General features: G+C 51.5%; 6 protein-coding genes across 17 annotated transcripts; 4 read left to right on the top strand and 2 right to left on the bottom strand.

Moving 5' to 3' along the window:
- Positions 1-43,924: 43,924 nt before the first annotated feature.
- Fbxo2 (F-box protein 2) lies at positions 43,925-49,982 on the bottom strand. Its single transcript, XM_052718689.1, has 6 exons — positions 49,792-49,982; positions 45,906-46,289; positions 45,407-45,536; positions 45,240-45,335; positions 44,600-44,729; positions 43,925-44,383 (listed from the first exon to the last, which is right to left on the bottom strand). Exons 1-6 carry the CDS (start codon positions 49,811-49,813, stop codon positions 44,249-44,251), a joined length of 897 nt encoding a protein of 298 aa, XP_052574649.1. The 5' UTR covers positions 49,814-49,982; the 3' UTR covers positions 43,925-44,248.
- Positions 49,983-50,948: 966 nt separating this feature from the next.
- On the top strand, positions 50,949-59,241 carry LOC128097864 (F-box only protein 44). Of its 5 annotated transcripts, none has more exons than XR_008214011.1 (7): positions 50,950-51,067; positions 51,643-51,929; positions 54,178-54,304; positions 54,395-54,490; positions 54,600-54,735; positions 57,603-57,703; positions 57,809-58,252. XR_008214011.1 is itself a non-coding variant. In XM_052718684.1 (7 exons), the coding sequence occupies exons 2-6, from the start codon at positions 51,665-51,667 to the stop codon at positions 58,444-58,446; spliced, it is 768 nt and encodes a 255-aa protein (XP_052574644.1). In that variant the 5' UTR covers positions 50,959-51,067; positions 51,643-51,664; the 3' UTR covers positions 58,447-58,481; positions 58,754-59,241. The 5 variants fall into 5 exon arrangements, 4 of the variants coding, with proteins under 4 accessions (XP_052574647.1, XP_052574648.1, XP_052574644.1 ...); XM_052718684.1 differs by lacking the exons at positions 57,603-57,703; positions 57,809-58,252 and adding exons at positions 58,303-58,481; positions 58,754-59,241 and having other exon boundaries at positions 50,959-51,067; XM_052718687.1 differs by lacking the exon at positions 57,603-57,703 and having other exon boundaries at positions 50,949-51,067; positions 57,809-58,251.
- Positions 59,242-60,153: 912 nt separating this feature from the next.
- On the top strand, positions 60,154-66,128 carry Fbxo6 (F-box protein 6). 6 transcript variants are annotated; one of them, XM_052718677.1, is made up of 7 exons: positions 61,035-61,151; positions 61,678-61,740; positions 62,132-62,453; positions 64,122-64,248; positions 64,651-64,746; positions 65,433-65,568; positions 65,710-66,128. In XM_052718677.1, exons 3-7 carry the CDS (start codon positions 62,195-62,197, stop codon positions 65,953-65,955), a joined length of 864 nt encoding a protein of 287 aa, XP_052574637.1. In that variant the 5' UTR covers positions 61,035-61,151; positions 61,678-61,740; positions 62,132-62,194; the 3' UTR covers positions 65,956-66,128. The 6 variants fall into 6 exon arrangements, with proteins under 6 accessions (XP_052574641.1, XP_052574642.1, XP_052574638.1 ...); XM_052718681.1 differs by lacking the exons at positions 61,035-61,151; positions 61,678-61,740 and adding an exon at positions 60,154-60,265 and having other exon boundaries at positions 62,049-62,453; XM_052718682.1 differs by lacking the exons at positions 61,035-61,151; positions 61,678-61,740 and adding an exon at positions 60,158-60,265 and having other exon boundaries at positions 62,167-62,453.
- A 116-nt stretch (positions 66,129-66,244) lies between these two features.
- Positions 66,245-80,759, bottom strand: Mad2l2 (mitotic arrest deficient 2 like 2). Of its 2 annotated transcripts, none has more exons than XM_052718691.1 (9): positions 80,654-80,759; positions 71,249-71,298; positions 71,049-71,167; positions 68,943-69,014; positions 68,353-68,453; positions 67,601-67,695; positions 67,234-67,307; positions 66,755-66,847; positions 66,245-66,574 (listed from the first exon to the last, which is right to left on the bottom strand). In XM_052718691.1, exons 2-9 carry the CDS (start codon positions 71,286-71,288, stop codon positions 66,533-66,535), a joined length of 636 nt encoding a protein of 211 aa, XP_052574651.1. In that variant the 5' UTR covers positions 71,289-71,298; positions 80,654-80,759; the 3' UTR covers positions 66,245-66,532. The 2 variants fall into 2 exon arrangements, with proteins under 2 accessions (XP_052574651.1, XP_052574650.1); XM_052718690.1 differs by lacking the exon at positions 80,654-80,759 and adding an exon at positions 71,448-71,559.
- Positions 80,760-80,824: 65 nt separating this feature from the next.
- On the top strand, positions 80,825-115,911 carry Draxin (dorsal inhibitory axon guidance protein). The gene is made up of 7 exons (XM_052718683.1): positions 80,825-81,058; positions 96,038-96,479; positions 99,398-99,591; positions 105,945-106,056; positions 106,402-106,491; positions 108,173-108,262; positions 112,065-115,911. The coding sequence occupies exons 2-7, from the start codon at positions 96,047-96,049 to the stop codon at positions 112,175-112,177; spliced, it is 1,032 nt and encodes a 343-aa protein (XP_052574643.1). The 5' UTR covers positions 80,825-81,058; positions 96,038-96,046; the 3' UTR covers positions 112,178-115,911.
- Positions 115,912-126,154: 10,243 nt separating this feature from the next.
- On the top strand, positions 126,155-135,924 carry Agtrap (angiotensin II receptor associated protein). 2 transcript variants are annotated; one of them, XM_052717951.1, is made up of 5 exons: positions 126,155-126,304; positions 130,709-130,743; positions 132,428-132,533; positions 133,169-133,364; positions 134,517-135,924. In XM_052717951.1, the coding sequence occupies exons 1-5, from the start codon at positions 126,278-126,280 to the stop codon at positions 134,633-134,635; spliced, it is 483 nt and encodes a 160-aa protein (XP_052573911.1). In that variant the 5' UTR covers positions 126,155-126,277; the 3' UTR covers positions 134,636-135,924. The 2 variants fall into 2 exon arrangements, with proteins under 2 accessions (XP_052573911.1, XP_052573912.1); XM_052717952.1 differs by lacking the exons at positions 126,155-126,304; positions 130,709-130,743 and adding an exon at positions 132,935-133,020 and having other exon boundaries at positions 132,433-132,533.
- Positions 135,925-139,050: the final 3,126 nt, after the last annotated feature.

The following is a 139,050-nucleotide window of genomic DNA, read 5'->3' as shown; positions in this document are numbered from 1 at the left end:
ATGCTGCCCCTGGGCATTGTATGGTGTGTGTCTCCTGCCTGCTTGCTCACAGCCCTGTTCACAGGAAGGCCCAGTGACCGAGCTCTTGAGGCAGAGCACAGGCCCAGCACTGCTGCTGTGGGTGGAGGTAACCACTTCCTTTGTTCTTTTCTCATTTTTCCTTTTCTTCCTTATTTTTTTCCAGTGCTGAAAATCAAGAGTCTCCTGCAGTCCAGGCAAGCAGCCTCCCACTGAGACACACCCACAGCAAGAAGCTGCTTCTCCGTTCAGGAGCCGGATAACCTGAGTTCAGTTCCCTTGGACCGAGATGCTGAAAGGAGAGAACTCACTCCTACAGTTGTCCTCTGACCTCCATGCGAGAGCATGCGTACCCACGAACACACACACACACACACACACACACACACACACACGCACACGCACACACACACACACACAATCAGTAAACAAATGTAATATTTTTTAAACTGTATTTGCTTTGTATTTATGTATATTTATGTGTGACTACTTGTCTGTAGGTGTACTGTATGCATGCAGGTGTCCCAGCAGGATAGAAGATGGCATAGATCCCTGGATCTGGAATTAGAGAAGGCTGTGAGCAGCCATGTGGGCACCGGGAATGGGACCTGGGTCCGCTGTGAGAGCAGCAAGTGCTTTTAACTGCTGAGCTATCTCTCCAGCTCCATTTAAAAAATTAAAAAAAAAAAAAAACAGATCAACATATCCGGATTTTTCTGACAATGAAACATGGTTGTATATCACCAATGTAAGAGACATCCCAGGCTCAATGAGAGACAGCCTCATAGGACACAAGAACAGGAGTCCACTCCCTTGTCCTTACTGAGTCCCAGATAGTCACAGCCACATGTGACCTCTAAGCATGTAGTCTAAATCCAGATGTGATATAATTTCAAACAAAACACACATCGACTCCCAAATCTTGGTGCAGACAAAAGCAAAGAGCACAATCACTCATTCACAGTTTTGCATGGATTAAGTGGCAACCATCTGGATGTTCTTGGTGACATCCCACACACTGTGGGAATTTCCCATTTTCTGTTTAAACAGGACTGCTGGGAACCTGGGTGGTGGTGGTGCACACCTTTAATCCCAGCACTTGTGAGGCAGAGGCAGGTGGATCTCTCTAGTTCAAGTCCAGTCTGGTCTACAGAGTGAGTTCCAGGACAGCCAGGGCCACACAGAAAAACCCTGTCTTGGAAAACAAACAAACAAATAAATAAACAAACATGGCTGCTAGAACATTTTAAACTGCACTCACAGTTCATATTGCTCTGCTGAGGGGGCTGCCCTGGAGTTCTGGGGGCCAGGAAGAAGGGTGGGGGGACTGTTTTCCAAAAACCATCAGTAAATAAGAAAGAACCTAAAAAACGCAGCTCGAGGAGGGCCCAGGGCTGGGAGGTGTGTTCTGGGTGGGGAACCTAAGGTAAGGTGTAAATTAGGATCTAATAGGGAAGAGAAGAACACAAGGCAGCAAAGAGGCCTGGGTAGGGAGTGGGAGTGGTGGCCACCGATGGGGCCACCGATGGGGCCACCGCAGCAGCATGATAGCAAACAAGCTGTGTCCTGGGTGAAAGGCAGGATAAGGACAAAGCAACTGTGACCTCGTTGCACAGGGGGTTTTTAGGTCCCTTTTTCAAGCCTCCGGCACAATGGGGGGGCGGTGTCCACCACCAATAAGAAAAGCAAAAACATTCTTCTGAGACTCCAGGAGACCTGGGATGCTCTGAGTAGGAAGAGGAAGTCAATGTTCTAGTTTGCTAGGCCCTCTCTCCCCCAGGGCTAATAGGGTCAGAATCCTAAGGTGGGGGTCCCTAGGAACTGTGAGGAGAATGGGCTAGGGGGCTGGCTAGAAGCTTTCAGCTCTGCAATGCTTTGAGGTCAAACTGAGGTGTCGCTGGTCTCTCAGATCGATAGCCCTCCGAGACTGCTTGCTCAGCAGCCAGATTGGGCAGCCACAGCCTGGGAGGGCTGCAGGGTTGAACTTGGACCTGGCAGCCTCCCAGCCAGGCCTGAAGCTGGGAGGATGGAGCAGGACCTCCCAGCGGGAACCTGCGGCACTAGAAATGTCCCGACCCCTTTGCTGAATTTGATCTCTCCAGACTTCTGACCTTTCCACTCCTGCCCCTTGGCAGGGATCCCAGCTGGGCTGCCACAGTCTGAGTAAGATGACATCACAGCTGCTAGGGAGCACTGCAGATGGGCAGGGCAAGATTCATCCTGGTCGGCCTCCAAAACCATCCTGTAACCGCAGATCTGTTACCATCCCATTTTACAGGTGAGTGCTTCCAGGTGTGGAGCTGGGAAACCACTGCCCGGGAGGTAAGACCTCAGCCAGTGACTGAGTGCCAACATTGGAGCTCAGCCTGTGCTGCCCTCCCTGCATAGCCTTCTCTGAGTCTCCTCACTTACCTAACGAGTCTTCTACACTAGGAAGATTTGGGGAGCACTGCTGTCTTAGTTAGGGTCGTCATTGCTGTGATGAAACACCATGACAAAAGGCCAAGTTGGGGAGGAAAGGGTTTATTTAGTTTACACTTCCACACTGTAGTCCATCATGGAGGGAAGTCAGGACAGGAACTCAAGCAGGGCAGGGACCTGGAGGCAGGAGCTGATGCAGAGGCCATGGAGGGGTGCTGCTTACAGCTTGCTTCCCATGGCTTGCTCAGCCTGCTTTCTTATAGAAGCTAGGACCACCAGCCCAGGGGTGGAACCACCCACCATGGGCTGCACCCTCCCCCATCAATCACTAACTAAGAACATACTCTACAGGCTTGCCTACAGCCTGATCTTACTGAGACATTTTCTCAATTGAAGGTCCCTCCTCTCCAGTGATTCTAGCCTGTGTCAAGTTAACATAAAACTCGCCAGCACAACTGCTATACCTCCTCATTCATGCTAGGCAAGCACTGTACCACTAAGATACATTCCCAGCCCACGTGCACGAGAGAGAGTGTGTGTGTGTGTGTGTGTGTGTGTGTGTGTGTGTGTGTGTGTGTGTGTGTGTGTGTGTTTAGGCCAGAAGATTATGTAGGGTGTCAGCCTCAGAAATACTGTCCGCTTCTTTTGAGACTGGAGTCCAACAATTACACTATACAGGGTGGTCTGTGAGCCCCAGAATCCTTCTGTCACTGCCTGCCTGGTGCTGGGATTACTATGTACTGCACCATGCCCAGTATTTTAACATGGGTTCCAGAGGTCATACTCGGGTCCTCATGTTTGCGAGTCATACACAACACCAACTGAACCATCTCCCCAGCCCCCTAAATCATGCACTTTACTGCCTGAACCATCTCCCCAGCCCCCAGGACTATTACTTTGAGACAGGGTCTCACTAAATTGCCTGGACTGGTCTTGAACTCACTTTGTAGTCCAGGATGGCTTTGAACTTTTAATCCTTCTGCCCCAGCCCCCCAAGTAGCTGCAACTACAGGCTTGTGTCACCAGGCCCAGGAAAATGGAACTGCTTTTTTCAAAGGTAGGAGTTGCTGCCAAGCAGTGGCTGAGGTTCAGATTTCAGTCTCCTGGAAGAAAGAGAGAGCAGAACTCTGTGGTTTTCTCTCTCTTTATTATCCATCAGGAAGGTGGGGAGTGTGTGGGGCTGGTCCTCCCTGACAAAGAGAGGCACAGGGGAGGTCTGTTAAGGAAAGAGCCCTTGAGAGGAAGGCCAGGAGGTGGCTCAATACAGCATCATTTTCAACTTGTCAGAACTCAACAAATGAATTACAAAATAAAACTCCAACGACAGGATCATGAGCAACCCATTTGAAATGTAAAATAAATAGGGGGGTCTCTGGTGAGAAGGCAGAATAAATGGCATTTTGGATGGCATTTGGTGATTAAATTAAACAGTAATGAACCTGTGAATAATGTGCCCAGAGACGGCTGGGGACGGTGACGTTTCTTTCCGAAGCTCAGAGACTGTAGCCCCAGCTGTTCTCAGTCCTGCCTAGCGGCCTCACAGAGCTTAAGCTTGGAACCACATGCCACCCCAGAGGCCCAGGCTTGGGGACCCAAGTCCAGGTCTGTACTGATGACCAGGTCTTCTCATTTTGCCCCTTGGGAAGTTGAGATCCACAAAGGTGACCCTCAGAGCCAGGACTGGGATGCAGGTCTTCCAGTTGCATCACCTGCCCACTGCGCAAGACTCCTCTCCTGCCTCCTGAGAGCCGCACACTCCTGTGGGCCCCTTCCCTGGCGGGGTGCTGTAGCTTGAGAGTTTTCCTGCCTGGCCCACAGTCAGGACAAATCTCTCTCACCTGCCAGTCCCACAGCCCCTCAGACCCAACCAAGTAAACACAGAGACTTATATTGGTTGCAAACTGTATGGCCGTGGCAGGCTTCTTGCTAACTGTTCTTACAGCTTAAATTAATCCATTTCTATAAATCTATACCTTGCCACGTGGCTCGTGGCTTACCGGCATCTTCACATGCTGTTTCTCATCATGGCGGCTGGCAGTATCTCTCTGACTCAGCCTTTCACTTCCCAGCTTTATTCTCCTCCTTGTCCCGCCTACACTTCCTGCCTAGCCACTGGCCAATCAGTGTTTTATTTATTGACTAATTAGCAACACATTTGCCATACAGAACATCCCACAGCACTTCCCCCCCTTTTTTTTTTCAAAAAGGAAGGTTTTAACCTTAACAAAGTAAAATTACATATAATTTGGGAATTTGGGCGTAGCTTCTCTTACTACTTCCTGCTGGAGGGGGGCGCTGTATCTTATGGGGAAACAAAGAAAATTTTAGGGTTATGGAATAGTCCATGAGGCTGTATCGTCTGAGCCAGATGCCTTCAAACCGTTCTGGATGTTGGATCATCTGGGCCATGGTGTCATCGGAGACCTTTCAGGGGGTCTTGGCTGGTCAAACCTGATGTATCTTAATCTTGAACAAATCCATGGCCTCTGGCTTTCTGTGGAAACAAAAGAGACTCTTTTCCAAAGCAACATATCCTTATATCCAAATTTTGAAGTCAAGATATCTTTAAAATATACATATTGGTTTAACTCAACATCTTTTATGATCAAATATTTTTCTGCAGTTAAAAATCCCAAAGACAACACAATCCAGATTCTCTGTGTAATATCCATTTTTACGTGGCTTATTTTTTGTACTACCTTTACTGTCCCTTTAAAGACTTTATTTTTTAAAACTATGTATTTGTTTCTATAACTCTATATATCACCTTTTTTGTCTCTTTCAAGCCTACGTATCTTTTACACACATTGTAAACTATTACATCTGAATCTGTCTTATTGTGAATCTATTGCCTTAAACTGCAGCAGCTGTGGCTGCTGGCTCCACCCACCTTACCTTCCCAACATGGCGTGGTACTTTACCACCAGCTCTGGGAGCTGTCGTGGGTCTATGCAAGCCTTACCCTTCCTCCTGCGGTGGTCCTACCTCTCCGAACCAGAGCTACCCCTGTGTTAAAGTCTTTATATAGAGTTCTTGTCCTGCCTTCTCATTGGTTGTAAACCCAACCACATGACCGCCTCCTCACGGCCTGTCTGTATAGGCCTCCAGGTTTTCCATGATTGGTATTAAGATTAAAGGCATGTGTATCCAATAATGGCTGTATCCCTGAACACACAGAGACTTACCCAGCTCTGCCTACCAAGTGCTGGAATTACAAGCATAAGCTACCACTGCCCTGCTTTCCTATGGCTTGCTAATAGCTCTGACCCCCGGGCAACTTTATTTATTAACATACAAATAACATTTTAATACAAATAAAATATCACCATATTGTGCCTCATCACTTGCTTTGTGCTGGTGGTGTGCATGCCTTCCAGGGCTAGGATGTGGAAGCCTTGTCATTTCTGTCTAGGGATCTTGAACACTGCTGCAGAGAAAGCCCATGTCTGTGTAAAAAGCCTAACTTCCTCCCTGCTGTGCAAATGTCTAGGTTAGCCGTTTGTGGAAGCTGTGCTGAGGCCGTTCTCCCGTCCCGGTGCTTTATCTGATGCAAGCACAAGACAGCTCTTTTAGACATCCCAGTGAGCTTCAGACGGTTCAGCCCCAGCCACCAACGGATAGGAGATATGAGGGATGGTAGAGGCACTTCCGTATTCTGTACTGTAATATTGTACGGAGGAATTGGGATGGGCACATTATTACCAGCTGTTCTACTTTCATTTCTGTGGCTGTGATAAAATACCCTGACAAAAGGAACTTAGAGGAGAAAGGGATAGATTCCAGCTTACAGCTCCAAGTTACAGTCCATCGCTGTGGGGACGTCGAGGCAGCTAGTCAGATCACACTGAAATCAAGAGCAGAGAGAAATGAGTGCCTACATGTTCACTTGCTTACTTGTGCCCAGCTAGATTTCTTCACTCTCATACAGTTCAGGACTCCCTACATAGGGAATGGTGCCACCCACAGTGGGCTGGGTCATCCCCACATGCACTAACTTTATTAAGTCCACAATCCAACCCAATGTAGCCAGCCCCTCATTGAGACTCCCTTCCCAGGTGATTTTAAGTTGTGTCAGGGTGACAGTTAAGCTAACCACCATACTATCTTAGCACTGGACACTCTTAATGGTTTGTTAGTTGTGAGTTAACTCCTCCCTGTCCAGATGCTTTTGATGGAGTATAAGGTTGACACCAGCAGAAACTCTTGACTCAGAATTTCAACAAGTGCCTGAGCCCAGACATCCAGAGACGAGGGAAGAGCCAGGGATGGTAAAGAAAAAGGCACAGACTCTCAAGACTCAAAATTAAGGCTGACCACGTGACCAGAGGGGAAAGACTGCACCGTGGAACCACAGACCTCCTTTGTCTGCACCTCCACCCACATTCCGTATCGCACTTGCTGGCTGCAGGTGACATATAAAGCCGTTTTTAAGATGTTGTGACGGCTGTTCTTATTTGTCAACTTGACTTCATCTAGAATTAACTAAAACCCAAAAAATGGAAGGGCACACCTGTGAGGGATTTTTACTTAACTCGATGTGGGAGGATCCACTCCTACTCTGGATCTTTGAGGGAGGAAAACACACCTCTAATCTGGGCCACACCTTCTGCTGGATGCCCGTATAAGGACTTGGAAGAAGGAAGCTTTTGCTCTTTGCCTGCTTGCTCTCGCCTGGATAGCATGTCCATCCTTCACTGGTGTGGGAGCCTACTTCTTCAGGATTCCAGTATGTACTGAATACCAGCTGAGATATGCAGCTTTGTGGACTGAGCAACTTCTGGATTTTTGGACCTTCAATTCATAAGCAGCCACTGGTGGATTAGTTGGGCCACAGCCTGTAAGACATTCTAACAAATCCCCTTTCTATCTATCTATATAGAGAGATTCATTCTGTAAGTTCTGTTACTCTAGAGAACCATGACTAATGAAGGTGTTAACCTGCTGGTTTTTCAGATCAGTGGCTCTCTGAATAAAGTACAGTTTGAAGGTGTAAGTCCCATCCCTGCTCACTGGCATCTGTGAAGCCAGGCAGCATGTGTCCCAGCACTCCATTTACATAACTGCGTAAGAGACCCCAGGAGAGGTGTGCCCTGCAGAGTCCAGTGAGTCCACAGGAATATGAGCATTCACAGCAGCATGCTGTTAGGACCTAGGGAGACTGGGTGCCGTGTTAATCATTAGAATATGACTGACTTTCAACAGAAGCAGGAGGCATCTGCAAGCCATAGCATCTAAAGCCAAGAGCTCTTGGGGCTCCTCTTCCTAGGATATTGTGGGTTAAATTGGAACCCTAGGTCTTTTATGAGAACCATCACTCCCCTGCTCAGGAAGCCTGTCTAACGTTCCAGAGAAACTGGCCCTTTGGTTTATTTGTTCATTTGTTCAACAAATACAAATCAGGTTCACCACTAAGAAGTGAAGACATGACCATGGGGAAAAAATAGATACCAGTCTCTCCTAGGACCAAGAGTTCATCTAGACAAATGGATAATAATCAAGCCAGGGAGACCACTCAGAGGTGAAGAGCGCTGGCTGTTCTTCCAGATGACAAGTCCCAGCACTCACATGGTGGTTCACAACAATCTGTAATTCCAGTTCCGGGAAACCTGATGCCCTCTTCTGGCCTCTGGTGCTCTATGCATACGGTGCAGACATGCATACAAGCAAAACACCCATATACATAAAATAATATAAACAGATACCAATCAAGTAGCCCAATGGGTCAGTTGCAGAGAACTGAAAGGTGGCCTGGGTCCCTCCCACATCCCCATACAGCCTGGATTACCTGAAAGGTGGTATCATGCCCAGTCCCTGGAGCACCCCCCCATATGCCTCATCAGTGGGCTCTTTGGAGTGAGAGCTACAGATACAGCTCAATGTCTAGAGTGCTTGACTAGCATGCAGGAAGCCCCACATTTGCTCCTGACACCCAAGACCAAAAAAAATGGGTGCAGTGGGACACACTGTGATCCCAGAACTCAGGAGGTAGGGGCAATTAGATTAGGAATCCACGGTCATCCTCAGCTACATGGAGAGTTGGAGGCTAGCCTGGGCTATGTGAGAGCCTTCTGGGTAAGAAGGTGGGTAGGAAACGGGGAGGAAGGAAAGAAGAATGGAAGGGAGGAAAGGAAACTGTAGAAGTTACTCGGTGCCTGTGATCATCAATGGCTGACAAATGGTGGCGGCTTCTTTCATGTTTATTTCTAGCCTCATCATTAATACAAGTAAAGATGTCCAACCTTCTTCTGTTTGTTTCCAAATTAATAGAGGATTTATTGGGTGTCTTCCTTCTACTCTGTGGCCTGCCTGTAGCTGGCTGCCAGCCAAGGCTCTGAAACTTAACATCTGTCTCCAATCTTCCCCTCTGTTTTCCCACGCTCCCCATCCGGCTTTCAAGTCCCATCAACAGCTCCAGTGTCTATGTGTAGGAGACCAATGAGATGGAAAAAAAGGTGTACAGAGTTCACAGGTGATGGATAGAGGCGGCTTCCCAGCCAGGAAAGCCAGTGGCACCCCCTATCCATAGCCACCCCCAGATCTCTGGAGCCCCCACCCCGAGTCCCCCAGGGTGTAGCCTGGGTCAGCTTCCTTACCCAGGAAATGAATTTCTCACTCTGAAGTCACGCCAGAGTTTACTTCTCACTTAGGGGAAGGCAGTGGTCTAGGAGGGTGACTGGACATGTCACTGTGTTCAGAGTCCAGGAAGCCCCAGGACTTGTGTGTTGGAGTACAGAGTGGGTGAGGGTGTGTTCCATAGAGCCACCCATGACCTGCAGGGCCCTCTGGGCCTTCCCCTCTCTCCTGACAAGTGTTCTCTCCCCATCTCATCCTTCTCCACATTTGATTCCACTTACCAACTCCTCCCCCACATCCAGGGCAGTACGACTACCCCACCATGGCTACAGCCTTGGCACAATTTCCATGAGACATCTTTGATGGATCAGTGAGGGTGAGGTTAAATTTGAACTCTAAATCTTTCATGGAAATCGCTGCTCCTCAAATTTAACAGCACCAAGATTTACTCAGCCTCAGGAACACGACTCTAAACTCAACAACTGGTGCAGAAGAGGTATCCTCGGGTGGGGTGAGTCACCAGGCACTGAATGGGAGTCAGAAGAGGCCCTACAGTCTATGCACCAAGGGGCCCAGGAAAATAAGGGTATGGTCTGTGTATGGCCTTTCCTTTTACCTTTTTTTTTAATGATTTGAGGGCTGAGGAGCTGGCTCGGTGGTTAAGAGCACTTGTTCTTTCAAAGGACCTGGGTTCAGTTCCCAGCACCTGCGTGGCAGCTCACAGCCATCCCTAATCCGAGTTCCAGGGGATCTGACACTTCCCCTGACCTGCTTCTGCACACTCACAGTGCACTTACATACACTTGAGCGCGCGCACACACACACACACACACACACACACACACACACACACACACACAAAAAAAAAAAAAAAAAGTGTGTGTGGCTTTAAATAATTTGAATCGATTTTTTGTTTACAGTTATTTACTTGGTGTGTGTGTGTGTGTGTGTGTGTGTGTGTGTGTGTGTGTGTGTGTGTGTGTTTGAGCACACACGGGCCATGACACATGTGATGAATAGAAGACAACTTGGTCCTCTCCACCACGTGGGTTCCGCGGGTCAAATTCAGGTCTACAGATTTAGCATCAGGTACCTTCATCCTCCTGGCCACCTCACATGCCCTGTCCTCCTCCTTCTCCTCCTCTTCCTCTTCTTCCTCCTTTTTAATTTGAGACAGGGTCTCATGTAGCCCAAGCTGTCCTCAAGCTAACCATGTACCTGAGGATGACGCTGAACTTCTGATCCTCCTGCCTCCGCAGCCCAAATTCTGGGATGACAGGCATTACAGCACTCGACGGGGAAGGAGTCCAGGGTTCATACACACTAGGCAAGCACTCTATCCACTGAATCACAAGGCAGCATGTTGAAAGAGTCTCGGTTAACACTAAGCGAGAAATCATTCCTCCTCTGGAAGTGGGGCAGCACTTGGCCCCTCTCCCTTCCCCAGGTGGCACACACACGTTCTTCTATTATGTCCCTTCCAACCTAATCCATTAATGCAGCCACATCCCACTGGGCTGGGGCAGAGCTGAGCAGAAGAATGAGTGAGCCAGTGTCTGCTTGGAGCCTCACACCACTGAGACACACAGCCAACCATGACCTCAGTTTCCCTAGCCTCCCTGTGCCCAGGTTGCTGGAGAAGAAGGAGGGGCCAGAGTGCAGGCGGGAACATCTCAGGAGGCTCACATAACAAAATCAGGACAAGGGCTTTCTGAGGCAGCAGCGATGGGGCAGGATGACTTTGTGTGATTGCAGCTAACAGCGCCATTAAGGCATTACACCGTTACACGCTATTACCAGTCCAGCACTTTGTGTCAGCGAGCCCGCTCACATGCCCTCCCCCACGATGGCAAGATGAGAGCCACAGCCAGCCCTAGGAAGGCTGGTACAGTGTGGGAGCCACAGATTTCACCTGTCTTTCCCTCGAGGAGTCAGCCTCTTGACCCATCTACTCAACCATTTCTTCTAAAACATGAAATTTATGGGAAATGGGGGGAGGGTAAATGCTCTTTGCTAGCAGATTTTCCAACCTCTGTGTGTATCTAGCCATTTAATCATGGGAAGGTAAACATGAGTGAGAGTCAGGAAGGCACACACCCATAGGTCTGCCCTGAGGTTTCACTAGCCTCAGACACAGGGTCTGCTAGGGTCTGTTCTGGCCCAGGGCCTTTGCTTGTCCAGTTCCTTTTGCCTGCATATACTTCCCTCCAAACAACCACATAGTAACCACATAGTAACCACTTAGTAACCACATAATAACCACATAGTAACCACATAACTTGTACCTCATCCACCTGGGTCTATATTCAGATGCCCTCTACTTACATCCAGATGCCCTCTACTTACAGAGGCTCCTGACCACCTCTGAAGAACACCCCAGGGGCCCCTCTAACTCCTGATCTTTTTTTTTTAAAACAAGGTCTCATTGTGTAGCCCTGGTTGGCTTAGAACTCACTGTGTGGACCAAGCTGGCCTTGAACTCACAGAGATCCCCCTGCCTCTGTCACCTCTACTGGCTCTATCCCCTGGTCTTATTTCACTGCTTTAGTTTTGCTCTTGAGACAGGATCCCGTACCCAGACTGGCCTCCCTAAGTGTTCGCTAGCGACTTTGAGCTTCTCTGATCCGCACATTTCCCTCCCCAGTGCAGGGATGGAAGGCGGTTTATTCAGTACCTGGGATCACACTCGGGGCTTCGCACATGCTAGGCAAGCATCCTACCAGCTGAGTCGTGCCCCCAGCTTCCTGCTGTTTCTCATTCCATTCTATGATTCATGGCTTCAGTTCGGTCCCTCCGTGCCCTCTGAAGTCCCAGCTGAAGGAAAGCTGTCTCACCCACAGCACAGCTAGGCAGGCAGTGAGCATCCTGCACAATGAACTGTGTTAGCTTCTGATTTACTCATGTGGTCAACCATACCTTGAAATAAGTAAGTCATTACGTAGGCTTGGATATCTGACTTATGCCCTGAAGCCGTAAGAACATAATAATAAGAGCCTGTAGCCCTGGAGACATAATAATAAGAGCCTGTTCGGTACCTCTGGGAGGTCACGGCCAGCAGGAAGCTGAGACATCGGGTTAAAATTCTTGCACCTCGGCCGGGCGGTGGTGGCGCACGCCTTTAATCCCAGCACTCGGGAGGCAGAGCCAGGCGGATCTCTGTGAGTTCGAGGCCAGCCTGGTCTCCAAAGCGAGTTCCAGGAAAGGCGCAAAGCTACACAGAGAAACCCTGTCTCGAAAAACCAAAAAAAAAAAAATTCTTGCACCTCCCCGGGCAGTGGTGGCACATGCCTTTAATCCCAGTACTTGGGAGGAAGAGGCAGGCAGATCTCTGTGAGTTCGAGGTCATCCTGGTCTCCAAAGCGAGTTCCAGGAAAAGCGCAAAGCTACACAGAGAAACCCTGTCTCGGGAAAAAAAAAAAAAGATTCTTGCACCTAATGAGGACACCTTCAACTCCACAACTCTCCTGAGGGACACTCTCTTCTTCACACCTGTGTGACAGCTCCATTGCTAAGGGAATTCCAAACAAGCCAAACAAGGGTCCCCTGAACCTCTACACCTCCCTTCAGCCCCCACCCCAGTGGGGCAGGCCACATATGCCCTCATCTGTATCCCTCTGTGTCCTGCTCTCCTACATCCAATTGACAAATCCTCTCAGCTTGATCTCCAAAAATCTATCCCAGTCTGTCTGAGCCCTCCCCCGTGCCTGCTCCTGCATTCCTCTACTCCCCGGCCACCACAGCCACTGGGGACCCATAATGCAAATCCTAGGAGCCACCCTCCTATCTTCCTCCATTGCATCTAGAAGAAAACCAAACTGCCCACTGACTTCTCCCTACAGCCCTTTATCCCCATATCCCTCCTTCCCCATCTTCCCCTGCTGCCGCAGCCCTATTGCTCCCACCTCAGGACCTCGCATCTCTCACTCCCCACTCCTTCCTCCAGCTCCCTGAGAAGCCGGCACTGTTCCAGCATTCCGTATTCAGTCTTCTCTCCCAGCATCTCAGGATTCCCCATGTCATTGTGAACATCATCTCTCCTCATGTCCTCCTGTGCTCACGAATGTGTGTCTACCATTCACTGCCACGATATGACTCGGCTCCTGGGTGGGAAGCCTGGGCAGATCAAATCGCACGGTGAGGAGGTGAGAGCGGTGAGGAGTCCCACTGGGCTGCAGGTCTGAGGACCCTAGCAGTGCCCCAGCCAGGACCTTGAAGGTTTGGATCCAAGGACAGTGGTCTGGGTTCAGTGTGGATGCTGCGTACACTCCCTGAGAAGTGAATGAAGAGAAAAAAGAGGAAAACTAATGCACGTGGTAGGTGGGAGCCACAGCAAGTTGTGAGCAAGAGGAAGGTTGACCTAGAGAGAAGGGGCTGCCCAGATGGGAAACGCCTGTGCTGGCCACCCTTGAAGAAGGGATGATGAGGGACACAGAGACAGGACCCCTGCCTCCTGTCCTCCTGCAGGACATGGCCACTTCTTTTCAGATGGGGTCTGAAGTGTCATCCAGGACACAGCTGGGTATGAGCCAAGACACTCTCCTCACCTGACTGCTTGGCAGGGACGAGACCCATTTAATCCGTTATCTGACTTCATTGGCTCTGATTAGGCCCAACCAATTGTTAACACTGGACGGAGCCCTAGGAGTCAGGGAGGGAGATGGTCACAGTGGCCTAGCTGTGGAAGTGGTGGAGACAGTCTCTGCTGCCCCATGTAGCCTGGCCCCTCCATACCTCCCTGGAATGGGAGCTGGGCCATGAGCCTCCTGTGGCAATGGGGGCCTCAGAGCCCTCAGTCCCCCTGCAGGGAACAGAGTCAAGGACAAGTGAGGAACAGCTCAACTAAGGTAGCTGCCCCAGAGGTAGGGTCTGAAGAATTAACAGCAGGACCAGCAGGGCCCTGACAGTCCTCCCTCAGTCCATGCAGCAATTGCTACTCAGGCTGCCCAGCAGTCAGGGCCTCCAGCTCTTGGACCTTGCTCCTTCCACCATACCAGTCCTGGGGCTCAACCTCAAATAGTCAGGCTTAGCAGCAAGTCCCTTTACCCACTGGGCCATCTTGCCAGCTCCCAACAAAGACTTTAACAGCTTCCCGCCCTGAACAGGAGCAAGAACACCAGCAGCTCTCATTAAATACAACTTTTTTTGCCAACAATTTTTAAAGGGATTTTTCTAATTTGGCTGTTGAACTTGTTTGGCTGGCGGGCACTGGTTCCATTGATAATTGGCTGTGCCTTCCATCCATTCTCTGGGTCTACTCTGCAATGTAGCTGACAAATTGCTTTCGCGGGTAATGACACATTTATGAATACCAAATGTGGTAATTAATGCATCTGACCTCGTGTTATTCTGTGTAGACATTTAACATTTATTAATTTCGATTTCCCAGTTTTCTTTTCCCATTTGGCGGTCAATAAATATTTTAAAGTCTCAGAGATTTCTGTGGGATCCTAAGAAGCTCAGACATCTGAAGTCCTGGTGTGACCTCCAACAAGGGATGGGGGGACGGCCTCTCTGAGCCTCAGTTTCCCCAACCTGTTCTTCAGCCCTAGGCAAATCCCAAAGATCTGATCCCCAACCTAGAGGGGCTTTTTTTTTTTTTTTTTTTTTTTTTTTTGGTTTTTCGAGACAGGGTTTCTCTGTGTAGCTTTGCGCCTTTTCTGGGACTCACTTGGTAGCCCAGGCTGGCCTCGAACTCACAGAGATCCGCCTGGCTCTGCCTCCCGAGTGCTGGGATTAAAGGCGTGCGCCACCACTGCCCGGCTAGAGGGGCTTTTAAGAGCCACTCTGGGTCAAGGCCAAGGCCAGCAGCAACTGCCAGCGATGCCCACACAGCACGATGGCCATGCGAAGCCCTCCTCTCACCCACGAAGAACAAAGCAATAAAAAATGTTATGTCGCCAGGCAGTTGACTCTCACTTGGCATGGCGTGGAGTGTATTTTCTAGTTAATGGGCCTGCAGCACGTGTCCCCTCCCCCTTTTAATTTCATAGGTAGGAAGTGGGAAAACCTGGAGGAAGGTGGCCGTTCCAACCCCCCACGACACTGCCTGTTGGTGGCTGCACAGCTGGGGACCCGGCAGCTCTATCAAGGACAAACTCCACCACGACAGCACCTGAGGGGCAGCGCCCCCATCAGAGTTAGGCTCCGGGATGATGGACCCAGGTTGACATGTGATCAAAGGGAAACATGCCCACAGCCCCTCCAGGAGTGTGTACTGATCCAGTGACTTGGTGACTCCATCTTGGTGACTGCCTGCTTCTACCAGGCTTGGAGGTTGTTGCTGGCCACGCCCTCTGCTTGATCGAGTAGATTTGAGGGGAAAGGCCAGAGAGATGGGGACATACCCTAGGGAAGAGGAGAGGAGGGGAGCCCCTAGCATATCTGTGCACCCAGTTGTCCTCAATTATGCATAACAGGATCTAATTTCAACACACACACACACACACACACACACACACACACACACACACACACACCTCCATTCCCCAACCTTGTCCTGCTCCCGGGCTACTGAAGAAATTAGAACCCAAGGTCACAGCATCCTGGCAGAAGGACCTTCACTGCCTGCCCCAGTGACACCGTCCCAGGAGGGGATATCCACATCCACATGGTCACAGTCAAAAACTGCAAGGACTTTGGCAGGCAAGCACCTGCCCACCATGGGGGAACACCTTCTCTTCCCGGAGCTCTGCCTCTATTTGCCCAGCTGCCCTCACTGGGACCTGGCTGCAGTGAGTGGGAATCAGGACATTTTTCTCCATTTCTGCATCGTCCACCATAGACAGGTGCTGGGCAAAGCCTGGGTGGACAGGAAGTAAGTGAAGGAGAGCAAGCAGCACGCAGTACTCACGCTCTGCAAGTCACCCTAGAACAATGCGGCAGTCACAGGCAGGGGACCGGGAAGCTGGTCACATACTCACTGGGGCATCTCCTTAGATAGGAGCCAGATGTTTAGGGGAGACTTTTTGGAGGAGGAGACAGGCTCTGAGGGAATGATAGAGGCTGCTGGGGACAAGTGATGGGACCTAAGCCCATGCTTGCCTCCAGCGGCAACCACGCATCATCGGGGATAAAGGGAGAGCTGATGGAGCGAGTTAAGTCTCCCATGTCAGCCTGCAGGGCCTCAAATCCTCCACATCTCAGAAGACTGCGAGGCTGGAACCTGCCAGGCTGGCTTTCCTGGGATTTGCATTTTAAGAAGAATGAAAACTGGGCCTGAAAGACTGTGTGCCTGGGTCAGCACCAGGAGCCTGCTGCCTTGGCCTCCCTCCCTGCTCTCCAGGCCCCTCACCTAGGCCCTCATCTTGTGACTACCGCAGTAGCCCCTACCCTGAGGTTCCTGCCCCTTAACAGGAAATAGCTCTGTGGACGAACGTGCTTACTGCACATGCGTGAGGACCTAAATTCCATCCCTGGGACCCACATGGTGGAAGGAGAGAACCGACTTCCGAAAGCTGTCCTCTGACCTCCACGTGCAGTGGGGAATCCCCGGGTTTTCTCTGTGTAGCTCTGGCTGTCCTGGAACTCATTCTGTAGACAGGCTGGTCTCGAACTCAGAGATCCACCTACCTCTGCCTCCCAAGTGCTAAGATTAAAGGTGTGCACCACCACTGCCTGGCATGGAGTTTATTTCCTAGGGGGAGAGACACCCTCATCTGTTAGAGATGATGCTGAGATATCTACAGATCAAATGACAAGACCAAGATGTCTCAGTTCCTCAGTTGGTGGTGAGAGGTTGGACTACAGGTAAAACAGGCTCTACCAGGCACCAGTTCTGCTGTGGTCTAGCCGGCAGGTAGAGAGCAAGCCCTGTTTGAATCTCTTTGAAAGTTTTCCATAACAAAGAATGGAAAACAGTGAGGTAAGAAATGTCCAGACATCAGCCCTGGGAACTCTCGAGGTTGGTGGACAACAAGAAAGTGGAGTCAGGCATAGGAAAGAACCCGATGGAAAGGGCAGACCAAGGATATATCATTGCTGAGGAGAGGAGGGGAGGGGAGGGGAGGACCTTGGGCCACCAAGACTGTAGAGCTGAGCCTTGGCCTCTGTGGCCTCCCAGCTCTTTCCCACTGTTCAGGGGTACCCTGTGTGTGTTGTTACCTAACTCTTTCCTGGCCCCCACTGCATAAGGAAATATGTGTGTGTGTGTGTGTGTGTGTGTGTGTGTGTGTGTGTGTGTGTGTGTGCGCGCGCGCGCGTGCGCACACGCATGCATGTGTACATGTTGCACATAGAGGCCCAAAGTAGATGATGAGTGTCTCCACTTTTTTTTAAAGCAGGATCTCTCCCTGAACCTCGAACTCAAATGAACTTCAAGGATCCACCTGCCCTTCCCTCAACCCCACACTGGGCATTCATATCATACCGGTTTTTCTGGATGAGTTCTGGGAACCTAAGCATGGCAGGCACTTTGCCCCCGAGCCATCTTCTCGCCAGCCCCATCCCACGCTTCTCTCTGAGTGATTGGTCAGATAAACCAATTCTTGTCATTCCTTTGGACTCAGTTACTGGCTCCCAAGTGGGCCAGTCCTACCACCTCCACTCAGGACTCTCGTCAAGATTCTGAGGCACAGACAACCCTCATCACTAAATGTTTTCCTTATAAGAGTTGCCGTGATCATGGTGTCTCTTCAACAGCAACAGAAACCCTAACTACGACACAGATATTAGCACCGTTTGGGAGGTGGTAGAGCTTAGCTGGAGGAAGTAGGTGGCTGGGATCAGGCCCCTGGGGGTGTGTTATTCCTGACCACTTCCTGTCTCCTCCTCTCTGTGTCCGGGGCTGCCAGGTCTTCCCCACCCTGAGGGACTTAGGCCTCCCCTTAGCTGCCTGTGTTGGGTAACTCGATCAGAGTGATAGAAATGTAACTAATACAAGGGCTGCATTAGTGAAGGTCTCCAGAGAAGCAAACCTAGTAGTTGGGGGGGGGGGGGGGGCGTTGCATGCACCATTAGAGATAAGGGGGATTGGGAATTGAGGAAGGGGGAAAGACTGATTAAAGAAACTGGCCCACATGGTCGTGGAGACTGTCCCATTCAAAATCTCTGGAGTTGGGGCCAGTCCAAGCCCGAAGGTCATCTTTGGCAAAATCTCCCCGGCTAGGAAGGTTATGTCTCTATGTCTCTTCATTTCTACTGATTAGACAAGACCCAACCACATGACAGAGGGCACCACTCTGCTGTCGGTAGAGTTAGGTGTTAATTTCATCCAAACATCTGGGGAATATTTCCCCGGCATCTTGGAGCACCGTGGTCCATAAACTTGACTGTCCCTGCATCTCCAGAGGCTCCTTTCTCAGCCTCCTTACCTGTAGACAAAGAAGTCCAGGCAGGCTACAGGGGTCATCCAAGGTCACCTGGTTGAGTAGCAGCAGAGCTTAGCGGTTTCTATCCAGGCTCCCAGGGCAGTACTCTCAGCACAGGCCTCTGGCTCTTGCTGTAAATCCTTGGCCTCACTAGGCTGGGAGCACTGGCCACAGTGCTGATCTGCCCATCCCCCAGAGCATCACAGGCTGGCTAGTGTGGAATTTACATGTCTGTAATTTGCATATCATTTGCATAGTACTCCCTGAAGTCCAAAATGCCAGGAAATTCCCCGGATCTGCCTTTTCCCCTGCAGTCCGTTGGCTTCTGATACACCAGTGCAGAGAGTCGGGTCCCTGGGCTACCACCTGTCCCCTGGCAGACCACACTGGCAAGCAAGCAAGCAGTGCTTCCTTTGCTCTGTCCCAGGATCTCCACGATGCAGTGGATGCAGCTTGTGCTGTGTGGGAGCTGCTTTTTTGGAGGACGCAGGGATGGACATTTTTTATTTTAATAGTCATGTATTCATTTTATGTTTCTTTGAATTTATGGCTGGGGTGCTGGTTTCCCTTTTACTGCTGTGATATAAAATCCCCCTTTAAACTAAATTTCAGTTTTTTAAAGAAAGTCAACGAAAATAAAAGCAGTAAGTAAATAATAGAGTAGGCGGTGTGTCGATACAGCAGAGATGGAGAGAAAATGGCGGAGGTGTTTAGAAGAGCTGGACGGGTCACAATGTCCGCCACTGCCCAGTCAGGTCACTCTGCTCGGCTGTCATCTGCCATTGGAGGTCAAAGTCAAGGGCCGTGCCCTGTGTCTGGCTTTCTTGTGTTTGTGTGTGTGCATGTGTATGTGTGTGTACATATGTGTGAAGGTGTGTACATGTAGAAACCAGAGGTTAACATGGGATGTCTTTGTCTATATCTCTTTACCTTTATTTGATATTTTGATCAATCTTTGAGAATTTCATACATGTATACGATGCATTCTGATCATATTTACCTTCCATACGCCTTGAGACTTCTAGCTTCATATTAGTGGGCCTCCGAGATTACCAGGATAACAAAGCCAATGTCATTTTAAAATACAACGCAGATGAAGCTAGAAGTCTCAAGGTTTATTTATTAAGATTTATTTAGGGCTGGAGAGATGGCTCAGCAGTTAAGAGCACTGGCTGCTCTTCCAGAGGTCCTGAGTTCAATTCCCAGCAACCACATGGAGGCTCACAACCATCTAGAATGAGATCTGTTGCCCCCTTCTGGCCTGGAGGCATACATGCAGACAGAACGCGGTATACATAATAAATAAATAAATAAATATTTTTTAAAAGATTTATTTATATGTCGTGTGTGTGTGTGTGTGTGTGTGTGTGTGTGTGTGTGTGTGTGACCTGCATGTATGTCTATGCACCACATGCATACATTACCCACAGAGGCCAGAAGAGGGTGTCAGATTCCCTGGAACAAGATTGACAAAAGGTTGTGGGCAACCGTGTGTGCTGGGACTCGAACCTGGCACTGGGGTAACATGAATGCTGGGGATCCATACTCAGGTCCTCGCGCTTGAGGAGCACTTTACCCGCTGAGGCTGCTCCCCAGCTCCTCTGACTTCCTCCTTGACACACAATAGCTAGACATATCCACAGGCTATACACACGAGATGGGAATTAATAAACATCCTCAGACAATTAGCACGTTCCTCACGAGGCACACTTGCCACTTTCTTGTAGCCCCGCCCTCAGGCCCATAGCTTCCCCCCTCACCTCACTCCGGAGTTCTCAGGCTCTGGGGAAACAGACCCAGTGTTAATTCCTGGGGCCCCACATCTATCTTCAGAGCATCTCATTGGGCCTAGCTTCTCTTCCTGCTGGAAGAGAATCATGTTTTCCTACCAAACCTCTACTAACCCAGGAGTCAGCGGTCTCTCCCCATGGAAGCCTGCAAGGTAATTAACATCCTTGCATTTAACTGGGGCCCCACACTCACCATTAATGAGATAGCTCAGGGCTCTGTTAAAATGAACAATTTGCAAATGACCCAAGAGCCTTGGGTTCCTACTTCTTTTTTTTTTTTAAATCAGAAAAAAAAAACACAGAGAATTTAAATAGAAAAGTGATTTTCATTTATGAGCCAGTATCATTATTCATAACTGGAGAATTGTATGGAGTAAAAGCCTTTTCCACTTAATTAGAATGGCCAACATCACAGGAAAGGGGGGACTGTGTGGAGCACAAGGGACCAGGAGGCAAAAAGTATAGATGAAAGAGAAAGAAACTTCCTCCCATGTCACTGTGAGTCTGCGTGGCTGTGCATCAAGAGAGGAGGCAAACAGAACCCACACAGATCACAGGCTGAACAGAGGAGGGAGGAGAGGAGGGAAGGGAGGAGGGTGCATTGATCCTGAGAGCCCTGCCCCATGGTGTGCTCCCTTCTGGTCACTTCATCCTTGAGTTGGACCCTTGGCATATAGAGTCTCGTTTTGAACCCACACTAATATAAATCTGCGAGCCATATTTTGTACAAGTGAGGAGGGTCAGCAGCTATTTTGTGGCAAGTGGATGAAACACGTGTCCTGCTGGCTTCAGCCTAGCAAAGGAGGCAAGTCCAGATGTCCCAAACAGAAATCCAGCCATTGTTCCCTTCAAGGGACAGAAAGTCGTGAAGGGAGAAGATGATCACTGGACTAGGAACAGATGTGACCTGTCCCTGTCTGTTGCTCAAACAGTACTGGTGAGGCTCTCTGAGAACACATGCAGGGCTGGGGGTATAGCTCAGTGGTTATAATGCTTGCCTGGCATGCATGAAACCCTGGGTTCCATCCCTAGTGTCTCATAAGCCAGCTGTGGTGATGTGTGCTTGTTATTCAAATACTTGGAAAATGGAAACAGGAGGCTCAAGAATTCAGTCAAACCAGGTGTAGAGGCAGAGGCAGGCAGAGCTCTGAGTTCCAGGCCAGCCACAGCGATCTGCATACCCCATGTCAGACATGGGTACCTCTTTCCTCAATCCGCAGCAGGATTCATGAGTGCAGGGGACAGCTGGAGTGCTTCCCTGTCTCCCACCTGCCTCTCCCTTTTCCGTCCTTGAACACAATCGCAAATCTCAAGTTTACAGTGAGCCCCTCCTCCTCCTGACATTGTCGCACCCCATACCACGTGACCACGTGACTCCCGGCTTCCATCTCCCGATCCAGCGAAGCCTGACAAATCTTCTCTGCCAGTGTGTGTATCTGGGAAGAGGTGATTCCAGGCAATTCAGCCACACTTCTGGCATTTGCTAACTGTGCAGATCAAAACATGTCCTGGGGGCTGTCACCATCCAGACTGTGACCGGACAGTCACAGAGCTCCAAAGACCCCCCCAAACACCAAAAGCCTGCACATCCCCCTCTCACCGTGCGGATTATGGGAGGGAAGACAGCTAGTCTCTTGTGTCACTAGAGAATGACAAACACAGCAACAATTGCTAATGAAAGTAATTGCGACTTACTGTATGCCAGATGCTGTGCCAAGCACCACACTTAGCCACTCAAACTTACTTCCCAAGTCAATGGGGCAGATATTCTTTCTATGCCCATTTTACAGATGTAGACATGGGAGGACTGAGTCCATCAGATAATGCAAGAACAGCAGTCTCTCATGCTGACCATGATTGGGGCAAAGAAGTGACTCCTCCCTTAGGTGCTCCAACTGGTCCTAGTCCCTGCCACCCCCACGGTTCTCCTTGTCTGCTTTGTTCTCTTAAGCACTTTCTCGCCCTCCCAGGGGTCTGGGTTTCCAGCCTGCATCCCACGCTTGTGCATCTCCCGCACAGATCTAGTTTGGAAGGAACCAGGATCCCAGCTGCAGATCGGCAAAAACCCACACACCTTGGGCTTCCTTCAAACCTCCTCTCCCTAGAATCTGTTCCTGCATAGCCCTGAGGTTCCAGCACTTGCCCCACAGGAGTCTCCAAAGCCTGCTGGTTCTAACCCATACCTCACAGCCTGGAGCCTCAGAATGCTGACCCCTGGACCTTCGCCTAGCGGTCACCACTCCCCGGCCACCCTGCCTGTAGGAAGCAGCCCTGGAGTGCTGTGTCCCTTTTGTACAAGTGTGGGAAGAGGGCTAGATGCTGGGTCTCTGCACTCAGGGCTGCTGTTCCTCTCCATGTGCTGTTGGCCCTTCTCAGGCTGTCTCTCAGGCTGTCCCTCAGTCTGCCTGACCACAGACAGGGGCTGTTTCCTCCTGTTTGTCCCTCCACACTAGGGCCAAGTCCGCCCCTTCCCTTCACTGGGCACAGGGTTGGAAACCTCATCTGGTACTGCCTCTTATCGGCCTGCTTGCGGCATCTCCTGGGCCTTGTTCTTCATCACACCCATCCTGGAAGCACCTTCCTTCAAAACTAGACGGCTCTCGGTTCTGCCCCTGAGACTTGAGAAAGGAGCATGCCACACAAGCTGTGACCTGGAGCCACACAGGGACTCTCTGCCAGCCTGGGATCAGCACCTGACCCCTGAGCCCTCCACTGCACCGCCTCACAATCCACTCTGCAATGCAGTCCATCAACACCAAAAAAAGGACTTTACATCATCACTGTGTGTTTGAGCCTGGCATGAGTTTGCTTCCTTTGCACCCTGGGAGACAACCCTGTTTCTAGGGTGGGCAATGGGGCACAGGCCACCCCAGGAGAGGTTTTTTTTTTTTTCATTTTCTTTGGAGACAGGACCTCATAAAATCCAGATTAGCCGAAACCTCGTTTCTGAGAATGGCCTTGAATTCTGGGTCTTCCTGCATCCATCTGGTTCTATGCAGCACTGGTTGGAGTCCAGGGCTTTGTGTCTGCTAGGAAAGCACCACCAGGTACATCTCATTGCCTTTCAGTCCTTCTCCCAGCAGGCCCCTGAGCTGCCCTCACTCCTGCTACCCCAGGATGCTCCACCTCTGTCCCGTAGCTGTGCAGGATGCACACAGCTGCCTGGCCCTGCACAGTCCCCATTGCTACCCGGCAGTCATCCCATACATCCTGTGGGCTGTAGCTGTAGCCGCACAAAGCGCTTTGATACCAACACCACAGGGCCAGCGACAGCCCCCCCATCCCCCGCACCGTGAACACCCCTCTGCAGGGCCACCAAACTCCCTCAGACAACCGGGGAGGGAGGGTGGAGGCTGGCAGGCAAGGTCCCCTGTGTGGGGGAACTCTTGCTTGGCCGTAATTAAACTCCGCTGCTGTGCGGGCTGCAGACAAAAGGGAACCCATAATGGGATTAGAATTGTCATAAATTAAAACCATACATTCAATAAGCGCCTATTGGCCTCCCTCTGGAAGTGGCTGGCCCACAGCAGCTGCTTTGATAGGTAGCACGCGGGGTCTGGAGAAGACAGGTCGGGGACAAACCGCCACCAGCAGGCACCAAGTTTAGCTGCTGCCCCAGGTCAACAGCAGCCAGGTGGGAGGACTCCTCATCAAGGGCGAACTGTGACACCTCTTAGACGTCTGTGCTCAGGAGCACCGTCCTCTTCCCATCCTGGGAGCACCACCCAGACCCCTCTGCTGATAGTCAGCGCTGACTGAATACCAGACTCTACAGGGGAGGTGAAGTCACAGCTGACATGGGGAAATTTTGTGGGTGCCATTATCATTACAGAGGGATCACAAAGGGAAAATTCTGGAGACCGAGTCAGGCAGGGGTGGAGGCTTAAGACCAGAGAAGACATTTATAAAGAACTCAACTTCAAGCTGAGTTCTAAAGGAGAAAAGGAGGCTGGGAAAGCCTGGTGTGCCCTGCTCTCAGAGGCAGAGGCAGGTGGATCTCTGTGAGTTCGGGGCCAGCCTGGTACACAGGAAGTTCTAGGCTAGGATTACATAGTGAGACACAATCGATCGCAAACAGAATTGTAAGGAACTTCTAGGCTAGGCAGCTGTTCTTCCAGAGAATCCAAGTTCAATTCCCCGCACCCATGTTGGGTGGCTCACAGCAGCCTATAACTCCTACTCCAGGGGATCTGTCATCTTTGGCCTCCACAGGCACTGCACACAAACACCTCTCTCTCTCTCTCTCTCTCTCTCTCTCTCTCTCTCTCTCTCTCTCTCTCCACCCCCTCTCCCTCACATACACAAATCAAAATAAAATCTTTTTTAAAGGAAAAAAAGAGGGTGGAGAGGGATAGAGAACTCTCAACATGGGGAAGAGTCTGTGCAAAGGCCTTGGGGTGGAACAGACAGGCTGTGAAGTTAGTCGGACTGGCTGTCAATCTGGGCGGGGGTGGGGGGACATATGAGGACTTTTATTTTTAAATAATTCAGGGATGACAGAGATGGCCAGAGCTCCTGTGATAGGCCAGGGCTGCAGCACATACCTGTAAGCCCAGCATTGAGAGGCGGAAGAGGAGGATCCTAGGCTGGCCCTCCAGTCTAGCCAATCAGTAAGCTCCAGATTCAGTGAGAGACCCTGTTGTAATATAGAGTGGAGGGGCCAGTGAGCTGGCTCAGCAGATAGGGACCCTGCCCAGACAGACGACCTGAGTTCAATCCCCAGGTCCCACTTGGTGGAAGGAGAGAACCTTCCACTCCTGTAAGTTGAACTCCACACGTGCCATGGCATAAGCGCTCTAGCACACAGGACAAAGAAAAGCAAGTCTCCCCCACCTCCTCAAAGCTACCAAGCCACCACACAGGGACGATCCTAATAACACTCTGCCAAGTGACAAGGGAGCCAATGTGCCTCTGCCCAGGAGGGGCTCTGCAAAACCGGGGCTGAACACCATGGGGGTGCTCTCCTCCTAGACTCTGCTGGGCCTCAGGGATCTTCCTAGACCCACAGGGTACTGAGCCCTCCACTAACCCCCATCCCCAACTCAGCCCTTGAGTGTCTCCTCTCTCCCACCCGAAGGCCCAAGCTGGGCCTGAGTCATTGGGAGCGCTTATTAAACCACTAATTAATTGAATTTTTCCCCCTCATTGCATGCTGTTAATTAGTTTCTTGTAGTAACAGACTATTATTCTTGGAAGTAATAACTTGCTCCAGGAGGCAGTTTTAATGTTACTTATAATTACCAGAGGGGGCGGGTCTTGGGCTCAGATGGGAGGGGCTAACTCTGGAACGAGAAGGAGCCGAGGCTGGGTGGGGGCTCTGCTCTAACACTGTCTGAGTTCTCCAAAATTTTATCCAACAAAAACTACGGTTTTTATTAGAACAAGTGTAACTTTTTTTCCACACAGAATAGGAACATTGTCCTTAAATGAATGAGACCCAGGAGTGCCAGGTTAGGGGTCAGGGGAAGTGGTGTCCACAGCTTCCGTCATATCTGTTCCAGGGCTCTCATTTCTGTTCCCTCCTGTGGTCCCACAGCTAATGAACATCTTAAGAGAGTACAAAAATCAGAGTTCTGGCCTGTTGGTGGTATCGGCACATGCCTTTAACCCCAGCACTTGGGAGGCAGAGACAGGCAGATCTCTGAGTTCAAGGCCAGCCTGGTCTACAGAGTGAGTCCTAGCTACACAGTGAAACCCTGTCTTGAAAAACCAAAAACAACTGGTTCTGAGGAACTAATGTTGATTCATCTTGGCCTCCTTCAAGCATTCTGGGTGTCTGAGCTGAGAGAAACACTAAAGGCTAAGAGCTTCCCTAGATCACGGATTGTCTGGATCATCTTATTCTCTTCTACTGCTATGAAAAAATGCTCAGTGCTGGGCGCTTTGCGATGAAAGGCGGCTTATCTGACTCAGAGTTCTGGGGATCCAAGAGCATGGTGTGGCACACGCTGCGCTCTGGTGAGGGCTAGTGGCAGATGGCAACATAGACCACGTGGGGAGTCAGAAAGAAACTGGGGCCAGGCCATAAAACAATCCTCCTGCCTCAGCTTCCCAAGTTCTAGGATTCCAAGTGTGAACCACTATACTTAGCAATATTTAACAAAACAAAACAAAACAAAACTACTTTCTTTTCATGAGAACTAATCCCGTCTTGAATAATGAATAAACTAAGGGGATGACAGTCCACGACCTCGCTGTCCCATTCAGTCCCACATGCTAAAAATCTCTACACCTCTGAACCAGCATGTTGGGGCTCAAGCTTCCAGCCATTGGAGCCTTTGCAGGACACAGTTACACCACACACCCAAAACGAGGTGGGGAGGGCACACCTATGATCCCAGAAGGACGGGGGCCGCGGCAGAAGGATCACAAGTTTGAAGCCAGTCTGGACTACAGAGAGAGAGATCTAGTCTCAAAGCAGGTAAGTAAATAGATACACGCAGCTGACAGAAGTCGGCATGAGGACGCACCGTTGGAGAGCTGAGGAGTAGATAGCTGCAGAGCGGGCAGCTTGCGAAGCCTTTGCCCTCTGCTTCCCGTCTTCTGGTGCAGGCAAGGAAGTAGGTCAGCAGGGCAAGGGAGAAGGCTTTGTCGGCGAAGGGCTTGCTGCAAATCGTGAAGGTCTGAGTTCCATCCCCAGCACCCACTTACAAATCTGGCTGGAGAGGTGGCTCAGCAATTAAGAGCACTGGCTGCTCTTCCAGAGGACCCGGGTTCAATTCCCAGCACCCACGTGGTAACTCAACAATCTGCAGCTTCGGCTCCAGGAGAACCAATGCTTTCTTCTGACCTCCATGGGCATCCGGTACACACGTGGAGAACAGACACACATGCAGACCAAACACCCTTACACATTAAATAAGCAAAGAAAAATCGTAATTTTAAAAATTCGAACCTTAGCCGGGCGGTGGTGGCGCACGCCTTTAATCCCAGCACTCGGGAGGCAGAGCCAGGCGGATCTCTGTGAGTTCGAGGCCAGCCTGGACTACCAAGTGAGTTCCAGGAAAGGCGCAAAGCTACACAGAGAAACCCTGTCTCGAAAAACCAAAAAAAAAAAAAAAAATTCGAACCTTGAGCTGGGTGGTGGTGGTGCTCACCTTTAATCCCAGCATTTGGGAGGCAGAGGCAGGTGGATCTCTGAGTTCGAGGCCAGCCTGGTCTACAGAGTGTGTTCCAGGACAGCCAGGGCTACACAGAAAAACCTTGTCTCAAAAAACCAAAATAAATAAATAAATATAAAAATCCAAACCTTGTAGCTTGTAATCCCATCTCTATCTATGGAGAGAAAGAGATAGATAGGGGGAGAGAGAGAGAGAGAGAGAGAGAGAGAGAGAGAGAGAGAGAGAGATGGGGGGAGCTCATTGGCCAGCCAGCCCAGCCTTCTTAGTGAGTTCCAGGCCAGTGAGAGACTCTGTTTCAAAAAAACAGGGCAATGACACCTGAGGTTGTCCTCTGGCTTCCACATGTATGCACATGCACATATACATACAATAAAAATAAAGAAGTAAATAAGTAGAAATAAACTAACGAGAATATTGTGGGAGTGGGCAAAGAAACCCACCACAGACGGATGCCCAGGCTGTTCTTAAGATGAGCAGGGAAGGAGGAGATGGCAGCTACAGAGAGAGTCTCTCTGGAAAGGAGCCTCTGGGCTCTGCAACGTCACATTCCTGCCTCCTTCTCACACCCAGAAGGAGCTATCACTCATACCAATAAAAGTACCAGTTAACCTTGAGCAAGACCTCAATTAGCTGCAAGGTCTTATCTCCATGTTAACCTGGGCGTGGGAGGGAAGGGTGGCAGGGAGCCACATTCCTGATCTTCAAACCACCTGTGATGTGGAAGATGGCCCAGCAGAGGCAGAAGCACCAGCTCCTCCCTGGGAGCACTGGGAACAGCCCCTCATAGGTGGGGCATCAAAGAATGCTCCAAGGAGACACCATCCTCGGCTGCCTCTCTAGGTGAGTCCTGGTCCAGGCACAGAAGCCTGTGGGCGAACCCTGACTGGCTCCCTAAAATGGAAATGCCCTCATTGCTGGCATCTGCCATTTGCCACGGCGTTAAATCTTCCCACGAAGGCCAATTTCAAGCCACTGGCATCAGTGAGGCAGATTTGAGAGGACACTCTAGTGATGGAGGGGTAACCCTGAACACAGCTCCTCATCTGGGAAGTGGGAGTGATTGAGATGGGAAGGGAGGCAAAGAGGTTTCTGTCAGTGCTCTGGAGTGCTCCTGTGTCTGCCCAGAGGGGGAGGGTCCCGGCAGAGGGGGTTCCTGGGAGAGAACTTGTAACTCTCAGTGCACTTAGGACTTAAATGTTTTGTTGTTCATTTACTCGTTCGTTTGCTTTGTGAATATGCGTGTATGGTGTATGTGCACAAGGGCGTGCAAATATGTGTGCCTGGACACGTGTAAAGCGAAAGAGGACACTGGACGTCCTGCATTATCACTCTCTGACTTACTCTCTTGAGGCAGGGTGCTGTGAGATGGTCTGTATGTCAAATGTGGTCAATGAATAAATCACTGATTGGTCAGTGGCCAGGCAGGAAGTATAGGCGGGACTAACAGAGAGGAGAATTGAGAGAACAGGAAGCTAGGAGAGAGAGAGACACTGCCAGCCGCCATGATGACAAGCCGCATGTGAAGATGCCGGTAAGCCACGAGCCATGTGGCAAGGTATAGATGAATGGAAATGGATTAATTTAAGCTGTAAGAACAGTTAGCAAGAAGCCTGCCACGGCCATACCGTTTGTAACCAATATAAGTCTCTGTGTTTATTTGGTCGGGTCTGAGTGGCTGTGGGACTGGCGGGTGAGAGAGATTTGCCCTGACTGTGGGCCAGGCAGGAAAACTCAAGCAACAGCAGGGTCTCCCATTGAACCTGAAACTAGGTTTGCAGCCAGCACGCCCCGGTGACCCTCCTGTCTCTGCCTCCCACAGTGCTGGGGGTACGTGTGACCATGCCTGGCTTTTTAAGTGTGTGCTGGGGATTCAAACTCGGGACCCCGTGTTTGTGAAGCTAGTACTCTTACCCACTGAACCATCTTCCCAGAACGCTTTTTCTTTTCCTGAGACAGGTCTCCTGTGACTCAAGCTGCTCTTGATCTCACTCTGTAGCTGTTAACTGAGGATAACCTAGAACTATTGGTTAGTCCCCGTCCCAGGGGACCACAGGCGGGCACCACCATTTCCAGTTTTATGCGACTCTGGGGGTTGAACCCAGGGTCTTCTGTACATTAGGCAAACACTTCCCAGACTGAGCTACATCCCTGTCCCCTGAATATCTTGTTGAACCATCTGGGCAGAGGCTGACCTAGCAGGGGAGGGGTAAGGGCAGGGCAGAGGTCCAAGACTCTATCTGCCCTCAGCCAGTGCTCCGGACAGTCTCACCTGCTGGCTTATAGGAGAAGGTAGCAAAGGGCACTGAGGCCTCCAAGGACAGGGACCAGGCTGTACCTTGTGCCCAGCCCCCAGCCCAGGGCAGAGCAGAGTCAACTGGAGTTCAGTGAGTGCTTCTCAGATAAATGAGGAACCACAGCACCCTGGGAACAGACGGTGGCTGCTCCCCAGCTCGCAGCAGCCCCAGGGCACAACATGCCCACGTGTCCCTGGTGGTCAGCCTGAATCATGACTCGACCCTGGAACATTTCACCCAACAAGCCACCCCTTGGAAACCTGGGAAGTGTCTGGGGCTCCTGTGATTCATGGTGGCAAAGGCCCCAGGAAATAAATGCCAGGCCTCCCTTGACTTTCCAATCTCAGCCCCCAACATCCTTCCCTGGGACAGAGGCCTCAGCACGAAGCTCTGAGGTGACAGAAAATTAATCAGGGCAAGAGATTGCTCCCTGAGGCAGCTAGTCAGGGCTTCTGGGGATGGCCACTGTGGGGTCACGTGGGTGGGAGTAGGGACAGGGAAGTGTGAGGAGATGCTTTCTGCCCATTAACACCTCCTACCCCCCAGCTTCCCATGTTGCCTCAGGCTCTGTATTCCATCTTCAGCCCTACATAAAACTCATGATGGTGCACACCTATAATCATAGTGTGGTCCCTGAATGGGACTGTCTCCATGCTGTCAATCACCCTCCTGGGACAGAATCAGCTTACAGGTGATGCATGCAGAGAGGCGCAAATCAAACCTGTCATCCCATAGTCCTCCAGGTACTGATCTTTCCAGAACCTGCCCTCTGCCCTTTCAGATCCCAAATCCCAGACTTATCTGCCCTTCCAGACTGGGGTGGGTAGGAGTCAAGCTCACCCGTGGTAATATTGATATCTCCCAACCTTATCACTTAGCCCTTTCCTATTGGCCTAGCACACAACAGCCCTTCAAAAATTATCTACTGGATGAATAAAGAATGAAAAAAGGTATGTGGGATGTAGCTGGTAGAGTTGCCCAATACACATAAAGTCCTGAGTTAGATACCCAACAACCCATAAACCGGAAATGGTGATAGGTGCCTGTTATCCCAGCATGGGGGAGGTGGAGGTGCGGGGGGATCAGGAGTTCTAGACAATCCTTGGATATATGGGGAGTTTGAAGCCGATTTGAGACCCTGTTTCAGAAGGAGGAGGGGAGGAAGAGGGGGAGGGGAGGGAAGAGGCAGAGCAGGGTGTGGCTTTCTCAACTCTTTCTGCCTCATTATGTTCCTAATCTCTCCAAGGAGACCCCACCACTTTTGATCTCAGCAGCCATTGTGACTCAGAACACACCAGTTCCCAGCATCTAGCATCAAGCATAGCTTCATTTTGTTTTTGTTTTTGTTTTTCTTTTCTACCACTGTCAAAATGATCCCACCCTCAAGACCCCTCCCCCACACCAGATGATGGGCATCGGGAACAAGGTGACTCTTGATTCCACTGACTTCCAGGACAGCATCACATACCCTAGGAGTTCCCACAGAATAGTTCTTGACCAGGTTTCCAGCTGGAGAGGCAGGTGAGGATATGGTCTGGGGGTCAGTGAGCTTTCTAGTTGCCTGGAAACCTCATGGAGGTATGGGGTTCTGGGGACTAGTGTGTCACACACTAGTGTGTGAAGACTAGAAATCTTCATAAACAACAGAGCCCCAATCTTGGAGAGACTGAAAGCCTCATCTCCAAATTCCCTGCAAAGTCAGCAGGAGGCAGCATGGCTAGCCTCCCTCCTAAGTCTGTTGATCCACAGCTTCCTCTAACAAGCAGAGACTGTGAAGGAAGGGACTGCCTGGGAGAGGGAATCCCCCAAGTGGGCGTGTTTCTCTCAGGAGGCAGAGCTGTCCTCCTAGGAAGGCAAAAGCGACCCTCTGAAGGAACAAGGAGAGCCCAGCAGCTTGGCAAGGCTGCCCTGATGCTGGGTGTAGGGGGAGCAGAGGTGTGTGGAGGTGAGGCAGGGGCTGCGCCTCTGAGCCCACACCTCAAGCTCCCAGCCCCCACCCAGAGCCTTCTATACGAGGCCGCCATGGAAGTCAGAGCTCAGCAGGACCAGAGAAGTTATTAATCGCTCCACGATGCTGCAGGCCATGGTCCATTTGCTGTTTCTCTTGGTCTGTTTTGAAACTGTGAAATGAGCCCCAGTCTTCAAGGCGGCCGCAATAACCATCCCCGATTCTGACATTTAAATTACAGATGGCATTTTCAATTAAACAGGCGCTCTCAGCAGGTTTAATTTAGCTATCAGTTCTGGTCTGTTCTTTAAGTGCTTAAAGGGGCGGGGAAAGGCCAGTAGTGAATTCTAGGTCTCTTTCTAGAAGCTGGAAATGAGGACACGACAATCCGATGTCCTTGCCCCCATGGGTACTCACGTGGTTTCCTGTGAACAGTCACACTGTGATTCCCTTCCCTCTACCTTGTGTGTACCCAGGAGTTCTGGGGGACCCCAGGCATGATCCAACCTCTCAGAAGAACCAGAGCAGGTTCAGGGCCTCTGCCCACAAGGTGTGGAATCCATGCCTCCTCCATCAGATTAGAGACTCTCAGATGGAAGTACAGTCTTGTACTAATTAGTTGTATGATGGTGTGTGTAAAACCCCGCCCACCCCATTGAATCTCAGTTCTCTCCTGTATATGAGAATAAGGAGGAGAGGGCAGTACCCTTGCCACACAACTCTAGCCAAGTTCAATTTCTAGAACCTTCAGTAGAAAGAGAGAGAGGGGGAGGGGGGAGGGGGGAGAATTGATTCCTGAAAGTTGCTCTCTGGCTCCCACATGCATACCCTGACATGTGCATGTATGTGCACACACACACAGGCACACACACACTATATCCATGATTATAACACATGTATTTCTTTAAAGAATGATACTCCCAGATCCTATGCAGAGCCCTACCCAGAGGCTGCCATGGAAGCTGGAACTCAATAGGACCAGAAAAGTTGTTAATTGGGAGCAGGTATTAATGCCCAGCATTGGTGCTGGCTGATGTCAATGCTGAGAATCCACATGCCCTGCTGGTTTCTCCTCAAAGTCCTGTGGGACCTCCAAAAGATCTCTGGGTGCCCCTAGTCCTGTCTTCTTGGGCCCAGATCCAGCACTCTCTTCCTCTGAGTCTCTGGGGTAAACACTCCTAAGATTGGGTAGGTGTTGGGCACCGGCCAGTCCAGGGGCTTCCCAGCGCTTCCCATCATGTCCACTCTCAGTTCTGACCACTTGACAAGGCAGGACCAACCTTTATGTCTATTTCATAGCTAAGGAGACGGACTCAGGGAGATACACAGTCTCCCCAAGACTCCCACAGCTAGGAGCATGTGGAGCTGGAGACCTCTGTCTGGGTCTCCAGAAACCCAAACTTTAATCTCTCTGACCTGGAAGGTGTTGCTGATGAACAGGCGCTGGACCTGAGAAACCCAGAGGCCATGTTCCACCTGGTTTTGCTCATTTACATTTTATCCTCTCTGGGTTCAGAGCCAGCTGATGTGCTCCCCTTCCCAGAAAGAGCTCCCCTCGAAGCCCCCCATATCCACCCAAAGGAACCTTGCAGGAGACAGGAAACCTCAGACACACACACATCTCACACCAGGCCTGGGAGACCCTATGATTATTCTCTCCCCCAACACAGCCTCAGTTTCCGCATCTATACCTGGGGAGTGAGTGTGAAATGGACAACTCTGGTTCCCCTCCCCCCTCCTTCCTTGACTCCTGGGGTGCAGTCAGGCAGAGGGTTGGTGTCTCCAACACTGTGAGGCTTGCAGGACTGTGCTGTGAGAGGCATCGGCGATGAGGTAGCTCGGAGGGCACAGCACTTGCTGTGTAAAGGTAATGACCCGAGTTCAAGCCCCAGAACCTACATGAAGGTGAGAACTGATTCTACCAAGATGTTCTCTAACCTCCACACTCATGTCATGGCACACGTGTGCACCCCACACACATACATTATACACACACAATAGTAACAACAACAACAACAATAATAAATTTAAAGGCAGCAGCAATATCCTGATGTGACATCATAGCCAATGCCTAGAGTTTCTGCAATATGCCAGGTCTAGTGACACCTAGCAAGATACTCTTGGCCACTGGGGGATTTCCTACCCACTGCGGCCATAGCAGGGTGTGGGGGACATGTGGAAGGAGGTACTTGGCTTAGACAGCGCATCTGAGTGAAGAGCCAGTGAGCCCTCTTAACTAGAGGTTTGCAGCCTCCCATGATGCACCCCTCATCAACCCCTACTCCTTCGTCCCTGACCAGATCTCCAGCCCCAGAGACCTGGAGTCTAAGACATACACATCCCAGTCCACAGGCCAGCCCTGCAGGCCAGCATATCCCCTGACCATCGTTCCTCAACCCACAGACACCTGCTGGAATGGGGGGGGGGGCGGGGGGCGCTGCAACAAGCATGGTCCCCTTCTCTTCACGTCTTTGAGCGATTCACAGGGTCTGTGGCTCCAGTGCTGTGAGGTGATGTCTGTCCCCTCCCTGGGGCCCAACCCCTCTTCCTCTGGCCTGGGAGGGGGATGGGGAAGCAGGCTAGAGAGGGAGACCAAGGGGGTCCAGGCATAGTCCCTCACTCCCGGCCCCAAGCACACTGTACTCCCCTCAACAGAGACCGGGAGTGACTGACGCCTGTAGAACTCTGCCAGCCGTGGAATGATACCATCCTGGGCAAGATAGGGAGAGGTGAAGCTCCACCTTGAGATTGTGACCCACCCCGCACCCAAGATCCTCCTCTTCAGCCCTCTTGGCCACAGAGTTTTCAGATTCCAAGTGAGTCTGCCTGAGATGAAGCCTCAAAGAACTGAGAGACAGAGAAAATCCGAGCCCTCAACACACTGGCACAGGCTCATGATGTGGCTCAGCAGATGAAGGGGCTTGCCACCAAACCTAACAACCTGGGTTCAATCCCCAGTACCCCATGGTAGGAGGAGAGACTCACTTGCTGCAAATTGTCCTCTGACCTCCATATGCATGTTGTAAGCACACACACACACACACACACACACACACACACACACACACACACACAAATAAACAATAAATAAATATGACAGTCATTCCTTCATTATGTGAACTCAAGTGTGATGGCTAACCTTGATTGTCAACCTGACTACATTTGGAATCAACTAGAACCCAAGCTTCAGGGCACTCCTGTGAGGGATTTTCTTTTCCTTTTTCTTTTTTTTCTTTTTTCCTTTTTTGGTTTTTCAAGACAGGGTTTCTCTGTGTAGCTTTGCGCCTTTCCTGGATCTCACTCTGTAGACCAGGCTGGCCTCGAACTCACAAAGATCCGCCTGCCTCTGCCTCCCGAGTGCTGGGATTAAAGGCATTTTCTTTTTTTTTTTTTTTGGTTTTTCGAGACAGGGTTTCTCTGTGTAGCTTTGCGCCTTTCCTGGAACTCACTTGGTAGCCCAGGCTGGCCTCGAACTCACAGAGATCTGCCTGCCTCTGCCTCCCAAGTGCTGGGATTAAAGGCGTGCGCCACCACCGCCCGGCTAAAGGCATTTTCTTAATCAGATTATTTGAAGCAGGAAGACCCACCCTAAATCTGGGCCATACCTTCCGGTAGCAGCCCACATTAAAGGACATGGAAAGGTTTCTTTGCTTTTAGCCTGCTTGCCTTCACTCTCGCTGGCAAGTTCATCTATCCTGCAACTGAGGCATTCTTTCACCGGTATTAGAGTCAACTTCTTCAGGGCTTCAAAGCAGACTAATGATCGATAGGTCTCCAGGAATCCTCCAGGACTCCAAGGCCAGAGTGGGCCAGCTGAGACACCCAGCCTCGTGGACTGAACAACGACTGGATTCTCAGCCTTCTCATCATGAGGCAGTCACTGTTGGACCACCCAGAGCACAGCATGTAAGCCGACCTAGTCCATCCCCTTTACTGTAGATGACAACCCTATCCATTCTGTGCCTTTAGAGGACTCTTGACTAATACGCCAAGTTTGCTTCACTTGGCCACTTGGAGTGACAAATGTTTCTGTCATTTGTAGCTGCCAGGGTGGCAATCTAGGATTTTATTTAGCCTCATTGGGAGCGGGGTCAGGCAGCTGAGGCCCAGAGAGATGGCGCTCCGTGCCCCAGGTCACACAGCTATAGATTCAGTGATTCAGAATGCGAAGGCCCAGCTCAGTGCCAACGCGTTCAATCTGGGCTTCCCAGGGAGGGAGAGGGATGAGGAGGCGTTTCCAGCAAGGCCCAGAGGACAGGGACGGAAAGGTACCAGGTTGCCATGGTTACCCGCTCACTGTGTGGCCTCAGACAGACAACCTGGCCTCTCTGAGCCTCGGGCTGGGAACAAAGCATTCCGCCCCAGTAGAGCACAGGGGACCTCTGGAGCAGGAAGGGGGGCTCTCCCTCGCTCCCTCCCAGACCCCCGCCGGCAGCAGAAGCACTCCCCTCCCAACGCTGTCAGAGCCCCTCTCCACCAAAACACACTCCACCTGGTTTTAAACATCTCTCCAAGCTTCGATTCAATTTGGGAGAACTCCGCAGCTCTGCAGTGCAGAATTCATCAGCTGAGGAGGCCGCTTTCGGGGAATAATTCATTTTTCTGGTGTCGGCGAGCAGAGTAATTGGTCCGGGGGCTGGCGCTCCCTCCCTCCGGCTCTCCCTCCCCGGGATGGTCTGATTTCAAGCGCAGCCCGATACGGTTAGGTCAAAGACGCAGCAATAAAGGGGAGGGGGCTTCCGCCTCGTAGATTGGATTATTCCACTCACTCGGTGGTGACGAGAAAGAGGATTTAATTCCCCTGGAAACGCCAGCCCAGAAAATCATTTTCCCCGCCTGATTCCCTCTTCCTTGTTTTTCCGTGTTTGTTTGGTTTTTTTTTTTTTTTCTTTTTCTTTTTCTTTTTTTCCCCTGAGATATCTGTCTTTAAGATTCTTTCCTTGGGGGTCTCCCAACAAGGCCCTTCTCCTTACACACTGCCCACTGCCCTGAGGCCACCTCCTCCCACACTCAATCACCACCTAAGGACAGAAAACCCACAAGGGTCCCTGTCCCCTGCCATAGAATACTGGTGAGTTAGGAAGACCCTGTGGCCAGGAAAGGACCAGGGAGCTGATGTTCCCTGACAAGGAAGTTCTTGGCCCCTGGCATTCGGAGGCTGAGGGTCCATGCACCTTCTCCTCCGGGTAGCCCTCCCTGACTGGAAGAGACTGTCCCCTCACTGTCCACTGTCACATACCTATTTTACAGACTTGTGTTCTACTCTTCCCTGTACCCCTCCAGCTAAGCGCCCTCCAAAGAAGAACTCCGGGCTTTATACAACCCCATTTGACAGAGGAGATGAGTCACAGAGTGGGTAGTAATTCACCTTAAAAAAAAAAAAATCCATCCATCTCCCACATCAATCTGAGCTTCCAGGGAGGTCTTTGGTTCATTGTTGTCTCCTGGGAGCATAACGAGGTGTCTGACACACAGAAGGGGCTTAATAAACGCTCGGGTGCTAAATGGGTTCACCAGGAGCAGGTGTATGGCCCAGGCCAGGCCTAAGTGTAGTCTGCGGGGCACCGGAAAGCCCCTCAGCCCACACAGGACTCTTGACTAAGCTCTTTCTCATCTGTGGGATTGGAATCCACGGGGTCCAGCGTCCCTAGTAGGGGCTGTGTGACACTTAGCCAGGCTGCCCTCTCTGAGCTTCTGTTGTTTGTGCCTCCAAATGGGATGATAATAGTTCAGAAGTTCACTGAGAGGATTAAGTATGTCCGGAGATGAATGGTGCTTTGCACACAGCCACACGGCTGTGGCATTTCCTGGACTGTTAAACTGCACTTAGGGGACACTTTTGTTGTGTTCAGAAAACATCAATGGCTCAGGGATCAAAGGCAATGAAGCTGTGCTCTCCCGATGGGGTAGCAGGCTTCCCACAGAGCTGGAGGAGAAGGTGAGCCACAGGGCTGTGAGGGGAACCACATATCCCACTGACACCATGGCTCTACATCTGAGAGCCAGAGAGAAGAGATGAGGCTGCCACAGCCTCCCACCTGCTGGAAATATCACTCCATCCATCCCACGGGACAAGTGGACCACAGCCCTGCGGGAAAGAGCACTGCTTTGGGGGGTCCCTTGGAACCCATGGCTCTGCAGGATACAGTAGGGGGGCTCTCTGAACCCAGCTTCTGCCTGTACACATCAGGATGACAAAGAGAAGTCTCTGGGAGGGCTGCGTAAGGAAGTTAGTTGACGGCAGCTCAGACCCATGAGTGTGGGCAGCCTCCCCTTCCGCCTCTGTGGGCCCTTCTTTCCCCACAGCCCACAGTGTCTGAGCTACTGAGACCTCAGGCCAGCCTGAGGAACATCAAGGCAGGACCTTGGAGATCCCAGATCACTTCTTTGTAGAGAAGAGGCAAAACCAGGGGAGATCCTGGTGTGTCTGTTTGCAAACCCCTAGTCTTTTTTCCTCTCCGTGCTGTGGATGGAACCCAGAGCCCCCCACATGCTGCATGAGTGCTCTACCACTGAGATCACTGAGATACATCCCTGGCCCTCTTGTCACTTTTGAATTTTGAAACTGAGTTTTCCTAGTTGCCCAGGCTGGCCTTGAACTCACTCTGTAGTCCAGGCTAACAATGAACCCACTATGTAGCCCAGGCTGGCCCTGAATTTGTTCTCCTGCCTCAGCCTTCCTAGTAGCTAGGATTACAGGCCTATGCTAAATGTGTGCTCTTGGCCCTAGATACATGGTTTCCTTGACTCCTGGGAGAGGCGGGGGGGGGGGGGGGGGGGGGGGGGGGAATGGGGAGGGGAAGAGGCTTGATCCCCACATTCACTGATTGAAGTGGCCTGAGATGATGTGTGTCTGGGCCTCAGAAAGTAACTATGGGATGTGCATTTGGGGATTGGGGAGGGGGTGCTCCACAGAGCTCCACTCTGGCTTACAGTATTACCACATGGCTAGTTCCACCCTCTTCACACCTCCTTCCTCATCCGGCAGTTCTTCCTTATATCTCCCCAGAATCTTTCCTGCTGCGTCAGCACAGACCTAAGCTGAAGAAGCATCCTGGTTGTCTGCGGAGCTGACAGCAGCTCTAACTCAGCGAGATAATCCTACCAGCAATTAATTGGCTTTTGTTGGAGGAGAATGAATACCATCTCGTCTTAATCTTCTGCATTATTCTCCCTGTTCAGCAGAGTCAACACAAGATTAGGTTTAATTTAGGGGAAGGGGGAACAGTGGAGTCATTACTCACAGGAGATTAGATCGGATCTGGCTGAGTATCCCGTGTTCACTTCAGGAGAGGGGGCTCAGAGAAGGCCCAGGGCTCTCCTGGGGTGCAGAAGCAGAGGGGCTCCTAAAGACCACCCCCAAGCCCTTCTGGATCTGTAGATCCTGTAAGACTTGGGCCTCTGATGACCCAGACTCAGAAATAGCTCAGCTGGTAGACTGCTTTCCCAGTGAAGCCCCGGCTTCAGTCCCACCTAAACCAGGCATGGTGGCACACCGGCAATCCCACGATCCAGAGGGTGGACCCAGGGGAAGCAGACATTAAAGTCAGCCTTGGGCCAGCCTGGGATACACAAGAGCCTATCTAAAAGAGAGGGGGAGGGTTTCATGGGGACATCCCCTGGGTTTAGTCTCTTCAAAGCACAGCCCTTTAGGATGGAGACTCAGCCCTCAACCAGAAGTCTGCCTGGGCTTTGGATTCAAATCCCATCTCTGAGGCTGCCAGGCTGAGACTGCCTTGATGATGCTGCCATCTGGTGGTCATAAGAGGAACTGCCTTTTACTTCCCTCAACAAAATCCATATTTACAAGGCAAATAAATTAGAAAAGGAAAGAGAATTGGTTTTGGCTCAGCGGTTACGAGCACGGGCTGCTCTTCCAGAGGACCTGGGTTCAGTTCTCAGCACCCACATAGAGGCTCGGAACCATCTGTAACTGCAATTCCAGGGGATGCAACACACTCTTTAGGCCTTCTTGACATCAGGACATAGATGCAGGCAAAACACCCATACACATAGGATAAATTAATAAAACAGAGATTTTTCCATTACAAAGTTGCTAAACAGAAACAATCACTAGGAATGTAAAAGGAAATCCATTTTACTTCCTGTGACTCCCATAATTAAAATGTCTCGGAACCCCTAACACTCGTTCAATCAACCTGGGGTATGTCCCATGCCAGAACCTTGAAGTCACCATCCCTGACACATCCATTTCAGCCCCAGCTCCTCCCTGGAGCTCCAGTAGGAATCCATGTCTGATCCTATACCGTGGTGACTTAGACCATCCCTGAGGAGCTGGAAAGAGCTTCCGTTATCCTCTGACCATGTGAGTAACCAGCACATCTGTGTACAGTCTCTCCTACCTATGGGAGGGTGCGATGGTTAACACTGTCAACTTGATAGCTCCTAGAAAACAAGTCTCTGGGCTTGTCTGTGAGGGAGTTTCTGGACTGGATTAAATGAGGTGGGAAGACCTGAATGTGGGCAGCCCCATCCCACACGTGAACAGACCCATCCCACAGCCTTGGAGTCCTGACAGGGTGAAAGGCGAAATCGAGCAGAGCACCTGCAATTGACTCTCTCTGCTTCCTGACTGTGGATGCCATCTACCAGTCACCTCACGCTCCCCGCCTCCTGCCTCCATGCTGGATTGCTCCAGGCCTTGGTGGACTGCACCCTCAAACTGTGACTCACAATAAACCATTCCTTTCCCTGAGTTGCTCTTTGTCAGGCATTTTGTTATAGCAACGGAGCAGTGACTGATACACATGATGCATGGTGTCTTCCAGAAGGGGCTAGTGAGTGGGTGGGCTGAGCCTGAGCTCTGAACAGGAGTCCTCAGCATGCACCTGTCATCACTGCAGATACTGCTGGTGACATCAGCACCATCACCACTGTTAACATCCTCTCATCCAGTATCCTCTGAAAATGTGATTTCATGGGCAAGACTATAAGCTGCTGATGTCTAATCCCCCATTCCCGGCAGCTTCCTCTCCCTACTGGAAGCTCACCTCACCCCTCTTCCTGGAGTATGCACACTGCATAGCACAGGGTACACGGTGAGTCCTCAGGAGATTCTCCGGTTCACCACCTACATCTCTACACTCGTGCCAAACTGTGTGCCCACAGCTCCAGGCACGCTGGCTGTTTTTCTAATATGTAGTTAAGTTCATTCCCAACCCCAGGGCCTTTGCGTTCGCCGCTTCTGTGATCTTCTTCTCCCAGACCTCCATATGGCTGGGTCCTCTTCATCATCTTCAAAGGTCACTTCACAGAGATCCCTCCTGATCATCTTGACCAAGTGACACTACCACCCTCAATCCAGTTTTGTTGACAGTGCTGTAGAGGTCAAATGCCCGATTAGCTGAGTAGAATTCTACTTCTATGAAGGACAAGAGGGCTGTGTGACCTCATGAAAGTTCCTGATTTGTCTGCTTCAGTTTTCTCACTTATAAAAAATAGAAATAATAGGGGCTGGAGAGATGGTCAGCACTTAAGAGCACATGCTGTTCTTCCAGAGGACCCAAGTTTATGTTCCAGAACCCATGTCAGGAGGCTCATAACTACTGGTAACTTCAGCTCCAGGAGATCTGGTGTTCTCCTCCAGGACACACATGCACGTGGCTTACACACCAAAGACATACACTCATACACATAAAGAAAATAAAAATTATCTTTAAATTTTATCTTTTTGTTAGTGTTTTGATTTGGGTTTTTGTGTAGAAGGGTGTTTTGTGTTTTGTTTGTTTGTTTTGAGACAGGGACTTACTGTGTAGCCCTGGCTGGTCTGGAACTCACTATGTACACCAGACTGGCCTCAAACCCACAGATATCCACCTACCTCTGCCTCCAGAGTGATGGGATTAAAGATATACGCCACTATGCCCAGATAAAAAGAAAACTGCCCACGCCATGAGGCTATTATAACTTAGTATGCGTCACATGCAAAAGTCTTAAAGGGTGCCTGGTGTGTAGAGAGAGTGCCGTTCCGTGTTGGTAGACGCCTCCATTTGGTTGTCTGTGGTCACGCTTCCCTCTCTACAGTGCGTATTCCAGCAGAGGCTGCCTGTTTGATCTCTGCCTGGGACCTAGTAGTAAATACCAAGTTGTTAGAAGGGAACTAAGGCGACTCAGAGGCTCCGCTGCCCAGAGAGAGCCCTTGGGTGCCACCTGCTGGCTGACACGTGGGATTTTCCTTGAGGAACACTGATCTCAGCTCCCGCCCCCACCACCTCAGGCTCCCTCCCCTCTGCCCTTGAGAGTGAGGGTTAAGAATGAACTTGGGCCGGGCGGTGGTGGCGCACGCCTTTAATCCCAGCACTTGGGAGGCAGAGGCAGGTGGATCTTTGTGAGTTCGAGGCCAGCCTGGTCTACAGAGCGAGATCCAGGAAAGGCGCAAAGCTACACAGAGCAACCGTGTCTCGAAAAACCAAAAAAAAAAAAGAACTTGGATCATAGTTCCCCAATGGGGACTGTATTTCTACGTTGATTCTGGGTGCCACCTGCCACCTTATTCTGTTTCATATTAGAGGGGGATGTCTCTTCTCATCTCTGAGTGGACATCAAGTGCCATGACCCAGGCATGCTACCTCCCCCAGCAGCACCCACCCCCTGACCTCCACATCTCAGTCAGGCAGCTGGTCTCTCTGAACTACTGAATTTAACTCTCACTCCATGCTGGGGTACCCTTCACCCTACTCCTCAGTTCCCTTCTGTGAGTTTCTGCCCCCTGAGAAGCCATTTTGGTCTAGAGGCAGAAAATCCAACCTCAATGCTTTGGGCTCCCTCCTCTGAGCCAGGTAAGCCACACACACACACACACACACACACACACACACACATCCCAGTCCTTTGCCCTAAAGCTCCACCTTACCTATTATCCATTTCAGCCCAGAAGCTCATGAGTTCATGCTTCCTTCCATTATGCTGGGCCCACGGCCACCAATTGCTTCCTTGTGATTAGTAACGAAGGTGGGTGTGGACCCTGCCTTCCCCTACAGACTTGGGGTCCCCTTAGAAAGGACTGGGGTGAGTGGGGGAACTGGAGAGATGGCTCAGAGGTTAAGAGCACAAGCTGGCTGTCTTTCCAGAGGACCCACGTTCAGATTCCAGCACCCACGTCAGGCAGATCAAAAACACCTGTAATTCCAACTCCAGTCAATCTAACGTCTTCTTCTGTGGGCACCGGAATACATGTGACAGACACACACATGTAGACCAGGAAGTCCCGGGGTCAAAGTGTGTCTCCCCGTCTGGCTGACAAAGCACCATGGCAGAGACTTTGCCGTAATTTGACAGGAGGTCCCAAGACATGCCAGGGTTCACTGCATGTGTCCAGTCTGCTGATTCTTCAAGGGGCAGAATGTGCTCACTTCAAGACCCATGGGGCTGTGGGTTACAGCCCTGGAGTTTCAGAGGAAGGACTAGGTGTCAGTCAAGACACCAAGGCAGGCATGCCCCAGCTCAGGGGGCTGTCCCACCTCACCAGCAGGTGGCACCAAACCTCAGAATGAAAGCAGAGCTGGGGTCACAATGACTGTATTGGGACAATGGTGACAACTTTCATCACCCCAGTCAGTCACAGAGCGTTCTCGGAAGGTCGGAAGGGGCTGGGATGCCAGAAAGCAAGTAGCCTAAACACACAGCCTAACACACCCTTCCCACAGCCTGCCTCCCAGGATGGTGCCAGGAGCCAGCTTCCAGACCAACCCTGTCCTGTCCAGGAAGGTTAGTGTGAAGCAGGATGAATGAAGAGAGCAGCCAAGCTTCTTCCTCCCACTGCCCTCTACTACACACACACACACACACACACACACACACACACACACACACACACACACACACATAGATACAGACACACAGGCACATACATACACACAGACACAAAGAGACACACATACATAAACAGATACACACACACATAGATACACACAGAGACACACACACATAGACACACACAGACACAAACACACACACACACATAGATACGCACACACACACATAGATACAGACACACACACAGAGATACAGACACACACACACACCACACACACACACAGTCACAGCCTTCATCTCTAGGCCCAAGAGAATGTCTATCCAGACCTCGTGGGGCCACCACAAAACTGCTACAGAGAGGGTGGGGACAACGCAGCAAGACACAGCCTAACTGCTGGGCCAAGAGGGGTCTGGAGGGCAGGCACCCCCACACTCCCTTACCAAGCCCTGTTGTGGATTCCGGGCAGCTTGGATGTCCTCCGGCGCCAGGCTCAGCCAGCCCCTCCTTAGCCTCACAATCCTAGCCTTTGTCCCGCAGGCCTGCCCAGACCCAGCTGGCCCCATACCAACCCAAGAGCCCCTGGAAACTCGAGCAGCTGGACTGTCACCAAGTACTTTTCCAGGCCATGCCAGGGGCCTTTGGGAGACAGAGCGATGGAGGGGGAGATGTCCACTCATCTGCACTTTCATTATTTCCTTCTTTGGACAAATGTTTATTGAGTGCCCACTTTGAGGCAGGCACAATGCTAGGTGCTCGGGATCCAGCAGCAGCCCCATAACCCCCTCGGATCGTACATTCTAGAAGCGACTGCCCGTGGAGATGCAAATGGAAGCCATCCCACAATAAAGCAACAAATCCTTCTCTCCCTGCAGGGACCAGGCTGGAGGAAGGGGCGGGAGAGAGGCAAGGCGTGGACGAGGCTGGTGAGGATGCTACCAACTAAATTAAGGCCTTTCTACCCCCAGGCTTCTGCCCCTAGAGGGCGGCTGGGGAGGGGGTCGCTCAGGGTTCCACCCACACACTACTGTTGGTCACCCGGGCCCCGAACCAGCCCTTCCAGTAGACCGAGTCCTGCCCTCCGTGCTCGAAGCGGACGAAGCGGACGCCTGGCCCGTAGTCGGTGAAGGTGTGGGAGATCTGGGGATGAAGGGGTATTGCGTCAGCCTCAGAGGTCTGAAGCTGTCCCTGTCACCCGACGCGGGCGCAGCGCCCCGACCCCAGCTCTAATTGCGGGCTGAACTAGGCGCTGTCTCTACGAGCCCGGGACCACCCTCTCTGCGCCGGAGATCCGTGGGCGGAGCTTCCACCCAGACTGTCCCGGCCTCGGCCCCGCCCCCGGCTCTGCAGGATCACCTCCATCCAGCTGCCATCCTCCGGCACTGCCACCTGCCCGGTGTTGAACTCCGCCAGGACATCTTCGTGCTCCGACAGCAGCCTCACGGTGAGCTCGTACAGGCTACCGGCATCAGTGCGGCCCGAGTACCTGCAGGGGAATGCGGGGCGCAGGCCTCACCTGCTGAACCTCACTCTGCCAGAGATCTCCTCTGCTCAGCCCAGCATCCATGCCTGGCCAGTGTTCCCCAGTGTTCCCATTTCACAGATAAGGAAGCTGCGGCCACAGAGAAGAGGGAACTGGACCCCAGAGCCAAACGTAGGGACTAAATGCGCCAGACCCAACCTTGGAACCAAAGCCATCCTAGGGGGTACATATTGTCAGGACTGCCACATGCACAGAAATGGGAGTATATATAGATATGTGTATACATGTAAGGAGTAAGCAGGCCTTAACTTATTGGTAGTGTCCTTGCCTTGCCTTAAGCGAGGGCAAGTGCACACAAATTCGCTTACATTTTAAACTCAAGGCAGGAAATAGATTTCCATCCGTTGCCAACCCTTGCAGACCTGTGGCCACAACACTGAAAGTGTGGTACACGGCTGGTCCCACCACCACCACTTCCCCTCTAGTCCTGACCCCTCCTCCACAGCTGCTCACCAGTCCTTCACCACGATGGCGGGCTGCGTGGTGTCCAGCAGCTCCTCCCAGTAGCCCTCAGCCTGCAGATCAACGACCTGCACTTTGCGACACCACCTGAGGGAACAGGCGTGTGATCCGGTGGCCCCCGCTTCCCCCTCCCTCTCCCCCTTGCCCCTTCTTCTTACTCGAAGGAGGAGGCGAAGTACTTCTTAACGCTGTCATCTTGGGTAAATTCCACCCCACTGTCTCCGGGCAGTTCCTCCACCCGCCAGCCGTCCCCTCCGTGCTCCACGTCGCACCAGCCCTCCAAGTCCTCTGTAGGGACACGGACAGTCCCACCCTGGTCACACAGCCCCTGCTTGAGGCTGTGGCAGGGCTGGCTCTCGCCTTGGCCGTGGGAGGCAGAATGGACGTGAGTACTTTCTCAAGGTCTCGGTGGGCAGAGGATGAATGATGGGTCTGTAGGCACTTCCTCACTCTGCCCCCGGACCCAGTGTCCACGGGCCTGTCCCACCCCCATTTCACTGAGAGTGTATACTCTGGGAAGAGACTCCCCAGGGAACAGACGGCTGTTCTGGGCTGGACATCGCACCAAGCACTTCATCTCATTTAATCTTGAAGCGGGCTGGCACCAAGAGCCGTTTTCTAGAAGGGACAATGGGCACTCCAATATGTGGCCCTCACCTTCCCCGCATGGGTTACGCAGCAGGTTGCGCCTCCTCTTGCTTAGAAAGTAGAACTGCTGCCAGTGGTCCCGCTCATCATCCGCGCAGCCCTCAGGCACCAGCCCCTCCTGCTGACACTTGAGCAGCCACAGTGGGGCGCCATCCACCAGCTCCTTCCAGCGCAGGCACACCAGACGGCAGGCCTGCACCAGCTCCGAGGCTGGCAGCTCGGCCAGCACTCGCAGCAGCAGCGGTTCAGGCAGCTGGGCCAGGTACTCGCCCGCCTCCGCCTCTTCCTCCTCCTCCTCCTCCTCCTCCCGGGGCTGCTCCTCTGCACTCGCCTCGGCACCCGCCTCCTCTGGCTGCTCCTCTGGGCTCGTCTCTTCGGGGTGGCTCACACTCTCTGAGGGCCGGGGAGTAAGGGAAAGCTGAGACTTCCAAACTGACCCCTCCACGTCCCACTCTGAGGCACCACAGCCGGGGCCAGAAGTTCTTAACCGGGACTCGCTGGCATTGCCTACAATCCCAGCACTTGAGAGGCAGAGGACAAATGTATCTCTGCGAAGGCCAGCCTGCCCTATGTAAAGAGTTACAGTAAGACTACACAGTGGACCCGTCTGTCTGTCTCTCTCTGTCTCTCTCTGTCTCTGTCTCTCTGTCTCTGTCTCTCTGTCTCTCTCTCTCTCTCTCTCTCTCTCTCTCACACACACACACACACACACACACACACACACACACACAGGAGTGGCGGAGAGTGAGCCCTAAACTGTGCCCAGGGAGGAAGCCCAAGGAGGTAGAGCCACAGATAGTCCCCCTAAACCAGAAGAATTCCTTCAGCTGCCGCTTCTCCCACAGGGGTAGTAGACACCTACAAGGATCTGGGGTTACTGATGTCCTTGTACTTATGGGTCAGGTCTCCTAAATACCCTCCTAGACCTCAAGGGTCCCTTGCCTCCTCTGGGGAGCCTTCCTGGACATAACTTTAGCATACCCTCTCACAGTCCAAGCTCAAAAGCATTCAAAGACTTCCTAGCTTTTGTTGCTGGTCTGGTTGTTTAATAAATCCCTTTGTGTACAATGGACTGACCACCGTAAGAACCAGGCCTGGGAGACTTCCTAGTGCCTAGCCCCAGCGTAGAGTCAGGAGTCACTGTATTTTACCACCACTTAGCAAGAGTGACATACTGCTCGGAGCACTTGAATTACTTCCTGAACCCCCAAACCACCTCTTCCAGGTTGGCCCTACATCTATTTTATGGAGAGACAGAGGTGACAAGGTCCAGGGTCACCCAACTTATAAGTACTTGGAGCTTGTGTTTGAACTCATTCGGTCCAACACAGGAACCAGCTTTAACAGCTGTGGTGTTACCAAAAGAATGTGCTGAGCCAGGGGGTGGTGGTGCACGCCTTTAATCCCAGCACACTTGAAGCAGAGACAAGTGGATCTCTGTGAGTTCGAGGCCAGCCTGGTCTACAGAGTGAGTTCCAGAACAGCCAGAACTACACAGAGAAACCCTGTCTCAAAAAACCAAAGCAACAACAACAACAACAAAAGAATTTGTTGAATTAGTACTCTGGTCTTGTTTGAGTTTATGTTGTTGTTTTGTGGTTTTTTTGTTTTTGTTTTTGTTTGTTTGTTTTTTGGAGACAGGGTTTCTCTGTATAGCCCTGGCTGTCCTGGATCTCACTCTGTAGACCAGACTGGCCTTGAACTCACGAAGATCTGCCTGTCTCTGCCTCCTGAGTGCTGGGATTAAAGGTATGCACCTCCACTGCCCGGTCTAGGTCTTGGTTTGATACTGTGGATGAAAATGCTGAGGTTGGAAAATGTTAAGTGACTTAGTGTAGGTCCCTCTGGCAATATTGGGGTAGAGGACCCAAGGACTCAGGGTGGGGACAATAGGCTAGAGATCCAGCTGTCTCTACCCAGCCAGTGTTGTAAGGGGGGTGGGGGGGATAGGAAACCAACAGAGAAAGAGGTACTGGGTGATTGCATAAGAGTCTCCCCCCCTTTTCCATCCCTCACCCTCAGCCTCCTCATCTGTGAAATGGGGTCATCATTGTGCCAGACCATCAGATCATACTGATATTCATCCCCTCCCCACAGAGGAGCAAGGGTACAGAGACAGCCACTCCTGCTAAGTCCGTGGGAACTCCTGACCCCATGGTAGGGGCGAGACACCAGAAAGGAAGCAGTGTCTCTCAGGCAGAGTTCTTGAGGTCAGTTCACTGCACACCCAGGACAGTATGGGCAGCTGGGTATCACTTGGATCTCAGCCCGCCTCATCTGGGCCATGGAAGCCTTGAGTAAGCAGACACTGAGTGCCTGGTATCTCTCAAGGAGAGAGGGCCAGTGCGGAGAGGACCCAGCCAACCTGGATAATAGAGTCGCTTCTTTCAGAGTTCCTGAAGACTGGACCCTGAAAATCCAAGGCAGTCAGGGAGCAGGCCCACGTCAGGGGAGGGTACAGATGGCCTATTCCCCAAACCTCCTCTAATGGGATACAGCCAGCAATCCCCACACTGACAGCATTGGAAAGCTGAATCAGGATTTCCCCTCTTTCTTTAGAGCACACCGAGAGCTCTCCATCAGCCATGGTGATTCTTTCCCTGCATTTCTAGCATCTTTTTGGTCACATTTTCATATGTAGGAGTTACTCCTCCATCGGCAACAAGGGAACTGGGCCTCAAAGAGTCCTAGCCCGCCTCCCAGGTCCCACCACAGGACAGCATCAAACAGAGAGGAAAATGCCTGTCCATTCTGCCTCCCACAGCTCTCTGGAGAGCTGGGCCCAATGTCCTCACCTCTCCACCACCACCCCAGCCCTGCCCTGGCCCTGTCCATTCTGCCTCCCACAGCTCTCTGGAGAGCTGGGCCCAATGTCCTCACCTCTCCACCACCAGCCCAGCCCTGCCCGGGCCCCAGTGGATACCTGATGCTCCCCGGAAAGATGCACCTCACCCGGTCCTCTCTCCTGGCCCCTAGGCCTGGCATTGAGGCCCCAGATCCGATTACAGCCCCCCCCCCCCCGCCCCCTCGAACACAAGTTGCCACATTGTTGCTGAAGGAAAGTTATCTAGCCCTGGACGCTGACCCCACGCTGACTCACTCACCTGGATTGGGCCCCTGAGTCCAGGGACTTCCTGGGCCCTGGGGGGAAACAGGAGCCTATTCTGGGGCCCTGGAGATGATATTGATGGGGAATTGGGAGTTGGAAGGGGGGTCAGGGATGGAAGGAAGCCTGGCCACCTTAGAGCGCATCTGTTCCCTTGCCTCCCCTAAAGTGGTTTGTGAGGAAGGGGTGGGGGGTCATGGCAGGCAGGTTTGCACCCCAGCCTGACTCAGCAAGCAACCCCCTACAGGCCCATCGGGGAGCTGGAGGGGGAAGGGGTGGGGTCTTCGGTGCCAGGAAAGATGACTGGACAAAAGATCCTTGAGGACCCAGAGTATCGGTCAAAAGCAGCGCAACTCTTCCTCACCACTAGCCTGGTCCCCATGGAGCAGCCCACTACCGCGACCCAAGGCGGCCCTCCAAAGGAGGGAATCCCTCAGGAATCTACGATGGATGCAAGGTGAGGCTGGTAAGCCCCGGGACCCGGCAGGGACTCCGGAGGCTCATGAGAAAGGGAGGGCAGGCAGAGCTAGCAAAAGGAAGCTGATGGAAGCAAAAGCTTCCAAGAACCCAGCTCTCAAACCCCGGGAAGTCTGCAGCCTGGTATGCCAGCGTCCTCCGATGCCATTTTGGAGACCCAGGCGTCCTCCTCCCTCCACACCAAGACCCAGGCAGAAAACTGCTCCCTAGACTGTCTCAGGGGTTTTGCTGTCGCGAAAGTTTGAGCCCCGTCTGGGGCGCTCGTCCTCCCTGTCTCCCCGGTCTGGCGCGAGCCGGGCCGGCTACAGCTACCTGGATCACCATCTCCATCCATCGCTGCAGCGTGGTCGACAGAGGGGAGCCGGAGCGCTGCGGGTGGCGAGTTCTGGAGCTGCCCGCGTCAACCGGGTCGGTGCTGCCGCGCCTCTTAAAGGCCCCGCGCGCCCCGCCCCGCCTCTGACCCCGCGCTGGGGGCCGGGAGCCCCGCGCCCCCGGAGCCCAAGGTGCGGCTTCCAGGAGGAGCCGGATTCTGGGGAGGGGCAGAGGTAGCCACGGGATGGGTGGGCTCCGGGTGCGCCTGGAGGGTGATTGCGGGAGGACACCAGGGGTCTGGCAGCTGGGGTGTAGAGGGTGCGGGCGCCAGGCCAAGTGGATTTGGGGGTATCAGCGACTTCCCGCCCCCCCAGGTAATTTTCCTATGCTGCGGAGGGGGCACGTTCCCGGGGTGCGCGGGTGAGGCGGGGCCTGGAGGAATTGTGGGCGGGGCCGCATCCTGGGCCAACACTGACAGAAAGGCGCAGTGCCAAGACCCGTAGGGCAGCAGGACCAGACGCGGGTGACAGGAAAAATGGGTGGGGCGGGGGCGTGGTCTGCCAGACAGTGGGCGGGTCGCACCCCGGGCCACCATTGGCACCGATGGCTCAGCCCCAAGAAGCGGGGGTTTGGCGCAGCGCAGCCTAACGCGGGTGACAAGGAGAATGGGGAGGGCGGGACCAATGTTGTGAGGCGGAGTTGGGGCGGGGTCTGGTGAGCAGTGGGCGGGGCCGTGTTCTGGGTGCCGTTCCATGGCCAGGGCACAACCAAGCGAAGGTGACCGAAGGAGGGGCTCACTGAGCGCCCCGGCAGGGAGAGCATTGGCGAGTAGTGGCCAGGTCTGTATCCCTGGCCACGCAGGCCCGGGCTGTACAGCCTCACGGCCTGGCGGAATCGCACAGCTCTCTGGATCTCAGGTGACCGCGGGAGGGAAAGCACGCAGCGTGGGGACGAAGACGCGGTGGGCAGGGACCTAGCGGGGGAAGGTGGGTGCCTTTCTGCGATCCTGAGGGCCTAACGCCTTTGAGGCCCAGGCCTCGGGGCTTACCCCACTGCACTGTGAGGCTTCGAGGACCTGGGCTGGGGAGGCAATCGATGCTCAGAGGTCTGAATCTCGTCTTGAGCTGGTAGCGCATTTTAGGGTCATGCATAAGAAATGTGAGACTGCAGGGGCCCTGGGCGGGGGCGGGCAGCCTCTGGCTGGAGCCCAACCACCGGGGTGCGGGAGGGAGATAGGAAGGCTCCTGTCCACCCGCACACCTTCCCCCAGTCTCAGGTAAGCGGGTCATATTCTCTGAGATCTTGAGAACATCACTGAGCCTTTTGTACTCCGTGACGGGTCCTGAGACAGTGATAACCCCCGCTCATCATCTCTCCCCCTTTCCCCGCTGGGGGATGGGAGATACGAAGAGTGGCTGGCTGGAGCGCTCACAAGGCCTCCCGTTGTTACCCTCTTCCTAAAAGACTGCCGGCCTATTGACAATGGCTGACTCTACCTTCAGTAAAGGCCAGGGCTGCTTCGCCCTCCTCTCCTGTTTGTGTGACCTTGGGAAGCTCCTTGGGCCACCTTAGAGGTTGTCCTTAAGGGCCGGGGGTTGGAGGAAATCAGAGCTCACCATTTACTAAGAAATCCCTAGCCCATGTGCACCTTGAGCTGCCTGTGACCCTGGAGGGAAGTACCATTTCTGCCCTGTTTGCTTGCTGAAGAGAAAACCGAAGGTCAGAGCACCACGGTGACTCTGAAGACAGTCAGTGGCAGCTGAGTTAGGAATCTCTCTATCCCCGGGTGCTGGAAATGCCAGGTGCCAGGGAGAAGGCTGGGTATGTAGCGCATTTCTCCAACCCCCACAGGAACAGGCCAGGAGCCACTGCCATGGCTGTAGGCAACATCAACGAGCTGCCAGAGAACATTCTACTGGAGCTGTTCACCCACATACCGGCCCGCCAGCTGCTGCTGCGCTGCCGACCTGTCTGCAGCCTCTGGCGAGACCTCATTGACCTGGTGACCCTCTGGAAGCGCAAGTGCCTTCGAGAGGGCTTCATCACCGAGGACTGGGACCAGCCGGTGGCTGACTGGAAGATCTTCTACTTCCTTCGAAGCCTCCGAAGGAACCTCCTTCACAACCCATGTGCTGAAGGTGGGTGCAGAGAGTGTCTGCCTCAACACAACACATGCTCGGTAACCAGTGGGCATGTCCTGAACGCGGACTGCATTGTGGCCTTTATTCCTCTCCCAATAATGCTTAGAAGTAGGTACTATTGATGTACCCTCTCTTCAAATGGGTAGACTGAGGCCAAGGGCACTGTGTATTGCAGATCATTTCTCAGATGGGTACGATGGCACACATTTGTAATCCCAGCACTTGGGAAGTGGACACAGGAAGATAGAGAGTTCAAGGTCATCCGTTAGAAGCCAGTCTGGGCTACATGAGACTGTCTCAAAACAAACCAGTCATTTCTCAGTTGGCAATGGTGCTAACAGTGTAATCCCAGCACTGGGGAGACAAGCAGAAGGATCATGAGTTCAAGGGTAGCCTCTCCTAAAACCTTCCCTAGGAAAAGAAATGTGGCCAATTGGAACAGATTGTGTCAAAGACACTAGTTGAAGCCACAATCTGCTGTCCTCACGGGCCTATGGGGACTGTCCCAGAAGGAGTCTTGCCTATGGATGAATGGGAGGTGAAGACTCCTTTGCATTGAGATTCAAGAGCAGGTCAGACAAAAGGCTTCTAGTCATCTGGACCCCTTGGGCCCAGGCTGTGCTGTAGCCTGAGGATGAGTTACAGCAGGAAGGAATTTGTTTTCTGTTGCACGTCAAACATGGGGTGGGGGGCATAGTAACAGAGTAAGTCCAGGCTACTCAGATCCTCCAGCTGCCTGTCTACGTCCCTTGACTCCCCATAGCCATGCTCTTGACCAGTGCTGGGCAGACTACAGCCCAAACCTACTTACTATATTATGAAGAATTTTATGGTTTGTTTTGTTTTGTTTGGGGAGGTCTCTCTATTATTATTATTTTTTTAACTTTCTTTTTTTTTATTTAATGCTGAATGCTGTTTATTGAAGGAGGGAGGAGGTCTTAAATACAGGCTTACAGCACAATGGGAGAACCCGGGAGGGCAGAAGTTCGCTTCGATGGTTTACAATCTTGCATCTAAGCAGTTAACGCCCATTATGCAGGATACACATACAAGGAACTTCTCTTAAGTATTCAGGAGGGTGAAACCCGGGAGGGAATTAGCATAGGGAGGATATCAAGGTCAAGGTCAGCAAGCAAGGCAACAGTTACCCAAAACAGGGGCCAGGACCCTACAGGTCCCCCTTTTACTAAAAAATGAGCTTCTCACTTAAGTTGCGTGGGACGTCAGCAGGTCACTTTACCTGTCATGGAGATGCCTGCTCAGGCCACACAGGCGCTCTGTCTCAGGTTGGTGAGCGCCCCCCAGGCATTACAGGGTCTCTCTATTATAAGGACACGAGTAGCTCTGGCTGTCCTGGAACTCACTATGTAAACCAACCTGATCTTGAACTCAGAGATTCACCTGCCTCTGCCTCCCAAGTGCTGGGATTAAAGGCGTGCACCACCATGCCCCGCTGGGTATTATGTTTTTAACGGATTATTAAAAATAGAAACAGAAACAGAAATAATAGAAATAGAGACAGTGTTGTGGCCCAAAAACCTAAGCTATTCCGGCACTCCAAGAGCCTTTTCTTTTGACCTTTATTTATGTGTGTATTAGGTGTGTGGGGTGGGGAGAGCTGTGCGTGCTACTGCGCGTGTGAAAGTCAGAGGACAACTTGTAAGAGTCAGCTCTCCCCTTCCGCCATGTGGGATCCTGAGATGATGTCCACTTCAAGTCATCATGCTTGGTGACAAGCGCTTTTCCCGGAGGCATTTCACTGCCCTTGGTTTTGCTTTTTTGAGATAGGGTCTTGCTATCTTGCTACGTAGCCCTGTCTGGCCTGGTACTCAGTATGTGGCTTAGACTGGCCTGGAACTCACAGCACTCCTGTCTCGGCCTGCTGGGATGGCAGGTATGTTCCACCACAGATTAGCCTCTATGCTTGATTCTAGCTAACGAGAGGACCAAGGCTCAGAGAAGGAAAGAAACATGTCTATGGTCACACAGCCCATTACTGCTGGAGCTGAGTAAGATTCGGGTCTGTCTGCCAGAGCACGCTCCATCAGGAGTCTGATCATCCAGGATTCTCCGTGGAAGCCCTTTAGCTACACCCAGTGCACACAGGTAGCACCTAACGTGCTACCTACGATGACAAAGCACAGGGCTGGAAGGCAGCTTGGCGGTCCCACCTCTGAGAGGAAGGGGTACATGGAGAAGGTGCCCTGAGGGGCCTCCTGCATGGTGGACTCTGCTCTCCCCACAGAGGGATTTGAGTTCTGGAGCCTGGATGTGAACGGAGGTGATGAATGGAAGGTGGAAGATCTCTCCAAAGACCAGCGGAAGGAATTCCCCAATGACCAGGTCAAGAAATACTTCGTGACTTCCTATTAGTAAGATCTAGGGCCTGAGGGTGGGGGGAGCCCAAGTCCTAACATCAGGGTCCAGTGCTGAACTCCAGTCCCTCCCCCTCCCTGAACCAGCACCTGCCTCAAGTCCCAGGTGGTGGACCTCAAGGCTGAAGGGTATTGGGAGGAGCTGATGGACACCACCCGACCGGACATCGAGGTCAAAGACTGGTGAGTGACGGGGCGAGGGTCTGGGGGGGGCCTGCCGCCCAGGCGCCCCACCCCTGCCCTGCCCCCCATCTCCCAGGTCCTCATGAACCCTTCCTTCTTCTACCTGCAGGTTCGCAGCCAGGCCAGACTGCGGGTCCAAGTACCAGCTGTGCGTTCAGCTCCTGTCGTCGGCCCACGCACCCCTGGGAACCTTCCAGCCAGACCCCGTAACGATTCAGCAGAAGAGCGACGCCAAGTGGAGGGAGGTATGTGGGCAGGGACCCCACAGGGACCTTCAGACCCGAACTCTGCCATCTCTCACCTGGGTTTCTGCTGCTCTAAGCCTCAGCCTCACTTGCTTCAGTAGAAAAATAAGAGTAAGCTTCCAGCTTAGACAGCGGGGGTGGGAGACTAGGAGAGCCCCAGCTCAAAAAAATTTCCAGAAAGGATGATTCAGTGGTAGACTGCCTAGCATACACGAGGCCCTGTGTCCTATCCCCAGTAAAAAAAAAAAAAAAAAGTAGATAAATAACTGGGCCTGAAGACATGCCCTCAGTAGTTTCCATCACTTTTGTTCTGGCAGAGGACCCAGGTTCAAATCCCAGCACCCACATGGTGGCTCACAACCATCTGTAACTCCAGTTCCAGGGGATGCAATTCCCCTCTACAGTCCTCTGCAGGTACCATGCACATAAATAGTTCATATATGTACATGCTGGCAAACATTCACACACATAAAATAAAATGAAATCTAAAATATATATAATAAGAATAAACAAAGGCTTTGCCACCAGAAATGCTCAGTGTTGAGAAACTGAGGCAGCAGTGGGTAAAGGCCAGCCTAGCAACTTAGGGAGACCTTGTCTCAAAATTAGAAACAGTGAAAAAAAGAGGACCGAGGATAACATTCAGTGGTGGAATGCCTGCCGAGCATGTGCTGGCTCAACCCCAGTATCACAAAAAAATAAAATAAAAATGTTCAGGGCCAAGTATGGTGGCTCATGCTGGTAATCCCAACTCTTGAGAAGAGGGTGCAGGAGGATTAGGAGGTCATATATAGCAACATCTAGAACCACATGTGCTACCTAAAAGAGGAAAGGAAGGAGAAATACCCAGAAGGCATGACTGCTACTGATACTAGTATCTATCATCCCTACACGAGTCCCCAACTTATTTTTGTGATTCCTTTGCTTGTATTTTATATGTATGGGTGGTTTGCCTGTGTGTATGTGGACCACATGCATGCAGAGGCCAGAAGAGGGTGTCAGATCCCATGGAACTAGACTTACAGAAGGTTGGGAGTTGCCATGTTGTGGGTGCTGGGAACTAAACCCTGATCCTCTGCAAGAGTAGCCAGTGTTCTTAACCACTGAGCCATCTCTCCAGAGCTCCCCCGACCACGCCACCTTAAATTTTACTTTTCAATGGGAGTGTGACCCCACAGTAAATCTAGGAGCATCTGGCTCACCAGCATTCTACTTAGAATATTTTTTCTAATGGGCAATGGGCTTATCAAATATATCTTCAATTTTAGCATATGGTGGGTCTGTCTGGACCTGCCCACCATCAGTTGAGAAGCACCTGTTATCTACACCATGGTCACGTGTGCTGTCTTTCTTTTCTTTGTTTGGTGGGATTGGATACAGAGCCTAAGACCTCATACATGTTAGGCTCTACCACTGAAGCCAGATACGAATCTTAGTGTGGTGACTCAAGTCTGTAATACTAGTACTTAAGAGTCTGAGGCAGGGGCATCACTGTACATTCCAAGCTAGTTTGCATTTTCTGTTGTTGTTTTCAGACAGGATGTCCAGGTAGTCCTGGCGGTTGTGGAATTCAATATGTAGACCAGGCTGACCTAGAACTCACAGAATTCCTCCTGCCTCTTCCTCGTGAGTGCTAGTATTAAAGATGTGTGTCACCATTCCTGGCCAGCTTGAGTTTTGTAGTGCAAAGCTTAGACCATAGAGACCTGGTGTTAAAAATAAATACATAAATGCATAAACAAGAAACAAATAGATAAAACATCTGGGCAAGGTGGGCTGTGCTGTGACAAGGCAGAGGCAGAGGCAGGCAAATCTCTGTGAGTTCAAGGTCAGCCCTGTCTACATAGCAAGTTCTAGGCCAGCCGAGGATGCACATTAAATAAACAAATAAATACACCAGTACCAACAAGCCAGGCAAAGACCTTCAAGATAAATGTTTCATGAGGAAAAGGGACTTGCTGTCAAGCCTGAGGACTTCAGTTCAGTCCCTGGGACCCACATAGTGGAAAGAGAGCGTCAACTCTAACATCTTCAGACTGCCACACATGCACTGTAGCATACATGTGCATGTACATACATGCATGCCAGGCGGTGGTGGCGCACACTTTTAATCCCAGCACTCGGGAGGCAGAGGCAGGCAGATCTCTGTGAGTTTGAGGTCAGCCTGGTCTACAGAGTGAGATCCAGGACAGGCACCAAAACTACATGGAGAAACCCTGTCTCTAAAAAAAAAAAAATACATGCACAGTAAATAAATGTCATTTTTAAAGTTGTTTAAGGCAAACAGGAGGGCTGGAGAGATGACTCAGAGGTTAAGAGTGTTTGTTTCGCTGGCAGTGGTGGTGCACACCTTTAATCCCAGCACTTGGAAGGCAGAGGCCGGTGGATTTCTGTGAGTTCCAGGGCAGCCAGGGTGGTTACAGAGAAACCCTGTCTCAAAAAAACAACCAACAAACAAACAAAAACAAAAAAAAGGGTGCTTGCTGCTCATACAGTTTGGTTGTCAGCACCATGTCACGTGTGACTCACAACCACCTGTAACTCCAGCCCCAGCACCCTCTTCTAGCCTCTGTGGACACTGCACTCACATGCACAAACACACATACACACATACCCAAACATTCTGTCACGAGGACTGGCATCTCAGCTCGGCTGCTGCTGTGGGAAAGCAGCTTCAGACAACAAGTGAGCCCTGTTCCAGTAAAACTTTATTAACAAAAGTACCAATGAGTCAAGCCCTTATGTACGCAAGTCCTCAGCCAACTGCCCCAGGGAGAGTTGAACCTTGAGTGAAATCCAGCCCTTTCTGAGTAACGTGGTTCTTTATCTAGTTTTGTTTTATTTGTGTTTTGATTTATCTGATACAGGGTCTCATGTAGCCCAAGCTGGTCTCCAACTTACTACCCAGCAGAAGACGGCCTGAGCTCGGGCTTCTCCTGCCTTTATGCCCCAAGAGCTAAGATCACAGGTGTTTGCCACCGTCTGGTTTATGCTGAGGATTGAACACTGGTCTTTGCACATTTCACTCTACAGGGCGAGTACTTTACTGAGCTCTTTGGTTGTTTTCTGACAGGATCTCAAGTATCCCAGGAGGGCCTCTAAGGCGATAAATACATAGCCAGAGATGACCTTGAATTCTGATTGTCCTGCCTTCGACTCCTGAGTGCTGAAATTAGAGACATGCGCCATCATGGTGCTGGGAATGGAATCCCGGGCTTCAAGCATGCTACACAAGCATTTTCAATGAATCTACATCCCCTGCTCTGATTTTTTGTTGTTCCTTTTAAAAGGTTTATCTTTATGTTATGTGTATGTATATTTTGCCTATGTGCCTTGGAGGCCAGAAGAGGGTGACAGATCTCCTGGAACTGGAGTTACAGATGGCTGTGAGCTGCCCTGTGCCATGTAGGGGCTGGGAATTGTATCCTGGTCCTCTGCAAGAGCAGCCAATGCTCTTCAACAGAGCAGCCTCTCCTGCCCCCCTGGCTTCTTTTTTTTTTTTTTTTTTTTTTGAGACAGGTCTTACATAGTAGTCCCTGATACTCCCTCCTTCTGTCTGCCCCCCAGGTTTCACACACATTCTCCAACTATCCTCCCGGCGTCCGCTACATCTGGTTTCAGCACGGAGGCGTGGACACTCACTACTGGGCCGGCTGGTACGGCCCGAGAGTCACCAACAGCAGCATCGTCATCAGGCCCCCACTGCCCTGATGCCCCCCGAACCCCTATCCTCGGAGCCCTAATTGGTAAACAGCTGTCAGAAAGGGCCAGGCTCGGGAAGTGTGGGGGAGGGGGGTGGAAGCCAGGCACTCCCAGACCTGTTTGTCTTTGCCCCCCAGCTGCCTCCTCTGTGTCTGGGCCACACTCTTCTCTCCAAAGGCTGGCCCTCCAGCAAGGTCACCCCTTTAAGGGGTGCAGTGCCTGAGGTTAGGTGGATACAAAAGTTATCAGGGAGAGAGCCCCAAGCTCGAATGCTTGCCCAGATCTGTCTGTACCTCTGCCCTTTGTTCTCCTTCAGGGCCCTTAGAGCAGAGATGAGTGAGACACCTGACAGGTTTGGGGACTGCCTTTGACGATGCAGACGTTGAGGGGCAGATCTGGGATAGAAGGCGGCTCTGCTGGCCAGACCTTAGCCTGGTTGTCAGCTGCGGCTTCTGTCTTGGCTATCTTCCTTGCTTTGGCTTGGAAGTGAGGCCTGGTACCAGATAGGCAGGTAGGATCAGACTGTCCTTGTCATCAGCAAAACCCAGAAAGCCAGGTGGGTACCGATGAGTGCAGGGCTCCCCAGAGAACCCATGTAATCCCACTCAGGATGCGGGGGCAGGATGGACCTTGATTCTGAGAGCTGAAATGGGGAAACCAAGTAGAGGGACCTGGGCAAGTTCTCTACGGCTTGGAGATGTCCGAGCCCCAACACTGTTGGAGCGTCCATTCCCACACTGTCCCCTGACCCCAGGCCACCCCAACCCTCCTACTGCACAGCCAAATAAAACATTTCCCAGCCTCCTTGTGCCCTGTGGCTTTGGAGGGAAGGGTGGGTTCATGGACAATCCTGCCTGTCCCTAAAGAAGCAGGAGTGTGGGCCATGGCAGCCCTTAGCTCAAGGGCAGAGCCCTCCAGCAATCTGGGTGCATCTCTCTGCAGCCCAAGTAGGCTGTACCAGGCTCCACTTCCTGCTGTCTCCCTGCCCAGTGCCTCCTTACCGATTTAGATTGAGCCCAGCACACAGTAGGTGTTCACTACTTGTCAAAGTTAAGTATTTCACTCAACAATAAAATAGATGGGGCTGAGCTGGAATGGGCCAGAGTTCACCAGCCTCCTCCCTTGACCAGAATTAGTGACCTCCCCTTGGGCTGTGCTCACCTTTCACAACCCCCGATGATTGCCTCAAATCGGCAATTGATAAATGTTTGTGTTAATTAATTTTAACTAGGACCAGAAAAGGGTTTTTCTCCTTGAGAATCACTCAAGACCCAGAAAGAAACTGGACACCAGGTGGTGGTGCAGGCCTTTAATCCCAGCACTCTGGAGGGATGCTGGCAGATCTCTGTGAATTTAGCCTGATCTACAGAGTGAGTTTCTGGACAGCCAGGGCCAAGTAGAAAGACCGTGTTCAACACACAAACAAACGAAACGGAAAACGTCCCCGGAAAGTAGAACTCCGGCACTCCAGGTGAATGAGGACAGGGGCAGATCAAGTCCTGGCTGGCGTGTGGTAGGGACTGGATTCCAGGTAGCGCTTCCTTCGCAGAAGGAGGAAGCAGGACCGAGTGAAGCAGGCTGGTGAGCTGCCTGTCGCCTGGAGCCGGAGACCGAAGGCCAAGAAACCTCGGGTGTATAGCCCTGGAAGCAGCGGTGGCGTGGCGGTGGCCCCTAGGACCCTGAGCTCATCTTCCCACCGACGCGGAAGGCCGCTTGTCAGTGCATGACGCGAGTGGGAGGCCGGGACGGGGCGGGGCGAGCGACAGAGGACCGCGTCGCCAAGGTCCAAGCCCAAGGCCCGGCAGAGCTGCGGCTGCCCGGTGCCCAGGTCGCGACCGGGTGGGGGACGGGGACGGGGCTGGGAGGGGGTGGAGGTCACGCGCTCACGGGGAGGCTCGGGCCAGGCGCGATCCGTGTTCTCGAGTCCCGCGCGGGGACGCCGGGCCTGCTGTACGTACTCGAGTGTCCGGAACGGTGGCGACAGCGGCTTCTCCTTGGTGCAGAGAGCTTCAGGCGCTAGGGAGGGACGTCCGCGCGTGACCGGGCCAGAGCCCGGCGTGGACTTTTCCACCAAGGCACACCAGGGGCACTGCCATCTCCTTTGCAAGGTGGATTGTTGTGGGAGAAAGTGTCATTGGGGCGGAATGCCATCAGGGCCAGGGCAGTGGGAGACCCCCACTGGGCGCCCAGTGACTCCCTGGTCTAGGCAGCTTTTAGGAGTTGCTGAAGTCTTTTAATCCACGTAGTTTACTTGGATTTTTATTGGTTGTTTCTGAGGATGGAACCCGGGGCCTTCCGAGTGCTAGATTATAAGCGTGCTACCAACCCGTCAGCCCCCTCGGAAGCACAGGTTCCTGCTAGGCAAGTATCCACCAAATGAGTCACAGTCCCAGCCCAATTTACTTTTACTTTTTATTTTGAGACAGGTAGAAGTGATCAGGCTCAGTTATCTGGGACTCTGGGGGTGTGCCACCATTGATACTTATTTGTTTGTTTGTATTTTGACGCAAGACATTTTTTAAATGGTAAGTATTTGAGAGACCAAACCACAGTCTGTTCCCTGCCTCTCTAACTAAGCATTTAAACAGGGCCCAGATCTCCTATGGTCCTTTCTTCCGCCATGGTTAAGAACTCCTCCAGGGCAAGGGCCAGTATGCATCCGCCCTCCCGTGTCTGGGACAGGAGCCCTCACAAGACCGGCTGTTTCTGGGAAAGTAGGTGGAAAAGCCTTTCCCCCAGGCATAGGCAAGAGTGCTCATTTGAGTGACAGCATAGAGCCCGATTCAGCCCACCCCCACACCTAGGGCGGATCCCGGGGGTAACCTAAGAGTTTACCGACAGCCAGACACTCCCATTCTGATCTGTCCTGACGCCCAAGGCAACATATCAGCACCTGGGCATTAAAACGATGTTTTACTGCAGTGATGTCATATCAAGACTAGACAGAGAACTTAAGAGACCACGGAGTGGTACCGGAAGACTCTTTCCAGGTCAAGGGCCAACCGTCTCCAATACAAAGCAGTTTAGGGCGAGGAGTTACAGGCAGTTTCCTGTAACCAGGGCTGACTTAGAAATCTTGATCCTCTTTTCCCCACCTCCCAAGAGCTGGAATAACAGATTCACCACCAGACCCAGCTCCTAAACAATTATTTTTCAATGGAGAGAGGGAACGCCTTTAAAAATCTTGTCTTTTTGTGGTTGTTTGTAATTTTTTTTTTTTTTTTTTTTTTTTTTTTTGAGGTGAAGTCTTGTTCTGCTGCCCAAACTGGCCTAGAACTGCTGGGCTCAAAGCCGGTGGTACAGGTCAGTGGCAGAGTGCTTGCCTAGCATACATGATGGCTTCGGTTCCATCCCTAGCACTGTAAAGAACTTTTTAAAGCTTCATTTTGTTCTTGTGGCGGTTTTTGAAAACCAACCGAGGCGGACCTGACCTAGACTGTGAGTAGCCCAAGCAGTCCTCCTGCCTCAGCCTCCTGGATGCTTAGAGCACAAGTTGCTAAGTCCGGCACATGATTTGTATTTTCCAAATGCACGTAGCAAGGTCCCTGCCGGATCTCAAGGGCCACACCCCACCCCCACCCTATAAGTGCTTCTTCCTCTCTGGGTTTCAGGTCAGGGGAAGACCTGCCTAACACTGCTCTAGAACCTGGTGGAGGGGAGGAGGAGTCAGTCCTTATTCGGATCTTCTGCTCAGGGCTCACCGAGACCGTCATCCCCTACCACTCCCAGGCCTGGGAGCATAGCTCCCCATTCCGCCATGGTCAACATCAACGAGCTGCCAGAGAACATTCTACTGGAGCTGTTCACCCACATCCCCGCCCGCCAGCTGCTGTGGAACTGCCGCCCGGTCTGCAGCCTCTGGCGAGACCTCATCGATGTGGTGACGCTTTGGAAGCGCAAGAGCCTGCGAGAGGGCTTCATCACCAAAGACTGGGACCAGCCTGTGGAAGACTGGAAGATCTTCTACTTCCTGTGCAGCCTGCAAAGGAACCTCCTTCGGAACCCGTGTGCTGAAGGTGGGCTGGGGGGTGAGGCCGGGCTGCCCTGGGAGCCTCTTCTCTACTTTCCTGAAATCAGGGCCTTTGTTCTTGCTTTTCCACACTGCCTGCCATGTTCCCCTGTCCCTAACACTTACCACACTCGGGCTCCTTGTTGTTTGGACCTAGACCCTTCATCTATTAAATGCGCATGGTTTGTGTGCACGTGTCGGTCAGAGAGCAGATTGAGGGAGTTTGGTTCTCTCCTTCCACCATGTGGATCCTGGGGATCCAACTCAGGTTGTCAGGTTTGGCAGCAAGCACCCTTACCTGCCTAGCCATCTTCACCCCCTGGGCTGACACCTGAGCCAGGTGTGGCTGAGAACACCTTTAATCCCAGCACCCAGGAGAGGCAGAGGCAGGTGGATCTCTGTGAGTTCAAGGCCAGCCTGATCTACACAGTGAGTTCCAGGACAGCTAGGGCTATATGGTGAGACTCTTGTGGTCGCACCCCCCCACACCAAAAAAAGGGGAAAGAAAGAGTTCTTGTCTGTATACTTTGAATGTCTGCCATTTTTTTCCCTGTCCTGGCTACAATTCTCAAAGGTTAAGCAAACAATGGGAGTAGAGAACTTGGGGCCCTGGAATGTCACTTGGCTTAGTGCTCAGAACAGTCATCCTCTGAGGGTGACCAAGGCTCAGGCCAGTCTGAATGCACAGGCCGTGCCTCAGACACTCGATCTCCCTACTTGCCCCAGATTCCACTCAGAAGCTGTCCAGCCAGGCTGCCAGCTCAGCTCAGGTCACCTCACTGAGCCACTCTGCCTTTTATAAGGCCCCCATGTCTAGCCTTGCTCAAATCTCCCAGGGCTTTATCTCATGCCAGCCCAGCTCCTCGAATTCTCTTACGCCTTTGGTTCTATACTGGGGAGCCCCCTAGAATACATGGAAACACTGTGAGCTCTTAGGGGATGGTGAGTGCAATGGCAGAGCTCACCTGGTGATGGTTCTGGGCCGTCATAAAGTAATACTCGCACTTCCCCAGGTCTGCTATGCTTAGCCTGAAGGGGGGAAATCCCTGGATCTGACCCCATTCCTGAAGGTCCCTCACTACCACAGGACTCCTGCAGCTACCAGCCCAATGTACCATCTTGGCACTTGCCCAGGAGAAGGGTATTATCTAATGGTGTCGGAACAGTGGGTTCCTTCGGCCCCTAGGATCTGGGTCACGTAGTTAACCAGGGCCTCCTCCTCCTAAACCTAGGAAAGCCAGTGGCCAGGTAAGCAGCCACATTGGGAGGAACTCCCATCAGTCCTAAGGTCCGCCCCATCACAGGCCCTTTGTGATCATATTCTCTAAGGACTGAAACACGGTTGTGGGGGCCCTGTGGCAATATGGACAAGTGAGATTTATGTCAGAATTTTTCATCCTGTTGTTTGGGGCAAAGCAGGAAGGAGTAAGCCTGAAGCCAGGGGTGGGGGACACCAAGGCACAGGTCATGCTACTGGGCTGGTGGGGCACTAACCTTGGCTGCCGAGTACACTCTAGGAGATGCAAGCTGATTAATCCCTTTGGTGTCCATAACCCCCTTGAAGTTTCCCAGGACCAGAAAGGGCCTCAAAGTTTCAAGGGTATACATCAGGGCTGCAACTGCAGCTACTGGCTGAGTTCGAGGTGAATCTCATCTGTACTTCCGTCTTCCCCAGAGGACATGAGACTATGGCAGATAGACTACAACGAGGGCGATGAGTGGAAGGTGGAGAGCCTCCCTGGGGAACATGGCAGAAACTTTCCTGACCCCAAGGTCAAGAAGTATTTTGTCACCTCTTACGGGTAAGCAATGATGTGGAAGAGGCTGGAGGAGGCTGCGCTAAGGAAGAGTCAGGGGGACTCTGCCAAGTGCCAGGATAGGTGAGGGCCTCTGAAGTTCAAGGAGGGGGTTCCAAACAGGGGTCAAGGAGCAGTGAACTTGGTGGTAGGTTGCTGGCAATGGGGAGAAGGTTATCAGGTGACCAGGAGCAGAGTCAGCCACACTCCACAATAACCCATGGGATCAAATATTACCCAGGGAAAAGCAGATCTAACGCCCCATTTCCCTCAGATCCGAGGAGCTCTGCCCAGGGCCTGTCCTGGGGGGTGGGGGGTGGTGTCTCCTGAGTTCCTTGGGCTATCTACCTGGCAAGGAAGGGCCCTGTCTAGCACACTGGCAGTGTAAGTCTTATCCTCTGTCCCCAGCATGTGCCTCAAGTCCCAGATGGTGAACCTCAAAGCTGAGGGCTACTGGGAGGAGCTGATGGACACCTTCCGGCCCGACATTGTGGTTAAGGACTGGTGAGTGGCCTATGTCCCCACCCCCTGTGTCTTCCCTCCTGCCAAGCCACTGCCACAGTCAACACAAAACTTCAGCTGTGTTTAGAGATGGCCACTGAGGCCTCAGATGACCTAGCCACCCTGGGACCAGAGGACTCCAGCCCTCCCTGAATTTTGTGGAGACCCATAGCTTTCCTATGCAGTGCCTCCCACCCCCTCACTCTGGTTATCCCACACCTCTTACATTTATTTCTTTGGTGCTAGGGATGGAGCCCAGGACCTGCCTCAGGCTAAGCATACCCTCTCCTGCTCAGCTCCATCCTCAACCCCTCCCTATGGCCCTTTCCCAAGATCCCCCTCTGTGCCTACAATTATTGGCAAAAGACTCTGGGGGGTCAATTCTCTGAGGATAATGGAGCAAGCTCTGAGCCAGCCCATTGCACAGGTTCCCATCTACTGTGCCATATGGTGACAGACTTGGACAGACAGCATCTTCATAGAAAGCCATTTTGGTTTCCAAGCTCACCCCTTTTCTTGGGTGGGGAAACTGAGGCAATATGTAGAAAGACGCTTCTCCGGGACACAGGGACATAAGGAATATGGAGCCAACTAGCAGTCACAGACAGAGGGGTGCTTACAGATAGGAGCTGTCCTTAGAGCCAGCCTTCAGAGGCAGGGGTGCTCACCCTCTATTCCATCCTCCCTAGGTTCGCCCCCAGAGCGGACTGTGGCTGCACCTACCACCTCCGGGTACATCTGACCTCAGCCGACAACATCGTCTTGGCCTCCTTTGAGCCCCCACCTGTGACCATCGAACAGTGGAATGACGCCATGTGGAGGGAGGTGAGACCCTGCCTGCTTGCCTGCCACTCACTCTCCCGGGACCAGGCTGTCAAGGAACAAGGGGCAATTAAGTGTTCCGCATGCAGTGCTAGGCTGTTCCTCCTGCCCAGGTCTCAGCAGCTCCTTCCCCTCTCTCCCCAGGTCTCTCACACCTTCTCTGACTACCCTCCGGGCGTCCGACACATCCTTTTCCAACACGGGGGCCAGGACACCCAGTTCTGGAAGGGCTGGTACGGCCCCCGCGTCACCAACAGCAGCATCATTATCAGCCACCGGACGGCCAAGAACCCCGCCCCTGCCAGAGCTCTGCCGGAAAACACTGTAGTAATAGGAGGAAGATACCCCTCGACTTTGGCTCCAGAAACCCTAATGGTAGACTTTCTCTGAGAGCCATCTGTCCCCCTCTGCTGGGGTCTGCTTTGCAAAGCAGAGTCTGGCAAGAGTTTAGTGGGCAGTCAGGTCCCCCGTCCCACGACCTCCAGCAAACCCATCAACTCAGCGGTGATTTACAGTCACAGAGCTTTGACATTTTGTTGTAATAAATGTTTTCAGTAAGTCCAGTCTGGTTTGGGGTTTACAGGTGGGGTTGCTAACACTCTTGTGGAGAAACAGTCCCTCCCCAGAACAGCTTCCCTGCACCTGCCTTCTCCCGTTTTGGTTAACGACAATGCAGTCAGCCCTTTGGGGCCCCTTTATTAACGATAACTCACAGCACAGTATTCAGATGGACAGTGTTGGCCGGCGGAGCCCCGGGAGGCTGCTGAGAAACAGTGTCTGTCCTGGCGTTCTTCCCTGGCCTCCTGGGAAGGCTGCCTCAGCGAGGCAGGCAGGACTGAGCAGCCCAACCAGAGGGGCGGCCACATGTCAAGGCGATAAGAGCACTTGGAGTCAGGGGGCCCTGCAGCACCGCCCTGGGCTGGGGCCCCAGAGTGGGACAGCTGGGCATCAGGTGGCAGGCACGCCCTCAGCTGTTTTTATGAGCTCGCTCTTCCACGTAGAGCTGCATCTAGTAGAGAAGGGGCTTTGGTCAGACCATGAGGTGCCCGCTGGCAAGACTCAGGAAGGGATGGAAGGTAGAGGACCACCCCCACCCCCAAACCTTGGACACTCTCTAGCCTGGAACTAGCTCTGGGCCCTGAGTCTCCTAAATGAGGCTTCTTCCATCCCCTGACCCCTGAAAGCTCACCTTTAAAATGTCTGACGTCATGGTTTTTAGGGGTATCAGCCGGGGGTCATGCATGTGGACATCCTGTTCATCTGCCAGAATCCACGGGAAATCCTAGGGATGGGATCAAGTGAGGGTTAGAAGGGGTTACACCTCGGTCAGTCCTCACTCTGCTACCCTCCCCTCCAGTTACTACACGGGAGGGGGCAGGGTGCTGGGAACCCAAGCAACTAACATTCCCAGTGTGGTTCTAAAATGATCCTGAAACCAAAGGCCCCTCTCTGGAGAACTCTGTTCAGAAGAGCCAGGGTGAGTTCACCTCCTGGCACTACTGGGATTCTTCTTAGTACACACGGATGTGGTCAGGTGGGTAACCCACAGGAGAGCCCACTTGATGCCAGGCACTGCCGTAAACAGCAGTGCCAGCCACAGGCAGCACCCTGAAATTGTGCCCACACACACACACACACACACACACACACACACACACACACACTCACCTTGATGACCTGTATCTTCTCCATGTTTCGAGTGGCAGCTTCTCTTGTGTGCACAAGGACTGTGAATGTGCAGCCTGCAAAAGGAATGCTTGGTCAAGGTCAAAGGTAAGCAGCCTCAGGATCCCACTGGAGCAGGCTTCCTCCCTCCTCCCTCACTGGCTGGGCAGCGCCACCCTCAAGATGTAAAGTGTAGCCAATGGCAAAGACAGTGTCGATGGGAGCCTGAAATGTAGTAGAATCAGTCCTGGAGAGATGAACTCTCGGGTGCTGAGGGCGGGGAGAAGAGGGTGGCTCAGGCCAGCTAACTAGGAAGAAGATAGGCATGCCAGGGTAACCAAGGAAACGCCGGAGGAGTGGGGCATCCCACCTGGAGGGTTGTGGTCCAGGACAGCGTCACACACACTAATCTTCAGGATGAAGGCTCGCAGCAGCTGCTCCACATGAGACAGTAAGGAGTCTGAACTGGGAATGGGAAAGGAGGTCTCCCATTCTGTCATGCTCCTCTGCCACCCCCAGCACACAGTGGACTCGCCAAACACCTTCGGTGCCAGAGAGAGCCAGCCCAGTCCCACCCACCTGACAGAATGGAGGCCGGTGCAGGGGTCCCTTTGGGCAGTTCTAATATTCAGCTAGTTAGAGGACACCCAAGACACAGCTCAAGCCCCTGCATACTTCAGGACCCCAAGACAGGAAGAGAAAGGGCTTGTTTGAGGCCGCCTAGCCAGGGGACAGGTTAGCTCCCGATTCCAGTGCCCTTCCCTCAGCACAGAGAGCAAGTAGCTGAGTAGCTATTATAGACACCATGGTAACCAGTCAACTTGGTCAGAGTCCTGGGCTTTACAATCACTGGGTGACACCACACAGGTCACCTCTCAGGACCCTGGTTTCTCCATCTACACAATAAGGCTAGGGACTAACATTAACCACTTCCTGGGATGTTTCAGGGGTGACACAGGGTGACCCTGTCACCTCTACCATTCCCAAAGGTTTGTGGCCAGTGTGTCTCAGATCCTAACAGTATGTATTGCCATTTCAGGGTCTCTACTAAGGTAATGTGGAGCTGGTATAGGGATCCTGTGAGAGACTGCAGCAGTCAGCCGAGGGAGGGTGACAGCTCACCTGATGGACAGCAAGGGCGGCTGAGTGATCTCAAAGACAAACTTCTCCACTGGACGGTGTTCCTTATCCAAAATCACCACCACTACCTTCTCCACATCATTCTGTAAGCACAGGAACCCCTGCTCCAGAGCTATGCACAGGGCCCAGGCAGCGGTGGGACAGGGCACTGGCTAAGGCTACCTGGAGCCTAGCAAGCAGAGGTGCAGGCTGGCTCCCAAGACATGATGATATAGGCCAGTGGAGATGCCTGGAGGTCCCCCAACAAGCCTCAGACCAGGACAAGATAAAGTAGAAAAAACCCAGGGGGGCCCAGCCCAGAGAGAATGGGAAGCAGGGAAGCAGGGATGGGACAGACCATGGGGACATGAAAAGAACCAGATCTTCCAGGGCAGGCCCCACCCAGATCTGGCCCAGCTAATCGACCCCAGATGTGACCTACATACCCCAGGACCTGCTAGCTAGCTGGGGGTGGTCTTCAGAGTGAAGCTTCTGGTTGTTAAAAGATATGAGCACTCCTCACAGAGTCAGCCCAGAAGTAAGGAGGAACAGATTGGGTGTGGAGTGTCCGTTAGGACCTGGGAACCCCTCACCTTCTCCAGGAGTGGTTTGACGCAGTGAAGTGTGTCCTGAATGTACTGGTTCAGCTCCGGGTGACAGGACATCTGCACACAACCCAAAGAGCTGTTGAAGCCCAAGGCAGGAATGGGGGAACACCAACAACCCACACACATACACATGCTGTTTTTTGGACAAACAACAGCCATTCCCCAGGTCTTTCTGCCTGAGAGATCCAACATGTCACCATGGTGCTAAGAACTATGGATGAATTTATCCCTGGAGAGATACTCAAATACAGGCACACCATCTCAGCACTGGCATTTGACATTAACATTAAGAAGCTGTGTAGGGCCAGGCTGCGGAGCTGCACGCCTTTAATCCAGCGCTTGGGAAGCAGAGACAGGCAGATCTCCTGAGTTCAGGGCCAGCCTGGGCTACAAAGTGAGTTCCAGGACAGTCAAGGCTACACAGAGAAACACTGTCTCGAAAGACAAAACAAAAAGAAAAAAAGCTGTGTAGGGCCAGGCATGGTGACATATACCTTTAATACCAGGCAGAGGCAGGCAGATCTCTTGAGTTAAGGCCAGCCTGAGCAAGAGCTATCTGGGAGAGTTGAGGGGGAAGAGCTGTGTGGCCACAGGCAAACGACTTAATATCTCTGAGCTTAATGATGTCATCTGGGAAGATCTAATAAAGGTGACGATTAAATGAGACTGCCGGTGCACAGGGGTGCTTCGTAGCTGTTCGTTTCCATCTACCACCTCCCAGGGTTTAGAGGTCGTAATTCTCAGGTTGACTGACTGACTGCAATGGGAAGGACTTGGGAGAAAGACAGCATGTCTACTGTCTCACCTTTGAAACCCAGGAGCCAAGCAGGGTGGCCCACATCTTTAATCCCAGCATTTAGGAGGCAGACGGATCTCTGAGTTCAAGGATAGCCAGGGCCATACTGAGACACCTTGTCTCAGAAAACAAATAAAAAACAGGAAGCTTGGTAAAGATCTCTGGTAATCCTAGGATGCAGGAGAATTAGGAGTTCAAGGCCAGCCCCAGTTTCCTAACAACTCCAGCCCAGGATAGACTACATGAGATCTGGATTTAAAAGGGGGGCAGGGTGGGGTGGGGTGGGTGGAGAAATACCTCAGCAGTTAAGAGCACTTGTCACTCAGCCACCAGAGTCAGGTCCCCAGTACCCACCTTAGGCATCTTACAAATGCCAAGGGTTCCCATGCCCCTTCTAGCCTCAGTGGGCACCCTACATACAAACACACAGACACATGCACATACACATAATTAATATAAATCTTAAAAAATAAAAAGCTTGAGCCGGGCGGTGGTGGCGCACGCCTTTAATCCCAGCACTCGGGAGGCAGAGCCAGGCGGATCTCTGTGAGTTCGAGGCCAGCCTGGGCTACCAAGTGAGTCCCAGGAGAGGCGCAAAGCTACACAGAGAAACCCTGTCTCGAAAAACCAAAAAAAAAAAAAAAATAAATAAATAAAAATAAAAAATAAAAAATAAAAAATAAAAAGCTTGCCAGGCGGTGGTGGTGCACGCCTTTAATCCCAGCACTTGGGAGGCAGAGGCAGGCGGATCTCTGTGAGTTTGAGGCCAGCCTGGTCTACAAAGTGAGTTCCAGGACAGGCTCCAAAGCTACACAGAGAAAGCCTGTCTCGAAAAACAAACCAACAAATAAATAGCCAGGTATGGTGGCTCACACCTTCATTCACAGCACTAGGGAGGCAGAGACAGGAGGATTTCCGTGAATTGAAGGCCAGTCTGATCTACATAGTAGGAAATCCAAACCAGCCATGCCTACACAGTAGCACTCTATCTCAAATAAGTAATAATGATTTTTAAAAAATCTAAAATTCAGAGTTTAGGGAGAATGAGGAGAGAAAGAAACTGCTAAGCACTGTGGGAATGCTCTACCCAAGCCAAGGTTCCCAGCCTCGAAACCCCTTTAAAATAAAAGCTTGGAATAGCTCTTATCCAGGGTCCCTATTCCATCTGCAGTCAGGATGGAAAAGCCAGGCAGTGTGAGACAGGAGGCTGTCGGCTATCTGCCTCCGTTGGGGAGTGAGGGAGCTTGTAGGTAGAAAAAAAAGGTTTTTAAATCCAGCCGGCCACCGGGGCTCACCTGAACTGGCACGTTGTACTTCTTGCGCTTCTGGAAGATGCCCACTGGGTAGACCTCGCGCACGTAGAGGATCAGGTGCACGGCCACCTCCAGGAACTCGGAGAGCACGTCGGCCACCACTGTGCAGGAGACACAGTTGATGAGCACGACTCCAGCCAGGACCACCCCCACCCTACCGCCCTGCAGGCCCGGATCCCTACCTTGGCCAAAGTTGAGGTCTTGGCGCGTGAGCGTGGTCATCCTTGGCCGCCTGGGGGAGGGCGCGGAGGTTGTCAGTGGAGACCCACGGCACCCCGCCCCGCACGCGGGAAACGCGCCCGGTCGGGGAAGCCCCACCCCCTGAGCGGCCGGATCCCTCCCGGCGGAAATCCCGCCCTCTCCGCGCTCCTCTCCGCTTGCCGGCTCCGGCTTCGGCCTCAGGTTCGAAACTTCGCTCGGGCGACTGGAGCCACCGGCCGGGACCCTCCGCAGGTCCCCCAGTATCCCCTGGCCTCAGAAACCACCGTGATGCTCCCGCGGAACCAGCGCTGCCGTCGATCACGCCCACCCCTGAAGCTGTCCAATCCGGGCCTCGCCCTGCTGGGAGAGGCGGAGCATCCTCGGGGGCGGGGCTTAGGGGCGGAGACCCGCCTGAGCGACAGGGATCTCAGGAGAGTAAGCTAAGCCGCCTTTGGACTTCAGGTGGGAGAGATAAAGAGATCCTCTACACAGGATCGCTGTGTTCCCCGCTCCCGGGCATCTCTCTTTAGTAGTTGCAAGTGAGAGCCAGCTGCAAAGCACAGCTGGGGACCAAGGGAGGGCAGCGACATCTGCTGCTAGTCCAGAGCCAGCGTCCCCGGAGTCTCAGCTTGCCCAACCGAAAGCGAATCCGCAGGCTTGGGGGCGGGGACAGGGGAGGTCTGAGATGTACCCGAGACGCTCCACCCCTACCCGGAACCCAAGTGCTATGGGGCTTGACCTCCCTAAAGAATTAAATGTCCCAGGATTTCTTCACAATAGCTGACCTTTGGAAGCAACAGCCGAGTGCTAGGAGCCTGGGCAGGGTGTCTGTGGGTTGACTCACTAAATCCCCAGAATACGTGTGGATTCCTGTCTGTCTTCTTTCTGCTGATGAGTCTAATGAGGACTTGTCTGTGTCACACAGCTAGTTGAGGGGACAAGCAGTAGTGCTGCTCCAGGGTCCTACCAGAAGAGCCGAAAGGTGGTACATTTTATGTAACAAACCCCGATTTCTATTTATTTATGTGCGTGGGTGTTTTGTCTGCCTGTATGATTGGACACTACGTGAGTACTTGGTGCAGGTAAAGGCTGGAAGAGGGCGTCTGATCTCCTGAAACTGGAGTTATAGATGGCTGTGAATCGCAAATTGAACCCCACCCCCAACACCCAACACCCCGTTCCCTGTCCTCTGGAAGAGCAGCCAGTGCTCTTAACCGCTAAACCATCTCTCTACCTCCCCAAACTCTGATTTATATTAATTCCTTCATTAGCCCTAGGAGCTAAATATTGCCTTTACAGCTCCACTCTATAGATGTAAAACAGGCCCAGGAACGTTCCTTCATTAACTGAAGCCCACAGGTAGAAGATGTTCCAACATTAGGTGAGAATTCAGTTTAACACACAGCCTTCTATAACAGATAGGAAAACTGAGGTTGGAGAAGTGGCCTGGAGTTACAGGTGACAAGGCAGGCCTAGAAACCGAGAGAACTCAGACCAGTGGTTCTCAGCTTGGGAGATGCGACCCCTACGTGGTAGAACGACCCTTTCACAGGGGTCCCGTATCAGATATCCTGCATATCAGATATTTACATTAGGATTCATAACAGTAGTCAAATTTCCGTTATTAAGTAACAATGAAAATAATTTTATGATTAGGGGTCACCACAACATAATGAACTGTATCAAAGGGTCGCAGCATTAGGAAGGTTGAGGACCACTGGCTTGGACTCTGCCCTCCAGGGGTATAAGAGTCGTCTCAGTCTGTTTCCATAGAGAATGTTGCTTTAAAGCTCATCCCTGCATCCTCCTTCCCAGAAGCTTTCAAACCCATATTTACATCCTTCTCATGGGAAGAGATAAGTAGCAGGCCAGAGGTAGGATTAGCCCAAAATATGAGCAAAGCAGTTCTCAAAATGCAAACCTAGAAAGTCTGTACCTCAGCCCCCAGGGACCCTATTAAACCCTGGCTGTCCAGCTGCCCTGATTGCCTGACCAGGGCAGGCTTACAGCAGTGCTCCGCTCTTTAACAAGCTCCCCAGGGAACTTGTATGCCCAAGAAAATGTGGGAGCTGCCAGCAGAGTTTGCCCGCATTCTGTAACATGTCAGTGCTTAACCCAGTAGGATGGCTGGTTTGGCTTTAGGAACTGATACACCTGTCAGCAGGCACAACAATCCTGCCCACATCACACCATGTTTGACAGAGCCCCTTCCACACAGAGCTGGCCGGGCAACTCACCGCCTTGAGATTTGCAGACCTGAGTGCAGTGAGATTTCATCATGGTGGGTTGGGGAATGCCAGAGTCTTCCTTTATCCACCCCTCCCCACCCCCAGCTTCTGAAGACCGTTTTCATTACTGATGTGGGTAGGGTGGGGGGAGATTCTGAGGTAACATGGGACCAGCTGGGGACCTCTGCCTGTAACTCTGCAGCGCCTGGGTTTTCTTTCATGTTAGTCATAGCAGCATGATGGATGGCTAGAGGACTGATTGCATTATGGGGGAAGTTATTGTTTTTGAATCCCCATTTGGAGGGAGCCTGTTTTTCAATGTTATTTGCGTGTTTCTCACCATAAGGACACTATGTCATGGGGGGGGGGTTGGGAAGGAAATCACATGTCAAGGAAAAAAGAGTGTGTATGTGTTTGCCATCTAGAGCAGATCCCTGGGGGCCCTCAATGGGGACGGAGGTAAAATCACTCCCAAGAGACACAGAAATGGAAAAAGAAGGCAGACCATAAAAAAGGTGTGAGCACCAGCCCTGCAAAGATTAAGCCTCCACTGATGTGCCAAAGGATTCTGAGAGTGTGCTAAACAAACACACAAAGAGTGAACTGGGCAAAACACTTGTCAATGCTGTGTGCAGACTTGCAAGATGCTTCTGTAGCCAATTTCTTGTCCACAGAAGGGATCACAAAAGCATCATCTGGGCAGGTGAGATGGCTCAGCAGGTAAAGGGGCTTGCCACCAACCCTGACAACCTGAGTTCAATCCCCAGGACCACATGTGGAAGGAGAGAACCGACTCCCACAAGTACACACATGCTGCTTCTGTGTGTGTGTGTGTGTGTGTGTGTGTGTGTGTGTGTGTGTGTGTGTGTCTGTCTGTCTGTCTGTCTGTCTCTATCTCTCAATAAATAAATAAATGTAAAAAATAAATTAAACTAATTAATAAAAGGTCCACATCTTTCCCATTTGTCTCAGGTTCCCAGGACAACAAACACATGGGCAGGAAAAGAGAGAGGGAACCAACCACACGAAGCCTGGTGGCAGTCCCGGGACCATGATGATCCTGTTTGGAGAAGAGACCAGCTCAGGTTCTCCAGGAACATGTGTCAAGGGAATGACTGAAACGAAGGGGGAAGAGGATGTGATCGCAAGGGCTCCTGCCCAGTGGCCTGATCTGTGCTCCAGCTTCCTTAGAAAGATTAAGCTAAGACTCTGATGCCAGCAGAGCCAGAGTGTGGGCTGTTCCTCCAGGAGCCCACCACACCTACTGCCCACTTATGTGTCCATTTGCTTCTCTCCACCACCCAGATGCTCATACAGCCTTAGCTTGCTCATCTGTAAAGTGGGAAACTATAGATCCAGTCCCCCAGGGTTATCTGGACATGGTGGCGTACTCTTTGAGTCCTGGCACCCAGGAGGCAGGAAGAGTGACACAAGGTTCAGGCCAGCCAGAGTTACAGAGTCTTTCCCCAAAATTAATTAAGATAAAATTATGTTTATTTTGGATTTTTTAAAATTTTGTATATGAATGCTTTGCCTACCTGTGTGTATATGTACCACACATGTGTCTGGCATCTGCAGAGGTCAGAAGAGTACCCTCTTCTGATTCCCTGGAACTGGAGTTATGGGTGGTTCTGAGCCATCATATGCATGCTTAGAATCGAACCCAGGACCTTTGCAAGAGCAATGAGTGCTCTAAACCACCGAGCCATCTCTCCAGCCCAAAATAAAACAAAATTGCTGGGCGGTGGTGGCGCACACCTTTAATCCCAGCACTCAGGAGGCAGAGTCAGGTAGATCTCTGTGAGTTCGATGCCAGCCTGAGCTACAGATCCAGATGCAGGACAGGCACCAAAACTACACGGAGAAACCCTGTCTTGGAAAAAAAAACAACAAAACAAAACAGAAAACAAAAATCAGACAAAATTCTATACAATTGAGTAAATATTTATAAATAGTGGATAAATGGTCAACTAGTGGCCAGATGACAGTACTATTAAGATCTGCACGGGACTGATGAGCCTGACAAATGAGGTCAACCCCCAGAAACCACATGATGCAAGAAGAGCACCCACCCCAGCCAGTCGTCCTCTGATCTACACACACACACACACACACACACACACACAAATAAACATATAAAAACGAAGATTTAAAAAATAGAAAAGAAAGCCGGGCGGTGGTGGCGCACGCCTTTAATTCCAGCACTCGGGAGGCAGAGCCAGGCGGATCTCTGTGAGTTTGAGGCCAGCCTGGGCTACCAAGTGAGTTTCAGGAAAGGCGCAAAGCTACACAGAGAAACCCTGTCTCGAAAAACCAAAAAAAAAAAAAAAAAAAAAAAAATAGAAAAGATCTACACAGACCATCAGGCATGGTGGCACAGACCTGAAATCCTAGCACTGGTGAGGCAGAGGCAAGAATAGCTGAATTTGAGGACAGCCCAGTCTACTACGTGGAGAGTCCAGGCCGGCCAAAGCAATGCAGTGAAACTCTGTCTCAAAAATAAAACCCAACACAGACTACTTAAGCCCTCAGGAGGACCACAGTGGATAAACGATCTTTTCAAAATGATGTCCTGAGGCTGGGGTGTAGCTAAGTTGGTAGAATGCATACCTAACATGCACGAAACCCTCAGTTTGGTCCCCAGCATCTTATAACCTGGGTGATGTGGTGGAACACACCTGTAATCTCACCACTCAGGTAGAGGCAGGGGGACCAGAAGTTCAAGGTTATCTTCAGCTACATAGTGAGTTCAAGGCCAGCCTAAGACTCACAAACTGAGTCTCAAACAAATGAACAAAAGCTATCTTCTCTATCCTTAGCATCCTCCTTTTCCCATTTCCATTTCTTGAGGCAACAGACAGGCCCCCTGGATGCTCTAGGAGGAGATGGACGCTACTTCACGGCATGAGATGCATAAAGATGACAAGTAGTGACCAGTAGACAATCCTTCCAATCTCACTTGGCTTTCTGGAGGAGAGCCTGGAATACACAACTGCCCCAGATCCTCCGATCTGTGGCTCACCTCCAACCCACACCAAAGCTTCCACTTCAGGGCAGTGACAATGGACAGCTTCCAAGCCTTCAGTTAGCACACAGTCCACACACACCAATCCCTCCGTGGATGTGCTGGCCTGGCTGGTCACAGAGCCACCAACTATGATGGGCTGTGAGGATAGCTTTAGAAGTACCTGGATTAAGGAGAGTATTTCTGAAGAGGATCCACTGAGGCAGGGAAGATCTACCCTGAATGTGGGTGGCATTATTCCATGGGCCAGGGACATGGAAAGAACGTCTTCCATCATGTGAACTGCTCATCTCCGCTCTTGCCTCTCACCATGATGCCCCAAACCCTCTGAAAACATGAGCTAAAATGGATGCTTCCTCCCTTAGGGTATTTCTTTCAGGGATCTTGTCACAGTGACTACAAAGGTTTATTGTAGCACCTTTGACTTCCACTCAGAGAAATGCAGACACTCTCTGCCCTACTGTGTGTCCTATGTACCCTCTGAGGCCACCATCCTAAGCCAGATCAGCTGCCATTTTTTAATAACTTTTTTCCTTTTCTTTTTTGGTTTTTTGAGACAGGGTTTTTTTCTGTGTAGCCCTGGCTGTCCCAGAACTCACTCTTGTAGTCCAGGCTGGCCTTGAACTCACAGAGATCCACCTGCCTCTGCCCCCCAAGTGCTGGGATTAAAGGCGTGCACCACCACTGTCCTGCTAAGGAATAACTTCTTCACTGAAAAAGAATTCATAAATCATAAAGCTTACATTTTTCTCTATGTATTTCAGTGGATTTTAGGACAGTTACAGGGTCGGGCATCAGCCACTACCTAATTCCAGAACATTTTCATCAATCAAAACAATAAGCAAAAAGTCAGGCCAGCAAGCTGGCCCACATAAGGTGGAAAGAGAAAATCAACTCCAGAAAGCTGTCCTCTGACCTCTACACATGCACGGTGGCCTCTGCACATACGCATGCATTTGGGTGCACACACACACACACTCACACACACACACACACACACTCACACACACACTCACACACACACTAATAGTAATAATAATAATAGGGGCTGGAGAGACGGCTCAATGGTTAAGAGCACTTCCAAAGGACCTGGGTTCATTCCCAGCACCTACATGGCAGCTCACCACTGTCTGTAACTTCCCACAGATACATATGCAGGCAAAACACCAATGCACATAAAATAAAAATAAGTAAATAAACTAATAATAAATGTTAATTTTAAAAAGAGGGGTGGGAGAGATGACTCAGCACTTAAGAGCACTTGTTGCTCTTGCAAAAGACCCCAATTGGTTCCAGGCATCCACACTGTAGCTTACAGCCACCTGTGACTCTAGTTCCAGGGGATCCAAGACCCTATTCCGGCCTCCATGGGTAGGTTCTACATTCACATGGTGCACACATACGTGCAGGCAAAAACTAAAACACTTAAAATAAAAAGAAATTTACAGTGGGTGGTGGTGGCACAACCCTGTAATCGGAGCACTCAGGAGGCAGAGGTAGGTGGGTCTCTGAGTTTGAGGCCAGCCTGGTCTACAGAGTGAGTTTCAGGACAGCCAGGGCTACACAGAGAAACCCTGCCTCAAAACAAAACAAAACAAAACAAAAAACCAAAAACAAATAAGCAAAAATGCATTTGAACCTCTGGTGTTTCTTATATTTGGCTTGTTTGACTCAGCTTAATGTTTACAAGGTTTATCCAGATAGATAGATAGATAAATGATAGATAGATAGATAGATAGATAGATAGATAGATAGGTGTATGTATGTATCATTTCTTTTTTATTTGTTGTTATTACTATATTTTTTGGGGGGTACTAGGACTTGAACCCTGATCCTTGTATTTGCTAGGCAAGTGCTCTACCATTGAGCCACATCCCCAGCCCTACTTTGGTTCCTTTAATTAATTAATTTTTGTTGTTGTTTGTTTATTGGGAGGTATGCACCATTGCACCTGTGTGAAGGTCAAAGGACAATTTGGGGTCACTTCTCTCTTTCCACCGTGTGGGTTTTGGGGATCAAATTCAGGTTGTCAGGCTAGGAGCCTGGTTGCTGCCCCCCTTATTCCTTTTTAGGACCAATTAACATCCCCTTGTACTGATGGAACACAGTGTGCCCTCTTATCTGTTGATGAATACTTAGGTCTGCTTTGGCCAATCAACTGCCCCATTTTACAGATAGGGAAACTGAGGCCCCAAGCCATCATAATCTGGATGGGGCAGGAGCCTAGTCTCCTCCTGTGTCACTCTGGAAGAGCCTGGGGAACAGTTGGGCAACAGGCAGAGTAACATTTGAAACAACCTCCAGGGGGCTTCTGTGTGCTGTGAGTGCACACCAGGCCACTGCCTGATCCTTGAAGAGAGTCACACCTGTTCACTGCTCCCTCCCTAAGTCCAGGCGCTTCTTTGCTGTAGGTCCTCACTGTTCTCCATGTTTTGCTTTTATTTTTGTATGTTGTTGTTGTTTCATTTGTTTGTTTTTGAGACAAGATCTCTCTACATCTGCTGTCCTGGAACTCACTGTATAGACTAGGCTGGCCTTGAACTCACAGCAGTCTACCTGCCCCTACTTTCTGAGGGCTAGGATTAAAGTATGAACCATAAGCCCGGCGCTTTTGATTTTTAAGGATTTATTTGTTTCAGGCTGGAGAGATGGCTCAGTGGTTAAGAGCACTGCCTGCTCTTCCAGAGGACCCAGGTTCAGTTCCCACATGGCAGCTCACAACTGTCTGTAACTCCTCTTCCAGGGGGATCCAACACACTCACACAGGCATACATGCAGGCAAAACACCAATGTATATAAATTGCAAATAAATAAATTTTAAAAATATTTATTTGTTTCTATGCGTGTTTGCCTGCATGACTGCCTATGCACCTCTGGTGTGTCTGAAGAGGGAAGCCAGAAGAGGGCATCAGACGCTCTGGAACTGGAGTTAAAGGGTGGTTGTGAGGCTGCCATGTGGGTGCTAGGAACTAAACTGCGTTTGCTTTTTACTCTAGTACAATCCATTTTCAAGCTCCGGAGTCATAATGAAGCCGTGTTCAGTAGGTACTCACAGAAGCAGTGATTTGAACCTTCCAGCTAGTCTTCTTGCCAAGCCATTCTGTGTCCGCCATGGCCATGCGATAATCTCACAATGGCAGTGGCCTCATTTCCCTGGAGCCTCTCTTGTGGGCTGGGAGGTTCAGAACATTTTTCTTACACAGACCACGGCCACAAAGCCTTAAAGCCCGAGTTCCCTACAATGTCGCGCTCCAAGAAGTTAGATAATTTGCCCGAGGTTTGGCACCGGAGGAGGAACCCAGGCATCTTGCCTGATGCGGAGCCGCGTTCCTAAACATCTAAGCCACAATCTGTCACACTGGAAATGGAAGCCTCTCCCGCTTCCCACGTGCCGGGTCCGCCCACTGCTCTCTGATCTTTGCAATGTCGGCGGCCCTATTGACCCCGTTGTGAGTTATGGGGGCCGTGGGACCCGTAACCCAGCATTCTCTGACTCCCAGGGTCGGCAGGACATGGCCCCCCGCGCGGTGATGGATGAGTCGCCCCGAGGGCTGGCTTTGTCCGGATTGGGTTGGACTGAGTAGCCCGCAAGGCCGGCTAGGGACACTAGAATAGGGAGAAGCTGACTGTGTGTGTGTGTGTGTGTGTGTGTGTGTGTGTGTGTGTGTGTGTGTGTGTGTGTGTTGGGGGGATGTCTCTCTCCTTCCCAGGGGGCATAGATGAGCCATCCGTACCCAGGTGAGGTCCGATCACTTTGAGGTTCTCATGCACACCCTCTTGGTAAAGGGACTTCTCTGAGAACCTCCCCCACTCCGCGCACTTTCTCAGTCTACAAAGGCCGCGCCGCTTTCTGTCTCGCCTTCCCTGCCGCGGGCATTTCTTCCGTCCCATTTGACAGCCTAGGCGGAATAATCCTTTTGGGGACCCTGCCGGCTCCTGCCCCGTCTGACGCGGCCGCAGCTGAGCGCGCAGCCTGGATCTATTGTTGAGGGGGAGGGGGATCCGCCAGGGACGCCCCGCCGCTGCCCTTTGTTGCCCGCTGCCCCTCGGGGCCGCTCCAGATGCGCCACCGCTGCCCGGTGCCCCACCCGTCCCACGCGCCCCGGGGCCGCGCCGAGGTGGCTCTTACGCACCGGGAGGAGAGGGCCCGCCTCGCCCGGTGCCCACACGGCCGCGGGGCTGCGCCCGCCTTTGTCTGCCTCCTTTGTCTGCCCCGCGCCCTGGCGGCGGCGCCAAGGCCTCGGGGGAGCGGGCGGCGATCGGCGAGCGCAGCTGGCTAGGGCGCGGCGCCCGCAGCGCACCGGGCTCGGCCGGGCCAGGGGCTGGCCCTCGGCGGGGGGTCGCGAAGTCCCCGGCCCCTCCTACGTCCCCTCCCTGAGCGCCGTCCCCGCCCCTCGCTCCCTCCCTCCCTCGCAGCCCCGCGCAGCCTCCCGCCGCCCGAGCACCTCTCGGCGCCGTCCCGCTCCGCCCTCGGCTGCGCTCGGCTCCCGCAGGCGCTCGGCCCTGCGCCCTCGGTCCCCTCCCCGCCGGCTGGACAGGTAAGACCCGGCTCGGCCCGCCCCCGGCCCCGCCCTCCGCTCACCTGGCGGAGCGCCGGGACCAAGGTCCGCTACCTGCTCGAAGTGAGGATGCTGCCTTCCTCCCTGTTCTCCAACCTGCGTGTCGGTCTGTCCGTCTGTCTACTGTCTCCACTTCGCGCCTCGTGTCCCCTTGGCTCTCGGCTCTCTCATCGGCCTCCTGGTCTGCCCCCTGGCACCGGACTGGACACTCACTTTTCCGTACTCCGTGGCACTCTGCCTCGCGTGCGACCTTGCGTCCCCCTCGGGGTCCCTGGACTCGCGCGCGATCCTCCACACTAGCCTTCTCCCTTTGGGACCCGGTGTCTTTTTGTCTCTGTTTCTGGGTGATCTCTCAGTTGGGGGATTCGTCCATTACCGTTGAAAGAAGTCTTCAGAGACTCCCTGAGCCGGGGCAGAGCCGGCCAGGGTGCCTCTGTCCCGTTCGACGACGCCCTGGAGGCTGGGTGTGTTGGGGCGGGGGACGCTAAGCTCTCCCAAAGCTGTTACAGCTCGGTCTCACATTTTCCCACCCTGGGCTGGACTAGTGTTGCTCTACCACCCCAAGAGCACCCGGCTCCCTTCTCTGGACGGACTTATTCCTCTCCTTCCCCACCGCGGGGCTTTTCTCCACCAGACCCGAGGCTCAGCTGCCTTCCTAAGCCAGAGCTTATGTTTAAGGTGTGAGTGTGCCTGGGTTCCCCTGACAAGTTTTGTCTGGCCACCTCAGCTGGATACTCTCTTGGCCTTCACTCTTTCAGGTGGTGGTCCTTGTGGCTGTTGGTTGTCCCTCTAGGGTGCCTGAATCTCCGTCTGGTAGCAGACAAGTTGTTCTCAACTGTTTCATTGCTGTTACTCTGATTTTGCGCAGACAGGGGTTCTGGAAGTGAGCAGTCTTGGACAAAGGAGTGCATGTCTGAGCCTCAGTATCCGTCATAAAACAGGGACAATAGGGTTTACCTGTCGGGATGTGTGCCTGTATCTTAGGTATCTCCATGGTGCTGGTGGGGGTGGGAGAGGGACTTGTATCTTAGGTATCTCCATGGTGCTGGTGGGGGTGGGAGAGGGACTTTACAGTCCCTGGCTGGGGTAGGGGTGGGGGTTCCACAGAGCCTGTCACAAAGTCCAGCCTTAGAGACGTCACCACCATCGGAAACCCTATTCTCTCACTCTCCCTGCCACTCCTGTTACACTCCCACCAATCCCCTGCCTGTCCACACAACCAGCCACACTTACAGCAACCTCTCCCCCTGCACAAACAAGGTGGTGTGACTGTAAGGATGCTGCCAACGCCCGCAGTGCATTGGAAGTGTCTGTGGCACTAGTCCCAGCTCTGGACCTCTGTCTTGCCCCCAAGCCTTGTTCCACGGTGCCAGCCAAGAGCCGTGGCATTTCCCTTCTTCTGGTAGACTGACTTGTCAAGTCCTGAACCTGCTTCTTAATCCCTCGTCCCGCCCCGATTCATCATCTGTGTGGTCCATGGTCCGAACAGGTGTTAGGCTGACCCTGGAGCCCAACAGTGATGGGGCCCACGCAGCAGAGAGGGCAGCTCTGGAGATGCAGCCTTCTCTCAGTAGGCAGCTTGGAGGCTGCCCGGCTGTTTTTGTTTGCACTGCAGCCTGTGTTTTTCTTGCACTGAGGTGAGAATGGAGATGGGGGCCTTCCCCTGCCCTACCCCATCCAGACTCCTGCTCCTGCCTGGCACATGAGCCCAGCTTTAACTGTTCTGGCCTCTCCCACCATCTCTGTTCCTGTAGCCTCTGGTCACAACCTACAGGAAGCCAGCTCAGCAGTTCTTGTAACCACCCCCCTCCCTCCCCCTTAGGAAGCTTACTCAGACCCTTCTTGCCTCACTAAATGAAGATGACGCCTCCTCCTCAGTCTTCCCAACCCCAGGCCTTCCTGGCTCCAAGTGTGGCCATTAAATTAACTACAGAAACCTCTGTTGGCCCATCCTCCCCCTCGGTCTTTCCCCACAACCCCATCCACACCCTAGGTTTCAGCAGCAATGGAAGGCAGAAGTGTCTATGTCCCTGACTCCCTCTGAGCCATGCTAGGGTGGTTTCCTCCATCTACATTGTCTCTCAGTCCTGCGTTCAGGCCTGTCTTTGCAGACTAAGATCAGATGTCTTCTTCTAGGTGAAGCCTCCTGCTCTGCTGGCCCCTGTGTCTCTCATGACCCCAGGCCTGGTGGAAGAGTATCTCCTTTGCCTACACAGGCACTGGGTCTCCTTTCAGTGTGGTCCCAGAGCCTGACACCCACCAGGTGCCCTGCACATCTGGCATCCTTGGTCAAGATGGCAGGCATAAATGGCCGTAGCTACGTAGACTACAGGCCATAGCTTCTCCCTGCATTCTCCTGGGTCCTGCCGGCCTGACTAGGGGCACAGCTGGCTCCAGGGCAAGGACTTTGGCTGGAGACAGAGCAAGCCACCAGGAAGCCCCTGTGTTTCTGGGGCTGTGCAGAGAGCTCTGGAAGATAAACCTGACCTCCTTTGTGCTTGATCATCACATGCAGTCTGCCTTTGCATCCCAACTGGCCACTGAGCTGCTGTGCCAGTCAGAGTAATGTGGAGCGTGGTGGGGCTATGCACTCAGGCCTCAAACTCTGGGAAGAGCAGAGGTCCCCTCCAACAGTGGCCCTGGGCATGGTCCCTGGCAACAGGTCATTCTGGCATCCCTGTTCTGGTCCATTTGTCTAGGATCTGCCTCTATCTTGTCTGGCCTCCTCCTTTGCTGGTCCCATTCCAGTGCTCCCTCTACAGCTGTGGCCAAGGTACAGCTGGCCTTCCCTGCAAGGTCACTGGGGGGCAGCCAAATGCTTGCTGCTAGAGGACAAGCTTCCTAGGTCCAGCTTTGACAACCCTTGCCACATCATGACATAGCAGTCACCAGATGGTACACTTCATTGCTAGAGTGAGGGATAGGAGGATGGTGATGAGGATGGTTGCCCCTGCTGGAGTTCAGAGCAGGAGGAGTGGATGAGGAGGATCTTGTAGATGTCATCTCTATGCTGGGTGCTGAGTGAGGCCCCCAGCACACATCCCTGATAATCACAGCAGCTATTCTGGAACTGGTTGAGAACGGAAGCTTCAGGGGGTTAGCAAGATGGCTCAGCGGTTAAGAGTATGTGTTGCTCTTGTGGAGGACCCATGTTTGATTCTCTACCTACATGGCAACTTACAACTGTCAACTCCGGTTCCAGAGGACTGGATGCCCTCTTCTGACTTCAATGGGCATCAAGCATACCTGTGGTGCACAAAGATATGTGCAAGCAAAGCACTAATACACACACACACACACACACACACACACACACACAGAAAAACTTTAATCACGCTTGAAGAGTGGTTAGAGTAAATGGGTCAGGTGACTATGGGCTCAAATCCTGGCTCTACTGCTTCTTCTAACATGTGGGTTGGGCTAGTAGTCCCTCAAATCTTTGTCTTGACATAACTGGTATGGCTATTTTAGTCAGGTGAATGACTGATTGATTGATTGATTAATTGAGACAGGGTCTCATTATGCAGCCCTCGCTGGCCTAGAACTCACTGTAGACCAGGCTGGCCTCCAACTCACAGATCCACCTGCCTCTGCCTCCCAAGTGCTGGGATTAAAGGCGTGTGCCACCACATTCAGCAGCTTTTTTTTTTTAAGATTTATTTTTAGTTTTGATTATGTGTATTCATGAATGCAGGTGCCCAAAGAGGCCAGAAGCATCAGATAGCTCTAGAGCTGGAGTTACAGGTGGTTGTGAGCTGCCCAACATGGGTGCTCAGGTGCTCTGAAAGAACAGCAAACACTAACCACTGAGCCATCTCTCTAGCACTTTCTATGGTTATTACTATCTGAAAAATTACATCTTCAAAGGACTGAATTAGATAATGGATATAAATCTCTAGGCCTAGAACAGAGGAAGCTCAGCAAATGATACACAAACAATCATGTTTAGTGTTCAGATGTGTTATTGACATCCAGAGAGGTTCCTTGGCTTGCTTGGGGTCACACAGCTGTTCAGTGCTGTAGCCAAGATTCTCAAACAACCTTGTCTGACTCCGCGTGTCTTTTCGCTCTACTCCTGCCTCTGTCAGAACCCAACAGCCAGTGTTGTCGCTTGAAGAGTAAATGAAGCATCTGAGCAAGTAGCAAAACATGTTCAATAGTCTAGGTACCAAGGCAATGAAGGTTCTGGAATTTAGGGGTTGAGAGATTTAGGAGAGGAAAAATCGTTGAGTGCCTGTGATTATGAAGGAGCTGAGACCCAGTCTGCGTGAGTGAAGGAGCATGAAGCTGAGTGAGGACTCTGAGATGCCCCTCCTCTTCCATGCAGCTTTTCTGAGGTGTGAGCAGGGTGTGTGTGTGTGTGTGTGTGTGTGTGTGTGTGTGTGTGTGTGTGTGTGTGTGTGTGTGTATGTGTGGTGTGCGGTATGTGTGGGGGGTGGGGGGTGTTTGTGTGGTGTATGTGCATGTGTGTGTTTAGCTTATTTTTGTCTTTATCTGAGGCAAGAGTCCTATCCAAGGCTGACCTCAAGCTTGTATGTAGCAGGAAGCAGAGGCTTGGCAATGCCATGCCAGGGTTACTTCATCTCTGTGAAAAGAAGATGGAGGAAGGAAGAAGGAGTCAGGCAATTGAACCCCACTTTAACTCATCCTTAGGATCTTTGTGGAAGTACAGAAATGCCCCATCAGAAATGGTTCCCACAAGAAACATTCTCTGGCTAAGCAAGGTAGCACAGGTCTTTAATCCCAGCACTCAGGAGGCAGAGGAAGAGCTCTGTGAGTTCAAGGTCAGCCTTAGCAAGTTCCAGGCTAGTCAGCGCTAGATAGTCAGACCCTGTCTCCAAAACAAAAACAAAACTCAGCCACATCATCTGCCTGACGCAGATGGGTCTGACGGTATGGCCGCCAGAGAGCGCCTGTGCTGAAATAGAGAACCCTGCAGCAGAAACCCAGGGCGGGCTGAAGACCAGGGTGGTGGAGCATGAAACACATCAGGGCCAGGAGCCAGCTGGATGAGCTCTGCACAGGGGCCCATCTTGTCTGTGGCTGTCAATCTCAGGACAGAATTCAGCTTTTGGTTCCAGGATCACCAAAAGAGAAGTTGTGGGATAGTCCGCCATGGACTATGGGCTAGAACCCCTCACCAAGGTCCAGGAAGAAAAAAAAAATCATCACATGGGTCCAAGACTGCCAGCCTTAATAGTCCCAGAGGAGACAGCATCTGGGCTGGGTTCTGATGGGCACTTTCAGGGTCAGGGTGTAGCTCAATTGGTAAAGTGCTTGTCAATCATGCACAAAACATTGGGTTTGACCCCAGCACCATGTAAACCAGGTGCACACCTCTAGTCCCAGCACTCAGGAGATGGAGGCAGGAGGATCAGAAGCTCAAAGTCATCCTTAGCAACATAGGGAGTTTAAGGCCAGTCTGGGCTTCATGAGACTCTAAAAGAAAAACAGGTGGGCATTTCCAGAACAAGCTCTCCTAAGAAACTCTTCTTGGTCTCTGAGGGTCTAAAGGCCCTTCCCAGCCACCTTAACAGGGTACAACTGCCTCAAGTTTCTTCTGAGCCCAGGAAGGCTTGTGTTTCCACAGGGAGGGGCATTTGAGCATCTGAGATGTGTCCCAGGGGAACTGCCAGCATGTGGGTGCTGGGAATTGAACTCAGGACCTCTGGAAGAGCATCCAGTGCTCTTAACTTCTGTGCTATCTCTCCAGCAGAGACAAGGTTTCTTTATGTAGCTGTGGACTCTGTCCTGGAACTTGCTGTGTAGATCAGGCTAGCCTTGAACTCACAGAGATCCGCCTGCCTCTGCCTCCCAAGTGCTGGGATTAAAGGCATGTGCCACCACCACCCAGCATCAAAAGTGGTGTTTTATGAGCAGTATAACCTATGCCCACAAGTAACTCAGTTCCTCAAAAGATGATTCACCCTGGCTTAGGCACACATAACTTTAAGGCCCGAGGGCAGGCTTCAGCCTCACTGAGCAACGCCCGTGCGGCTGTCACTCTACACAGCTTGAGCACCTCTGTTTAAGGTGAATCAGCGAGGTGTATGTGCCCACTGCCTGTTCTGACAGTTATAAAGCCAGACCATCCTAGTTAGGTTACTATTGCTGTGATAAAACACCGTGACCAAAGCAGCTTGGGGAAGAAAAGATGTATCGGGCTTACATACCCACATCACTGTTATCCATGGAAGGAAGTCAGGGCAGGAACTCAAACAGGGAGGAACCTGGAGGCAAAAGCTAATGCAGAGGCCATGGAGGAGTGCTTCTTACTAACTCGCTCAGCCTGCTTTCTTATAGCACCCAGGACCATCAGCCTAAGAGTGATGCCCTCCTCACATCAATTGGTAATTAAGAAAACACCCTACAGGCTTGTCTTCAGCATCTTACGGAGGCGGTTTCTCAATCGGGGTTCCCTCCTTCCAGATGACTCTAGCCCGTGTCAAGTTGACACAAAACTAGCCAGCACACCAAGCATTGCCAACATGGTCGAACCTCAAGCTGGCTTTACTTTGTCCTCCTGTCCTCCATACCAGAACGTCCTGGAATGTATGGCAGAGTTCTCCTAAAGTGCTCTGTGGGCACCACAACACTCTTCAGAGGACCAGAAGAAACCCAGGTCATGGTGAGCTTCCCTTGTGTTTCAACTGGGTAAAGGGCCTGAGGACAAGGCTCAGTTGGTAGGGCGCTTGTCTGGCAATGCATGAAGCCCTGGGTTCTACCCCAGCAATTCCAGAACTCTCTGTGGGGGATGGAGACAAGAGGATCAAGAGTTCAAGGTTATCTTTGGCTATATACCAAGTAAGAGGCCAACCTGGACTACATTAAACATTAAACCTTGTCTCAAAAAAACAAAAGGAAGGCCAGTAAGGTGGCGCAGAAAAGGCTCCTGCTGTTAAAACCCTGACAACCTGAGCACAATCCTGGGACCCACACGGTGGAAAGAGGTAACTCATTCCCGAAAACTGTCCTCAACCTCCAAATGTGCGCGCTCCTCCCTATAAAGCCAATTACTGCAAAAGCAGAAGCCAAGCAACTGAACAACCTTGTGTAAAGAAACAGAAACTGGCTGGGCGGGCAGTGGTAGCACACACCTTTAGTCCTAGCACTCAGGAGGCAGAGGCAGGCAGATATGAGTTCTAGGCCAGCCTGGTCTCCAGCATTGGGGAAGCAGATATCTTTGAGTTCAAGGCCAGTTTGGCCTACATATTGAGTTTCAGGGCAACCACAGCCACACAGTGAGACCCTGTCTCAATTCCCCCCACCAATAAACAAAAACAGATCAACAAACAAATGAAACCTCCACCTAATTAGACTCAAATGCTGCTGAGCCTTTAAAGTATTTCCACCAAATACTGTGGCTCAGCTTTATCACAGGAGGAGGAGACAGGGGTCAGGGACCCAGTGGTTGGGCCCAAGGTCTCTGAGTGGACTGCACAATCCTTAGGCTCCCGCAGAGCAGCATTCCCACAAGATACACAGCTAGCATCCACCCCAGCCACCATGCAACCAGTGGGCCAAGCCAGACAGCAAGGCAGGAGGAATGCAGGCCCAGCAGCTGCTGTAGGAGACCAGGTGGTCGGACTCCACAGTTGTCTGCCAGGCGGGTATTGTAGGAGCCTCCCCCCCCCACACCAGTGTTGTGCCCCGCCCCATGCGGGGCTGTTGGTGGGGAGAGGCCTCGGGAATTAAAGCTTGCTTCTGCGGGATGGAGGGGCCTCATTTGCATATGACACTGCCACCTGCTGCCTCCTGGATGGGGACAGCCAACTAGACCACTCTCTCTCCACTGTGCCAGGCAAGATGGAGCAGAATTCAAGCCCTTCCCCTCCCCCTCCTTCCTCAGGTCCATTTTCCTTGCGGGTTTCCGGCTCTTACTCCTCAGCAGGACCATGGCACTCACCAGTGAAGATACTGGTCACAGAAAATGCAGGCAAGCATGGCGTCAGGCAGATGGTCCCTGGCACTGATCACTGGCCATGAGGATAAGCACTATGTCCCCTGTGCACAGGGTACCAGAGAACCCAGGCCTGGAACTGTATCACCTTGTCAAAGAGCTTCGGTGTCTTCTTATACTTATTTTTGTTGTTGTTTTGAGACAGGTTCTCACTCTATAGCTCAGGCTGCCCAGAATTTACTAGCATGCCTAGGCTGGCCTCAAATGAATTGCAGTCCTCCTGCCTCAGTCTCCCAAGTGCTGGCATGACAGGTATGAGCCACCATCCCCAGCTAGAGTCCTCCTTTTTTAAAGGTGGAAATGGCACCAAGCAGTTGAGGGAATTAAACACCACTGAGCAGGGCCATCACACTCATATTCTGATGGGTACTATTGTTTGGTGTGGTCTTGGTGATTCACTGCTGGGCCTCAGTGGAGGCTGGGCCATCCTTGGGGACCATCTCCAGTGTGAGCAGGAACAGTGGAGCTCATCTCAGACTTTGGGAACAAGCAGAACCCACAGTGGTGGGGGCCAGGAGCACCTGCCTTGCTTTGTGCCCAAATGCCTGGCGCTTTGTGACACAGCCTCCAACTGGCTTTCAGAGTGACAGGAATGGATTGGAGCCCATCTTCACTGGGGATCCTTGGCACAGCTTCTGTGGTGGCCCATGTTTCCTGAGTGGCTCTCTGCCAGGCTGGCATCCTGACTGCTGGGCTGTGCCAAGATCTTACAAATCCCTGGAGTTTGAAGAGGGGGCTCTATGAAGTCTGCCAGCTCCTGTGCACTCACATGCACACACACACACACACACACACACACACACATACACACACACAAGAACACTCAAGCATGCGAACCAGGGATTTACATCCATCCAGAACCCTGGTTACCAATACTTATGCATAAAGAATCCTGGGTGTGAGTGCATCAGTGCTGAGGGTGACTTGGGCACACCCTCTTTCCTCTAGCTGCTGCCAGGGTAGCCAGGCACTTCCATAAAAGTGGATAATCCCACACCAATATGGCAGATGAGATCATGAAGTCATGGAGAGACACCAGCTTGGAGGAGAAGTTCATCATGGGGCAGGGGGAGGGGGTTAAGCATCAGCATAGAGTGGAGCACTAGACTGAAGGAGGAGCATCAGCATGGAAGGGGAGCAGTAGACTGGAGGAGGAACATCAGCATGAATGGGGAGCAGTAGACTGAAGGAGGAGCATCAGCATGGAGGTGGAGCACTAGACTGGAGGAGGAGCATCAGCATGGAGGTGGAGCACTAGACTGGAGGAGGAGCATCAGCATGGAGGGGGAGCACTAGACTGGAGGAGGAGCATCAGCACCCAGTACCGAAAGAGAATATATTGAGATGGCTGATTGACATCTCCTAAAGGAAGGGGCATTTGGAATGGATGGGATTTCAGAGAAAGGTGGTATGGAGGGGAGACATTGTTCCAGGCAGTAGAGTATATCTGAGGCCCAGGCAAGTGTTTCCACTGGCTTCAAAGGGGAGAAAGCAGGTACCAAGGGTAGGCTGGGCCCCTGTTACACAAGGCTTTTGAATGCTAAAATGACGAGACTGGTTAAATGTGAAGAGGGAGCCGTGGACAGTTTTGAGTAGTTGAAAGTCCTGGTCTGGAAGCTGCACACAGGGCCTGGGCAGGATGGTGCCGTTAAGGTCTGGGAAGGGAGATGGGCCCATGTAGGTGCATTGGCGTTGTGCATTGAACCTGCCTGCCGCCAAGCCTGGCTGAATGTGTGATTCATCAGGAGAAAGGGTGGGAGGAAACAAGGATGTTGCTGAGTTCGGGTTCCTGCATGCAATGGATGAGCCCACAACCACCCATGACAATGGGATGTCAGTGGAGCAGGAGGGTGGCTGGGCTGGAGCTTATCTTATGTGGGTAGTCTGGGTTTTGTTTTTTAAGTTTTATTTATTTATTTTTATTTTATGTGTTTGCCTGCATGAATGTGTATGCACTGCGTGCATGTAGTTGTCCATGGAGGCCAGAAAAGGACACTGGATCCCCTGCAACAGTTCTTATGGACAGTTATGAGCTGCCATGTATGTGCTTAGAACTGAACCTGGGTCCTCTGCAAGAGCAGCAAATGCTCTTAACCAATGAGCCACCTCTCTGTCCCACCCCCCCTTTTTTAAATTTATCTGTTTATTTAGTGTGTGTGTGTATGTGTGTGTGTGTGTGTGTGTGTGTGTGTGTGTGTGTGTGTGTGTGTGTGTGTATGAGAGAGAGAGATGCCACAGTGCTCAAATATAGGTCAGAGGACAACTCTCCTTTCAACATGTGAGTCACAGGAATTGAACTCAGGTCATCAGGCTTGGCAGCAAGTGCCTTTACCTGCTGAACCATCTCACAGGCTCTGTTGTTTAATTTCTCTTTAAAAGGTTTCTTGCCGGTGGTGGTGGCGCGCGCCGGTAGGATTTGCTGAAGGAGGCAGAGGCAGGAGGATCATGAGTTCGAGGCCAGCCTGGACTACACATTTTGCCGGGCGGTGGTGGCGCACGCCTTTAATCCCAGCACTTGGGAGGCAGAGCCAGGCGGATCTCTGTGAGTTCGAGGCCAGCCTGGGCTACCAAGTGAGTCCCAGGAAAGGCGCAAAGCTACACAAAGAAACCCTGTCTCGAAAAACCAAAAAAAAAAAAAAAAAAAAAAAAAGGTTTCTTATACAGGCATAAACACACACACACACACACACACACACACACACACACACACACACACACACACTCACCCCCGTGCTCATGCACTGTTTTTTTGTTTTTTTCCTTTGTCGGTATAAAATGAGCTCAGGTCATCTGGGAAGAGGAACCACACTGAGAAAATACCTCCATCAAATTGTCCTGTAGACAAGTCTGTGGGGGTGTTTTCTTGATTAATGATTGATATGGGAGGGCCCAACCCACCGTGGGTGGGGACACCCCTGAGCAGGTGGTCCTCTGGATTGTATAAGAAAGCAGGTTAGGCAAACCTGGAAAACCAGCCAGTAAGCAGCACTCCTCATGGCCTCTGCTTCGGTTCCTGCCTCCAGGTTCCTGCCCTCGGTGATAGACTGTGATTGGGACATGCAAACCAAATAAACCCTCTCCTCCCCAAGCTGCTTCTGGTCATGGTGTCTTTATCACAGCAATAGAAAGTAAGTCAGTATGGGGCTGACAGAGGCCAGAAGCGGGTGTCGGATGGCTCTGCGCATGTTGGAGTTGCATGTGGTAGTAGTTAGTCACCCAAGGTGGGTGCTGGGAACCACAACAAGCACTCTTAACTGATGAGTCATCTCTCCAGCCCTTTGCTTATTTTTTTTGTATTGCTTTGTTTTGAGACAGGGTTTCTCTGTGTAGCCCTGGCTGTCCTGGAACTCACCATGTAGACCAGGCTGGCTTCAAACTCAGAGATCTGCCTGCCTCTGTTGCACAAATCCTAATTGACCTTACAATAAAAACCTGGAGCCAGATATTGGGGTAAATGCTGAAAGATCAGAGAGACAAAGAAACAAGACACTAGAGAAACTTCTCACACTACTGAATCCTCAGGCCGAAAGGGAGGTGAGATCCTGTCTCCACAAATCCTCAGACTGAACGCCTCTGAGTCCTCAGCTGCGGGGGCTGAGTTCCTGTCACCTCCTGACTTATATGCCTTTCTCTGCCCAGCCATATGATTTCGTCTCAACCTTCCTAGTGCTGGGATTAATGGTGTGTGTGTTTCCTTCCCAAATACTGGGAGCAAAGGCATGAGATCCCAATTGCTGGGATTAAAGGTGTGTGCCACCACTGCCTGGCTCTGTTTCTCTTTAAACTGGATTAATCTCTTGTAGTCCAGAGTGGCTTTGAACTCATAGAAATCCAAACGGATCTCTGCCTCCCACGAGCTAGGATTAAAGGTGTGTGCAACCACTGCCTGGCCTCTATGTTTAATCTAGTGACTGGCTCTGTCCTCTGATTTTTCAGGCAAATTTTATTTGTTAGAGTGCAAACAAAATATCACCACATACTTCTGCCTCTCAAGTGCTGGGATTAAGGGTGTATGCCACCACTACTTGGCTCCTTTATTTTATTTTTGAAGACAGGATATTATGTAGCTTAGGCTGGCCTCAAATCCCCTCTATACCCAAGGATGGCCTCAAACTCCTGAACCTTGTGCCTCCACTACCTGAGTGCTGGGATTACAGGTGTGCACCCTTACGCATCAGTTTATGTAGCGCTGAGGATCGAACCCAGGGCCTTGTATATACTAGGCAATCATTCATTCTACCAACCAAGCTATGTCCCCAGCCTCGATGCCGGGGATGGACTTTCTCACTTGGCTCTGCAGGGAAGGAGCTGTTGTCTCCAAGACCACATCCAGGCTGGTTGGGAAGCTCTGAGGGTCACTGACTTTGTGACTCCATGGGGACAGCAACCTGGCTTCAAGGCCCCTCAGGTCTTAGTCCCAAGATAGCTGGCGAAATGGAAAGCAGTGAGACCTCCTGACATTCAGCCAGTGGACTCTGGGAAGAGCCCAGGGCCCCAGGATGAAGAGGAGTAAGGGGCGAGTGTGTTTTATTCTCAGCCTCAGGTGAGTCAGCCTAGTGTTGACTCCAAGGTCGGGCAAGGCAGCCCCCACTCTGAGCTTGTTGAAGGTGAACCTGACAGGGGTGGGCCTGAGGGCTTCAGAAGCTGAGCCAGCTAGAGTAAGGGATCCTGGGAACCAGGGAATCTTCCACACCTGACAACTTTTCCTTGCCCTGGGCAATTATAAAGCCACAAATCACAAAGAAATGGTGGCATCAGCACCTTGGGGACCCTAATGGAATTCTGTGCTATAAAAATTCAATCAGCCAGCTGACCCGGTATGAGCCTGGCCAAGGCGGTGAGGCTGGGGTGGATAAGGATGCTACAGGCAGGAGGACCCTCAGAGTCTAACAGACACCTCTCATCAACCCCGTATTTTCAGATCTTCCAAAACAGCACAAGTGGGGTGGAGGAAGGGAGGCAAGAGAATCAGTTCAAAGTCATCCTTGGCTATATAATGAATTCTAGGCCAACCTGGGTTCCATGAGATTCTGTCAAAGGGAGTGGTGGGAATAGGGGCAAGGACAGAGCTAGGCCACCCTGGACAGCCACAGAAGGCCCAGAGCACAGACACTTACTCACTGGGTGTGACCTACCATCCTGCAAATCCTCTCCCACTTCAGAGAAATGGAAGAAGTGACAGGAGTCATTATAGATGACCAATGAAAAGATAACTCAAGTTTCTGGTTATGGGCTGCAGTCAAATCTCAGCGGCAAGGGGTGGGTTCTGAGCTCTGAGAGGCTCAGCTGTGTCTCAGAGGGCTGGGCCCAGGGCAGAGGTTTGTGCAGAGAAAGGACTTCTAGACTAGTCTGGAAGGATTTAAGCCAAGAATCCTCAGCCCCGGGTGATTTTTTTTTAATGTGTGTGGGTGTTTTGCCTGCATGTATGTCTGGGCACCACACTATGTGCATGCAGTGCCAATGGAGGCCAGGAAAGAGTGTTGGATCCTCCAGAATTGGAGTTAGAGATGGTTGTGAGCCACCATGTGGGTGTTGGGAACCAAGCAACAAGTGTCTTTAACCATTGAGCCATCTTCCTAGCCCCACGAGGACAATCTTGTGTTGGGGGACCGAACTCCGAATTGTGGAGTGTTCACCAGCTCCCTTGGCCTCCTCCCATCAGGAACCCTTAGCATCATCCAGTTTTGACATGTGAAAATGACTCCAGCAGTCCATGGTGATTCACGCCTATACTCCCAGCAGGCAGAAGACTGAGGCAGATTGAGCACCATGAGTTCAAGGCCAACCTGAGCTACTTAACATGATCCTGTCTCAAATGAAGATCAAATCAAATTTAAAGAGAAAAAGAAGCTGGGCAGTGGTGGCACACGCCTTTAATCTCAGCATTCAGGAGGCAGAAGCAGGCAGATCTCAGATCTCAGAGTTCCAGGCCAGCATCATAAGAAAGCAAGTCCCAGGACAGCCAGGGGCTACACAGAGACACCCTGTCTGGAAAGAATAAACAAAGAAGAAAGAAAAGAAAAGAAAGAAAGCCAGATGTGGTGGTGCACACCTTCAATTCCAGCACTCAGGAAGGAGAGGCAGGTGAATCTCTGTGAGTTGGAGGCCAACCTGGTCTACATAACAAGTTCCAGACCAGCTAGGACCACTTTGAGACCCGGTCTCAAGAGGGGAAATAAAAGCTGGAGAGATGGTTCAGTTACACTAAGAAGTTCTTGTTGCTTGTCATTCTTGCAGAAGATCTGAGTTTGGTTCCCAGCACCCATCTTAGGCAACTGACACCTCTGCTCTAGGGTATCCAACGCCCTCTTCTGGCCTCCCTGGGAATTGCACTCATGTGACAGACACAATTTAAAAAGAGGGAGGACAGACAAGATAGTTCAGTGGGTAAAGGAACTTGCTGTGAAGAGGGATGACCTGTGTTTGGTACTTGGGACTCATGAATAGAAGGAGAGAACTGATTTCTGAAAGTTGTCCTCTGACCTCTACATGCACACCGTGGCATGCACACAATAAATGACTAAATGTAATTCAATGTATTTTATTTTGAGACAGGGTTTCTCTGTGTAGCCCTGGCTGTCCTGAAACTCACTCTGTAGACCAGGCTGGCCTCCAACTCACAGGGATCCACCTGCCTCTGCCTTCTGAGTGCTGGGATTAAAGATGTACTCCACCATGCCCAGCAATTTAGTGAATTTTTAAATCCTCCATCAAAAGGGAAGAAGCTGGGCATGGTGATTCATGCCAGTAATTCTAGAGCAAGAGGAGTCTCAGTTCAAGTGTATCCTGGGCTACATGTGACTCTGCCTCAAAAACAAAACAAAACCTCAACAACAATCCAAAACACTGAAAAAGTTTTAAAAAAAAATGTCCAGGGAACAGAGCCTCCAACACCCCCGTGAGAAAAGCAGTTTGGATAATGGGGTGCAGATATGAAGCTTTGGGGGGCGCTGTGGGGAGGAGCTGTGTACTGCCCTCATATGTTGTTTTTCTTTTAGGGAGAGCCAATGGCAGGGTCCACTGTCGCCAAGGTCCCCATGCTGTTCCTGGTCCTTCTGCTATTCCCAGAGCTCCATGTAGCAGGCACCCTTGCGTCTGGATCCTCTGCCCGGAACCTGCCTGAATCCCATCCCCACCTCCCCAGCTCTTCACTGTGGGTGCCTCAGACCAGCCATCATGGCCGACGGGGCCTGGGCAAGAAGGACAGGGGCCCAGGCATGCCCAGCCGGGCCCAGGAGGGGACTGTGGTCACTGCCAGTAGGCAGGCTTCCGGGATGACACTTGGTCAGCGCCCTGCCGGCCTTCTGCAGGACAAGGATCAACTTCTGGGGCTGGCATTGCCCTATCCCGAGAAGGAGCCCCGGTCTTCCGGGTGGGCGAGGATGAAGAAACGAGGCAGAGAACACAAGAGGCGCAGGGACCGGCTGCGGCTGCACCGAGGTAGCTGGAGACCTGCGAGTCCTTCACTCTGGGAAAGCTCTAGGCAAATGCCAAGGGCAGGAAGTGGTCAGAGAGTCAGTGTTTTAAACCCCCGGAGAGACCATTCAGAGCCCCCAAAAGGGCAGAAGAGGGGATGCATCTTACTAAAGTCAGAGTGGTCAGCTAGGGAGAGGAAGCAGGGAGAGGCCGAGGGGGAGGGGCAGAGGTGGAGATCCGGGAACTCGCAATCCAAGTTCTGCCTCCTGAGGCGATCAGTCATCCTCCTAGGTCGGGAAGATTACCTTGCATCTGACCTAAATCTACCCGACTCTGAGTCCTGCCTGTATACAGATAGAAGAGCTGGGAACCCGCCTCCGAGCACATCCTTTAATGAGCTCAGGAACAGAGTGGGAGCTGAGAGCTTGGACTCGGCAGCCAGATCTGTTGAGACCAGTGTCTGACTCCACTACTCACTAGTTTGTGACCTTGGGAAAGTCACCTTCCTGAGCCTCGGTTTGTCCCTCTGCAAAGATACTGCCCAACCTTGGTGTAGGAGGAGATGACCTGATGTTCGGAGAGCTCAGGCACAGGCGTCACCTGAGCAATCGCTACTAAATCCATCCAGGGCTCCCTGGTTAGCGTCCTCCAACCCTGCTCACCAGTGACCCCGTGTGGTGGTCAGCTGTCTGTCACGGTGACAAAATCTCCGGGAAACTCCGCACAAAGTGGGAAAGGCTGATTTGGAATTAAGGATTCAGAGCATTCAGCCTGTGGTTGCTTGGACCTGGTAATGAGGCAGAGCATTGTGGAAGTAGCATAGAGTTGCTCATCTCATGGTGCTCGGTGGCCGGAAAGAAAAGGAGGAGGAAGAGAGACAGACAGACAGGCAGACAGAGAGAGGAGAGGAAGGGAGAGTCAGCACAGGAATACCTGGATCCTCGTATCCCCTTCAGAGGCACTCCCAACGATTCAAGTTCCTTCCACTAAGCCCCATCTCCCAGAGATCCCACTGCTTCCAAGTAGAGCCACAGGCTGGAGAATCAAGTTTTTCTTTCTTTTTTTTTTGGTTTTTTCGAGACAGGGTTTCTCTGTGTAGCTTTGCGCCTATCCTGGAACTCGCTTTGGAGACCAGGCTGGCCTCGAACTCACAGAGATCCGCCTGGCTCTGCCTCCCGAGTGCTGGGATTAAAGGCGTGCGCCACCACCGCCCGGCAAGTTTTTCTTTTTTTAAGAGTAATTTTTATTATTTTAATTATATGTATGTATGTGTGGATATGTGCGTGTGAGTACAGTGCCTTCGGATGCCAGAGACACCTGACGTGGATGCTGGGAATGGAACTCAGGTCCTTTGCAAGAGCAGTGCATGCTCTTAAATTCTGAGTCATCCCTCCAGCCACAAGACCAAGCTCTGGGTCCTTGGGGGACAGCAAAGCTATATACTGCAGCATCTTGAGAGAGATGTCACCCTCCCATGTCTGCCTGTGTTCACCTTCCTTAACAAGTTCTCTGCCTCCATTCCCAGTGTCTGTGGTCACCCAGGCTGAGGATCCTTTGGCCCAAATGAACAGTCTCTGACAAACCTGAACGTCTCCAACCAGCTGGCCCCGCCCCCAAGCAGATAGCCCCTCCCCCGCAGCCAGTTGGTCCCGCCCCCAAGCAGCTGGCCCCGCCCCCACAACCAGCTGGCCCCTGCCCTGGCCTCACCTGGCCCTGAGCCTGCACAAGTCACCTGACTACCAAGTTTTTTCACGTGACAGGACTGCCTCTAGGGTCAAAGCAAGTGCCACAGATGGGCTGGTGGGGGTGTTTCTCTAGGAAGAAAGTGGAGCATCCGCATGCCCCTTCTGCAGACAGTGAGAGAGAGGGCACTTGCTTCCCTGCCAGGTCAGCTGAGACCCCCCACATGGCAAGGACAAGCTTCATCACAGGCCCTCCCATTCTCAGGGGTCTCCTGTGCCAATTTGGAAGCTGCTGATACCTGAGGACCAGCAGGAGAGCATAGTACACATGGTGCCCCCAGTTTCCAAGAAGTTCCTTGACTTTGGTGAGGGAGGGTGACATAGTGGCAGTGGACAGATGAAGTCCATAGGCCAGGCCAGTTCATCATCACTGTGAAGCCTCAGGCTGACTGGGGTTCATTTCTGCAAGGTGGGGTGACCCCAAGGGATCCGAATCAACTTATAGCTGTGTCTTACAAGGACAAGTGTAGACAATTCCCGCCCTCCATCTTTTGTCATGGACCCATTGTTTGTGACCCTGTGCCCTCCCACAGTCACTCTTCCATACCTGAGTGTCTTCGAAGGTGGCCCCAGGAGTTAAACACATTGGCTTTGCACTCAGGACGGAGGTTCAAATCTATGCTCTGCTACACAGGAGCTGTGTGTCCTTGGTGAAACTGCCTAACCTCTCTGGCTTGGGTTTCTCCACTGTAGATGAACAGCAACTACTTCTCGGAGTTCCTGTAGTAGTTAGATGAAGTATTTATTGTGAAGTGGTGCTTGCGTGGTGTGTGTGTGTGTGTGTGTGTGTGTGTGTGTGTGTGTGTGTGTGTGTGTGTATGCGCGCGCATGTGTGTGTGTGTGTGTGTGTGTGTGTGTGTGTGTGTGTGTGTGTGTGTGTGTGTAAGTAGTGGCTCTCCTGCCATGTTTCTCCCCAAGTCCCTCAGCCTCCATGAATCTCACCTCCTCCAGGAAGCCTTCTGTGGTTTTATGTCCCTGGCTGCCCCCAGGCATCCTGGATCCAGACTTATTAAAATGCAGCTACTCGAGGAAAATCCTCTAACCAGCCCCCTTCCCGCAGTGACTGCTGTTTCCAGGTCTCTGGCAGGGTAGGCAGCAAGGATGTTGAATAGACAGACCATGATGCCCAGCAGCCCTGGGCTTACAGCAGGAAAGACGGGCTGCCCTGTAGGTAGACACCCTGTGCTTGCCTTGTCTCAGGCCGAGCCGCCATCCGTGGCCCCAGCTCCCTAATGAAGAAGGCGGAACCCTCTGAAGACCAGCTGCTGGAGGCTGCCGCAGAAGAGTCTTCTACCAGCCTGGCCCCCACCATGCTCTTCCTAACCACAGCAGACGCAGCCGCGCCTACCACAGAAGAGTCCCGGATCCTGCCGGTTACCTCCCTGCGACCCCAGGTAAGGGCATGTGGCCTTGCTAAATGTGCCTTTGAGACTCCTGCAAACCTCCTGTCAGGGTTCTCTAGAGGAACAGAACTGGTGGAATTAAGGCATATATCAAAAAGAACTTTCCTGGAGTGGCTTACAGGCTGTGGTCCGGCTGGTCCAACAGCCGTTGTCTTCCCATGGGAGGGCGAAGAATCAGGTAGTTGTTTGGCTCACGAGGCCGGACATCTCAGCTGGTCTTCCCTATGTCATAATCCTGAAGAAGTAAGTTCTAATACCAGCAAGTGCCTCAGCAGCGGGACAGATGGACTTGCCACCAAAAGTGAGGACAAGCAGACAAAAAGCAAAAGCTTCCTTCCCCCATGTCCTTTCACTCAGGGTGCCACCGGAAGCTGTGGCCCAGGTTAGGGTGAGTCTTCTCACCTTGAACGATCCAATCAAGAAAGATCCCTCGCAGGTGTGACTAGCTGCTTGGGTTTTAGTTGATTCGCCTCCTGATCTACTTAGGTAAACTGAGGCACAGAAGGAGGGTAGTAGTGGAAGCTGTTAAGCTTCCACCCCACTAAGTATTCTGTCTGCAGGAGGGTTGCCAACACCCAGAGGACATGGCCTTGGGGCTTGGGCTGGGGACAACCAGGAAACCAGTGCTACCTCAGCATGCTGGTCTCTACACACATAGAGGTGGGACTCTTGAGGAAGACCTTTAAAGTCTGGAAGAGTTTGGAAAGCAGCCACAAAGATTTAAAAACCCATGACCTAGAGTGACATGGGTCAGTGAGGTGATTGACTTGTCTACTCCTCAACTCTGAAAAAGTGAATGGGAAGGGAACAGGGAAACTCACACAAATCTGACTGCTGGTGACTCTAGAGGAGACAGGAGCTGACCAGGTCATTCTCTCCTGTGAAGGGGACAGGAGCTGACCAGGTCATTCTCTCCTGTGAAGGGGACAGGAGCTGACCAGGTCATTCTCTCCTGTGAAGGGGACAGGAGCTGACCAGGTCATTCTCTTCTATGGCTTAGAAAGTTTTTTGTTTTTTGTTTTCCAAAATAAAATCATTCAATACCAGATGTGGTGGCTCAAGTCTACAAATCCCAACACGTGGGAGACAGAGGGAGTAGCCTCACCACCCGGATGAGGCCAGCCTGGGCTACACTGTCTCAAAGTGAGACCCTGTCTCAAAGTGAAACAAAACACCCAAAATGAAATACCACCATTGAACTGGATCAATAATATATGCTCTATGTTAGTAATATAGAATAGAATACATAGCACAGTTGGTAGAATGCTTCCTTAGAGTGCATGAAACCCTAGGTTAGATTCTCAGCACTGGAAAGAACGGGCATGGTGTTGCACGCCTGTGATCTCAGCATTCAGGAGCTGGAGGCTGGAGGATTGAACCTTAAGGTTGTCCTTGGCTACAAAGTGACTTTGGAGCCAGCCTGGACTACATGAGACCCTGTTTCAGAAAGAAAAGAAGGAAGAGGTGTAGATGTAACCAACCGTCTTATTAAATAAGAAACACAGAGCCAATTCAGAGAAGAAAGCCAAGAGGTCAGAGCTAAGAGCCTCACCCTTCCTGCTTCAGCGATCCTCTTCAGTCAAGAGAGCTCTCCTAAAGGGACCTACTTCCTGTGTGTATGTCTTTATATAGTCTAGCTGTTCTGCCTTCTCATTGGTTGTAAACCCAAACATGTGACTGCCTCGTCACTGCCTGTATGTACCGCCCTCCAGGTCCTTAAAGGCGTGTGCCACCGCCGCCACGCACTTGCTATGGCTCTAATAGCTCTGACCCCTAGGCAACTTTATTTATTAACATACAATTAAAATCACATTTCAGTACAAGTTAAATACCACCACATTTCCCCTTTTCTATTTTAATAAAAAGGAAAAAAAGAAAAAGGTTATAACTGACAAAAGAAAAACTATATACAAAAGTACAATGACTATATACAATATATACAAGTAATAAATTTCTAAACAATGTCTAGTCCATTTGTATTTGACAAATTCAGAGAAAATAATTTCATTATCTATCCTATTTTGTTAAGTCCAAAATGTATCTAATTCACTTTCTATCCTAATTAATCTTCAACTATAACTAACTAACCTTCAACTATAACTAACTAATCTTCAACTCCCTCAGAGACCCAAGAAGGAAATAATATTAACTAACAAAAATAAAAACAGGAAGTGCATACAAGCAACTTCCAAAAAATTTGTGAGTTGACAGAAACAGCCAGCTGCCTGGACAGTCACCTGAGGTTTCTCCCCAATGCTGGGGCATCATCTTCAGCCTATAGGCTTAGCATATCTGACAGACTCATTTGTGAAGTAGGATGTACACAAGGTCAACAGTTCAACCTCACATTGAGTGAGAGCAGTCCATGTACCAGAAACACCTGAATTCCACTAGTGTCATGTCATGATTCAGGATTTTAAATTCTGGAAATTGTTGATGGTTTTTTAATTCAGCTGTCCATTCTTCTTGGCTGTGTATATGTGGCTTCATCTCAGCATCCCGTTCTTCTCCACATCCCTCTGTCAAATGCCAATCTACTATGGAGAGGTGTGAGCTTAGTTACTCTTCAAGAATAACTGTTTCACCTGCTGTTCCATAGCACATCAGAAGCCATCGGCCCACAGCCTGTTCAGCTGCCTTCGAAGAAAAGGGCACTGTACCTTTTCCGAATTGCGAAGGCCACTTCAGGGATGATGCCATATTGTCCTGGCCTCAGAAGATGCCTTTTGATAAAGCCATAACCACACTTGTTTTGGCAAGAATTAGTAGTCCTTTGTTTCATGTCCTGTCTGTCCATTTTGTCAGCAGTTGATTCGAGGATACTTTGTTGTCCAGTGGCTAACTTTTGCCACAATGAAAGTTAACTCCATATGCAGTTTCTTCAATGCCCATATTTTCTCTGAAGTAGATTGGTACTGCCAGGAGCCGACATGTCTCATAATCATAACAAAAAAGAAAAATTTTCTAAGTTATTAAAACATTTTAAATGCCATATTCTGTAGGTTTCTGAAGGGTTTGAAGGTGACCTGTCTAAAATATATCTGCTCAATTTTTAAAACATATCTAATATGACTACAAGTTCTATTGTAATGTCTAACTACTAACTTTCATTTCTTTATATCCTAATAGTTGGTAATAATAACATTCAAGGATCAGAAAATTGCATTGTTAAATGAACAGTATAAGTACAATTAGAAATATACATATAGCATTTTCTAACAATATCAATTCCAATATATATAATTTGTATACAATATAAAACAATCCAATCCAATGTAAAGTATTTAAAACTAGTAATTGTCTTTTTCTTCTTTCTTTCTTTCTCTTTTTTTTTAAACAAGAACCTTAAATCTAATCTCCTTTGCTTAGCCTTTTTCCTAACCCTTGACAGCAACTTGTAACCAACCCCCCTAAACAATGAAAATTATCCCAGACCCAAAACCCATTAAAAAGACCAAAAAACCACCCGCCCCACACCACCTCTTTGGGATTGTGGGCGTCGTATTCTTAAAATTGCTTCCTGCTGGGTATGGGCGAAGTTATCTTTATCCTGAAAGAAAAATTTTAGGTTAATTGTCAAATTCTAGGAAAGGTAACTATGTCCTTCATTATCCAGTCTGTGTATAATGCCAAAGTTCAGGGTTTATCTCAAGTCCTTATTCAAGTAGTCTTTGAGACTGGATCATCTCAGCTAGTCATCTCAAAATTGCTCTGAGCACCTTGTAGTTCAAAGCTGATCTGTAGATGATGTTTGTCAGCTTAGTGATGTTATTATTGTCCACGTGGAATTGTTGTTGTTGTGGGGCCCCATCTTCTTCCTGGAGACTTCAGTTGATGTTAGGCCTGGCCGTGATTTCCTGCAGAAAACTGATAAGAGACTCGAACACAAAGACATATATATGCAGCTAATTGAAGCCTTTTTTCTAGAATTAGTTAGTACTCTATATGACCATTCATATCTTAACAAAGTTTAAAATGTATATATATCTATATATATAATCTTGTAAATTTTGATATAAAATTTATACTTTAAGAAAAGTTTTAAAGAATCAGAATAGAATCAAAGAGTTGAGATTAGTAATAGAATAGTCCCTTAATTAATTTGGCTTTTCTCCTGTCCCATAGCAGAAGATGGCTCTTTTATTCTGGCATGATACAGGGAGTTTGCATTTTCCTTTTTTTTTGTTTTATTTATTTATTTTGCAATACAATTCAGTTCTACATATCAGCCACGGATTCCCTTGTTCTCCCCCCTCCCGTCCCCCTCACCTTCCCCCCAACCCCCCTCCCCATTCCCATCTCCTCCACCTGGTAGACTCAGTCCAGGTAGGTCTAGTCCCCTCCTCCCAGGCCGAGCCAAATAATCCTGCATAGGCCCCAGGTTTCAAACAGCCAACTCATGCAATGAGCACAGGACCGGGTCCCACTGCCTGGATGCCTCCCAAACAGATCAAGCCAATCAACTGTCTCACCCATTCGGAGGGCCTGATCCAGTGGGGACCCCTCAGCCATTGGTTCATAGTTCATGTGTTTCCATTCATTTGGCTATTTGTCCCTGTGCTTTATCCAACCTTGGTCTCAACAATTCTCGCTCGAACTGACCTACTCTGGTGATGGGATGGCCAAACACCCTAATTGTTGTGCTAGAAACCTCATCCAACTACTGAGGGATCTGGATGCAGCGATCCATGACTAGGCCCTGGGTGGATCTCTGGGAGTCCAATTAGCGAGAATGAGGAGGGTTTATATGAGCGAGAATTGCATTTTCCTTTTAACAACATGCTTGAGTTTAAAGAAGGAGAGAGCCATTCTCCAACTCCAAAGTCAGCTTTAAATTTTAATTGAACTGGGACTATTAGAAGACCAATAGTGTTAAATTTTTAGAGAAAAGCAGAAACAAACCTTTAGGAAGACATAAAATTTTTTAGATAATATATACCCATACGCCGTTTCACTCTGTTTCTTGGGATAGATGATTTGTTCCTTTTCTTCAGTTGTCTCATTTGTCCAGTGTTCTTCAGATTCCTTAACCTTCATTCTCCTAAAATGGAGGGAGAGGGAGAAAAGAGAGTCACATCCCTCTGTCGCAGTCCACTGCCATGCTGCGCTGTTTTGTGAGTTCTTGTTAATCTTTTGCTGTGCCTCATTTAAACTGATTTTTTATTCGTTTGTTTGTTTTTTGAGACAGAATTTCTCTGTGTAACATCCTTAGCTGTCCTGGAACTCATTCTGTAGACCAGGCTAGCCTCGAACTCATAGAGATTCGCCTGCCTCTGCCTCCCGTGTGCTGGGATTAAAGGCGTGCGCCATTATCACCCAGCTTAAACTGATTTTTAAAAAATTTTAATTTGTATGTGTGGGGAAAATGGTATGCACACATGAGTGGAGGTGTCTTTGGAGGCCAGAGGCAACAAGATCCCTTGGAGCTGGAGTTACAGGCACGTGTGAAATACCTGATGTGGGTACTGGGAACTGAACTCACATCCTCTGCACTCTTAACGGCTGAGCCATCTCTCCAGCCTTGATTTTGCCTCATTTGTAAATTAGACTCATAAGAGGGGTGTGTGTGTGTGTGTGTGTGTGTGTGTGTGTGTGTGTGTGTGTGTGTGTGAAAATAGCTACATACAGGGGTTAGCTCTTCCAGGCATCACTGGCAGGTTGGACCACATCTCCTGAGCATCAGGAGATCGCAGTAGGTTTCCTTTGTCCTCTTCCTTCGTCTCAATAATCCTGAGAGTCTGTGGAAAGCTGTGGCCATGAGCAGGTAGTTACAGTCTGTGCCTTGCTGAATCCTGGTGATCAGGTACGTGAGGACCCAGCCGTGATATCTGGTCCTCAGTAGTTTCCACAATATTGGTCAGGGTGGTAAGGGGGCCTGTGTTGTAAGTGGATCAGCGGGTCAGGGTTGTGAGTGGGCCTGTGTTGTGAGGGGGCCTGTGTTGTGAGGGGGCCTGTGTTGTGAGGGGGCCTGTGTTGTGAATGGCCTGTGTTGTGAAGGGGCCTGTGTTGTGAGGGGGCCTGTGTTATGAGGGGGCCTGTGTTGTGAATGGCCTGTGTTGTGAGGGGGCCTGTGTTGTGAGGGGGCCTATGTTGTGAGGGTGCCTGTGTTGTGAGTGGATCAGTGGGTCAGGGTTGTGAGGGGGCCTGTGTTGTGAGTGGGATCAAGGCCTGCATGTGGTCTTCACAGGACCCTGAGAGGAATGACAGAATGAGCAGTGGGTCCACTTCTAGTTCCCTCCTTGATGGGCTTAGGAATCCTGAACAAGCAGATCAGCCTCCTTTGTGGTTACCTTGACTCTTCACTTGGAAGGCTCCGGTCTCCTCCCCTGCCTCATCTTCTGCAGGCACAGCCCAGGTCTGATGGGGACGTGATGCCCACACTGGACATGGCCTTATTTGACTGGACTGACTATGAAGACTTAAAGCCAGAGGTCTGGCCTTCTGCAAAGAAGAAAGGTAGGCCTACCTTGCCATCCCACCCCATGTTTGGAATCCTCTCCCCAGCACCTATTGAGGGAGGACATTTGCTGAGTCCAGGGTGACCCACAGGTGTCCAAAGGTGGGCTGGCGTGCATCAGTCTAAGCTGCACCTGACACTCACCGTGACAAACAGTGTCCCACACTCTCTGCACACTAGCCAGGTCCCAGGTCTCTTACAGGGAGACAGGCTATGGGATCTGCTTTAGGGAAGAAAGTGAAGCGGAGAGAGGCAGAGGCTCTTGTCCAAGCCACACCGTGGGAGTGGCCACTGTGACACCCAAGTCTTGTGCTTAATCTGACCCCCAATTTCCTTGTCCCCAGAGAAACACTGGAGTCACTTTACCAGTGACGGTAACGAGACGTCGCCAGCTGAGAGAGAACCATGTGACCATCACCAGGATTGCCTGCCAGGTACCCTGGTACCCCAGTACCCACACTTGAGGCACCAGGCTGGGAGGGAATGCCAGAAAGGCAGGCAAGACAGGGCTTCTAGCTTCTAGCATGGGAGCAAGGCTGAGGGTCCTGACCCTTTATGCACAATAAATAGCAACTACAGTAGCCACCAGTCTCCTGAGAGTCATTATCAGCAGCCACCAATTTCCTGAGAGTCACTATCATATTCGAACTCACAGAATGACTTAGAGAGAGTAGGAAAGAAGTGAGGTAAAGTGGGGGCGTGAAGACTGACTGACTCAGTTCAAAAATAAAGCAAGGCTATTAAGGCCCAGAGAGGCCAAGGGCTTTTTTGAAGATCACACAGCCTGAGCCAACTTGGATCCTAAGCTTCTTACCTGCAACCCCCCTGCCCTGAGTCAGATGGTCTGCTCCTGACCTCGTCCTCTCAACACCCACAGGGGTTAATTATTCCCTTCATCATGGCACCACCTGGCTTTCTGGGGATGGTCCCAATGGCACCCTCTCCTGTTCAACAGCCCTACCCCTCACAGCAGGATGGGTACAGGGGTCGGCTGTTTGACTGGAGTCTCCCCAGAGCAGACTCGGAGGTGAATTAGAAGCTGTGGTGGGGTAACACCTGTCATCACAGTGCTTGGGAAGTGCAGGCAGGAGGATCAGGAGTTGAAGGTCATCCTGGGGTACACAGGGAGTTGCAGGCCAGACCTTGTCCTGGGGGATGTTTATCTGGGGTGTTGGTGGTAACACTTATTAAAAGCAAGAGAGGAGACAAGTTGACAGAGAGACCTCAGGCCTGATGTCATGCTGGCCCAAAAGGAGCCGGAGAAAAGCCTTGCCTTCTGGGAAGCCGCGTGCTGGGCAGAAGTGGTGGCCCTGGTCTTGGCCGTGCAGGAGCTGCTGGTCTTTGGAGCTGCTGGTCTTTGGAGCTGCTGAGGGAAGGGGTGGTTGGGACATGGGACAAGGTGGCCCCTGAAACCGTTCACAGCAGATCAGTGATTGATGGCCCTTTTTGCTACCAAATAATGAGTGCTTTGGGAGGTGGGGGCAGGGAAGACTCAAGTGGCCATCTCCACGCACCACATCAGCAGGACAGTCTGCAAAATGGTAGCCATTTTGGAATTGTAGAAGCAAGATGCCAGCCCAGACAGGCTGTCTGTTCCTACATCACTGTCCACACTCTGAGTGTGAAGAAAAGACAGGAGTCAGAGCCAACAGGACGGTACTTGGAAGCTGGCTCTGTAATGGGCAAAGAGCTGCCTCAGGCCTGCCTAGGATATCCCTGCAGCCCCCCAAGGCTTCAGTTTCCCCATCTGTCCAAGAGGACGTTGGCGTCCATGATCCCTAAGGCCCCTCCCAGCTCTCAGCTGGCTCTACCTCTGGCACCCCTCGCTATTACAACCCCATCCCTGGGAGGTGAACCCCACACCACCTTTGACCCTCCCATGATCAATCACGTGGCCCAGCTGGGGAGGCTTGGGTCTGTGCCACCTGCCCCCGGGGATTTCATCCACGACATCCCGCAGTAGTTCCAGCCCGGAGCCTTGCACACCAGATGGCCTCCCAGGGCCTGGTTTGCCACACGGATGATGGATCTCCTGTCCAGTGGGACTCCGTGCAGGGCGGTGGCGGGGAGGATCCGCTCAGCTTGGCTGACCACGTGTGTTTGCTATGTTGCCAGGAACTTGCTGCGACCTCCGGGAACATCTCTGTACGCCCCACAACCGCGGCCTCAACAACAAATGTTTTGATGACTGCATGTGCATGGAAGGTCAGTCTGGACTCTGGGAGGGGGAGAGCCCCCTCCCCACCATGCTCCCAGAACTGTGAAGCCTTTGTTGTCCAGTCAGCTCTGCAATGAGCGGGGCATGAGGTTTCCTGGCAGAGGGTGGATGTGATGGAGGGGCCTGGGGAGAGGGAGTGGGTAGGAGAACCCCCTGGGAGCTGAAGGAACAGCTTTGCTGGGGCCTTCCAATCTGTCAGCTCAATGCGTCTCCATTCCTGGCATCGTTTCTCAGATTTGTGTTTCTCACCCCTTGAAATACAAGCTGGTGTGATCTCTCAGGATCAGGAGGGGGAGCAGAGAGGAGACAGGAACATATCTCTTTAAATAAGAGCCAACCTGAGAAGACTGGCATGTTCTCAGCAGAATTCTAGATGGGAGGCTTTCCAAGTGAGACGGGGGGGGGGGGGGGACAGAGAACTGGGTGGGACTGTCAGCAGTCACAGGGAAGGGTTCACTGGACTACCGGTTTAACGGCCCTGAGCGCCCGCCTCAAACGGAAGGGTGTGTGTGCCCCGTGCACACAGGTGCCCACTGGTGCCTGTCCCATGCTGAGTCCTTTCCTGCCTGGAATCTTCAGTCATCCCTGGAAGGGAGGTTTTATGATTCCCACTTCGAAAGTGGGGTGAGGTGACTTACTCAAACACATATTTAGGAGGAGGGGGCGTGGAAGAACACCTTGTTAGTAGAGTGTTTGTCTCAGCAAGAACAACGGTGACGAAAAGTCCTGAGGCAGAGCTATGCTGAGTCTCATAGGCAGGCCTCAAACGCACGATCCTCCTGCCTCAGCCTCTCAGGCAGCTGGAATTAAAGTCTGCGGCATCGCTGATGGCTCTCTCCTTCCTTCTTCTTCTTTGTTTTTTGGATTTATTTTATTTTATCACAGGAAAAAAGGAGAGGAGCGAGGAAGAGAGAGGGAAGGAGAGGAGAGGAGGGGAGAGGGAAAAGGGAAGGAAATGAAAAAGAAGGGAAAAAACTGCCTGTGGTGGTATATACTTGTAATCCCAGCACTCGAGAGGCTGAGGCTGGAGGATCATGCGTTTGAGGCCTGCCTATGCAACTCAGCATAGCTCTGCCTCAGAACTTTTTTTTTTTCTTTAGACAAAGTCTCACTGTGTAGCCCTGGCCATCCTGGAACTTACTATGTAGACCAGGCTGGCCTTGAACTCACAGAGGTTCACCTGCTGGGATTAAAGGCATGAGGCACCATGCTCAACTACCTGAGAACTGCTCTAAAAAGGACTTGTTAGGTGTGGGAGTGCATGATTTTAGTCCTTGCACTCAGGAGGCAGGGGTAGGTGGATCTCTGTGAGTTCAAGGCTAGCCTGGTCTAAATTGTAAGACCCAGACTCTAAATAAATAAATACATAAATCACCGAAGTCATAGCTTAGTGGTAGAGCACTTGCCGGGCCTTGAGTTCAGTCCCCTACCCATATGGTCAGGGATGGTCTGAAGAGATGGCTAAGTGGTTAAGAGCACAGTCCTCATCTGCTCTTGCAGAGGACCCAGGTTCAGTTCCCTGAACCTAAGCTCAGGACCATCCATGACTCCAGTTCCAAGGGACCCAGTCCCCTCTTCTGACCCTTCACAAATACGCACATGGTACATATACGTACAAGCAGACCAAACACTCAGACTCAAGATAAATTTTACTTTTTTGTTTGTTTGTTTTGTTTTTCGAGACAGGGTTTCTCTGTGTAGTTTTGGTGCCTGTCCTGGATCTCGCTCTGTAGAACAGGCTGGCCTGGAACTCACAGAAATCCACCTGGCTCTGCCTCCCAAAATTAAAGGTGTGTGCCACCACTGCCTGGCTCAAGATAAATTTTAAAGAAAAAATTTCAAAGAGAAATATGGAGGAAAAATAATTCTACTTCTGTCTTCTGAGAATCTTCAGACCCACACTACAGTAGGCATAGTATCATGAGCCCCCTGGTTCCCATCCCAGAGATTCAATAAAGACCAACATGTGGCCATCCTGAGTGGGACTGTCACCTCCACACACTTCCCTTGTTTCAATATGATCTTTATGCATTTATTCAGTATTTATTTCAGCACACACCTCTGAGAGATAAGCGCCCTTTTAAAAACAAGGTGTCTACATTGCCGAGACAAGCGATATTCAGCCTGCATTCCGGGCTCTGAGGGCAGATTCCTCCCTTAGCTACTGTGTGAACCCGAGCCACACTCCAAGTCTAGTTCACAGTAATAACAGAGCCTGCACCTTCTCCACTTCTGTGTTACATTCCAGTGAAATGAGAGGTCGAGAAACAAAGCCATCGATAAGCTGCCTCTGGAGTCAGGCGCCGGGCTCACGCCTGTGATCGGCACTCCAGAGGTAGAGATAGGAGACTCACGGGTTCAAAGTCATCCTCAGCCACATAAGGAGTTCTATCCAGGGCAGCCTGGGCTAAAGAGGGTATTGTATCCATCCCAACCACCCTACACTCACCCACTCATCCCAGAAAAAGAAAAATGGGAAAGAAAAAGTCCCCGGAAAGTCATAACGGCTGTAGAGAAAGCCTGAAAGGTTGGTAGGTATTCTCACAGGATGTTACAGAGAGTCCTTGGGAAGAGAGGAAAGAGTGGGAGATGGAGGTTGAAAGAGAGCCCAGGGCTCTGGTAGGAGGCAGAAGGAAAGGGACCTTGGGCAGGAGCAGCCTGACTTGGCGTAGAGTGACCTGGAGAAGGTTATAAAGGAGATGAGAGAAGCTTCGAGAAGAACCACACTGACTTTGTTGCTCTCATTTGGATTTTGTTTTATTAGCGATTGGAAATCCACGCTGAAGCAGAGGAGTCACGTGGTCTAGCCTCTGTATTTAAAAGATCTTTCTGGGGCTGAGGATGAGACTCAGCTTAGCTTGCCTAGCCTGGGTTCTATTGCCAGTGTGAGTTGGGTGTAGTGGTCCATGAGTACAGTCTAAGCACTTGGGAGGCAGAGGCAGGGCGATTGGGAGTTCAAAGTCATTCCCAGTTGGCTAGTCTGGGATGCATGAGACCCTGTGTTCCCCTGCCAAAAACTGCAGGACTGGGGGCAGTTGAGGACAGGGAGCAGGCTGGAAGGCTAAAGAGGGTAGAGACTGACCAGGGTTAGAATGTGCTGTAAAATGCTGTTGCCTGTGTTCAGAGCATACGCCACTTCACAGAGGAGCAGACAGGGCAAGCCTTTGAGTCCTGGGCTCACAGTCCTTGGACTGTGATCCAGCCCTAGCCTGGTAAGGGCGCTGTGGGGGGCTCTGAGGAGTTAAACCTCCTCCCGAGGGCCTCAGATGGCAAGGTGCTCACCCTGCTTTCTAGGAATCCCTAAGGTGCCGACATTCAGAGCCTAATTGTGTCCTCTTATACTGTAGCCTTGGCTGGCCTCAAACTCACAGAGATCCCCCTGCCTCTGCTTCCTAAATGCTGGGATTAAAGGGTGGGCTACCATGCTCAATTTTTTTTTCCTAAATAGGAGACAAGATCGTGTGTAGTTCAGTGATAGAATGTGTGCTTAACATTCAAAGCCCCAGATTCAACATGTAGGTTTTGCTTTGGTTTGTTTGTTTGTTTGTTTTGCTTTGCTTTGCTTTGAGTCTATGTAGTCCTGGCAGACTAAGCCCAAACCTGCTGCCTCAGTCTCCTGAGTGTTGGGGTTACAGGCCCGTGCGACCAACCCAGTTTCTTAAAACTCTTTTCAAACACGGTGGGTGGTGTGGAGGGGCTGTAGGATGAGAAGCCTGTGCCGGCTAGAGGGGAAGGAAAGGGAGGGGACAGTCACCAGCAGGCATGACATCCTTGCCTCCTTCTACTCAGGGTTGCGTTGCTATGCCAAATTCCACCGGAACCGCAGGGTCACGCGGAGGAAGGGGCGCTGCGTGGAACCTGAGACAGCGGACGGGGACCAGGGATCCTTCATCAACATCTAGCGCCGGAGTGGTGCCTCCCCACCGGCCGGGGGTCTGAGCCAGGGAGGGCTGGACAAACAAGACCGCGTTAGTAACTAGCTCCGCTTGGGGCTGAGTCGGGGAACCAATGGCTGAGGCTGCGGATGCAGGCCCAGTACACTCACCCCCAAGCTGGAGGACAGCTTGGCTGAGAGCAGCTGTGCCTGCCATCCCCGGTCAGACCCACGCAGCTCAAGGATCCTGCGCTCTGCTCTACGTGATAGCCGTGTTGAGCGCGCCCTCTTCTGCTCGACACCAGCATTGCAGCAGCTTCAATTTGGAAAATCAAGAGGTTTTGCCGGTTGGAAAGGGTTGGAAAGAGAGAGGACAAGACGGGAGTGGCTGTGGAACGCTATGTCCCAGGCAAACGCCAAGCACTGCGTTCATTTTTACTGAATTTCCACAGAGACCGTGGCAAGAGGCCACTGAAGCACTGAACTGCAAGACTTGTGCAAGGTCCCGCCTCATCCATGATCCTCCATCTTTGGCCGCAGATACACCATGACTGTCTTCCGCCTTTCCCAACAGAGGCTTATCATTTTTTTTTTTTTTTTGAAAGACAGAGTCTCACTCTTTGGCCAAACTGGCCTTTGGAAACTCAGACAATCCTCCTGCCTCAGTCTTCCAAATGCTGGGATTACCAGGCGTGAGTCAGCATATTTGGCAGGTGTATTATCTTTAAAAACAAAGCATAAGGGGGTGGGGTGTGGCTGAGTTTGTAACGTGCTCGCCTCAGACTCATGAACCCTGGGTTTCCACCCCCAAGCATGGCGTCAATGGCGGGAATAGGCAGGAGGATGAGAAGTTAAAGGTCATCCTTAGGCTACATAACAATGTGAGACCAGACTACAGGAGACTGTATCTCAAGCAAAACAAAATAAGCCATTTGCCTAGCCTACACAGGGCCCTGGGTTTGGTCCCCATTCATTCTCCTCCATTCCCACTTCTTTCCCCTACCCCCCTACACTCGGGAGCTGCTTTCCCGTGAAGAGCGATCCCTGTGGATGGGTCCTTCCCTATGTCGGGAGCTAATCACAGTCAAGAAGTGACTGAGGGAAACTAACTTTCCTGTTGTGCCCATGGCCCTGGTCATCCAGCCCTGGGACACTGGGTCACTCCTTCCTAAATTGTCCTCAGAGCTTCTACCTTGCTGGAAAGACACACATACTTGTCACCATATGTTCACAGTGTTTGGTGATTCCCAATCTTCCCGAGTCCATCTCTGAACCCCACCTCTTCTCTCCAGCAGCAATGCCCCTTGGAAAGTGGGGCCACCTCGGAGACTGGTGCAGCTTTCATGCTCACAGGCTAGAACCACGATGATAACCTCACTGTTATCGTCACCACCCGGAATATGTGTCCCAGCAGATCTGGTTCCAGGAGCCACCTCAGGAGAACCCTTTAGATTCCTGTACCTGACGTCTTCCCCCTGGTCAACTTTGGCAAAGGAAAAAAGCCTTCACTGCGCCAGCCCTCCCCAGCCTGGACCACATCCATGGGATGCCAGAGCTGTTGACGGCTTTGGGGTAACCAGTCTGGTCCAGGGGTCAGGCACCAAGGAAAACAGGCAGATCTAGAAGAAATCAAATACGCTTGTTCTTGTTTCCCAAGTTGGGTCTGATAGGCCTGGGAATGGGGGGCAGGGCCAAGATCCCGGAGGATCAAAGTGGCAGTGGGAAAGCAAGTCCTAATACAGATTGATTTTCCTTTTTGTAGTGCCAGGGCCTTGCACGTTCCAGGCAAGTGCCCTGCTACTGAACTACATGCTAACTGGTCTGCTCTTCAAAGTCTCCAAGGCTCCCCAGGGGGCTGCCATGGCAGCCAGGGTGAGAGCGTTGGTGCCCAGCCCTCCCACCTGCGGCAGCCGGCGGCACACCGCTGTAAACAGCCTCTTCCTCCCCTCACACTTTGCTGACCTTGGGAAAGCTGTTTTACGGTCCCTGTGCCTTGACTTTTTTCATCTGTGAAATGAAAATGCCTGATTCTTAAAACAGTGCCTGGCCCCTAACACACACACACACACACACACACACACACACACACACACACACACACACACACACCCCTAGAGTACCAGCTAACAAACTTCAGCAGGCCTTCTCTTCCACAGTGATTCATCACATACCCAATGATGCTTTTTTTTTTTTTTTAATGGTGTCTCACTACACAGCTCTGACTGGCCTGGAACTCACCATGTAGACCAGGTTGGCCTGGACCTCCTCTGCCTTCCAAGCTGGGATTAAAGGTTTGCTCCACCATGCCCAGCTCAGGATGCTTTCTTTGGTTGCTCCAAAATGCACTTCACAACAGACGTAGTGGCGCGTGCCTTTAATGTCAGCATTTGGGAGGCAGAGGCAGGCGAATCTCTGTGAGTTCAAGGCCAGCCTGGTCTACAGAGTGAGTTCCTGGACAGCTAGGGCTATGTAGAGAGACCCTGCCTCAAATAGATAAACAAACAAAAACAAAGTGCACTTCACAAAACCAAGTCACGGCTCTGAAGAAGCATGTGGATTCCCAGGCTGAGGCAGAGCTGAAGGAGCATGTGGCTGCACAGGTTTGTGAGAGTAAAAGCAAACTCTGGTGTGGAGCTAAGCAGGGGCTAGTAACTGCCTCAAGGACGCTCTGACAGATCCCCACTGTCTCCAGATGGGGACATTGTCCCTGGACTCTGTCTGGCAATATGAATGGTGGTTTCCATGGCTGGTGGAGAGGGACTAAGGGGGCTATTTCAAAGGAAAATGACATCATCTGCCCTTTGAGGAGGTCCAATTCCAAGGCCACACCCTTTCTCCTGCTGAGATGGTGCAGAGTCCCTCCCCAGCCTCCTTCAGTCTTTCCCAGACTCCCTCTGCAGCTGCTGACAATGAGCATCTATGTAACCTGCAAGGAGCATGTCTAGGAAGTAAGGAACCAGGAGCTCTGGGTGCCGGGAAAGTGGGGTCTGGAGAGGCCAACAGCTGAGGCTCCTTTGAAGGTTCTGGGGGCTGGACTACATTAATCCTGGCCCTCCATGGCAGACTTCATGCTCACAGACCATAGTGAGTGTGTGCTTACAGGCCATAGATATTGTGTGCACACAGAAAAGGGGTGGTCAGGGTGAGCAGGCTGCATACAGAACAAGGGGTTACCCTGCAGGGAGTGGGTTTCCAAATCCCCCGGAGAGCAGGTGATCTGGGGCAGATCTATGGTCGAACCACCCCTGGTTGTGAAGGCCGAGCATCACTTGGGAGTCTGGTAGAAGCACAGAACCTTGGGCTTCACTCCACACCTACTAAACTGTAGTCACAGGAGTGGCCCCCGGCATCTGGCTTCTAACACATTCTTCAGGGTACTCATGGGTGTGATGGGTGTGAGGGCCACAGACGGAAGGCTGATGCTGGCGGAGGGACATTTGGACAGTTCAGCACTCTTGCATTCACTATGGCTTGGCGACTCTGAGGTCTGTTTCCTGGCAACTTACCAACAAGGACAAACTCCACATTCCAAGGCCTGCCTCCTGAGCTGTCATTGGCTCTGCTTAGAAGACACCAGGTAGGGCTCCTAGGCCTGGAGCCTCCATCATTGGACTTTTGTACTCTTGGGAAATTCCTTGGAGGGTTGTAGCTCCTCCTTGAAGTGTGGGAGTGACTAGGGAGGGGTACTATGCGTTGGTTTATTGACGCCATATTGCATGTATTCTCTGAGCTGTAAATAAAGGGGTGACCATTGCTAAGCGACTTCTTGACCTTGTTCTTCCAGGAAATGGTCCATCTGGCTGGCAGGGAGCATTGTCAGAGCCTTGAGAGGGGACCCTAAGCCTTGTACTTCCATTGTCATTTCATATTTATTTGATTTGGTTGAGGGCTGCTCTGAGCAAGCAAGGTGAATGTGGTTCTTCCCTCACCTGGACCTCACCCATCACTCAGGTCCTTTAGTTGGATATCAAGGTCTGCAGGGTTGGAACAGCTGGGGTGCCAAGGGGATTGAGAGTGCTGGTCACCACAGGCTGACAAGCAGCAGCTGCAACAGACACCTGCTTCAGTGTGGTGCAGGACAAAACACTGTCAGCTCCGGCGAGGCCTGGGAAAGCTCAGACGCCATCTTTTGGAACGCTTGTGTACTATTTGTGGTGGCCTGGTTTGCACCTGAGAGAACATCTTATCTGGGTACCATTCCTGCCAGTACCACCCCAGTCTGCTCACTGGTCTGGTCATCCAGAGCAGTTCTGACTCCAATAGCAATGGCTTTGGTATCCCAAAGTGAAGGCTGAGCCCAGATATAGGCAGACTTTCCTTTCCCACCAGTCAATTCCTAAATAACCACACAGAGACTTAATATTAAATATAAATGCTAGGCCGATAGCTTAGGCTTGTTTTTAGCTAGCTCTTATAACTTAAATTAACCCATTTCTATTCATCTATGTGCTGCCCCAGGCTCATTGACCTCATCTATGCACTTCCCACCCTGCTTGCTCTGCATCTCATGGTGTCTCCTCCGACTCTACCCTTCTCCCCAGCATTCTTTCTGCCCTGAAAATCCTGCCTAGCCATCGGCCAATCAGCTTTTTATTAATATTGAGAGCAATATGTCTTCACAGAAGGATTATTTCACAGCACCCGGACACTTTTGGAGCCTGATATCCTTGCAAGATTTCTCTGCCCAGCTGTGCAGAGTGGATGGGGACTAGCTTTCCCAAACCTGAGGTTTCTTAACCATGAGCCCTTGCCAGCCAGCTCCAGACACCTTGGGTTTCTGAACCCACAGGGCCTTTGGCTCAGTGTCTCTAGAGTGCTCTTGGGATTCAGCTTGTTTGATTTTAGGATTGCAGAGTCCAACACCAGACCTCTCTTTCTGTGCCCCTGCCCAGTGAGCCAAGATACTCCAGCTGAGGTTGGTTCTAGGGGACCAAATCCAGATATCCTACAGACATCAAAGACCATGCTCTCTCTGTCCCAGGTCTTCAGTTCTGCCATTAGGTGGCATGGAAGCAGATGCTGTGTGCCAATAAAATTTGATTGACATAGAAGAGTAGTGGGCGGGATTTAGTCTATAGTTTACTCAGCCATCACTCACCTCTAGTCAATGGCCGGGGGAAAGGCCTACGGTTTTCTAATATGCTCTCTGTCCTGACATGCCAACTTAAATCTGTTTTTAAGATATCAGTGACCCCGAGCTAAAAGACCAAGACCAGACAAATCTGAGGCCACGGGAGTGTCAACAGCCTAGATACAGGCCTCAGAGGTCAGGTGGCTGCACTGGAGGCAGATCTGTTGGTTTGCTAAAGAAGCAGAAGCAAAACTAGGCCTGATGGCTCAATGCTTGCAATCCCAGTACTCGGGTGGTGGGGGATCAGAAGTTCAAGGTCACCTTTGGCTATATAATGAGTTTGAGGTTAGCCTGGACTTTGTGAGACCCTGTCTCAAAACAAAAAATCTGAAAAAAAAGATAAAATAAAAACCAACAGGTATTTATAGTCACATACTTTTAAATGGCTATATGTTTATATAGCGTACATATATGTATCTGTGTATACATATCAACACACACTGCTTTGCTTTATTTTAAGCACTTGGCTGTCTAGTCTGTGTGGACTGGCAAGCCCACAATCTGTAGAACAGGCTGGCAGGCCAGAAACTGAGGCAGAAGTTACTGCTGCCTGAGGCCAGATTTCTTCTCTGAGGCCTCCATTTTTGGTCTTAAAGCTTTCAACACACACAAAAAAATCTGCCCATCACAGAGGCTCCCAGGGTTTAGCTCCCCAGCCTATCACGACACCTGTGACAGTTTCTCTGACAGGCAGTGCAGGTCTGAGCTTCTTTGCTCTGTCAGCCACCCCAAGCTTTGGGTGGCGCCAGCGGCTGATGCTATTACCCACGTGGGCTCCTGCACCTGGAGTGCCCAGGACATGAAATCCCAGTCAGGGCTGGGATGGGCTGAGGGCAGAGTGAGTGGGTAGGAAATGACTAAACATTTTGTTCCTTTTCTATCTTTATCTTCCTCTTATCCCTGCACCACACACGTGGCATACCCTCCCAGGTGCATGCAGGGGACCAGAAGCGGGACGCCTGGGCTCTTTGGATCCTTGCGACTGGTCAGTGCAGCTTTGTACATGTGGTCCTGAACTGTCTTCGCGTGTCCTCGACTTTAACCTTACGGCAGTGCCTGGTACAGAGAGGTGATGCACTCTTGCAAACCCAGCCGTGGCTCCTCTTTGTTGAAGGAAGCTCCCACCCTCCATGTAACTGAAAATGCTGAGAGCTTCTTTGTAGAGAAGAGAAACTGAGTCTGTCGGCGGTGGCGCACACCTTTAATCCCAGCACTCGGGAGGCAGAGGCAGGCGGATCTCTGTGAGTTTGAGGCCAGCCTGGGCTACAGAGCGAGTTCCAGGGCAGGCTCCAAAGCTACGCAGAGAAACCCTGTCTCGAAAAACCAAAAAAAAAAAAAAAAATTGAGACACAGAGAAATACAAGTCTCTTCTCCAGAGTGAGACCAAGATAGTAGGTGGAGCTGGAGTCTTTACTGGAATCTGACTCTAAAGCCAGATCCTATGTCTGTAAGCCGTTGACCCTCTCAAACGGCACCAATTCACTAAGCACCTACTTAGTGATCACTGACACATACCCACCACTCCCCAGTAACCCGGAGTCCCACCTTCCCCCCCAGGCTTCACCAGGACCTTCCTCCTGGGAGGCGCTTTCTACCTGGTGAGATGTGAAGGCCTCTCCTTCCCACTTCCTCATTCCTCTCTTATCTCAGGCTCCAGCATCGTACCACACTGTGCAAGGAAGGTAAACCGCCTAGAGACTGTGGCAACAGATACAGGGAAAACAAACACCCAGAGAAACTGGCGGCTGGTGGGTGTCTTGGGGTGATAGGACCGGGGTCACAGCCGCCCTTGTGTGTATGCAGACAGGGCCCTCAGATGCTCCCAGAAATGGAAATTCCAACACCATCCATGCAGAAAGATGGGGGGGGGGCAGACAGAGGAGAGGCTGGGGCCTGGGATCCTGAAGCTCAGCAGAAACTTGACAGGCTAAGGGAGGTTGGAGGAGCAACCGGCCTTCAGGGAGGGCTTGGTACAGGGGCAGGGATGCCAGTTAGACAAGATGGTCAGGACGAAACACAGGGAGAACAACACATCTAAGCACACACATATATTTATGCACACAAGCATTCACACACACACACACACACACACACACACACACACACACACACACACACGCACACACACGCACACACACGCACACAGGAGCATGGGCACCTAATAAAAGGGAGCACCATAGAACAAAGAACTGGAGAGCAGGCCTCCTTCCTCCAGGGCAACAGCCTCTGTGTCTGCTTTCCTGATGGCGGGTTTCCTGGAATACAGAAGGGCAGAGGCGATTTTCCCACCTGCTTTTTCCACCAGGCCTTGGGGTGGGTCCCTCACTGTCTGATTTGAATGCTCCGGTCCCTGGAGGGACTAGGTGACTGGAGAGGCCCCACCGGTGGAAGCCTCACTCCTGGCAATATGAAACTGCTTTGGCTAAACTGCACTGACTCCGCTCTCGGATCCACAACGTAACTAACAGCAGGACCATCGCCTGGTCTCTCCACCTTCACATTGCCTGCCTCCTCACTGTGGCTCACCTGCTCCCTTCTGCACACAAATCACCCCAGGATAGCCTATCTCTCTCTTCCCTTTCATGAAACAAAGACAGGAGTAACCCAGGTAGCTCACTGTCAGCTTTATTTTTTAGATTTTTTTCTTTTATGTGTACCAGTGTTTTGCCTACATGCATGTACATACACTGCATGCATGCCTGGTGCCCAGGAAGGTCAGAAAAGGATCCCTTGGAGCTAGAGTTACAGATGGTTGTGGGGTGCTGGGCACCAAACCCAGGTCCTCTGCAAGACCAGCAACATCTCTCTAGCCCCTCACTATCAGCTTTTTATACTGTCCTATTCCAGACTCTCCAAGAGGCATCTAAAATGTCTTTTTCAGGGATTCTGATGCGCCCTCTTCTGGCATCCTTGGGCACTGCACACACGTGGTGTACAGACATACTGGTAGGCAAACACCCAGACACATAAAACAAAAATAAAATCTTAAGGGGTTGGGGATTTAGCTCAGTGGTAGAGCACTTGCCTACCAAGTGCAAGGCCCTGAGTTTGATCCTCAGCTCCAAAAATAAATAAATAAATAAAATCTTAAAACAACAAAGGACAGCTCTGCCTAACCGTCCATGCTTTCTCCAGTCCTGTCAGACCTGAGGCCAAGAAACCCAGAGCCAGTGTGTCTATGAAGATTAGTACCATAGGGAAGGAGACTGAGTCCAGTGGAGTCCAGTGGCAAGGCATCCCCTGTGCTGCTGAGCGGCAGGACTCTGCCCTCTAGGCTCTTCTCAGAGAGGCTTCTTGTCGGTCCCCACTTCCTCACAGGCATGTGTGCCCTTTGATGGAGCTTGGGTTTATGTTCTCTGCTGTTTCTTCCAGCTTGCCTTGTCCACTTGGGAAAGGAACCGGCTGGGACTCACATCCCAGCTTGTGTCTCCCTACCTCACAGAGCACAGGACAGCTGGAGTCGTTCTAAAGCCCTTTTCCATTTGGAGCCTTCTGTAAGCCCCGCATGTCTTAGACCTGATATCACTGCCCCATTTAGGGTAAGTGACTCACTCAAGGACACAGACACCCAGGGGAAGAGGGACAGGGGTGGGGCTGGGAGGTGGGAAAGCAGCAGGAATTCAGGCCTCAAAATTCCCAGTGCAGAGAATGTTCCCATACCTTACACAGCCTTGAAATTTGTTCTATAAACTTACAGGACTGTTAACCAATAATTTAAGAAATTATGAAAAAAAATCTCCAGTGCAACACTGTCCCTCCACAGGGTAAGTCCAGCTCTCTGGCTTGCTGGTAGGAGAGCATCTGGGCATCACTTCCCCACCCAGCATGTATTTAGCCTTCCTCTTCAATTCGGCGGGCATTTCAGTGTGCCAGGAATGACGAAATGCCAACAGACACTATGCTTCCCACGGAATAGAGGGACAGCAGTATAGTCATTACTGTATGCCAGGAGCTGGGTGGCCTGGTACCCTGCCCAATGACCACATATGATCCTCACAACACTGCTCAGGAGGATCAAAGTTCAAGGCCAGCGAGCTGACTCATCAAGTAAAGGAGCTGGCTGACAAGCTGAGGACCTGAGTTTGGTCCCTGGAACCCTTATGGTAGGAGAGAAGTGACTTCTGCAAGTTGTCTCCTCCACACACCTGTGCTGTAGCATTCACACACACACACACACACACACACACACACACACACACACACACACACACAAATAAATGTAGTAAAAACCATTTTAAAATTTATCATATTGAGTTCGAGGTCAGCCTGGAACTCTATCTCAAAGACACAGAGAGAAAGTTAGAGAGAGAGAGAGAGAGAGAGAGAGAGAGAGAGAGAGAGAGAGAGAATTTGAACTTAAATTTCAAAAACACATTCACTAAATGGCTGGCTCTGAAGCCTTATGGAATGTGGGGGGCATTATTCTTCCACAGCAGGAGCAGGTCATGGCAGGACCCCGGCTCCTTTGAGATCAGTCAGCTTCCTTCTCCTTTACGCACTCAGTGCACACCACCCCAGCTGCCCTGTTAGCTGGTTCCTCCTGTGTCCCCTCCCACCTCTGGCCGCAGCTGCCTGGGAGAGTGGCGGCGGGGACTGTCCACAGCCCTGGCCTGGCTCCACCCCTTTCATGCGGGCCTGGCCAGTGTTCTCTGTACAGAGCGACCATGCTTTCATGACAGCCAAAAAGCATGACATATACAGTTAATCCGAGGTCTGCACGACACGGGAGCTTTCAGAAACAGAGGCCCAAACATCCAGGGGAGCTGCCTGTTTTTGTGTGAGGTACCTTGAAAGCACACAGTCATGTAGGGATGTGACGGGAAAGCCTCTGATCTACAGGACAAACTAAGGAGGCCCTGCAGGGCCTGTCTGCTTAGCTGCTTCTTGGCCTCTCTGCAGCATTCCTCCTTCTGCGTGTGGGGCAGACCCTACATTGCTTTGTTTGTTTGTTTGTTTGTTTGGGGGGTATCTTAACTGCTTTTCTATTTTTCTGTTTTTTAATTAATTAATTTGTGAATTATTTTTTTTTCATTTTATATACCAACTGCAGTTCTCCCTCCCTCCCCTTCTCCTGTCCCCCCACCACTTCCTCCCCGCCATCCACTCCTCATGGAGGAGGCAAAGCCTCCCTTGGGGAGTCAACACAGGCTGGCATATATAGTTAGGGCAGGACCAAGCCCCTCCCCCCTACATCAAGTCTGAGCAAGGTATCCCACCATAGGGAATGTTTGACTGCTTTTCTATTGCTATGAAGAGACTCCAGGACCAAGGTGACTTAGAAAATGTTTACAGGGGCTCATGATTCCAGAGGGTTAGAATCCATGCCCATCATAGTGGGAAGCATGGCAGTAGGTAGGCAGGCATGGTGCTGGAGCAGCAGCTGAGAGCTCACTCTTGACCCACAAGTTGGGAAGAGAGAGAGAGAGAGAGAGAGAGAGAGAGAGAGAGAGAGAGAGAGAGAGAGAACTGGGAATGGTGTGGACTTTTGAAACCTCAAAGCCTGCTCAGTGACTTCTTCCAACAAGACCACACCTCCTAATCATTCCCAAACAGTTCCACCAGCTGGAGACCAGGCATTCAAACATAAGTCTATGGGGACTTGCTGTGGATTATGCTCATTGTTAATAATAAAGGTGATTGGCAGATAACTGGGCAGGAAGAGATTGAGCATGCGAGAGCCAGACTAGGAGAATTCTGGGAAGAGGAAGGGTGGAGTCAGTCAGATGCCAGCCAGCCACTGAGGAAGCAAGATGTGCAGAAAATGAGGTTAACAAGCCGTGAGCCAAGTGGCAAAGCATAGATAAGAAATATGGGTTAATTTAAATGTAAGAACTAGCTAGTAATAAGTCTGAGCCACCAGCCAAACATTTATAATTGATATAAGCTTCTGTGTGTTTATTTGGGACCAGGCAATCAGGACAGAAAGGCTCTGCCTCCGTTACATGGACCATTCTCATTTAAACCACCACAGGGGAACAGGGTTTCATTTAGCCAGGCTGGCTTTGAACTCCTGACTCCTTCTGCTTCTACCCCTTGAGTGAGTGCTGGGATTACAGATGCATGTTACTCAGTTTATATAGTTCTAGAGATCAGACCCAGGGCCTCATGATGTTGAGCAAGCACTCTACCAACTGAACAAAATCACCAGTGTGTGTGTGTGTGTGTGTGTGTGTGTGTGTGTGTGTGTGTGTGTGTGTGTGGTGTTGAAATTCATGGCTCCATGCATACTAGGCAAATGTATTACCACTGAGCTACAACCTAACCCTCAAAAATAGGCTACAGAGGGCTGGAGAGATGCTTCAGCAATTAAGAGTGCTTATTGCTCTTGCAGAGGACCTGGGTTTAGTTCCCAGCACCCACATAGCAGCTAACAGCCATCTGCAACTCCAGTTCCAGGGGATCAATGCCTCTTCTGCCTTCTGCAGGCTCCCACATACACATGTGCACATATATTCACTTAGGTACACACACACACACACACACACACACACACACACACACACACAGTTAAATAAATATTAAAAAAAAAAAAAAAAACAGGCTAAAGGGCCAGGGAAATGGCTATGTGGTCAAACTCACTTGCCACACAAGCAACTTTAATCCCAGGATCCCTACAGAAAAAGGGAGTTGGAGAATGGAGAATCACCATAATCTAGCCTGGTGTATTCAGAAAGAACAAGAGACACCCTACCTCAAAAGCAAGGTAGGAATGTGAGGATCTACTCAAGGAAGCAAGTCCTCAGACCTCTACATAGGGGCCGTGACGTGCATGCCTACATATAAACATACAAACTAAATAAACATAATTAAAAATCCAACATTACAGGATGTATGGAAATATCACAATGAACCTTGTTAGTGTGTATAATTTTTATATCAGTTAAACAAACATATAATAATCCATAATTAGACAGATGTAAAAGCACATGCCTGCAATACCTGCCCCTAGGAGGCTAGAACAGGGCACCCTCAAGTTCAGGGCCAGCCTGGGCTACATTGAAATACTCTGCCTAGGAACAAAAACAGAATACCTGTCTATTACAAAGGCAGACTTGAAGCTGGCTTTCCTCCTGGGCTGAGGGCTATGGTTTTTTTTTTAATTATTTATTCTTATTTTGTACATTGGTGTTTTGCCTACATGTATGTTTGTGTGAGGGTGTCAGATCTTGGAGTTACAGACAGTTGTGAGCTGCCATGTGGGTGCTGGGGATTGAACCCCAGGCCTCTGGAAGAGCAGTCAGTGCTCCTAACCACTGAGCCACCTCTCCAGCCCCCGAGGGCTGTGTTTTCAAACTGGGCTTTAAACTAGGCCTGGGCACCCCCCTGAATCTCCCCTCATCGACTTAGAAAAAAAAATCCTTCCTTCCTATCTGAGGATCTGTGGTCTGGATGCTGCCATGTGTCCACTCAGGCAGTCCTATAGATTTCCCATGTGGCTTCTGTCCTTCTGGAGAGCAGAACAAGTTGCAGCTGAGCCCTGAGAGGATTCTCACTCAAGAGCCCAGGCAGGGCAGCTGCTTCTTCTTCCAGTCGGCTCAGCACAGCTGGAAGCTCAGCAGGGCAGAGTTTCTGCTAACTGTCCAGATGGAAGGTTCTCAAACTGATGGTATGCCAGTAAGCAGACTCCAGGTGGCTGGCTTCTTGCACACTGATGGTACAAAAGCTTGTGTGCGTCGGCCATGTAGAAAACGCCAGCACAGACGGCTCAGGTCACATAGGCTCTGATGACATCATCCTCTGTCCACGTTGGGGATGGAGGTGTAGTAAACAGACACTATGACACTGAGCCCTGATGCCCTCGTTTTTAGACAAGATCTCACTCTGTTGCCCAGGTTGGCTTTGACTGCCTGGGCTCGAGGAATCCTCCTGCCTCTGCTTCCCTAGTGGCTGAGACTATTCAGCCACCAGCTTGAAAGCCCTTTTCTTGACTTCAGTCTCCTATTCTCCTTTACTTACCCAGGCTTCAAAACCCTGGATGGAAAGAATGAACAACCCCCCGAGTTGTCCTCTCAGCTCCACACTCACGGTGTGGCATGTATGTACCCACCCACCCCACAAAATGAACAAGTAAATGAGAAATAAACATGGTATTACTTTATAAAGCAGGCTTTGATCTCATGGTGTTCTTGCCTCAGCCTCCCAAGTACTGTTATTTACAGGCCTGACCTACCACACCTGCTTTCACCTTTTTCTTTTCTTTTTTTAAAATGTATTTTATGAAATTCTCTGGAACTCCAATAAGCTTGAAGGAGAAATTTAACACAGTAAGAACTGGGCTTTGAATTTTTTCAAATTTATTTCTTTTATCTTATGTGTATGAATGTTTTGCCTACATCTATGTATGTGCACTGTGTGTGTCTGGTGCCTGAGGAGGACAGAAGAGAGATGCTGGATCATATGTACATGGTTGTGAGCTACCATGTGGGTGCTGGGAACGGAACCCAGGTCTTCTGGAAGAGCAACAGGTGCTCTTAACCACGGAATCATCTCTCCAGGCCTCATTGTTTTCTTTACGGACATGAATTCACTCACTGACTGTCACAAGGATGATGAGGTAAGTACTGTACTAACCCTTGTACAAGGGAAGGAAGGGAGGAGAGAGATGTCCCGGGGCAGACACCGGCTGTTATCACACCAGCAGTTTCTGCCTAGCTGCCCCAGACTCTCCTGACTACAGGTGGTCCTCAGCACGTTTCCACTAGGCAGGCCATTGCCCCCAGGCTGCAGAAATCCCGTTTTCTGCTAGCAGAGCAGCTGCTGCTTGAGGCCTAGGCGGTGGCTGGAGCCTGAGCCTTGAAGCAAGAGCCAGCAGCCTGACGCTGTCTCCTAGCAACTGGCTGCAGTCACGTGGCCGCGCGAGTTGGCCTCACGTGGCTCACGGAGGAGCCACGGTTGGAGCTGGCGCAACGTGACGGGCGGGGCGTGGAAGTTTGTTCCCGAGTTCGGAGCCCAGGAGTCCCCGCGGCCGTCGCGCAGGTGCCCTCCGCCAGGGTCGGGATGGAGCTGCCCGCCGTGAACTTGAAGGTGGCCGCGCGGCCGGGGCGGGCGGGGGTTCTGGAGCCTGGGGAACGGAGTTGGAGCAAAAGGGAAAGCGCAGATCCCAAGGGAGGAGGCAGCAGACGCCGGGAGGGACACCTGGAGACGGAGACAGACAGGGCCACCCCTCCCGGACGTACCCAGGCTGGCACGGGTCCCGTGCCGCCCGCGCCTGCGCTCCTCATGTCCCCCAGCAGCAGGACAGAGACACCTCTCCTCCTGAGAGGTCAGACCCCCTCCAGTGCAGTCCCGCTGGGCCCCTCTGTGTGTTGGCACAGGTTAGGAGAAATCCAGGGTCCCCAAACAATTGTTTCTTCCAAGTTTCCGCATGCAGCGCCCTTATTTCATAATTAAGAAGCAGGAACTGCAGAAGTTTCTTAAAAGCAAAAAACCCCAAAGCCTATGCCGGGCCCCAGGCAGCGGGGCTGCCTACGGTGTCTTCATTTCCTGAGTTCTTACTCAGTCCTTCTGGTTTGCAACAGAGCTTCGGTCAGAGGGGTGTGGACTTGGAACTAAACCGGCCATCTTGGGCCTTGGTTCAGGTTCCTTAGACTCCCAGGTGTCAAAGCGTTTAGCACCCTTTGGTGGCGTAGACCAAAGGGACCGAAGAGACAGGTGGTAGCAGCAGCAGCGATATAACGCCACGGTTGGGTAATTACACACGGGTTAAGCTGTGACTTGCTCGGTTTCCCATTCCTAAGCTTCTGGCCAGCAGCTGGAGGGAGGCATAATTGGAGCAAAGGAATAGGCTTGGGCAGACCCCTTAGCTGGGGAGAGGTTTACAGCCTGCTGCAAGGGCTTGTTGCTTTAGGTACTAACTGTTGGAGGCAGCCTGGAGGTCAAGCTGTGCCTTACTCTGCTTGAGCCTGCCCTCAATTTAGAGGACAGCGTGAGAGCATTAGAGTAGCCCACACCAGATCGGGGGTTCATCCCAGTACCACACAGAAACAAATAATAATTATAAAATGTAGGAACAGGTGAGAAAAAGAGCTGGAGTTTATGGACTATTCATTTTATGTTTCATTTGAGTTAGGGTCTCATGTAGTACACGATAGCCTTGAACTTCCTTTGTAGCTGAGGATGCTCTGTGCCTATGAGGCTCTAAAAGTTGACCTAGACCATCAAAACAAAAGTTAGTCTAAGTAATCCGATACTAGGAAATGTCAAGCCCCGGAGCTGGGTCTTTGGGGGTTCAAATCCTGACTGTACCACTTATTTCTTGGGGGGACCCTGGCAATTTACTTGCATGATCAGAAATCAAACTTCTGATCCTCCTGCGTCTGCTTCTCCAGTACTAGAACTGCAGGCCTGTTATGCAGTACTGGGGATGAAACCCAGGGTTTCTTGCCTGCTAAGGACACACTCTGCCCACGGAGCTGTGTCTCCTGGCCTGTGTTGCTTACTGATCTCTGTCCTCCACTGACAAAGCTGAAGCTGTACTCTGTTGTTCTTGTTTTGAGTCACTCACTCTGTAAATCAGGCTGTCTCTGAACTCACAGAGATCCGCTTGCTCTTGCCTCCTGAGTGCTGGGGTTAAAGGCCTGCACTGCACCTGGCCAGAGAAGCTGTATTCTCTTAGATGCAAACCACTTTAGATCACGCAAGTACATTGCCAGGGTCCCCCAAGAAATAAGTGGTACAGTCAGGATCTGAACCCCCAAAGACCCAGCTCCGGGGCTTGACATTTCCTGGTATCGGATTACTTGAGACTAACTTTCGTTTTGATGGTCTAGGTCAACTTTTAGAGCCTCATAGGCACAGAGCATCCATCACAAGTGTGAACCAGATGGGCTTTTGAGCCCAGGGTGTAGAGACTGGGCTCTCCCTTGATATGATTGACAAGTCCTGTGTCTCCAAGGATCTTAGCCAGGGCCAATCAGAAGCAAGTGAGCGCTAAAGGTTGTGAAGTAACACTTAGGAAGGACATCGGTCACTTTTGGGTTTCACATCGATGACAGGGTTTTTATTGTGTGTCTCAGTGTTGGGGACATACTGAATTATTCATAATCTGAAATTCAGAATGAGCCTGGGTGTTTGGTCGTTTTGTCTGCAAGATCTGTACCCTATGGAGGGCAGCTGGGACATGATGGCTGCCCCTTTCAGCTCCACCCTCTGTCCTTTAAAGACATGGCTGGTGTGCCCAGCTCAGCCGGAGTGGGCTGGGGGGGGGCAGGTGAAAAGACGCAGTTGCCCCAGGCTCTGTGAAAGAAGTCTGTCCCTAGCTGGGCCCTACCCATGCTCCTCTTGAAACAAGCAGGGCCTGAGCTGAGCAGCTCAGTCAGACTAGATTTGTGAAGTCTTGGGAGGAGGCAGACCTGGCCCAGGCTGGGAGAGCAGTGGGCACGCTGACAGTAGACGTGGACAGTGGTGATGAGGCCTGCTGTGTTGAGCGCTACATCTCTCCTCCCCTGTCCTCCAGAGCCAAGGAGTCACGTATGATTATCCCTGAGGTGCTGAAGAGCAGGGGGCAGTTGTATGAGGTCCGGAGACTTACCCAAGTTCATACGTGGAGCTAGGATCCTTTCTGTGGCCCATCACACAGAGAGGGCCAGTGTTCCCCATCCAGCACCCAGTGACCCCTGCTGCCCCGGCCTGTTGGCCTTGTCTGGGAAGGACAGGCAGCCTGCTGTGGCTGAGCTCTGTTTTAAGAATCCTCCAGATCAAGCTGGGCTCCCTTCGTGCTGTGGCCTGGCCCTTCTCAGTTTCTCTTTGAGAAGCCTCTGGTCTCCTATTTCCCTGAGTAAGAGCCAGCAGGGACAGTTCTGTGTTCACAGTGGCCACTGGCCCCTCTCCTGTGTACTTCCTGGAGAAGTTGGGCCACTTGGTCCTGTTTCTCCCTACAGCTTTCTTTGAAGTCATATCTCAGAGGCCTGATTATATTCCCATTACAAAGATGGATAAACTGAGGCAGGAGAGGCTTAGTTCCCCCCCCCCTTTTATTTTAAAACTATGTGTAACAGCCCTGGCTATCCTGGAACTCGATTTATAGACCGGGCTGGCCTTGAACTCAAAGAGATCTGCCTTCCTCTTCCTCCAGAGTGCTGGATTAAAGGTGTGTGCTGTCATGCCCAGCCTGAGGCTTAGTCTCTTGATAGGTTGCCTTCCCCGTGGGTGTCCTGCACTATCACTCACTGCCATGTTCCCTGGAGACATGGTCTCTCATCTAGAGTGAGGCTGACCGCCAACAAGCCCCTGTGAGCATCCTGTCTCTTGCTGAACTTGGAGCTCACTGATTTGGCTAGACTAGCTGGTCAGTGAGCCCAGGGCTCCTCCTTCAGAGAACCTTCCTGGAGTCAGGTGGGACAGTGCCTGGGCCTTTTCCTGCCTGTCCGCCCTGGTCCAGTGCACTCCCGTTGCCCTCAGACTAACTCTGCCATCTGCACCAGCAAAGCTTCTGGCCTCCAGGAAGCCTTGGTCTGGGCCACGCCTTCCTCCCACTCAGAGGGCTGGTCCTGGCTCCCTGCCTCGGCCTGACCGATTCCTTGCTTACCCTTAGCACTCAGGCCAGAAGCCTGCATCCCACTCTAGCTGACAGTGCCCTGGTTTCATGCATCTGCCCCTCCTATCATAGCCCTCTAGGCAGTGCCAGAGGCCAATCCAGGACCAGGACTGTGATTTCAAGGATGCCAAACACAGTGAAAGGGTGCTCTAGAATTCCAGGCAGGCCAGAAGGATTTTGTCCTTAACATGGCATCATACTGTGATGTCTCCTGCAGAGAAGTCTCAAGCTCTCCTCAGTCATCAAACTTGAAATCTGAGCTGCCAGCCACTGCTTTAGACTACCATCTCCCACCTCCCCCCTTACTGGTTTTTTTTTTTTTTTTTTTGGTGCGTGTGTTTTGAAACAGGCGTAGGTTAGTCTTGAACTCATTATGTAACTGAGGATGATCTTGAACTTCTGATTCTCCTGCCTCCACCTCCTAAGTGTGAGATTACAGGCGTGCACACCTGTGCCTGACGTAGGCAGTTTATTCAATGTGGGAATTGAACTCAGGACTTCAAGCATGCTGGGCAAGCACTCTGCCAACTAAGCCCTAGCCCTGCCTCCTTACACCTCCCTTCCAGCTCCCGTGGTGTGGCTGCCTTCACCCCTTATTAGAGGTCCCTCCCATTTTCCCATTCAGACTTGTGATTCCAGAGCTCATGCCCCAGGCTCCCCAGAGGAACCCCTAGTTTTGGAAACAGGAAGAGGGAGAGGTGCCTGTTCCTAGCCAGGCTCCTCTTTCTCCTTTACCACAGACCCTTCCTGTTGCTGGAATTTCTTTAAGACATTCGTGTGAGACCCTTGTAGATGCCAGGCAGGGCTCTCCTGCGTGTTCTGTTGTCATAAGCTTTGTGCTGCCTGTGACATTGTATTCGCAGACTTACCCAATCCCTATCCTTGTACCATAGGTTATTCTCCTGGTTCACTGGCTGCTGACAACCTGGTGAGTGACCCTGGGTGTCTGGCTGCATCCAAATGTCTCCTGGCTGTGTTGTGTCAGCTGGGGTCTGTGTCCACAGTTCCCCAGGGTCAATGTGTATGTGTTCCTGGATCCTGTCAGCCTGGTCAGGTCCCATTCTGCAGTGTTTCAGCCAGTCACAGTTACCAGTCTGTTTGCCCAGGGCTGAGTCTGCCTTCTGTCTGTACCATGGATCAGGACTGGCCCCTGCAGCAGCACTTACCAACCAAACCCTACATGGGGCTGCAGGGCGCAGCTTAACCTTCACTGGCACTTCCTTCGTGTGTGTGTGTGTGTGTGTGTGTGTGTGTGTGTGTGTGTGTGTGTGTGTGTGTGTGTGTCTAGCATCCAGGAAGAGTTCGCTGCCAAAAACAAGTCAGGAAACCGCATGTGTTTTGCAGGCTTTAAAGTGCGGTGCACATGCCAACAGCTGTGAGTGATGTACACAGTGAAGCGGGGTCACTTTCCCTGAGGTCCCACATTGGTGACTAGGCAGAGCTCACACCTGCTAAGATAGGAAGACTGGAAAATATCAGGCCTCATCACGCAATGCCAATCCCAGTGTTCCAATCCCAGCCCTGCTGCTGAGTGTCAGGACCCAAGGAAACCCAGAACAAGTTTCACTCAGTACCTGTGGTGCCTCCCAGCTCTCCAAACATCAATCAGCACCTGTGGCAACTCCCAGCACTTCTCGCCTCACTCCTACCCTAAACCACTCCAGTCCAGGGTCTGGGCTTCCCTTTCCTTCCCCAGCTTCTGGTTCCTTTATACCTCAGCCATTTTTGCTGTATCCTCTCTCGGTTCCTCTCCTGAACCTCTCTCTGTTTCCCCTCTCTCCTCTTTTCTCTCTCTTTCCCTTCCTCTCTTGCTCTCCCCCACACCTCTCCTCATGGCCTGGTTCAGCTTGCTGGCCATGTTCAGTCTGGACTCTTTCAGAGGCCTCTGGCTCTTTTCTCCCTCGTATCTCCACTAAAACCTTCTCCTCAACCATATCTGTGAGCAGCCAGGTCTTCATTTTCATTCACTGAGCAGCTGCGTGACCTGGTTAGTCACCTATTAGGTCTGTGCCTCCGAATCTGTAAAACGAGGCTCCTGAGCACAGCTCCCTCCAAGAGCAGCTGTGAACACCAATGGATTCAGAGTGTGTAGGGCAGTGCAAGGTCCCAGGAAGCGACCTGTGTTAGCTGTGATAAGCCAGCTCTAAGTGATGCCAGTTGACCCTGATACCCCAAAAACTATAGCAGGGAGGGCACTGGTCAGGTCAGCATGGGATCTCAGGCAACACTGAGCTCCAAGATGACAGGAAAGGGCTGTACGTTCAGGAAGACAAAGCTGCAGGGGACAGCCAGGAGGTAAGGGTGGGGCTCGTGGGAACCCCATAGGCAGGTCAGAAAACTGTTGGGAAGGTTGGCCTGGAGGAGTCACATGATCTGACCCGCACACTGCTTGCTGTTTCAGGATGGCCTGTAAAGGGGTTGGAGTGACAGTGAGACCTGTACAGAAAAGCTGTGGGTCCCAGACTGGCAGGAGAGGATGGATGAGGCCAGATTCAGGAAGCCAGATGACCTGCTCTCAGAGGAGACTAACCCTGGAGCAGGAGGAAGGAACTGGGGGAGGGGCGGGCAGCTCAGGGTGGTGACCACCTGATTGACAGTGTCTCTCAATGCAGGGGCTGCATAGTGTTCTCAGGCTCCTATGCCTGGAGCAACTTCACTGTCCTGGCCCTGGGCGTGTGGGCTGTGGCCCAGCGGGACTCCATTGATGCCATAGGCATGGTGAGTGGGGAGTGGGGGTAGGAGAGAGGGCAGGGAACTGGTTTCATCCGTGTGCCCCTCATCGGTCCCAGACTTCTCCTCCTCATATCCCACCTTTTTCTGTTCTAAAGCATTGTATGTAAGCCCCCCGGGATGGAGAGCTCCCCACCAAATAGGGTGGAGGTTACAGAACCCCAAGACTGGCTATCCTCCCAGGCAATCTGACCTGCTTCAGGGTTGTCTTTTGGGGGGAAAGGATGTGACTGGGAGGCCTGGACAAGAGGGAGCCAGCCCCCTTACCTTAAGAAGTCAGAGTTGACACTGGCCTGAGGTAGGAGGTGCCCAGCTTTTCACATCAAGGCCATGGCTCCTTTGGAGGACTGCAAAGGGGGCTTTTCTTTGTTTCCTTGTATTGTACACAGATGGTATGGACTCCAAGGGACTGTCCCTCTCAAATTCTGGATCCAGGTGTTGGACTCCATCGTGGCCTCAGTGGCGGGAAATGGGGGTAGGGAATTCTGGGGCAACAGGCTGGAGCCAGATTCCTGTGTCCTGCTCCTAGGCCATGCAGGTGTACCCAGGCTGGTGTGTGTGAGGGAAGCTTGGAGTCTGGGTGCGTGTCAGTGCCCATGATCTCATGGTGGTGTTTCTTGCAGTTTCTTGGTGGCTTGGTGGCCACCATCTTCCTGGACATTATCTACATCAGCATCTTCTACTCAAGTTTTGCCACTGTGGACACTGGCCGCTTCAGTGCCGGCATGGCTATCTTCAGCCTGCTGCTCAAGCCCTTCTCCTGCTGCTTCATTTACCACATGCACCGTGAGCGAGGGGGTGAACTCCCACTCCGCCCCGGTAAGTCCCGCTCTGCTCTGCCTCTCCCTGGTCCTGTGGGCAAGCGCCCAGTCATTGCCGCCGAAGCCTGGGCCCCAGCTGCCGGTCTGGTGTGGGCTGTCCTGCTGTCAGACGTCCCGCAGCCCCGACCACACGTGAAGCCGTGGAGGTGGTCAGCTCCCAGAGGCAGCGGGCGGCCTCTGGTTTGGGCCTACAGGTGGCTGCAGGGACAGCTCCTTCTGTTTCTGCCTAGCCCCGGCTCTGGAGCTGTGCTCTCCTGACATGTGGGATGGACCCCTTGTGGGCAGACACAGTGCTAGGCAGGCAGCCATGATGCCGCGCCTGGGCAAACAGGTTTAGTGTTGGGCCAGTCCTCCCACCTCTGGCATAGCCCACACTGTCCTCTCTGGTGGTGGACCAAGCCATTTCCTGCCCTCCCTGACCTTGTTCTCCTGGGGGAGCTGGGCATGGGGATCCCATGGGAGAGCACTGAGCCAGGGAGAGCGTGGCCTGTGGCTGCCCACTCTGGCTTACCTAAGCACCATCTAGACCTGCCCAGGTATGGAGGGAACAGATGAGAAGATGAAGGCCCACTGCCCTTGGGACTTGTTCATGGTCCCAGGACAAATGTGCAGAGGGAGGAAAGTGAGAGACGTGGGGTGCCTTCCATCTTGTCCTGCCCCCTCAGCCCTAACCTTCAGGGTATAGCAACTGTGCCAAGCTCTGGGGCTTCTAGAAGACAGAGATATGTATGGGTTCTTGTGCCTGGCAGAGAGCAGGAGAGAAGTCTGTGGGCCCAGGGGAGCCACCTCCCATCAGGTTCCTGAGCATGTGCTGCTGGGGACTGAGGTGGTACAGCAGCCAGTGGCCACAGACCACAGGACCTGCTACTTAGGTTTGACTCCAGTGTCACCTGCTTCAAGTCACATACTGTCAAATCAGTTCGTCTCTCTCTGACCCTCAGACTCCTCATCTGCAGATCTGTGCCTCATACAGACACGAGGATTGGGTGGATACAGCCTGCTAAAGGCTTGGTGTCTAGGCTTTCGCTGCTGCCTGTTGTCCTTGGAATCAGGATGCCGAGCACTAGCCGTGGCAGAGGGTGGATCCGTCTGTGCGCCGCCAAAGGCCCCGTGGTCTCATTTCCCTATCCTCATGTTCCCTGTCCTCTAGATTTCTTTGGACCGTCTCATGAGCATAGTGCCTACCAGACAATTGACACACCAGACTCACCTGCAGCCCCCTTTGCAAGCCCGGAGGACAAGGGTCAAGCTGCCCCCCGGGGGTACTGAAGCTGCCTCTGGGTCTTCCCGGTGCCCAGCAGGATGCCTGTTACCTCCTTTCTGGACCTACAGTGGAGTGTCCTCCATTCCCTACCATAGAGGTAGCCTGAGTCAAGTGCCTTGGGGGTCAAGATCCTCTGGCTTCCCAGCTGAGAAGAGCCAAGTCCTAACTCTCCAGGGAGCACCTCCCTTCAAGGCATCTGCTAACCCCTGGCTAGAACTGTGATTGCTTTCTTTACCTCCTACTTCGTAACTATGCCATGCCCCTGCTGAGCAGTGCAGAGTGCTGCGGGGCCAGGCCTTATGGGGGGCCAGTTGACGGTGGCCTCTCGGGCCCTAAGATGGTCCAGCCCTTCCTAGAAGCTCTGGGAGCTTCTGGTCCTGCTCAGCCTGTCCTGCATAGGAGCAAAATCCCTGTGCTAGTCACTGCCTCATGGCTAGGTGCCCGGGACCCAGGCCTGGAGGCAGTAGGTCTGCAGAACCCCCTCTCAGAGCCCTGGCATTAAAATTCAGGAGTTCTGTGGCTGGGCTGTGTTTGAGCCGTGTTTCGTCTCCCAGCTGGGACCTGCCTTGCAGCCCGTGCTTTAATCTCGAAGGTGGCCCAGTGAGATGGTTCATGGGGAAGGGCCTTGCCACCAAAATCTGAGTTTGATCTCTGGGACCCGACTCCTGAAAGTTGTCCTCTGACCTCTGCATTTGTACCGCATCACATACCCCTCCACAAATAAATGTAATCAAACCCTAAAGGTACCTGAGACCTCTGTGTCAGACACAACTGTTTCGTTTTGTTTTGTTTTTTGAAACAGAGTTTCTCTGTGTAACTCTGGCTGTCTTTGAACTTGCTCTGTAGACCAGGCTGGCCTCGAATTCACAAAGATCCCCCTGCCTCTGCCTCCCCAGTGCTGGGATTGAAGGTGTACGCCACCACTGCCTGGCTAGGCAACTGTTTCTTGATTTCACTGTGCCTCAGTTACCTGATCTGAAAAGTGGGAATAAGGTGGGCTGTGGAGCTGGCTCAGTGGGTAAGGATGCATACTGTCAAGTCTGCTGACCTGGGTTTGGTTCCACATGGTGTAAGAAGAGAAAGCTACTGAAAGCTATCTTCTCATCTCCACATAAACGTCATGGCACCTGGGCATGTGCATGTACACACACACACACACACACACACACACACACACACACACACACTAAAAATGTAAATTAAAGTGAGTATAAGAATTATGTGCAACTCGGGAGCTGGTGATGGTTGTGAATAGTGTAACCTTGATGTTCAATAAATGTTACAGCCTATTGTATGTATTGCTGTGATACCTCACAAGGGGAAGGGTGACCAGTCTGTCCATCCAATAGCTGTTCACTTATCAATTGTGTAAACACCATGGGGGTACCTTTACATGATTTCAGAAGGCTGGAAGTATCCTCCGAGGCTCCATTCTGGAAAGCACATGTGTGAGCCAGAGATGGTCTACAGAATCAGTGGATGGCTTTGAGGCTGGAGGCTGGACACAGCTAAGCGCTTTCCTACCCCAGTGCCTTGAAAATGGACTTCATTTAAAATTCTGTACATAATAGAATTACCTCTGATCCAGACTGTGAAAGAGCCGGTCTACTGACGCCTCTACTCCGCCTGCCCCCACTGCCAGTGAACCCAGGGCCCCCAGTTCCCAAAAGGGAAACTGATCTGGGGACACACAGACTTGGAAAGGGGAGCCTTGGACAGGGGTAGAGTGATCTCAGCTGGAACGTGCTTTATGGAAGCTGGGGTGACTGGGAATTTAAAAAGAGGACAACCACTTCTTCAGATGGTAAACATGCGTTTAAAACAGAAACTCAGTGCAGCAGATGGACTTGAGGACTGGTGGCCAGGAAGACGGGTTTGAAGGAGTTTTTCAGAAAAGCAGCCAAGAGATGATGTGGAAAGGGTTCAGTGAGGTTTACAAGATGAGATTGCGGGAAGGTAGCCAAAAGGTCTCATCCATCAGGTTTAGGAAGATATTTGACACGGATTTTTTTTTTTCACTTATTTATTTGTTTTTGAGACAAGGCTCACTATGTAGTGCTGGCTGTCCTGGAACTCACCTGCCCTGTAGACCAGGCTGGCCTGGAACTCACACAGATCTGCCGGCCTCTGCCTCCTGAGTACTACCACACACCTGGCTTGACAGTCTTAGAAGAAGGGGGGGGGGGGGTTGGGGAGGGTTGGGGATTTAGCTCAGTGGTAGAGCGCTGTCCTCAGCTCTGGGGGGGAAACAAAAGAAGAAAGGGGCAGGAGGAAGGCTAGAGAGCTTGCCTAGCATGCACAGATCGTGGGTTCAATCCCCAGCACCACGTTTAAAAAATGGGGTGTGGGGGTTGTCATAGAAAGTTTGGGAATCAGCCGGGCGGTGGTGGCGCACGCCTTTAATCCCAGCACTCGGGAGGCAGAGCCAGGCGGATCTCTGTGAGTTCGAGGCCAGCCTGGACTACCAAGTGAGTTCCAGGAAAGGCGCAAAGCTACACAGAGAAACCCTGTCTCGAAAAACCAAAAAAAAAAAAAAAAAAAAAGAAAGTTTGGGAATTTGTCTAAGACCACCCAACAGCACAAGCCTTGTGACTTGCATCCAAAAGTACACATTGCAGAGTGCACTGTGGAGCTGCCCAGGCAAAGGCTTGCAATGTGGAAAATGCTCGATGTTTGAAAGGAAGCGACATCGACATCGGACCAATATCAAAGCACGCTGAGGAGAGAATGGTGGTTGGATTCCAGCCATTCTGGGGGGACCTGTGGCCTGAAGACCACAGACAATGTGAAAGAAAGAAAGAAAAAAAAGGCTTCTCATAGCTTTATGCCTTGTAACTGAGATGCAGGTCCTGGGCCGGAACCTCAGCACAGAGCACGTGCAGCTCATTCGGACCTACGCCCCGTGCAGGCATCTGCAACTTTTGCTTGGGAACGCGCAAGGCACGCTGGAGACGGGGCGGGGCTAGGCGAGCACGTTCTTATCTTTGAAATTCTTCCACCTCACACTTAACGTGGTCGTTAGCGGTCCTCTGCGGAGAGCCCCTCCCAGTTCAAACCTGATTGGTTAAAAGAAAGGTTCCAAGGAAGACTGAGGGCAGGTCCAGAAGGGCAGGAAACTGGTCACAGGCTCCTATGGTGAGAAAAGGGAGGATCTGAGTGTCCTTAGGTGGGCGTGGGGGCTAGAGGGCAGGACTTAAAAACGGGAGTGGCAGGAGAGGCCACCCATGCTTACAAGCTAGCCTTCTCAGCAGAGCTGCCCAGCTGTAGGACTGTGCAACAGGCTGGTGGCCTTTCTAAACACCAATAGCCTCGTTTTTTAGAACTGGGAAACAAATCTTAGGACTGACGGCGGTGCAGAGTATACAGCAGAATGCCTGCTCATGGCTGAGCTGGTGTTTAGCGTGGTTCAGTCACTTAACACATGTGCCAGGCTGTATGCTGCGTGTATATAGGCGAGACCACCATCTCTTCAATACACATAGTGACGGTACATGCCAGGAGGAGCACACGCAGGGCACAGAGAGTAAGGTGCTGCCATGGATAACGGAAGGGCTTGTTTGAGGCAGGACTTAAATACAGGAAGGAGGGAGGGAGAAAAAAAGAAAAATAAAAAGGCTGGTGATGTGACTGTAGTGTGCTAGTCTAACATGCAGAAAACCCCGGGTTTGAACTCCAACACTGCGCAGACTAGGCATGGTGGCACAGCCTGTAATCCCAGCACTTGGGAAAGGGGGTTCAGTATCATCCTTGGCTATACAGAGCAAGTGGGGCCAGCCTGATCTACGTGAGAAACTCTCAAAACAGAAGAGCACGTATTGCTCTTCCAGAGGATCCAGGTTTGCTTCCCAGCCCCCACATGATGACTCATGACCATCTATAACTCCAGTTCCTGGGGATCTGACATCCTTAGATGGGTGTGGTGGCACACACCTTGAATCCCAGCACTTGGGAGGCAGACGCAGGTGGACTTCTGTGAGTTTGAGGCCAGCCTGGTCTACATAGTGAGTTACACAGATCCTGCCTCAAAAAGAAAAATAAAAATCGAAAAAGAAAAGAACTATCACAACAGAGAGGGGAGAAGCTATGTGGGGCAGTAAGCAGAGACCACAAGGGGCCTTTGCAGAGAGGGACCATGTCCGGAAGAGTTGAGGATATGGCCCTGTGGCCAGGGTGTCTTCTTTCTCCACAGAACCTGACTGCCCCTTTCCCTGTTCCTGTGCTGAGACTCTAACCCAGGGCCTCATATATGCCAGGCTAGTGCTCTGCCCCACCCCACAGCTGTCCCACAGCCCATGGAGCCAAGACCTGCCACCAGATACAAGGAGAATGTACCCCCCAAGACTGTGACTGTCCTGGGGCCAGGTAAGAAGCTCACTGAGCCTGGTAAGTCAGTGGCAGTGGGGTCCTCCCCAGTTACCTG

This window comes from Peromyscus californicus, unplaced genomic scaffold (genome assembly GCF_007827085.1).
Source record: "Peromyscus californicus insignis strain IS unplaced genomic scaffold, ASM782708v3 Scaffold_5__1_contigs__length_169319896, whole genome shotgun sequence".
Lineage (NCBI taxonomy): Eukaryota > Metazoa > Chordata > Mammalia > Rodentia > Cricetidae > Peromyscus > Peromyscus californicus.
The sequence above is the reverse complement of the archived record's forward strand: the minus strand, read 5'-3'. Positions and strand labels throughout refer to the sequence as shown.

What these genes read in the sequence shown, in the direction of transcription:
- Fbxo2 (XM_052718689.1), bottom strand. Translation starts at nt 49,813, where the DNA reads ATGGATGGAGATGGTGATCCAG. An exon ending in GGATGGAGATGGTGATCCAG is followed by an intron (nt 46,290 to 49,791) that starts GTAGCTGTAGCC and finishes CCCGGCCCTCAG; the next exon opens with AGAGTGTGAGCCACCCCGAA. An exon ending in TACTTCGCCTCCTCCTTCGA is followed by an intron (nt 45,336 to 45,406) that starts GTAAGAAGAAGG and finishes CTGTTCCCTCAG; the next exon opens with GTGGTGTCGCAAAGTGCAGG.
- LOC128097864 (XM_052718684.1), top strand. Translation starts at nt 51,665, where the DNA reads ATGGCTGTAGGCAACATCAACGAGCTGCCAGAGAACATTCTACTGGAG. An exon ending in TCACAACCCATGTGCTGAAG is followed by an intron (nt 51,930 to 54,177) that starts GTGGGTGCAGAG and finishes CTCTCCCCACAG; the next exon opens with AGGGATTTGAGTTCTGGAGC. An exon ending in TACTTCGTGACTTCCTATTA is followed by an intron (nt 54,305 to 54,394) that starts GTAAGATCTAGG and finishes TCCCTGAACCAG; the next exon opens with CACCTGCCTCAAGTCCCAGG.
- Fbxo6 (XM_052718678.1), top strand. Translation starts at nt 60,161, where the DNA reads ATGACGCGAGTGGGAGGCCGGGACGGGGCGGGGCGAGCGACAGAGGAC. An exon ending in TATTTTGTCACCTCTTACGG is followed by an intron (nt 64,249 to 64,650) that starts GTAAGCAATGAT and finishes CTCTGTCCCCAG; the next exon opens with CATGTGCCTCAAGTCCCAGA. An exon ending in GACATTGTGGTTAAGGACTG is followed by an intron (nt 64,747 to 65,432) that starts GTGAGTGGCCTA and finishes CATCCTCCCTAG; the next exon opens with GTTCGCCCCCAGAGCGGACT.
- Mad2l2 (XM_052718691.1), bottom strand. Translation starts at nt 71,288, where the DNA reads ATGACCACGCTCACGCGCCAAGACCTCAACTTTGGCCAAG. An exon ending in AGACCTCAACTTTGGCCAAG is followed by an intron (nt 71,168 to 71,248) that starts GTAGGGATCCGG and finishes TCTCCTGCACAG; the next exon opens with TGGTGGCCGACGTGCTCTCC. An exon ending in TCAAACCACTCCTGGAGAAG is followed by an intron (nt 68,454 to 68,942) that starts GTGAGGGGTTCC and finishes CTGTGCTTACAG; the next exon opens with AATGATGTGGAGAAGGTAGT.
- Draxin (XM_052718683.1), top strand. Translation starts at nt 96,047, where the DNA reads ATGGCAGGGTCCACTGTCGCCAAGGTCCCCATGCTGTTCCTGGTCCTT. An exon ending in TTACCTCCCTGCGACCCCAG is followed by an intron (nt 99,592 to 105,944) that starts GTAAGGGCATGT and finishes CATCTTCTGCAG; the next exon opens with GCACAGCCCAGGTCTGATGG. An exon ending in GCCTTCTGCAAAGAAGAAAG is followed by an intron (nt 106,057 to 106,401) that starts GTAGGCCTACCT and finishes CCTTGTCCCCAG; the next exon opens with AGAAACACTGGAGTCACTTT.
- Agtrap (XM_052717951.1), top strand. Translation starts at nt 126,278, where the DNA reads ATGGAGCTGCCCGCCGTGAACTTGAAG. An exon ending in TGCCCGCCGTGAACTTGAAG is followed by an intron (nt 126,305 to 130,708) that starts GTGGCCGCGCGG and finishes CTTGTACCATAG; the next exon opens with GTTATTCTCCTGGTTCACTG. An exon ending in CCATTGATGCCATAGGCATG is followed by an intron (nt 132,534 to 133,168) that starts GTGAGTGGGGAG and finishes TGTTTCTTGCAG; the next exon opens with TTTCTTGGTGGCTTGGTGGC.